At 43.4% G+C, this 117766-nt stretch overlaps 1 protein-coding gene and 1 non-coding gene across 2 annotated transcripts; one reads left to right on the top strand and one right to left on the bottom strand.

Moving 5' to 3' along the window:
* Positions 1-21408: 21408 nt before the first annotated feature.
* On the bottom strand, positions 21409-21480 carry TRNAV-GAC (transfer RNA valine (anticodon GAC)). The gene has a single exon. It is a non-coding gene; the product is annotated as a tRNA-Val (tRNA).
* A 3478-nt stretch (positions 21481-24958) lies between these two features.
* Positions 24959-98486, top strand: HTR7 (5-hydroxytryptamine receptor 7). The gene is made up of 3 exons (XM_060242655.1): positions 24959-25563; positions 83159-83908; positions 98032-98486. The coding sequence occupies exons 1-3, from the start codon at positions 24959-24961 to the stop codon at positions 98072-98074; spliced, it is 1398 nt and encodes a 465-aa protein (XP_060098638.1). The 3' UTR covers positions 98075-98486.
* The last annotated feature ends 19280 nt before the right edge of the window (positions 98487-117766 follow it).

Here is a 117766-nt window from a genome sequence, read left to right as displayed (position 1 = left end):
TTTTGGAACTGACCCATTTGGACTGGCTTAATGGAAAATGAGTCCATTTGATGAGATAGAACAGTTCGCCATATATATAATTTTTTTGGCCACTGTGTGACACAGAGTGTTGGACTGGATGGGCCATTGGCCTGATCTAACATGGCTTCTCTTATGTTCTTATAGCTTGCATTTCCTCCCGGAGTTGGGTGCTTTGAGTGGCCAAAGCTTCTTGCATCCACTTCGCGGATGTGTCCTTCAGCCTGCCAGACTGGGGGTCCTCCCTTCGACTTTTGTCGCCCTGGAACCCCCATGGGTGGTAGGAGTATTGCAGTCCCGAAAGTTGGTGATGCTGCTGGGGGTCCTCTCTCGAATCTCCAATAATACTCTCCCAGAAATCCATGGAGCTCCAATCTTTCCTCCGCACCATCATGGTGACCAGAGTGATCCGCGGCCTTTTGGGCTTGGGTTCTTCCTCACCGTTCGTTTTAGTAATCCCCATAGCCTGGTCCTGTTCACCAGCCATTGTGAGTCTGGGGTTAGGCTAGGCCAGGGTGATAAAGGAGTTCCAACAAAATGTCAGACCCAAAGTCAAGGAAAAGACAGTTGAAGTTCAAGATCTTTATTCCAGCTTCATGGGCATACACACACGCTGTCGGAACTGACCTCTCTGTCAGTTCCCCCAACTTAGAAACCTTTGCCCTGACCGTTATAATTCAAGTCAAAGCGTGCCAAGCAAAAGCGGGGGTTTTGCACGGGGTTTTTTCTAAGCTCTCATCACCACAGGTGCTCACTATCAGTTCATGGTTCTCATCTCCTCCAGCTCTTTGCGCTTGGTTACCTAGCAACTAGCCAATTCCCAGACATGCCATCCTCCTTCCAGATAAGCAACAAGTTACAGTTATATCAAAGGCATAGCAAGCGCAGCATAGCATTGAAACACAGCATAGCATTATACAATTGAATACACATGACAAGAGGAACAAGATGGAGCGACTCTTGACATAGGCACCTTCTCAAATACCCTTTTGACAATGCTGTGAGGGAGAGGCAGAGAGAGGCAAACTTGGTAACAATGCCAGCAACAGCCACACCAGGCAAGTTGGGCAAAGAGCAGCTGAGCCGTTGGCTGCTCGTGCAGGCTGAGAGAGCTGCAAGCAGGGGGGAATACGGGGGGAGGGAGCCAGCCTGGGGGCCCTAAAGGCATGGGGGCACATAGGCCCTGCCTACTTGGCCTTATTGTTAATCTAGCTCTGGATCTTACCCCTGACTGGGGACCCAGCCTCAGTAGTGCCCTGCCCAGCTGTCCATGTGTTGGACAGCCCTTAACTGGACAGAAGGAGTGGCTGCTCTGCCTGCACCAACCTTGACACTGCTTGGTCCTTCCATGAGGGCCCAGGGCTCCAGGCTTTTGAAATGAGATAGTCCCACTGGACTGAACATCTTGAAATCTGCTGCCACCAGTGCAGGCATAAGATAGACTGGACTGCAGAGAGCATATGTGGGCAGCCTGATCCTATGAGCCATGGATCTGGACCAGCTTACACCCTCTTTTTGCCTGCACCTTGGCGGGACAGCTCCAACCACTCCACCCTTGGTACATCCCTGGTCTGGAAATCAGTTGTAATTCTTGGGGATCTGCAGCTCCCACCTGGAGGTTGGCAACCAAGAAGGGATTGCCTTGAATGCCTCCCCTCCCCTGATCAGTCAAGATTTCACTCTAGCAGAGTAGCAGGCAACTTTTTGGCTAAAGGATACAGTGTGCATTTGTGAAGATGATAGTGTGCTGGCACGCTGGGTGGAGGGCAAGGGTTGCACTTAGCCAGCCATGCCCAGAGCAAGCCAAGCCCCAGTGGCACTTCCAGCATCTCAGGTTTTGTCTTGGGCTTAAGCTGCCTGGGAGGAGTGAGCCATCTGTCGTCTTCTTCCTCTGCCCTGGTCCCAGACATGCTGCCAGGACCTCAGTGGCTAGTGTGGAGATCTGGCACTGGGTGCGAAGTAGAACAGTCTGGTGTGCTGGTGTTGGCACGCATGTATGCTGGGGTTTGCCTGTCCATGGAATATAGTCTGTGACAAGGATCCTCTGTCAAGCACTCCCCTTCCCCAGTCTGGCACCTCAGGCCCTTGCCCTACTAAACCAGCCCTGCTATTACTAATCTTCCCTTCTGAGTAGGGTGTGTTTGGATGCTCATTTTGCATACAGACCTGGTCAGCACACAGAAAATTCCCACCTGTTTTGCTTGTGATCCTAGGGTTGCCAATCCCCAGCTGGGGGCAGCAGATCTCCTGGTTTGGAGTCCCTTCCCCCCTGCTTTAGGGTCTTCAGAAAGTGGGTGGGGGTTTAAATATCTGCTGAGCACTCCATCATACACTATGAAAACTGGCCCCCATAGGGTATAGTGGAGAATGGATCTGAGGGTATCTGGGGCTCAGGGAGGTGTTTTTTGATGTAGAGGCACCAAATTTTCAGTATAACATCTGGTGTCTCTCCTCAAAAAACCACCTAAGTTTCAAAAAGATTGGACCAAATCTATGAACTCCAAAAGAAGGTGCCCCCATCCTCCATTATTTTCAATGGAGGGAAGGCATTTAGAAGGAGCGTAGTCCCTTTAAATGCAATGGCCAGAACTCGTTTTTGGAGTCCAGTAGTGCTTGTCACAACCTTGCTCCACCCCAAAAGTCTCCTGGCTCCATCCTCAAAGTCGCCAGATATTTCCTGAGTCACACCTGGCAAGCCCTATGTAATCCACTGATTGATTTAACACTAGGCTTGTTCTGGGTGGAGAGCCCTTTTGTTCCTGGCACTTCTCTCCATTTTTGCACACGCTGCTGTGGAGCTGTGAGTTGGTGCACCACTTTTCCGCAGCAAGCAAGATCCTCTTACAAGCGGTTTCTGCTTGCCGCGGGAAAGTGGTGCACCAACTTGATAATCAGTGTCATGCCCATTCCACTTTATTATCTCTTTGTATGCCTTAGTGATGACTGCCAACTGTGGCTTGGAAAAGTCCTGGAAATTTGGGGACGGATTTCACCTAGAATCTATGGTATAGGATAGACTCTGCCCTCCTAAGCTGCCATTTTCTCCAGGAAGATAGTTTCTTAGGATAGCTGTGCTGGTCTGCATTAGAAAAGCAAGATTTAAGTCCAGTAGCAGCTTAGAGACCAACAATATTTTCTGGGTGTAAGGCAAATCTTCCTTTGTCAGACTCTTCAAAGCTTATAACCTGAAAATCTTGGTTCTACTGGACTTGAATCTAGCTCATTTCCTCCAGGGGAACTGATATCTGTAGTCTGACTCTGGAGCTCAGTTGTATTTCCAAGAGATCTCCAGGCCCCACCTGGAGGTTGGCAGCCCTAGACTCTTAGCCCTCTACCTTGCAACTCAGCCACTTAAAATTGGACTGGGACCAATATAAAGTTGCAAAGCATATAAATGCAACGTGTAAATTTGTGTGTAAATGATTTCTCTACTGGGTCATAAGGCAGGATATGCAAATCACCTTTCTGCTGGATGCTAGATCCCACTGTAATGAGAAACCTTGTGGAAACACAGAGCAATTTTGTCCTGTGAGATATTTAAATCACTGGCTTATAAAAGCAACAAGTTTTATGGAAAATCAACCCACCGACATCTGGCAATAAAAATGTCACCTGTCAGCCTCTTGGCACCAACCAAATAACTTTCTATTTGCATCCGTTTCACTGAAAAGATTGGCCCTTATTTCCAATTTTGACCTGAGCTCTATGGTAGCTTGTTGAATTCTCTCTTCTCATCTGGCCACGTTCTCTGCATCTCTGAGAGGAAAAGACATAAAAGACATTCCCTGGCCTCTGTGTTCTACAGCAACACCCCCCACCCCCCATAAAAAGAGTCCCAGATGGTGTCTTTGCCTTTGGGAAGAGCAGACAACAACTGTTTTAGCAGAATACATTCTTGAGCATTATCAAGAGTGATTTTCAGCTCAGGAAACCTTGAATGTGTCTCTGTTTTTCTGCCTATATCTGTAAAACAGGAATTACAGCAACCTAATCTCCGAAAGTATATCAGTAAAAATTCTTCAAGGGATGGGTAGATCTTAGCTTGAAATCTATTTTCAACATCAGGACTCAACTTACTAAATAATAAAGAGGGTGTGTTTAAGCAAGTGTAAGGGCCAGTGCGGGGAGGACTAGTGAAAAAAATGTGGAGGTCCTTTGTCCACTGTAGGGTCCTGTGGAGTTTGTTTCGATATGATGTTTGGTTTGAATAGGGTTGCCGGGTCTAACTCAGGAAATACCTGGAGTTTTTGGAGGTAGAGCCACGAGACTTTGGGGGCAAAGCCACAAGACTTTGGGGGTAGATCCAGGAGCAAGGTTGTGACAAAGTATGATTGAACTCCAAAGGGAGTTTTGGCCATCACATTTAAAGGGTCTTTTAAATGACTTCCCTTCATTGGAAATAATGGAGGATGGAGGCATGTTATTTGGGGCTCTTAGAATTGGACCCCCTTGTCCAATATTTTTGAAATGGGGGGAGGGGCTGCGAAAGGCACTGGATGCTGCACTGAAAATGTGGTGCCTCTACATAAAAAAAAAGCCCCCCCCTACCCAGAGCTACAGATACCCATGGATTGATTCTCTATTATACCCTATGGGAACCAGTATAATGGAGTACCCAGCGGACATTCAAACCCCCCCATTTTCTGATAACTCTGAAATGGGGGGAGGGCCTCCAAACCAGGGGATCCCCTGCCCCCAGGTGAGGATTGGCAACCCTAGGTGAGGGGCAGAGGGAATCATTTTCTAGGGACATGTTGATTCTCAGCAGGTACAGAGGGCTTTTTCTTTCTGAATTGACTGCAAACTTTTGCTACTGGTTGCTGTGAGGATTGGGAACTGGGTGTCATCAACAGATTAATAGCTTTCAATTATGATCTCCCCTTCATATTTCTGTAAGGCAGTTGAATCTCTGAATGAGTGTCCGGAATTATCTGGGCTGATAAACATTGCATGAGAGCAGATGGGATTGCAAAGCTCCATTTGGGGCCTGAGGATCTCCTGGTATTACAGTTGATCTCCGGACTACAGAGATCAGTTCCCCTGGAGAAAATGTCTGCTTTGGATGGTGGACTCCATAGCGCTGTAGCCTGCTGATGTCCCTTGCCTCCTCAGACCCCATCCTCTGAAGGCTCCTCCACCCCCAAAATCTCCTGGTATTTCCCAATCCAGAGCTGATAAATAGAAACTCAATCCAGATAAGGCAGAATTGTTGATGGTGAGCTACAGTAGGTAGGTGATTGATTGGGTTTTTGGCCTGCCTTGGATGAGGACAGACATCTGAACTTTGAGCCAAGACATTTCAAAAGTTTTCAGTTCTTGCATCTTCTGAAAATAGAGCTGATAATTCCAATATTTGCTGCTACTAAGACAACGATAATGTATTTTTAATGTAAAACAGCAGTGTGTAAAGGCTATTGTAGTTAGATATCTCTTTGTAATACTATCGCGCAGGCCATCTAGTTAGGCCTGCCGGCAGGGAATGTGAGATGTGCTTACTGGGAACAGGAAGGAATGATTGACATTTCAGCAATGTGCCTATGTGACCTGGAAGTGACATAAGCACATTGGGGACATGGGGGGGGGGGATGCTCTGGTTTTCAGTCAAAACTCTATGGTAGAATTATGTTGCAAGCGAAGGTGTTGTCCCCTGCATCAGCCTCCAGATCTCAAGGCAACGGAGTAGAAAGGTAGATAGTCAGGACTGGCCCTAGACTGTCTGGCACCCTAGACAAGGCTAATTTCTAATGCCCCCCAAAACTGATAATGTCACCGAGTCACATGGGGGTTGCCCAGTTTGGTGCCCCCAGAAGGCAGGCATCCTAGGCCTGGTTTGCCTAGTGGCTGGCCCGGCCCTGTAGATAGTCACACTAACCTTTCCTTCCTGCGTTTACTCTTCTGCCACTGTCCCTTTGAAGTGAAGATTGTGCTCTCAGGAAACAAACTTCTTTCGTTCTCTCTCATGCATGATCCTTCTCCCTGCACACACCAAGAGGGGTGACATGTTGTCCTCTCTTGGCACCACGAGGCAGATTGCCCTCTTGTCATCTGCTTCCATCCTTAGCTAGTAAGTTAGTACTCTGCCCTAACTTTACTCTTTCCTATCTAAAAGTGTACTTCTCAAATAAAAAGAGTATTTCTCCTTTAAACTTGCAAATTCAATGTGGCTGTGTACTTCTGTAAACTGAGTAACCTGGTAAAGTGACCCTCCTGCATTTGTAGCTTTATTTAAGCCCTCTGCTAACTAGTGGGAACTGGCCTAACTATGCCAGTTAATCCCAACAGAATTAATCTACCATAGAGTTATTGCCCCAAAACTAGAACATTGCCCTCAATATTTCCAATGTGCCTATATCACTTCTGGGTCATGTAGGCAAGCTGCTGAAATGTTGGGCATTTCTCCCTTTTTTGGGTGGGGGGGGCAATCCCACATAAACTGGCTGGCAGCAGAGAGGTGGGGCCTAGAAGCAGGATACCCCCATCAGGGGGTCTGGCATCCCTACATCTAGTGTATTTTTAAGTTTCCTTTACTATCCCCTTGCCCCTTGATGATGAAGAAAATATATTAGGTCCTGGCCAATGTTTTGATATCATCTAGCTGAGTAGCCATTTTACCATTCTAATACTACATTAGTCATGTAGCTAGCCGGCACTGAAAATTTGCCTTCAAACAACTGTGCTTTAATTTCTTGGCAAAGAGATGCATCTGGGGGAAAAAACAGAATCTGAAAATAGTAGGAATCACACTCATTTTGATTTCCTTGGGGATCATATTCCAGAGACTAGTGAGGTATAAAAAAGATTAGTTCACTGTGCTTTTCTTCCTCTCCCCTGTTTTTTTAGCTTATACCGTGACTTTTAGGTGCTAGAAGAATGCCTGTTTGATATTTTTCCATCATGACTCATACATTCAGTATACATTTTCTTTGCAGTTTAGTGACTGAATAGAACACACTATGACTGGGTGGTCAAGGCACCACCTGCCTTGAAAAAGAATTCAGGATCACGCTTCCCATTTTGAGCTTCTGCCTCTGTTTGCCCTGAGTGAACCGAATTCTTCCTGTCCTCCCTCTTCTTCCTCCTGTTTCCTCACATAGGGCTTGTTCCAGAATTTGAGTGGGGGGGGGGGGGAAGGGGAGATAGCACCTAAAGACAAGGAATGCTGATCTTCAGTTGGGACCTGCAGATCTCCCAGAATCACAACATCTCCAGACTACAGAAATTAGTTTCCATGAACAAAATGGCAGCTTTGGAGAGTGGACTGTATGGGATCACATTCTGGCTGAGTTTCCTTTCCAAACTCTGCCCCTCTCAGGCTCCACCCACAAATCTCCAGGAATTTCCTAACTCAGAATTGGCAACCCTGTCACTGAGTGAGTGAGGCTTTGAAACTGGATCTTCCAGACCCTGGTCAAGTGCTTTAACCACCACATCACACTGGTATTTTACCAGAACATTGTTTAGACTTAAAGGTAAAAGTAGTCCCCTGCTTAAGTACCGAGTAGTTACCGACCCATGGGGTGATGTCACATCCTGATGTTCTCTTGGCAGACTTTTTACGGGATGGTCTGCCAATGGCTTCCCCAGTCACCTACACTGTATCCCCAGAAAGCTGGGTACTCATTTGACTGACCTCGGAAGGATGGGAGGCTGAGTCAACCTTGAGCTGGCTACCTGAACCCAGCTTCTGCCAGGATCGAACTCAGCTCATGAGCAGAGCTTGGACTGCAGTACTGCAGCTTACCACTCTGTGCCATGGGCTCCTTGTTTAGATGTAGGAGATGTTAATATGAGATGAAATCAAAATACCCAAAGCAATATCTTATTGGGTCAGCCTCTGTTGAATGGTTTTTGCAGCTGAGAGTTCAAATTTAATTTCATATATCACAGGAAGAACAGATAAAAGGAAGTGAATTATTCTCTGGACTTCTACTTGCGTGGCAAGTGCTTGCTTCTTGTTTATGCCGTTTTCCTCTTTCAAGAGGAAAGCATTTTTGGTTGTAGAAATTATTTTCTTCCACTTTCCTCAGGTTTATTGTATGCTTTTATGTATCAGGGAAGACGCTTCATTTTGATTATGTTATTTTTCAGTTCCCCATCCTTGGCTGGGACATCGGATAAACTATTCACGGTAATAGGTAGTGAGATTCTAGGAGAATTGGGGTTACCAACTGTCAGGTGGGATCAGGAGTTCTTTGGGTATAACCCCTCCAGACTGCAGAGATCAGTTCCCCTGGAGGAAATGACAGATTTGGAGGGAAACCTCTATTACACCCCATCACTGCTGTGCTGAGCTTCCTCTCTGCCCAAAATTGCACCCTCTCCAAGCACCAATCTCAAACAGCCACAAATTTTGCAACCTAGAGTTCACAACCCTAAGAAGAACCAAGTTTCTCATATTTGGAACTGAAAAAAAAAAGATTTATCTTGATTTGCTTCAGGAGAGAAATACAAGTCTCTTGAGTTGTTCTTATTACTGATGTGGCTGCAAATAGGATATTTTCTGCTTTCTTCCTTAGCATTATGGGATGACTGTTCCTTCTTTCCTTGCCCAAAAAATCACCTTAACTGATGCTTCATCCCCTCCTACCCAAGTGTTAATCATTTGAGCCATGAGTAACTCAAGGCAGGGTCTTGACTTTGTATCTGTAGCAGGGTTGCTGAAGATTTTGTCTGGAGATGTCTATCTCACCACTAATGTTGCTACTTGGCTGGAGAACAATGTCCTCAAATAGAGCTGTAATGTTTGGAAATGGGCAACTGAAGCTTTCCATGGCATGGAGGTATAAGAGCATCACCTGGTAAATACTATAACATCCCTTTAAGCCCCAGTTAAAGAGACAGGCACTTTTATCAGTCGTGTCCAGGCTTGACTCTTAGTGGAAGGATCCATATGACCAATGGCTTCTGCAAAAGCAGGACAGGATCCTCCTTGTTTTTCCAGCCCTTGCCAATCCGGAGGCTTCATATGCTCTGCCAGTTGCAGGAGCCAATGCTTCATAACAGAGTGTGTCTGAAGGGGGGCTCAGAGGCCCATATGCACAGTCTCAGTTTATCAGGCTTCAGCACTGAGACACCTCATTTAGATTCCATAATCCCTGACATCTTCTCCTAATCCCTTCTTCCAATTCACGACTCTTATTTTATACGAAGGTCAGGATGCAGGACGTCTGGCTGTGTACCAGTTGCTGAGGGTAGCAGTGAATGGTCCCAGAAGGGTGGCCTCTAGCACCATTGCTAGGGAGGCTGCAGTTTCAGGAAGGGTTGCCAACCTCCAGGTAGCACCTGGAGATCTCCCACTACTCCAGTTGATCTCCATACAATCAAAATCAGTTCCCCAGAGAAAATGGCTGCTTTGGAGGGTGGGCTCTGTGATATTATACCCTGATGAGGTCCCTCCCCTCCCCAAACCTTTCCCTTTTTAGGCTCCAGGATCAAGTGATGACTTGCACATGTGCATGAGCTATCCCAGATAGAGTTACGAAAAGCAGGACTTTCAGCTCACCTGAAGTGCCTCCTCCACCATCACCATACACTCTCCCAGATTTGTCCCTGACTCCTGTCAAGCAGATACACACTGGGGGAGTCCTCAGCTGAAGCGGAAGATCTCAGGAGCATGGGAGCCAATTCAGATTTCCATGGTGTGTGAAAAGAGGGTCTTCAAGTCTTCTCTCTGTCCCATTTCTCAACTTGAAACAGCCCCAGGGAACAAGACAAATAGTGATTTTCTGGGGCCATTTTAGGTTGGGAATGGTGTGGGGGGAGGAGCTTATCTCCCTGAAAGCCATGGTCGTGATCCAGATCAGTCCCCACAGGCCTGCAAAATTAAGGGGTGTTTCCCGATTGGCGTGGTGGTTACTGATTCACTGCAGTGGTCACGGAGTATCCACATGGCAGGTTTCTTTGAGCTTTCCCTGAAACAGTCCCCAGTGGCAGCCATTTCTCCTCCTGCGCCACAGGGGAGGGGGTTGAGGGTTTTTAAAAATCAGTTATATCAATACTACATTACATCAAGATGACAGTTATGTACGTCAGTATCATCAAGTCACAGCTGATTTATGGTAACCCCAGCATGGGGTTTCCCATGCCACTGAGAAGCAGAAGCAGGTTACCATTACCTTCCTCTGCACAGTCTCCCATCCAAATACAGACACTGCTTGGTTTCTGAAACTTGACAAGATTAGGCTGTACCATGCCATCTTCTGTCCCCAAAATGACAGTTACCAGTAAATACACACATGTCTTGGAAAGACCTCCTGTGGGGGTTGTGATCTGTGGCTGAGGAAATTGTGATTTCTTGTTTTGTGTGGTTTCATGAGTGTTCTTTCCTGTAGGCTTTAGTTAATTCTACCTGTTCTCTCTACTGTGGAAGGACAATGCTTGGGCAGAATTCTTGCGCAAACAGCCAGTTTTTGGGACTCTGACTTTCCTAGTCTTCTGTCAGAAAATGGGCTGTTTTCATGTAGGGTTGGATGCCTCCTAACATAACATTTTCTGTTCAGTGCTTGAGTTAATCACATTTTGCCTTTTCATTATGCATAGATGGTCAGAACCCTTTTGGTGCTGAAAAGTACACACCCACGCACACTCCAAAACAAAACAAAAACATTGAAATTAATATTTCTTATGAATGACTTTGAAAACCACTCAGAGAGAAATCACAGTTGTCCCATTTGTGTTGTTAAAATGTCAAGCCTTTACTCCTTTGGAATACTCGAGATGGAAGCAGTGATGTTCACCTCCAGTAAAATGCCATTTTGCAAAACAGGTGTGCTCTCCACAATTTGTGGGCAGAATCTGCAATAATCCCTCTGCCTTGAACCCTTCATTGTGTGGGATATGGTCATCCTAACAACTTGTGGGTATGAACTCTACTTGTTCCCGCTGCATCTTGTCTAGATCTAACAGACGATAAATAACATAGATTATGCAAAACAGTTATTTCCTTGGGTGCTGATCCATCCACGCAGTAGCGACTTATATGAGGGAACAACTTTTCCATCTGTGGAGGGAAAAGGATATTTTTTGTGTGGATTCTTTCCCTCCTGTTGCAGATGCTCTATTTGATCCCCACATGTTGGGTCTGCTAACCCTCAGCAGCACAATTGGGGGGGGGGGGGACAGAAAGCTGCAATGAATGGGGAGGTGAAGAAGTTGTGAGAGCTTACTCACTTAGCTTGGAATTCAAGTCATGGCTTTGGAAGGGACCTTGGAAGTCACTCCAATCGCCTGCTCAGTGCCAGTTTCCTACCCAAGCTCTGACAGACCCATCTGCTTAGCTCTGGTTCGGTTTCTGTATCAGGTACCCTTAAACTATACATGGATGTGCATATTAATGCCTATTATATGCACCAATTTCACATAACAATCTTAAGGTCCCCCCCTCCAGGTTTGCTTTCCTGGTCTGTCTTGTTTTCCACTCCCCCCCCCTTCAAAAACAATTTTCCAGTCCTACATTCCTAAATACTGAGTCAGAATTTGTTTATATCAGTAAAACCTTCATGCCTCATTTAAATTGTCAAGATGCAAGAACTTATTTTGACAGACCCGGATAAATTAGTTTTATCACCCTCTTCTTCTGCTACAAAATGACGATGATTTATTTGCACGAATCCGGGTGATGGCAGTGGAGAAGACGGCAGCTGCAACATCTTTGCTACAAGTCAAACAAGAATCACATTTGATAAACAGCACATGCCGAGAATCAATATCATGCAAAAATATGAGATGGCTTCAGCATTTACTGAAGACTTTTCATAAAAGATGCTAAATATTTAGACAAGCTCCCTCTCACGACAAGCAGAAACAGTTACCTGCTTTATTATTACTTAGCGGGCTAGTACCCGGAGTGGCAAGATATTTTTAAAGGAACTACAAAAATGAATTTGTTTATTGTCAGAAAAGGAAAGGGGTGGGGGAATATGGGAACACTGCTGAAAAATGGAAACACACACACACACACACATACACAAAAGACAGAAAGGGTCACACTGAATGCATTGGGGGGGGGACTGCAGAAAGACAATCAAACATGAAGAAAACTCCTAGCTGAGTTGGGGGGGGGATTTGTGCACCTAAAATATTACGCTAGTGGTTAAAAATGAATACGGAGCAGCAAGGACTTGGACACCCACCCACTTCAGAGGCTTTGCTTGCAAAGCAAATGAGGAATAGTGTATCAAAACCAACACGTACATAATGCAAGGCTGGGGAGGGGATGTGGCTCAGTGGAAGAGCCTCTGCTTTGCAGAGGGTTCCAGGTTCAATCCCTGGCATTTCCAGCTACAAAACTCAGGTGGAAGTAATAAGCAGTACTGATTCAGATGGATCAAGGGTTTGAATCAGTATAAGGCAGCTTCATGTGTCTTCTGCATGGAATCTTCTAGAAGGATTGCAAGTGCTTTTGACTGTCTTCCAAATCCAAAGACACAAATGTGGAGGTTGGTAACGTCCTGGCCTCCTAGTGTTTCTTCACACTTCACTGTCCACAGAGCGGGATTTGCCTGCCTGTTATTAGAAATGTTCTCACAGGCTGCACTAGCAGCTTTTTTCATTTCAAAATAGGAACAATCTTGTACTTTCTTGCTTGAGAGACTCTGTTTAATGTAGGGGTGTGTGGAGTCAGGTAAGAAAATCATCCCAAAATAGATTAATTGGAAAAGGCAAGGACAGGAAAGAGGTGAGCAAGAAGAACAATCACAATTCTGTCAGGATTTTGCCATTTCTCCTGTGTGTGTCACTCTTGGGAAGCTCACTCATGACCATTTTCGCACACAGCTAACCTCGCAGTCACAATCCTGTTCCCTCCGCAGCGTCCGGTCGGATTTCGCACCATCTGCGCCGGAGTTACAGGAAGTGCCGCGGCTTGCATAGCAAACGTAAACCGCTAAAACCCAGTTTACTACCGTTTTCGCACACAGCTTACCTTGCAGTCACAATCCTGTTCCCTCTGCAGCGTCCGGTCGGATTTCCCACCATCTGTGCCAGAGTTACAGGAAGTGCCGTGGCTTTTGCTTAGCAAACGTAAACTGGGTTTTAGCGGTTTATGTTTGCTATGCAAAAGCAGCGGCACTTCCTGTAACTCCGGCGCAGATGGTGTGAAATCTGACTGGATGCTGTGGAAGGAACAGGATTGTGTGACTGCGAGGTTAGCTGTGTGCGAAAACGGTCTACGTTTGTTATGCAGAAGCTGCGGCACTTCCTGCAACTCCAGCACAGATGGTGGGAAATCCGACCGGACGCCGCGGAGGGAACAGGATTGTAACTGCGAGGTAAACTGTGTGCGAAAACGGTAATGGTGTTATTATTCCACAAATGCTCCACTATCTCTTCTCTTATTATAAAACATGCATTTCTTTGCAGACTGCAAAGGCTGATTTCATCTGCAGTCTTTAGCTATGAATGATTGTCTGCTCTTGTCTTTCTAGGTGTAATTCAGATATGTGTTTGTGGATACTTCTTTGCTTTTTGTCTGGTGAATGATTCCATTGAAAATTGCACTGGGGGGTGGGGAGGGGACACTCTTAAAAAACAAGGCCCTGAAAGACATTACTACGGATGCTGATAGTGATCTTTTGTTGGCATTCCCAATACATTTTAACCCCAAAATAAAGAGCCATTATATTCCCAGCTAGGTCCCAGTTTCAGTGGTGAGGAAGTTTATAACTAGCAAAGAAGGGGAAAGGGATAACAGAATAACAGAATCACAGAAAGATCTTTCTCCCCACCTGCGCAGCACTTTGATTGGATCTTGGACTTGTTGGCCTCTATCCAACCATATGAAATCTTCAGGGGGTGGGTAATTCGATCTTATGGTCCCATAGAATATAATGGACCCCATGCCCAATTTGGTGCCCCCTCTGTTGGTGCCCAGGGCAAGCACCCCCCTCTGCCCCCCCTAGATCCGACCCTGCAGACCCTAGCCTCCTTCAAAAGTTATAGTGAATGCATGTACAATCTGTGCTGAGTATGATTGACAGCCAGTTTGGTGTAGTGGTTAAGTGTGCAGACTCTTATCTGGGAGAACTGGGTTTAATTTCCCACTCCTCCACATGCACCTGTTGATATAACCTTGAGTCAGTAACAAGTTCTGCAGAGCTGTTCCTTTCAAGAGCAGTTTCTGTAAAAGCTCTTTCAGCTTCACTTACCTCACAGGCAGTGTTCCCTCTAAGCTGAGTTATTGTGAGCTAGCTCACAGATTTTTGTTTTAGCTCAGGAAGGATGATCCCAGAGCATAATAATTCATGCAGTAGCTCACAACTTTAATGCCATTAACTCACAAAGTAGAATTTCTGCTCACAAGACTGCAGCTTGGAGGGAACATTGCTCATAGGGTGTCTGTTGTGGGGAGTGGAAGGGAAAGGAGATTGTAAACTGCTCTGAAACTCCTTTTGGTAGTGAAGGGTGGGATATAAATTTAATCTCCTCTTCCTCCTCCTCTTCTTCTTCTTATTAGTTGAGCAATTCTCACACTACATTCAATACCTGTGCTGCTGAACATGTGATACAAATCCCGCATTTGTCCAGAAATTTATCCTCAGTTTCAGTTGCAATGTGAATGTAAATGTACATGTGTTCACTGTAGCATGTGAACAGGGGTCCTTGCTATGTTGTTCCTGAGGGCTTGCTGACCCCCATGTAGAAAAATGTCTAGAGGTCAGCTACAGGACAGGGCCAGTTGGTAGAAATGACTGCCTTCTTCTAAGAGAATGTAAGCGCAGTTAAAATTTTCCTAACCATACGGTTGAATACAGGCTGCTGATTCTTGTTGCTTTGTTAAAGAACATCCTTAAGTTAGAATCAAGGTTCAAAATACTCCAAAGGCTCCCTCTGAACTGTGTATAGTGATTACAGCAGACAAAGCTAAAGTTTATGTTAGGAAGCAGTAGCAATGCTAACACTCTTTCTACTGGGAGGTATCAGAGGACAGCTTTCTGGAATAACCAGGCATTTTCCCATATTGTCAAGAGTCTTTGTTCCCTTCTCTAACATGGTAACATGCACTGTGGGTCGTGAGAATCATTTTGTAAATCTGCTGGAATATTAACAACATTTTCTGGATCAAAAATGTGAAATAAAACAGCTGCTATGATCAGCTTATATTGGGAGACAGTTGATGGTTTAGAAATAACACCAGGGCTTTTTTTTGAGCAGGAACACACAGGAACGCAGTTCCAACTGGTTTGGCAGCAGGGGGTGTGGTTTAATATGCAAATAGTTTCTGCTGGGCTTTTTCTACACAAAAGCCCTGTGTGGAACAATGGTGACACCAGGGGTGTGGCCTAATATGCAAATGAGTTCCTGTTGGACTTTTTCTACAAAAAAGTCCTGAATAACATAATGTATTGTCTGAGTCCAGTGGCACCTTTAAGACCAACAAAATTTTATTCAAAATATAATAAGCTTTTGTGTGCAAATACGATATCTGAAGAAGTGTGCCTGCACACAAAAGCTTAGTCCTTGAATAAAACTTCGTTGGTCTTAAAGGTGCCCCCAGACTCAAACTTTGTTCTGCTGCTTCGGACCAACACAGCTGCCCGCCTGAAACAACGCATTCTTTCAAATTTTCTTCATAGGCAAAATACAGCTGTATAGGAACGCAGTCTCCCAAGGGCTACTGGTACACCTTCCAATCATTTCAATGGGCCTTGTATAAGAAAATATCATGGAGAAGGAGGAGTTATGATGAATACACTTTGTGCAGTGATCGGATTTATAATTTAGAGCAGGGTTTCCCAAACTTTTCTTTCCCGTGGCCTGGTTATTTTTACACTTCTCCTTCGTGGCCCACTAAAATTCGGGGTTGGAGCCAGGAGACAGGAATTATGTCATTTCCTGTGGTATCAAGGACCAAGTGATGTCACTTCCGGGGCACACTGAACCCAAACTCCACCTTTTCCTGTGATGTCACTTCCAGGGCACTCCCCCAAACCTGCCTCTTCTTCGGAAGTAAATTCATTTTCAGAAAAAATCTCTCTGAAACTCATGCTTAGCCAAAATGGGGGTGGGAAGTGGGCAGTCCTTTCTTTTCATCCCCACACCTGCATGCACCTATCTGTTTGTGTATTCTTCTCCAGCTTGCAAACACTTCTAATGCCCATGTTCAATTGCCTGCATCACCTACACATCCCTTTGGCTTTTCTTGTGACCCAATAGTGAGGCTTCCATGGCCCGGCACCGGGTCACGACTCTGCAAATGGGAAACACTGATTTAGAGGCATTGGCTTACATTTTATAGTGTTAAGGAATTGGTATTTTATGGGCTTCCCAAGGATCACATGGCCCTAGTCATAGAGCAAGGCCTATCAAGGGCTCTACAAGATGTTGTGGTTCAATTTGTGATATAAGGTAAGCTGCAGCAGCCATTCTGTGCCTCTGCAATCAGCTGGCTGGCGGGGGAGTTACCAGTAGAAAGATGAAGGCCCAGGCTGTGTTGCTAGCATTACAAAGGAACTGACGCTATCATGCCAGTATCCTCCAGGTGACACTCTGGTATTTGAACAAAACCTCTATAGTACAAGCCACATTTACCAGAGTTTTTGCCAAATATCAGAGTTTTGCCTGGAAGTTGCTAATGTGATGTCACTTCCTGTGCAATGCTGGCAATGTAGCTTGAGCCTTTCTCTTTCTCCAAGTCCCCTCATCCCCTGCTGGGATATGCAGCAGCCATTATGGGGTAGCCATTTTGTTGCTGTGCTCACCATGCTGTGTCAGAATTCCAAAGGTACTTGCAGGCTTAAAAATGTTGAGGACCCTTGTTTTAGTAGTTCTCCATGTTAAAGTTGTTTTAAACCATTATCCATTCTGGTAGTCTTTATCAGAGACCCTAGAAATATTATGCCTTGTAAGAGTTTGAAGTTTCAGCAGATGTCTTCTAAAAGACATTTGGGACTCTATGTTAATAATGTGCATCTGGTCCGGGAGAGGAGTCCAGTTCCTTGGGCAGGAGGATGGCAACATTAAGGCTGGGACAAGCCAGAATGCTGAATCCTATATTTTAAAAAATTGCGTCTGGAAGTACAGCCCAGCACAAAAGCTGAAAATTTATCCTATGGTATGTAAATGTTTTTAAATGATCTAAAACCAAAACCCCAAACAATAGATTGAGGCTGTTTCATTTCTGGTCAGTTGGCAACCAGAGTTGTGTTGCAGCACTATTTTATGTGGAATTACTCCAGTTGAAGTTAGCAGTGCCAGGCTTCTGTTGGCAACCCCCAAGAGCCTCTGTGGTTGAGGCGCGACCACTATTGTTCCACACAATGCATCAACATCTCTTCTGGGAGAAGACCTGGAACTGACATCACCATGCCATTCTAGGAATTCATAAATCTCTATAGTTGCCTGATGCAATGACGTCACTTCCAGGTCTTCCCCCATCACTCAATCACGCACTGGTAATTGGGAGAGGATCCCCTGCAGCAGCAGGTGAGTCACAGCCCTACTTTAAGTCCACTCATTTTAATGAACTTAGTCTGGAGTAACTTTGCATGGGATTGCACTGTTCATCTGTGATGAGGCTTCCAGCTGCGCTTTATGTTAACTCTCCCTACATGAACCCACACATCATCTTCAGACTGTTCATCAGGCCCTGCTGTCTGTGTTTGCTGTCTGTCAGGTGCTGAAGTCCACAGCCTGAAGAAGATAGAAGATATTGGATTTATATCCCGCTCTCCACTCTGAAGAGTCTCAGAGCGGCTCACAATCTCCTTTACCTTCCTCCCCCACAACAGACACCCTGTGAGGTAGGTGGGGCTGAGAGGACTCTCACAGTAGCTGCCCTTCCAAGGACAACCTCTGCCTGAGCTATGGCTGACCCAAGGCCATTCCAGCAGCTGCAAGTGGAGGAGTGGGGAATCAAACCCGGTTCTCCCAGTTAAGAGTCTGCACACTTAACCACTACACCAAACTGGCTCTCCAACACCAAACTGGCTCTCCACACTGAGCACAGAGCTCCCCAGTTTTGGGAAACAGATTACCAGAGGAAATAAGCACGCCTCTCCCTTCTTAGTGTTATTCTGTAGGGCCTATTCTATTTTGCAGAACTTTCTATTTTGCAGAAATTTGCTGTGTTGCTATTTCTGGGAACCAGTGTTTTCAGATTGGTAATTGGTTTTGTTTTTAGATACAGATTGGTGGAAAAACACCTTGAACTTTGGACAAGGTAGGGAATACATAAAATATAATGAAATTTAAATAAAACAAATAACAAGGTTGCCAGCCTCCAGGTGGAACCTGGAGATCTCCTGATATCCAGCTGGCAGAGATCAGTTCCCCTGGAGAAAATTGTTGCTTTGAAGGGTGGACTCTGTGGCATTGTACCATGCCAAGGCCCCTCCCCTCCCCAAACCCTGCCTTCTCCTGGAAAAAACAAAAGGAAAGTGAGATCTCTGGAGATATTTTGGGATGGATCATGGCAGCATACTTCCTTCTCTCATTACACCCCCAGATTTCTCTCAGCCTGTTGAAGACACGTGAGACTAGGTTAGCAAACAGGCCAACTTAGCTTTTTGGAAATTAAGTAAGTATTCTATTGCCGCACAGCACCTTCAGTCAAGCAAGATTGCCACAATCTTTATATTGAATTTATATTTCCCCCTAAGGGGGTGGGGGAGGAGTTTCTATAATATAATTCTAATCTCCCTCTCTATAGTCCCTTCCCAGTGCCTTGCTTCTTTTTGATATTATTTGGACACTGGAGTTTCTGGAGTTACACAAACACATATATATTCTTTATGTGACATGAGGCATGTTTTTTTGCTGCTTAATCACTGATAAAGCACTCTGCTGTTTGCTTCAAATTTCTGAACACTTCTGTGTCCTGTGAGGGTGCAAGTGGGTGCATAGGGTGCTCATTGTGGTGGGATATTCTCCACCTCCTATTTACCACAGACTCCGATCCCTGGTCACCAAACCCATCCTGCCTAGGCCACTGGAGTCCAGCCCCAGTGGGGCATCACCAGGAATCTCAGAGCCTTCTTCTTCTGGTATGTTCCTGGGGCTCTCAACAGAGCCAAAAGTCTTGTTAGCACTACCCAAAGACACCAACAGTTGCTAACACTCTTTGGAGAAGAGGACTCTGACGGCAGCCTGTTGCTGCTCCTGCCTTGAGTACACCCCTCCATGGCCTCTCCCAGTCCAGTGCCAGAAAGCAGCTGTGCTTCCCGGTGGGGCACAAATTCCCAACATCTTCCTCCATCTTCTGCAGGTACCTGCAAGGGATGCACCCAACCATGTTGCTGCTGAAAGAAAGACTGGCAGCCAGTGGGAGGAAGAAGAGGCCTCTCCTTCTCACCAGGAAGAAGCAGAGAAGGAGTACGAGGCCTCTTTGAGAAAGGCTCCATGCACTTTGGCTGCTGTGGATGGAACATCAAGGCAGGTCACCCTCCAAGAGGTCAAAAGGGCTATGTGGAGGGCCCAAGAAGCAGTCACTCATCTCATCAGCCAGATGATTGCTGGGCGAGAGGCAGGGGAGGGGGATGAGGAACTCCACCTATGCCATGATTGCCCATTTGGTGGAGCAAAAGAGTGCCACACAGGATGTCATCTCCTCCATGACTATCCTGCATGGGGAAGAGAAGCTCAGCATCAGCTCCAATGATTGGGTGACCCTCTCCCAAATGGTATATACTGTATCCTCAAGCCCTTCCAAGACACCACCAATGGCCAGCCTGGGGGCAGGCCATCTCCTTGATTTGAGGGTTGGACCAGGCACTGGAGCTGGCTGTTCTCTCACATGTGAGGGCCTTGGCAGAGAGGTTGCAGGTGAGCATCACCACCAGGCTGTATTCCTTCTGCAATAAAGGGGAGTACAAGCTGGCTGGTACAGACTGTGTCCCCCAGATGAAAGGTAGCATTGCTCTCCTTGATGCAGAGCTCTTACAATGAAAGTGTGAGCTCTGCTAAGAAGTGCAGTGGTTGCAAGTCAATAGATGTGGCCAGAGGGAACAGCAAGTGGAAGAGGTTGTGGGGGGGGGGAGGAGAAGCAGAGGCCCACCACCTCTGTCTGAAAGAGCCCAACCAGGGAGAAGCCCCAAATGCCAGTTGTCCACAGTGAACTGAGAGGTCAGCAGTGGCAGGGATGCTAGGTGTGCAATAGTGGAGGATTTGGCAGTAGCAGTGGTGAGGGAGTAGCTCACCAAGTCCCCTGAGATCCCCAATGCTGATTGCTTTAGCTGTCATCTGGCCCAACATGTCTTGTGTGACCATGAGCTCTGCGTCCACCTAACACTCAAACCCTAGCAGGAGAGAGGAATTCACAATCAGGAAGGAATAAATGAATGTGCTGTGCTAACAAGTTCTCTGACTCTGTATAATTGCCAATAGTCAACAGAGGAGCGGCTGCAGAGCTGAGCTGATATAGAGCTCTCTGATCCCATAGAACAGAAGGGGAACTCTGTTGCTGGCAACCAGCAGTGCCCATTCAGCTTGGGTGGGCTCCTATTGGTGTTTCCAAGGGTGATGTAAACACACACAAACACATGTTGCTTTGGTATTTTGTAAACAGTTTAATTGAGTTTAGACAATCTGTTTGGAATTGTATTTATTCACGAATCTTCACAAACAGCAACAAAGTTCGTGGGATTATTATGCTGGTTGCCTTTTCATGAACCGCCCAAAATTTGTGATGAACTTCGCTTTGTGAGCTGGTTTGTGCCCAGATGCTCCCAGAAAGGAGTAGCCCACCTGCCAGAATGCATCCAAGAGCACATTAATGAAAGACCTTTTGTCTTTAGTATCAAGTGTGCTGGTAAATAACCTCAGGCTGTAGAATTCTTCATTCAGCTAGCCTGCCCCATAAGTCAATCCCAAGCTTAGGCAACTGTTGTTGGACCAGCCAGAGCTCCCCCACCAGAGCTCAGTAACTTAATCACTCCACCTGAAATCACTTTGCTGCCCCCCTTTTGCCTTCTGTACCTCCTCCTGAGTTCAGGACCCAGCACTCTTGATCTACTTCTGCTGCAGATCCTAAACCCTGTTGCTCCACATCCTAACAAAGGGGTATTTCAAGCCACTCCAGCTTTTCAGTGGGGCTCGTACCCAAGCTTTCTTCCCCAACTTTGTGGTTGGCTTGCTTCCTGGACCTTTGCCTTTTGGCTAAGTCACTGATTCTGACACCTACTTCTTAGTTAGTTTCTGTTTGGACTTGGCCTTTGCCTGTCTCTAGCCTTCCTTCTGCCCTGGATCTCGGCTCAACAGACTCTTTTGTTCAACACGTTTTCCCTTTCACCCTTTATTTTCTTTTAGATTTCCTGTTCACCTCCAGTCAGACAATAACCAAGGCAATAACCTCTTAATTGGTCCATTGAGGTCAGTATTGTATAATCAGATTGGCAGCAGCTGTTGAGTGTCTCAGGTAGTGGTCTTTCTTATCACCTACTGCCCAGTCTTTTTAACTGGAGGTTCCAGGGATCGAACCTGGGACCTTTTGCTTGTCAAGCAGATGCTCTGCCACTAAGCCACAGCCCCTCCTGAGGGGACAACATGGTCTAACCCTAAATGTGTAGGGAATGCTTTGCATTCATACAATTTGCTAGAAATGCTACTGAAATATATAATTCAGTGCAAGTTAGCAAACTTAGAGGAAGGTTCCCAAGGCTGTGAAATCCCATACTGCATTCCGAATGGCATATGTTATTATGTTACAATGGCAAATAAATATGTTTCATTTAGGTGTTTTCCTTCTGCGAAATTGTGTAGGAGGCACAGTCTGCCTCTCTCGATATCCATGCACTTTCGGCTTTTAAGAGAATTCCCTTCCGCACACACTTTTTCTTTCTCCTCCCCTTCTCTCAAAACACACAAAGATGCCAAATCAAATTTTCAGAAAGAAACACTCCAGAAATTTGGCATCTCTGATCCCTGCAGTTTCCATGCCCTAAAAAGGGGTTATTTGCATGAAGACAGAGATCACATTTTGAGAGCATTTAAACTGACTTGGAAGCTCCATCAGTATTCTTTGATGTAAGCGCAGCTTCTCAGTACAAAGGATTTCCAGCAGTTAGGGTTGTCAACCTCCAGGTGAGGCCTGGTGGGCTCCTGGAATTGCAACTAATCGCCAGACAAGAGAGATGTTTCCTAGTGAAAATGTCGCTCTGGAGGGCATTTCTGGGGCATCATATCTGGCTGAGGTTCCTCCCCTCCCCTCCCTGGGCTTCACCCCAAAATCTCCAGGAATTTTCCAGCCTGGAGATGACAAGCATACCAGTAATCCTTTCTGACGATACTGCAGGGAACAAAACCATGTTCCTCAGCTGGGCTTCATTTCTAGTCATTTACATTTCATTTCCAGTTCTGTCTCTTTTCATGCCACCTCCATTTTATCCTCTTGAGACAGCTCTGTGGTGTAGGTTAGTCTGAGAGAAGGTCCCTAGCCTGAGCATCCTGGGGGAGAGGGGATTTAATTCTGGGTCTCTGGAATCCTGACCCAATCCCCTAACCCCGTACTAATCTGGCAACTGCCTGTTGCTCTCTCCTACCACCAGGGCCAGCCCTACCAGTAGGCAAACTAGGCAATTGCCTATGGCACTGGCCTTCGAGAGCACCAAATTGGGCGCCCCCCCCCATGTGACTCAGTGACATTATCAGTGCAGGAGGGGTGCCAGACAGTCTAGGGCCAGCCTTGCCTACCACATCCAGCAATGGGCAAGGCCCAGGCAGAACTCTTCTGGGCCAGATCCATACCGAACTGGAAACAGTTTCTTTCCTCCTTTTCATATGAACATATGAAGCTGCCTTACACTGAATCAGACCCTTGGTCCATCAAAGTCAGTATTGTCTACTCAGACTGGCAGCGGATCTCTAGGATCTCAAGCTGAGTTTTTTCAGGCCTACTTGTCTGGACCCTTTTTAGTTGGAGATGCCGGGGATTGAACCTGGGACCTTCTGCTTACCAAGCGGATGCTCTTCCATTGAGCCACCGCCCCTCCCCTTCCTTTCCTTCCTGTGCCTGGAGCCTTGGCATAGGGTGGTTTTCCCCTCTCCACCACTGTCAGTGTTCTGTGGTCTCTCTCTCTCTCTTTTGCCATTGTGTGACACAGGGTGCTGGACTAGATGAGCCATTGGCCTAATCCAATATGGGTTCTCCTACGTTCTTATGTCTTCACATGGCTAAAAAGCATGGGGTGTTGGAAATGTAGCTGCAGTCTTAGAAAGGAGACATCAGGATGTGACAAAAATGCTAAAATTTAATTGTCAACACTACTTAATTAATGTCTGCTTTATGAACAGATGTGGTATTGTGCTGTTAACAGATGCACAAGTGGGCTATTAAGGCAATGGCACTTCAGAGGAAAGGCTGGGGACTGAGTCTGTTTGGACCAAGAATCAAATAACTCAACATGCCACACAAAGTACATTTTTTTGTGTGCAGTCTGTGTATGTGGAGCCGGTCGAATCCAAATAGCACCTCACATACCAGCAGGAGTTTTGAGGTGTGAGCTTCTGATAATTCCATTTGACTCTTGAAAGCTCATGCTCCCAAAATCTCCTTGACCTCTAAGGTGCTGCTCAACTTGAATCTAGCTCTTCTACTGCAGACTGGCATGGAGACGTCAATCGTACTTCCCCCCCATCTTCATTTTCAAAAACTAGATTTTCCTACAACCCTTGGGTTTCCCCCAAGAAAGCAGAATCCTATAGTGTAGCATTGAGCGACCCTGTGTCTCTGTGTGTGTTTTTCCCCTTGATTCAGAGATTCAGCATTTCCTATGATATAGATTGATGCACATCAGTGGTGTGCAGTGTACCAGATCATTTTGCCCACTGTGGCTCCTTCCTAGCTCCTTCTCCCAAACTGGGGAGGCAGTTGAGGCAGGCTGGGCTGGGGCACCTCTCCCACAGCACTGCTGTCATCAACCTGTGTCACACACCCACCTAATTTCTGCTTGCCCAGGAGCAGTAAAGGACCAGAGTCCTGCCAGGAAAAAAAAACGTCATCTCCATCTTTTTCGGGCTAGAAATGTGCATTTGTTCTACTGGGGAAACCCACTTGCAAGCTCTTGCGGGTCAGGAAAACATGCCGGGGGGGGGGGGGGCGGAGGCGGGGAGAAAAGGCTGAAGCTGCTTCTCCTTGTGGGCCAAAGTGGCCACACGAACCAGGCGCCGCATGCACGAGGATCAAGGGAAAGCTGCAAGCTACACGCGACTGTCTATCCCCTGGACCCAACCCCACTGCTCCGGGAGGCGTGAAAAAGCCAGCCAAGCCGCACAGCGCTAAGCGCCTCAGTGGGAGCAGCTGTCCAGCGACCCCACCGGAGTCAGGACGGGACCCCCTTTAGAGCGACTGGCCGCTGGCGCCGAGGAGCAGGATCCTGGAAGGGCCGGCGAGCAGAGCCAGTGCAGGGAAGGCACCTTTCCATTCGGACCCCCCTCCCCGGCTGTGTGTGGCCTCCGGGCCGAGATTAGCGGACTAGCAGGAGGGCTTCGCGGGCAGCAGGGCGCCGGGCAAGCGGGCCCGCCTCCAGCCGAGCAGCGCCACCCTCGGCGAGGCGAGGCGAGGCGCGGGCAGCAGCGGCAGGAAGGGAAGAGCGGGGCGGGCGGGCGAGGGAGGCGACGGCGTGGCGCGCAGCCGGCTCAAACTTCGCGCGGGAGGTGCTGCCGCGGCACCGCCGGCGGGGCAGGGGCAGGGGCAAAAGCGAGGGCCGGCGGGCGGGCATGGCCCCCGGGCAGCCGGCGGACGCAGGGGCTGGGCTGGCTCTGCCCCCTGCGGAGGCGGATCTCCTCCTCGCCGCAGCCGCGCCTGGCGCCACCAGCCCGAGGACGCCGAGCGGACTATGCTGCTCGTCCAGCCGGGCTGGGTCCTGCTAGGCGGCTGGCGGGGGAGTGGGGGGGCCGGGGCTGCGCCGAGGGCTCCGTGTCCGGAGCGCTGGGCCCTCGGGGCGCCCGGCGGGGCGGGCCTGCGGGGGGCTGGCTGCTGGCGTCCTGGGCGGCTGCCGCCCTCCTCAACATGGTCCTGGAGCTCCGCGGCGGCGGCACCAGCAGCAGCAGCCCCCTCCCGGCCGGCCCCCGCCCGCTGCGCCCCTGGGCGCCCCACCACCCCCGGCAGCTGGGCAGCGGCGAGAGCGGCGGGATGATCGCGGGCTCCTTGCAGCCCACCCGCTTGGGGAAGCTGCTGCAGGGGGTCACGGCCGGTCCCGGGGCCAGCGGGAGCGGCGACGGCAGCAGCAGCCCCAGCGCGCTCAGCCCCAGCGGCTTAGACGGGGGCCCCAACGAGACGCACTGCGTGCTGATCCTCAGCTACGGCAGCGGGGAGAAGGTGGTGATCGGGGCCGCCCTGTCGCTCATCACCCTGCTGACCATCGCCGGCAACTGCCTGGTGGTCATCTCCGTCTGCTTCGTCAAGAAGCTCCGGCAGCCCTCCAACTATCTCATCGTCTCGCTCGCCCTGGCCGACCTCTCGGTGGCCGTGGCCGTCATGCCCTTCGTGAGCGTCACCGACCTCATCGGCGGCGAGTGGATGTTCGGCACGGCCTTCTGCAACGTCTTCATCGCCATGGACGTGATGTGCTGCACCGCCTCCATCATGACCCTCTGCGTGATCAGCATCGACAGGTAAGCAGCAGCCCGACACTTCGGAACCCCCGACGCCACTTTTCCCGTGGAGGCAGCCGGGCGCCCCAGCGTGTTAAGCACGTGTGAATCGTCCTCAGTGAGGTTTGGATTCCCCGTGGTGGTGTTTGAGAAAGTTGGCCGGGAACAAATCGGTACTGGAGGAGCATTTCAGTCAAGTTCTGAGAAGTTCAGAGAACGTGTCTAATATTACTTGCAACCCACCCGTGATCTTGTTTCGTGACCCTGGCCCCTTCTCATGGACTGGCCCTTAGCGTGATTGAGGATGGTAAGAGGGTAAATGCCTTTTCCCTCGCTTGAAACAGCAAGGCATGTGTTCATTCTAGTCTCTTTTAATGGCTGAATTATTCTTGAGGAGTTAACAGTGGGTTATGTGCTGGTGTCTCTGTTGCGACAAAAACCACATCCTGCATCATTTGACAGGAATTAGCCCTTAAGACACCTGCAGTGCAGTCCAAAACAGAATTTAACCCTTCTCGGTTCATTGAAGTCCATGGACTGGGAAGGATGTACGGTAACTACTTTGGACTGCACTTGGTCACCCTTTTTGTACACCTGGTCAATCGGTGCAAACTGTCAGGGTATGTTTATTTGAGTCAAAAGGTAGCCCTGTGATCCCCCCCTTCTTTTTTTAAGAGAGTGGAAGTAGGGGAATAATGATTTGGAGGAATCTGGAATAAAAGAACCTGTGGGCTTGTTTATGTGACTCGGCTTTGAAGGAGACGATGGAGGTTTTCCAGTTCCTTCTCTCCCACAGGAAACTTTAGATCTAGAGTGAGTCTGTCTCCTTTAAGGACATCATTGCAAGCCCTCTTGATTTCATGGACTGAGATTTCACACGCAAATGAAGTCAGATTTATTTCTCAGGGTTCCGTTTTTACTGAAGGCATAAGAACTAATTGCAAGGTACTCAAATACTCAGAGAGGATGTTGTTCTCCGACTCTTTGCGACCCCATGGACCAAGTCAGGCCAGGCCCTTTTGTCTTCCACCATACTCCCAGGTCTGTTCAAATTCATGCTAGCTACATCAGTAGCGCTGTCCAGCCATCTCATCTTTTGCCATCCCCTTTTTTTGCCTTCTGTCTTTCCCAGAGAGGATAGGAAACTACTAATTTAGGAGAATGAAACTAAGCTGATGTGTAGAAACTGGATTTAAAGTTTGGATGGAACAGTTTGACTGGAGCTGAGGAGTTTCCCTAGCCATGCCAGCAGGGGTCTCCTTTGCTTTGTTTTTTTTCTAGTAAGACTGGCTATGGTGTGAAAGTCAAGCAAGCTTCTTTTTTTTTAAGAAGCAGCAGGCGGAGGGGGTGGCTGATGGGGAGAAAAGAGAAAGCACCAGCGACTTAACATGCAACATATTCCTGTCTGCTTAATGCTATGCAAAGTAAACAGGGGGCCCTCTATAATCGTATGCTAAATAGGATACATATGTGTATTGTGATGGACAACCTGATTTGGGAAACAAACACTATTTAACAGGACCGACCAAAATGGCACAAAGCAATGTGCAATCTTTCAAGTTCTCCAGAACACCTTGTCTGGCTGGACGGTAAAAACTAAAAAGCAAACAGAAAGGGGGAAGGGAGAGAAAAAACATACCCCACTTCCTTTTGAGGCTTCTTGTTTTTCAAATCAGCTTTGCACCTATACCGTCACCTCTAATCTTTTTCTACTATGATTCTGAATAGGCATCCTAAGCCCATTGAAATCAGTGGATTTAAGGACACAGGACTGTGCTTTAGGCTCCTGACTATGTTTCTCCTTAGAAACTGTCACTTCCGCAAAGGCAAGATGCTGCACACACTGGGCAATACCTCTAGTATTAAGCTAGCAAGTCAGCGTAAAAAAAAAAAAAATCTTTTGATGGCTTTAGCACTGCAGCTGATTTCTTGCATCTGACATAGTGGGCTGCACTCACAGGAGCTGATGTCACAATACGTTTGTTGATCTTTAAGCTTCCACAAGAATCTTTCTTTCTTGAACTCTGCATCTGCTTCTAAACAGGTAACCTTGGCAATGCAGGCTATTCATAGATCATATGGGACTATACATCCATTGCGTGAATTATCTGAAAGTAAATATTTGTAAGTAGATCCAGGTGGGTAGCCTTGTTGATCTGAAGCAGTAGAACAAAGTTTGAGTCCAGTGGAACCTTTACGACCAACCAAGTTCTATTCAATGTATGAGTTTTTGTGTGCACACACACTTGCATCTGAGGAAGTGTGTGTGCACAAGAAAGCTCATACCTTGAATAGAACTTTGTTGGTCTTAAAGGTGTTACTGGACTCAAACTTTGTTCTAAATATTTTAAATCTTTTAACCAGCTACCTATTTCATTATTCACGACGATGTAGCTGTAACCTTTTGGCAGAATGCCTTAACAGAATGTAGAATTGGATGGCTTTTAGTCATAATAACAGTACAAAGTCTTTTTTCCCCCGGTGATAATGATCCCTCAGATTATTTCCTTCTGTATTACACTAAACAATTTATACAGCAGTGCTTCCTATCAAACTGTTTCCTGTAAAGCTGTTTCACTTAACATTCTTTGTCTCGGATGCACTTTTTAAAATGAAATATGGGAGAGTCTGGATGGTGGCTCTACAGTGTGGCTTGTCCATCAGTAAATACGAACTGTCTAGAAATGACATAACACCTTACAGTTTATAAGACCTGAACGGGTGAGGAATGGGGCATCGGTATGAGCTGTAGGGTTGACATGGAAGGCAGCTACAGCTCTTGTGAGAGGAAGCCTGTTTATGGAAGCAGCCCAAAGAGTTCTGGGTATGCTCTGGTTCAGAAGCTTGACAGAAGCAGTCAGCTGGTGGGTACCCCCTTCTCTGGATGCTACCTGAAATGTTACTTATCTGTAGGAAATGGTGATATTGTGAATACGCCTCCGCTTGAATCTGAGTTATCAAGGTAACATAACTACAGTATTCAAGGAGGTATTACTGGGCATACATGGAGCATGAGAGATCAAACATATGTATAATTAATTGGGAGAGGCCCATACTGTATGAAGAACTGAGGCCCAGATGGAATATGTGCCTTAGATTGGCCACCAAATCTGAAATGACATATGATAAGTTTATTGAAAATTCCAAGTTATACAGAACTTTGTTGTATGATGTAGTATCAAGTAGCTTAATTCCACACATAACAAAATTCTACTGAGCATAAAGTACTATAGTATATATAACGTAGCACATATTATTTAGCATTTAAGATAAAGTCCAATTTGCCAATAAATAAATAAATATAAAAATAAATATCCTATTATGGATAAGTTAATTGATAATTGGGTCAGAAAGGACATCTTGATTCCAGCCAAGAAAGCCACAAAAGGTGAAAGGGATTCTTTTAAAAAGTGGAGCATTTCACCAATCAAGGTGACCGGAAAGAGAATTTGAGGAGCAGATGGCCAAAAACATCGACATAGAATAAGCATTTCTTCAAATATCTCAGATTTAGGATACTATCTAGAGAAACAGATGGGCCTTTGGTTGAAAAAGGGATAAAAGGATTGCATAAGGAAGATGTCAGAGAAACTGAATGAATTCTTTGCATCAGTTTTCACTGGCAAATGTGCAGCAAAACCAGAGCAGCTGTTTTTGGGAAGAGTGTCTGAAGAACTGAGTCAAATTGAGGTGACAAAAAATGAAGTTTTAGGATTACCAGGCAAATGAAAAACTAGTAAGCCTGCAGGTCCAGATGGTGTTCACCTGAGGGTTTTTAAAGAACTCATATGTAAAATTGCTGATTTAATCACAAGTATATGTAACTTGTCTCTAAAATCGGCATGCACGCCAGATGATTAGAAAATAGCAAGTGCTCCCCAGTTATTAAAAAAGGGGGCTCCAGAGGGGACTGGACAGACCACTGGTCTGACCCATCAAGCTCTACTTATGTTCTTATGTTAACTGTGCAGGTCCCTTCCCCCCAGGGAGTTTTCATTTTAAATTTTGATGTAGGGAGAGATGTAGAAAAGGAGAGACAATGATGGAAATGCTGGCTGCATATAAATATATCGTGAAATTGCTGCATGTTGCTCTTTCTCACCCCACATCTTGAATATTCTAAACCCATTTCATAAATGTATTAATCAGTGAACAAAATGTGGATTCAGCAGTCTGTTTTGTACCTTCCCTGTACTTTAGGTGGCTTTTAAAATATAATTTGTAAAATTCAGAATGATTGTTGACTTGAACAGTCACTCAGCACCATATAGTGTAAAACAACAAAAACCAGAACTAGCTTTTTACAAGTAAACCAACCAACCAACAGAGTGCTCTGAGAATGGGGTGTCCTAGTGAATCACAGGGATCAGCTAATGGTTGCTATCCGTAGCTGGCTTATGCTTTAGACAGGAAGAACAGGGCTTTCTTGGTTTAAGTTTAAGCCTGAAGAAGTGGTTCAAAATATAGTGGGCATAGTTTCTCAAGTTATATCTGATTTGCATAAAGGTTTTCAAGAACTACAGTATGTGAATTAAATAACATCCTCATCCTTTCAAATGAGAGAATTTTCAGCATTATTGGCTTTTCAGCACTTTTGGCTTTTAAGTTGCTTTCTCGCATAATGTTGTTCCTATGCAGAAATAATATCCGTGCTGGAAAAGATGTTTATCTAGATATTTATACCCTGACTTTTCCCCCAATGAAGACCCAGAACAGCTTACATCATTCTTCCCTCCATTTTGTTCTCAGTGCAAGAACCCTGTGAAATAGGTTGGGAGGTCCATAGAAGCTTTAAAATCAAAATGGGATTCCTGGGTTGTGAAAATCTGTTCTAGAACACCCATTTTCAAATCCACAATGTGCCATAAAGCAAACTGTGTGACCTTCTGTCGGATATACACTTTCAGCATTACTGGGGTAGATTGGCTATTATGGTCAAGTGGGTTGATGTCTTGTCACTCAACTTGAGTCTGCCCAGCCCGATGGTGAGAAGGGTGGTCCCTGTGCTCTGTGTGGGCATGGCAGCACCCAGCTAAGCTAAGAGGGGCTAAGATAAGTCATGGTGGAGTAGGCCTGGCTGGGCAGGTGTGGAGACTCTTTCTTTCTTCTTCCTTTGAAGAGCAAGATGGGGTGGAATCCCTTTCCCCAGTCCACCCCTGCCTTAATAGAGTTGCTTAGAGTATAAAATGGAGCAGGAAGAAAGATGTTTGCCACTCTAAGCTCCTTGGACAGAAGAGCAGAATAAAAATAAACTGGATAATTACTGTTGCTTTCCTCCACTTTTTTCAAATCTGGTATTCATCCTTGGAGAACTCAATGCTCAGCCTTACAGATTACACCCCTATTACTTCCCCTGGCTCCTGGTCTTCTTCAGTCTAAACAGGGAAGGGCAAGCCTTTTATTTCACCCCCTCTGCATATACACAGTTTCCTTGTTTGTTAAGTTTTGCTCACTTTTTTGAATGGCCCCAGGAGTCATATTTCAACTGCCCTGGAATTACAAACAGTTCCGGAGCCTCAGACTGGCTACTTCTGTCACAACAAAGTCCAGTGTCATAGCGACTGGTGTCTTCTCAGCCTTCTTGTTATTTTTATCTTTACTATAAATTAGTAGTGTTTGGGTTTTTGCATTTTTGGTTTGGATTTTTGCATGAATAATGTTGGAAAAGCATGCTATAATTATGATGTTGTGTTTAACTGTAGTATGTTGAAGAAGGTCAGGTTTCCATACTTTGCTGTTGTCTGCATAGAAAAAATGATGCAGATGGACATGAATCCTACAAGGTATACAGTGCTGTTCTCCCTGTGAGCAGAGGTTGCCTTGTCCCCCTGAACTCAGCTGCCATGACCTTATGGTTTCAGAATGTAAGGTGTCTACTCTGGGAAGCCTCATCTATCTACCTCATGTCCTTCCCTCCTTATTTCACCCTCCCCCTCCCATTTTAGCTTTTGAACATACCTCATCCTGTTTACATTAAGGAAGGTATCAACATTTTCAGTGCAATCCACACACAAGATGCTAGGCTGAAGGTTCATACAGGTAAAGATGCCTCTTTAGAGTAAGCTCGGGTTCTTTCCACCTTTTCAGATGACACTTATACCTGCCTCTGCAAGCAAATACTGGTTTCCTCTTGGTTTGGTTCCTAAGCATGTCTTTGTTTTCATGGTCTATTGCATGGGGTCTCTAATGTTTTTGAGGCACCTTTAGAATTGACAAAGCACAGTAGACAAAGCCACAAAATAGCTGCCAAAAATGGCTGCTGTGGGAGGCAAAGCCAGCTACAGAATGGCTGCTGCAGCTTACATTCAGTCACATGGTGAAGAATCTTGTAGTGTACTGGTAGCTGCTGCCAATGCAACAGCATAGCCAATTAGAATCTGTGCTGGGTAAAAGCCCCACCTGGCCTGCCCACTTTCTAAAAATCATACGGCAGGCACCCGAAAATGTGTTAGTGGGTGCTATGGAGCCCATGGGTACCATTTTGAGGACCTGGTCTATGGCACAACCTATATAGTTGTACAAAAAAGTGTGAAACTTTATTTAAAACATTTTTTAAAATTAGCAGATCCTAATAATTGTTTTTAAGCTGGACACTACTCCGAGGATGGCATGGGAAGGATTCTTTGTGATGCTACAGTTATCCAGCCAGTTGGTGCTTCTTCTTGCTCTTCTAACTGGCAGAAATAGTTATCCCTGGAGAGAAGATGATATATGTGACTATAGTGTGATCAGTGATTCTTCCATGGTGGAGTGACTCTTAGTTCTTCTTTATTTCTCAGTCTCCTTGTGTGTGGCTAAGCAAAAGTAAAATACTGTTTTGGGTGGTAGCACTCATTCTTTGAGCAGTAGTCCAGAGCCTCTTTCTCTTTGGAAGACCGAACACTGGGAAATCACAGTATTTTTGTAGTAGAATCGGAGTTGGAAGGGACTTCCAGGTCATCTAGTCCAACCCCCTGCACAATGCAGAAAATTCACAAGTACCTCCCCCAACACCTCTACCACCACCACTACTACAACTAGTACTACTACTACTGAAGTTGGTTTGATACCCTACCCTTCACTACCTGAAAGAGCGGCTTACAATCACCTTCCCCTCCTCTCCCCACAGAAGAGAGTTCTGAGAGAACAGAAGAGAGTTCTGAGAGAACAAGGTCACCCAGGAGGCTTCATGTGGAGGAGTGGGGAATCAAACCCAGTTCTCCAGATTAGAGTCCTCCACTCTTAACGACACCAACCACTACATGATTTGCTTTATTTACAAATGTGCAAGTGGAGGCAAAGAGCCTCTCATAGAGAGCAGTGAATTCAGTACCCTCATGTAAGATTCCAGAGAGAGAATGCACCACAATGTGCTTCAGCCAGTTCTCAGGAGTGCCTGTTTCTCTCATAGTAGAAGTTTGGATTCTAAAGAAGACTGTTTCTTCACACACAGACTTTCTGCTGGAAGCGGGTGGGGAGTCCTCTTCCAAGCCCAGATGGATACTTCTGTCAAGCCATTTCCAAACACTTAAGGCCCATTGAGGAGATGCTGACAGTCATTAAGAGACATTTCCATTCTGTTGTCACAGACTCTCGCTTCCCCCACTGGAGGCATGCCACTTAGGGCCAAGCCCATAGAATAAAACCATTTGTTGTAAATTCATGGCAATAAGAGACACCTAACAGAAGACAAAATTAAGACAGGAAAGGAAGAAAATGAAGAAAGGAAAGGAAGAGGGAAATGTTAGATGTTAACTCTTGGATTACTTATATAGTTATTCCGTAATGACCAGGGGGATATCTGCTGCAGGAGACATTTCTGACCAAATGTCAGACCTATGCAGGCTGGGGTGGGGGGTGGGGGTGGTTGTGTATGGAAGCTGCATGGGTGGGGCTGTATGTTTTTGTTGCATGGAGAAGTTGCCATTAGGCAGCTGCACTGTCATATAGGGAAGGTGATAGTACCTAAAGCCTTTGATTTTTTCCAAACTGTGTTCTGGAGAATCTGGGATTTCTCACTAGCTCATTAGAAATTTTTCTCACGAGAGGGGGGAAAAACAGCAAAAGTGGACAAACTTCCTTGAAAGATAGTCTTTGCCCTTTTAACAATCTTCCCCTGTTGGTTCAGCAACCAGAAGGTGTTTGTGGACTACGCTGTCAGTTCATTTGGGACTAGGGTTGCCAAGTCCAATTCAAGAAATATCTGGGGACTTTGGCGGTGGAGCCAGGAGACATTGGGGCAGAGCCAGGAACAAGGGTGTGACAAGCATAATTGAACTCCAAGGGAGTTCTGGCCATCACATTTAAAATGTCTTCCTTCCATAGGAAATAATGAAGGATAGGGGCACCTTCTTTTGGAGCTCATAGAATGGGACCCCCTGGTCCAATCGTTTTGAAACTTGGGAGATACTTTGGGGAGAGTCACTAGATACTATACTGAAAATTTGGTGCCTCTACCTAAAAAAACAGCTCCCCCAGAACCCCCGAAACCTCCAGATCAATTCCCCATTATACCCTATGAGAATCAATCTCCACATAGAGAATAATGCTCAGCAGACGTGAGAGGATGCAAGGACTACAAGTCCCAGCATGCACCTCGCAAAGGGAGGCTGGACTAGAGCGAATAGCAGGCCAGCGGTGGGCAGGTCTTTGTGAGCCGGAGGAAGGGAGACGCCGTTCCACCCCACCCCCACCCCCGCTATCAGATTTTTAGATAGTGGGGGATTAGGCTGCTAATCCAGGGGTCCCCTGACAGGGCGGGGGGGGGGTGTTGGGAAGCCTATGTGGGACTGGATCTGCCTCTGAATGTCTGAGTGTGATCCCTGTAATATGTTCCATGTTGGAGTTCCACAGAAGTCTGAAGGTTTCCTGAAAGTTTGAAAACTGAGGAGTGTAGGACCAAAGCCGGGATGAGGATGTTGGGGACATAGGATCACAACCTTGTTTTGCAGGTCTAAGGAGGCATTCTAGAGATAAGATGAGCCCCCCTTCCCATCCATGCAAATGCACTGCTGTGTTGAATAGTATGTGTATATTTGGAGCCCCCAACCTGGTTTCTGTGAGCTGCCTAAAGTTAAGGAAAGAAGTGTTTGACCCTTCCCAAGCATAACAAAGACATACTGGTTCCTTTGTATGTATTCCCATGCTGGAAAAATAGCTGCTACAGGGAGGAGGGGAGAAAAGAGCATTAATGAAAGGGGTTACATTCCCACTCCTCATGACTGTGGCCTGGTCAGATTCCAAACACTCCTTTTGCAGCTGCTTTGAACTTAACAAAATACTGGAGATCCTGGTTGTGATTCTCTCATGTCATGTCTAATTTGGCTTAAAGGACATCTGTGTCATTGCAGGAGGAGGAAATGGCTTCTCTGACACAGGGCTGATGCCTCAAAAGGGAACAAGTAAGAAATACATAATAATGTAAGAAGAGGCAGGAAAGGTCAGTCAGAAGAGGTGGGGCCAGATCTGCAAATAAAGACAACGTATTGGTAGTTTCCCCTGTGTCTGTCATCGTTTGTGGTGTGTGAAGCCGAAGTCCATCTCATTTCATACAGCTGGGACATGGTTGTTTGTAAAGAGGGAAATTGTGTAGTGTGTGGCTTCTGTGGTTTGTTCCCCAACAGATGAGAAGCATAGTCTCTCAGTTCAAAAGCTGAATGTGTTCCACCACTGACAAATTCTGCATTACAGTCTCCTAGAAAAGCCTCATCTAAATTTTAAAAAGCACATGAATAAGGTCCACTGCCTATTAGTTCACACCATTGACACAAGGAATTGTTAAAACACACAGCATAGGATTATATGGTGTGATGCACCTATGGCAAACTTGTGTTTCCTCTCAGTTCTGTCATTGCTTCCCCATTGGGGAGCACACTGAACTTTGCTTGCAGCTAGGGATTGGCACAAATTAAAGTTCATAATGAATTTTGGCCAGTTTGTGGTTTGTGAACTCAAGTTCATGGCAGGTGAACCAGCATGAATTTCTCACAAACTTTCAAGCAGTTCGTAGTGGTACGTGAAGAGGTACATTTTCAGAAAAACGGTCTCCACCCAATCTAAATGTTTACCAGACTTCAAAGCAACAGGGGTGGGGTGGAACTTGGAGGGCATGTAGAAGAGTATCAGGGGGAGGTCTCCTGCAACTTTGATGTCTCTAGCTTGCACCGAATCTGTTCTATACACTTCTAAACCTCCTGAACCTGCACTTGTCAAAATGACCACCTGTCATTTCCCCCAAAAGCACTTTCCTGTAGGCCCCTTCTTTGGAGGTCCATAAATTGGACCCTGTAAGTTCAATCCTCACCAAACTTGGAGAGCAGGTAGAATAGAGTTAGCCGGAGATCCTTTTCAAGGGGAGGCTTTCTACTGATTCATGAACCTCACAAACTGAACTCGTTCATTTGGAGCTTGAAACTTTGTGAAGGTTCGTGGTTTGTGAACTGGGCATTCCATGAACTGAATCAAACGACATTTTCCCATTTCATGCCCATCCCTACCTGTGGCTGAATGCCTCTCTCCCATGGAAAGCAGACTATGAGCAGGCAAATGGTCGGATGGCTTAAACCTTTCTCCCATTCCTGTTCTACTTCTGAGTAGGAAAAAGCAACACACACAACTATGCGTAATATACAATTTCAGAAAGAAACAGAAATAGGATGAAAGAGAATTTCTTTAAATAGTAAGCTTTATGATTCTTCTGTTAAAAGAGAAATCATTAAATGAAACAGGATATTTGCATGGTGGATTAACAGTGTTCTGAATAAGTAAATACTAAAGAAGAGAGTGTAGGTTGAAATCTTAATCAGCACACTGCATTTTTTGAGCTACATGCTAGTGGTTAATTACTCATAAAAGAAAATTAGACGTTAATTGGAATTGGACTTGAATGTTTCGCCCCATTTATTAGAACTTAAAAACAGAAGGATTCTGATAGTCTGGCAATCACATTTTCTATATTTATTAATAACCATTGTAGAAGTCATAAATGTGAGCTTATTTTAAGTTCATTCTATTAAAAAAAGGATAAAGGTGGTAAAAATCCAAGGAGGGGTTTTTTGGGGGGGGGAGGGGGGAGGCGGTGGATAAAGGAAGGGTGGTTGACTTCTTAGGATGTTTTTCAGTTTCCCCAGAGTTTGTACATTTCTGTCATAAGGTTTTGGAGGTATAAAAGGACTATTAGAAATACTTGATAAATGTCTGCACATCTTTGCTAATACCTTGGAGAGACCTCCTCCACTTTCCAGGTATCTAAAACTGATAGTATTGCAGGTTCCACTAGCTTGAAGAGTGGGGAGATGTGTCCTGGTTGTGACTTTTTTGTTCTTCAACTTTGCTGATAAATATGCATATTTTTTTCCATGAGTGTGGAGCCTGGATGAAAGACCTTAGGGATTCATAAGACCACATATCCCAGCCCTCAGCATTTCTCTCCAGTGATAATCCAAAGCAGTTTCTAGAACGTTTGAATAGGTGAAGCTGTGTTTCTTGGTGATTGGAGGATGAATGTCTCTTTCCAGACCCTTGAAACTCCTCTCCTAGCACTTCTGGAGTCCAGGACTGAGAGCTTTAAGAATCACAGATGATCTGTCACCTTCAGAGATTCTCCTGCTGCACTTTTCCAAGGTCCTAAGATAGGATTTTCCAGGTTCAGCAAGCCCGCTCTTGCATATTTCTGTCTGTAGACATTGTTTGATGATACAATTTCCTTTGGCGCAGGTGAGTGCCATGTTTGCCCCTCTGTGGGTGATATTGCTGTTAGGATCTCCTTGAAAATGTTAATAGTACATCTGCCACAAGTCATGTGAATGATTCCCGTTGATAGGCTTTTCTCTTGTTAAAATTCTCACAAAACATTTTTATTATCAGGCTTCTTGAAAGTATTATTTTGCTACAGATTTGTTTACATTCCTCCTTTTAAAAAAGCTTCAACTGCCCCCCTGCTAGGGTTGCCAGCCCTTGGTTGGGAGATACCGTGGGATTTGGGCGTGGAGCCTGGAGATGGAGGGGTTTTGGGAGGGAGGGACCTCAGCAGGGTACAATGCCATAGAGACCACCCTTTGAAGCAGCCATTTGCTCCAGGGGAACTGATCTCTGTTGCCTGGGTACCACTTGAAAAGCAGGAGATCTCTAGGTCCCACCTGGAGGTTGGCAACCTTACCCCCCACACTCCTTGTAAGTGGTATAATAATGATACTTAGCATTTAGATAGTGCTTTCAACTTTTCATGGTGCTTCACATGCATGATCTTGGAGTAATTCCTGCAACAACCACACTGTAAGTTAAGTTAGCATAATTATCCACATGATCCATATGAGTCGGAGTGATAATGGCATGCCTACTGAGTTTATGGTAGAAGTGAAAATTAAATGGGGAGGGGCTTTCTGATTCATAATCTCTTATAGTGATGCGCTTACCAGCATTATGCCCATCTGACTCCATCCAAGGTATAACTCTAGAAATGTTAGGAATGAAAATGCAATCGTATGTAGACCAGACCAAAGCAAAAGTATGTAAGTAATTTGTATATAACAAAGTAGCATCTTTTGAGCTACATGCTCAACAACTTTATAGATAGAAAAATGTTATTAGTTACAATTTATTAGACAATATTGATTATTATAAATGATGGCTTCTCTATGATGCTTATGCTTTTGTCCAGGGCTTTTTTTGAGCAGGAACGCACAGAATTGTAGTTCCGGCTGGCTTGGTGTCAGGGGGTGTGGCCTGATATGCAAATGAGTTCCTGTTGGGGTTTTTCAACAAAAAGGCTCTGCTTTTATCAACTAAAATATGACCATTTATGTATGGATGAAACACTGTGGTATTTCTATCTTATCTTACCTTTCTCAATGTTTGTGTTGTTTATATAAAATAGAAAACATATCACCCCAAGAAAGAATAACTCTGTTTATGATGGCTGTTTGCCCCTACATTATATCTGCTCTGAGTAATAGGTTTCCACATTGGGTGGACAGTAATTATCAGTATAGAAATTAAGTGGAATCCCTCAGCATTAATTATGCTATTTTAAAATTTGAACGAATCAGTCATTTTAATTAATTGCTGCAGTTAAACTCATTTTATAGATCCCAAACTGTATCTGATAAATAAATATAAATCTGATAAATAAATAAATATCAAGGGGACCTCAGAGTCTCATTGTGAACTGGCTATGGATCCCTCATGGACTTTCTACCCAGAACAAATGGCTATGCATGCCAGCAGCATGATGAGCCATCCTGGAAGGTCTGTGCATTTCTCCCATATCTTTATCTACTCTTTCATCTTTGTGAGAGCCAGTTTGGTGTAGTGGTTAAGTGTGTGGACTCTTATCTGGGAGAACCAGGTTTGATTCCCCACTCCTCCACTTGCACCTGCTGAGATGGCCTTGGGTCAGCCATAGCTCTGGCAGAGGTTGTCCTTGAAAGGGCAGCTGCTGTGAGAGCCCTCTCAGCCTTACCCACCTCACAGGGTGTCTATTGTGGGGGGAGAAGACATAGGAGATTGTAAGCTGCTCTGAGTCTCTGATTCAGGGAGAAGGGCGGAGTATAAATCTGCAATTCTTCCTCTTCTTCTTCTTCTTGTGTGATGCAACTTATTCATGCTATAGAGCACTAGTAATTTGCATCATGTCTGGGACTGAGATAAGAGAGTTGGTTGTGGTTCTTCCATTTTCCACTATGGCTCATTGTGCTGCCTGTGTGTGTGTGCTGACTATGGAAAGTTAACAGTCTCCATGTGGTAGCTGAAAAGCTCCATTACAACTAATTTCCAAGTGCAAGATCAGTTCCCCTGGAGAAATGGCTACTTTGGAAGATGGATTCTATGGCATTATATCCCATTAAAGTCCATCCTCTCACCTAACTATGTCCTCCTCAGGTCCACCCCCAAAATCTCCCAATATTTCCCAACCCAGAGCTGGCAACCCTACGAGTAGGGGAACATGGCTCTATTAAGACCCATGCAAATACTTAATAGAGTGTGTGTATATAAAGTATATGAAGTCACAGCTGACTCATGGTAACCCCATAGCATTTTCAAGGCAAAAGACAAACAGAAGTGGTTTACCATTGCCTTATGCTGCATTTTGACCCTAGAATTCCTTGGTGGTCTCCCATCCAAGTCCTAACCAGGGCCAAATCTGCTTAGCTTCTGAGTTCTGAGGAGATCTTTGCCCTATAAGGTAATGCATTGCATGATTTGCATGAGCAGCATAAATCCTCAAGAGAACTATGGAACATTTCCAGTCATATCTCCATAAGGATCAAATTGTTTGGAAACAAAAAAAAAATCCCCGATAATTGTACATTATTTTTAAATTTAAGTTGGGATCTTCATGTTAGAATGATGTACTCAGGCCTCAGATTCAGCAGGAGCTGACAGGAGCACAGCTCCCGAACCTTTCTGACAGTTCCCCTTCTTTCTCCTCACTTACCTACCTTGTCCATTAAATAGTAGGTGCAGCTGTATAACAATCCCTGGATTAGGAGAGCAGACAGCCAGCCAGCCACCAGGGGCTTTTCCACCCCCAGCAGCCCTCATTAACCCCTGGAGAAGCCCACACCACCCTTTCTCCATTTCTTATGTGATTTTGGGCAGCGGGTGGCTTGCTTGGGCTGGATGGATCTCTAGCCAGCCCAAACAGGCCTGGCTCGCCTGTGGCTCTCCTTTCTTGCATCGCGTTGCTTTTGGCTGGGGGACATGTGCTAATGAGTTATGCTAGTGAGTTCCACCACCTATTTTTCTACAAAACGACCCCTGGATGTACTGATGACATAAGTTACATGTATGATGCTTATGTTGTTTCTTACAGGTTAAGCTATAGGAGAAACAGTTATTTTATGGTGTCCAGATTCTAGTTTTGTTTGGTTTCGGCATGAGTTTGGATCAGTGCCTTCTTGCGGTTAACACAGATGCAGGGCAGGGGGAGAATTTTTTTTTTTAAATGTAGAATAGTTTAATAGAATGATACTCTTACACTGAAAAACAGATGCCTGTTTAAATTTGACAGAGGCTATAGAAGTGCTACCGTTCACAATATTACTCATACATAATTATTCTATTTTTTAAATTCCATTTATTACTGTGGTTGGCTACAGCAAGCTACTTTGCATTTCTGCCAGACTCTTCCCCCTACCAACATGAGAGAGAGTGCATGATTATTTGGAAGAATTAATTCTATGATTAACTGTGCCTGTGTCACTGCAAAAAAAGAAGCGTTAAAATTGGAATTCTTGGCCGGAGAGATGGAATAAAGGAAGATACAAGACTAGTTCCTTCTCTGGGTATATGCTGAGGTTCAAGTAGCACATTGTAATTTGCCTAGTATAGCAAAGCTTCATAACAACTATGTGCCTGTGAAGTTGCATCTGATTCATGTTGACCCCATGACCACAGGGTTTTCAAGGCAAGGGAGGAGCAGAGGAGTTTTGTCAAAGGTGAGCCAGTATAGTATAGTGGTTAAGAGCAGTGGTCTCTAATCTGGAGAACCAGGTTTGATTCCCCACTCCTCCACATGAAGTCAACTGGGTAACCTTGGGTCAGTCACAGTTCTCTCAGGTGATACCATTTGCTGATACACAAATTGTAAGGGACTTTGCTCACTAGAAGGGCACAGGACATATTTGCATAATATGTACTTGTACGGTAGTTTATTGAAGAAGAGATTCAGAGCACAGCAAGTGAAAGACCTCTGAAAGGAGGGGGGAAATGAAAGAAAAGGTGAAGAAAAAGGCGCAATATGATCATATATTTTATTAAAGCAATGATAGATAATTTGGCTGCCTTACTGCCTTGCATGGCATATATGAAATGCAAGACAGCCAACAATTTGTTGTCTTTTTCCACCCCCAGGGTCTAGTTTTCACAGTACGGATCCCTGAATATATACACAGTTGGCTACTAGCATCCATGGGTAAACATTTCTCCGTGCTATCGCTCTGGGGAAGGAGTTAAGACCTGCATAATAAAACTATATTCTGCTGGACCTACCAGGATTCTGAAATGAAGATGATACTTTCCATGCAACTAAACCATTCCAGTATGTAGTGAATGGTTTTAAAAGGCTTCTAGAGAGAATGCCTTTTAGATAGCAGATGTGAATGCATTAATCCTACTAAGGCTGCTCAGACTACTTATTTATAGGCTAGCATAAGGTTCCTTATGTGGTAGTACCTCAGAGATGCAGACCTTGTGGATGATTCATATAGTTCAAGTGTAGGGTTGCCAGGTCCAACTCAGGAACTATATGGGGACTTTGGGGGTGGAGCCTGGAGTCTTTAGGGGTGGAGCCAGGAGCCTTTCCCATTCCAAATACATACATACATACAACAGTGAAGTTCCCCTGAATACAGTCTTCATTCTCTCATCCTCTTTTTTTGCCTTTTTTGTTCCACAGAAACTGCATTTCCACTAAATGAAAGTGAACACATACACAGAAAGCAGCCAAAATAAACAGTGTGCATGCCCACATTTTGTGGTCTCCCTGGGAAAATGGTATAGATAACTTTACTCACCAGCAGTATTCCCTCTAAGCTGAGTTAGCATAAGCTAGCTCACAGATTTTTAACCTCCAGCTCACACATTTTTGTCTTAGCTCAGGAAGGATGGCCCCATAGTACACTGATTTATGCATCAGCTCACAACTTTAATGCCATTGGTTCATAACTTTAATGCCAGTAGCTCACAAAGTAGAATTTTTGCTCACAAGACTCTGCAGCTTAGAGGGAACATTGCTCACTGGAGTTGCTGAATGTAACAATCTGCTGTATTTCAATCAGCTTAAGGAGAGAGAGGTCTAGGGAGTGGAGTTTTCCTCTGTCCCATAATCAGGTTCTAGTTAACTCTTTACTACCCCTTTTACTATGTAAATGGCTTCTGAAAGGAATGCAAAACAAATAAAGGGACTGTGCTCTCTCTCTTTCTCTCTCATACACATGGCTGTGCCTGCTTTCACCGCCCCCATGAGCTTCAGTCACACTGAGATTTAAAGGCAAACACACACCCCTTCGAAAACACAAGCCATTTGCTAGCTTCTAAATCTGCCTGAAATCTAAACGCAAATCATGGCAGTTGGAGTAGGGTTTCCCCTTGCCAGACAGTGGACTCAGTGCCAGATTAAACCCTATGGTGGCCCCTAGGCAGTCAAAAATTTAGAAGCCCCCTCCCAAATTATTTCAGAGTTGGGGCATCCACCCCGTCACCCACAGTTCCTGCTGCAGCCTGCAGGCACCTTCTTAAAAGCCCCTTTGACAAAGCTGCAAGGGAGAGGCAGAGAGAGGCAAACTTGGCAACAATGCCAGCAGCAGCTACACCAGGCAAGTTGGGCAAAAGGCAGCTCAGTTGCTGGCTGCGTGTGCAGGCTGGGAGGCTGCAAGGAGGGGGGAAACCAGGGGGGAAAACCGGCCCAGGGCCTCTAAAGGCATGAGGGCCCATAGGCCAGTGCCTACTTGGCCTAATTGTTAATCCAGCCCTGAGTGGGCTGGCGGCAGGAAGGAGCCTACAAAACTGGGGGATCCCCCGCCAGGACTTGGGTAGTGGCAAACTTATCTAAGTGTGTAGGTATGTTCTCTAGGCAGTGTGGTGTGGGAAAGAGTAGGCCCTTGAACTCTCTGCTTTTTTATCATAAAGGTGGGGTCTGACGAGGAATTTGTATTCCAGTCCAGAGGTTTAAGAAAAGTAATTGAGGTGAAAATGGAATTGCAAAGCCTGTAATTAGATGAATATGAGTAAGGACTTCTTGCCAAAAAGTTTTAATGATGGGACACTGCCACCAGCAGTGGGTGAAACTACCTACTTCTCCACATTTCCTCCAGCATAATGGTGAATGATTAGATGACATTGCAGATATCTCCTAGTAGCATCCAGAACTGCAACTGCCTCATTATGGAAATTTCCTCAAGCTCCTTCTCTCTCAAGCTGGTTTGACAAAATCTGGGACATCCTTATCATGGAAAAAAATCACTGCTCACATACAGCACTCTGAAGTTTGCCCTAAAAACTCACATTTCATGGAGAAATGGTTTTCATTTGTAGATTATGTAGCAATTAATGATCTCCAACCATACAATTCAGAATATCTCAATTTACTCTATCTCTATCTTTTTCCCCCTTTGAAATATCTTCTTTCCTCCTCTGTGCTAGTTGTGATCTACATCTTGCACAAGGTGCATACCACTGTTGCAGAAGGTACACTTTATAGTAATAGTAATAGTTTATAATGTAGTATAGTATAGTAATAGCATACGTTACTCTTTGCACTGATATTCTTTAAATTAGGTTTAGGTTTTAAATTCCATAATTGATTGATTATGGCATCTTACATATCTTGATGTTAATCTACTTGCTAGGTTTCCTATCTTTTAATTTCTTTTTTATTCATAATGTGGCCTTGTCCAATGTTCTTGTCCAATACAGTTTACAGCTTGTTTATACATACTTCTTACTTAGCTATAGTCAATATTATTTACTGCACTGCAATGTTATTTACATCCTTGTTCCTTTGCAGTCTTGTTTGTTTTTTGTATTGGAAAACTCCAATAAAACATTAATTACCAAGAAAAAAAATAAAGGTGGGGTCTGCATAGAAATGTATATATATGGAACCGGTAATAGGCAGTTCCAGAAATAATCTGGTACCTGGAGAAGTCTGCGGGCAAATCTGTGAGGTAGAGACAAGAGGAATAAAAGCCAATTCAATTAAAGCTTTTAAAACAACAACAACAACAAAAGAGCCAGTAGGGTACAGCAGTTAGACTAGGATCTAGAGACCCAGGTTTGAAATACTGACTTTGCCGTGAAATCTTGCTGGCCAGCCTTGGACCTGTTAGGAATTCTCAATGTAACTGGTTTCATGGGGTTGTGAAGAGAAAAATGGAGTAGGACAGAGTGCTTCAAGCCACTTTTTCCCTTAAATGAAGCAAATAAATCAATAAAGGCTGCTGGAGGCAAAATGTACCTTTCTCTCCCTTGTGCAAGTAGCCAAAAGGGCAGAAATCCTGACAAAGCTAGTTATTGATTGATTTTTTAAATCACTGGTTTAGTCAGGGTTGGCTACCATTTGCTGATTTATCATTATATCATTACTGCTGCAGAGGTGGGAGGACATTTATATTTACCTCTGGCTACAAAGCATCTTGGTCTTCCCTCAGGCTTGCTCTTTCTCTCTCTGCCTCATGTTAGAGAGAGTAGAGGTTGGGGCAGAGTGTGACCATTGGGGGAGCACCACTGAAATATGAGGGGGACAGAACAACTAAAGGTTATGAATCAGCAGTGTAAATTTGGAGTTGGTGTGTGACTCATTTGCTTCTTAAGTGAACTTTAAAAAAAAGATGTGGCTTTTCTCCTTCTCTCTCTGCAAGTGTGCCTTCTCCTATCATAGATTTGTAACAACCACAATCACCAAAGTGCTGTATCTGAGTAATATTTCCCTTTTTTTAAAAAGTCCTTTCTGTTTTGGAATATATTGCTCTAATACTCTAGATTTTTCCTGCTGGGAAAAGCAGGTGGAACATTGAGCTGACAAGTCAATAAGCTGAGAACTCAGTTCTAACAATTGTGGGCCACTTCATGAGAACTCTTCAGAATGGTACAAGGTACACAATTATGAAAATTAAATTATCTTCCTAAAGGGCAGCATGAATACTATGTGCTATAATAAACTACATTTTCACAGGGCAATAACAGAAATGAAATTACAGTCTACTTATTTTTAATGTCTTATTCCTGAGGGCAGAGTTTTCTTCAGCTGAAATAATCCTGCAGACTCCCAAATCAGAGGGTTTAAGTCTGCAGTCCTAAAACACTTTCCTGTGAACAAGCTTCATTGAATAAAATGGGTCTTATTTCTCAGAAGCCTGCTTAGGCCTTCTCCCTAAGATTACTACTGACAAAGATCAAATGTTAATGCAAGATGAACAGTCATTAAAAGGAATAATTACTTAATGTATAGAAAAGAATATGAGTTCATTGGCACCTTTAAGACCAAGAAAGTTTAATTCTGGGTATAAGCTTTTGTGTGCATGCACACCTGAATCTAGAAAAATATACCCACCTGAATCTAGAAAAAATGTTAATATTGGATTGGATATTAAAATTCCATCATGGATAAGGTTGCCAACAGGCTTCGAGGAAACTATCCAATCCCTTTAATATGGAGGCTTTATAAATCTTAAGTGTGTTCAAGTCTGTAATTTGTATGCTTCCGTCTGTGTTTTAGTTAGTTTGGACTGTTATCATTTGTATCCTCACAACCTGGTGCCTGCATTGGTAGGTGCCTTAAGTTAGAGGAGATAAGACAGGATAGAAGATTTCTAAATAAATAATGAGATCCTGTTAACCAGGTGATTTGATTTATTAGATCTGTATCCTGTTCTCCTGGTGTATAGGCTCTGAGTGCAATCAGATGAGCAGTGTGGTCTCCCATAACCACCCCTCTCCTCCAAATTAAATAGGTGTGATCACATGTGTGCATCTGACTCTCATGCCTTGCTCACTCTTATTTGTGCTAAAATGACTCCCAAGTGAATTAAATAGCCGCTGACAAATTTGGGTAGCTTCCCTGGTGAAGTGCTTCCATGGTGGGTTTCCAGCTATCTGATTGTCCCAGCACACAATAGAAACGCATGAGAAGTGTGATTGTTCCAGCCCGTTTCCAATGTGTCCTTTCTCTCCCCCCCCCCCACTTTGATGTGCATTTCAGTGCCCCCATAGAGCTGGCGAGGAGTGCATGTGCACTTGTCTGATTCTGTGCATTGCACAGCAGGATTTAGGGGAAAAAACACCCAATCTAGCCATAGGTCCATGATTAGGACACATTAGTGATGTGGATGACTAACCATGGGCCTGCTGCGCTATCATGTCAGCTTAGGGGGCACTCTCTGATTGACATAAACCATCCCAAATTTACATGGCTTACTTAAAGCTAAGATACTGCTGCGGCAACATGCCCATCTGATCACACTCTCTTTACTTTACTTTACTTTATTCAATTTACTCTCTGAGCGGGTCATATAATAATAATAATAATGCATTCTAGCATAATAGAACAATTTGACAAATACAGTAAATACAATGAAGTAGTATAATGTTCTATTATAAAATACATTATATTACAGACTAACAATATACTTAAAAGTGTTATAAAACTCAGAGGGCAGTGGCGCATAATCTGCCTAGTTTAAAAGGGAAGGGAGAAAGGGGAGGCCGATCAAAGATGGAACCCATCGCTATCCTCAACCATAGACTTGGTGGAACAAGTCTGTTTTATAGACCCTGTGGAACTGCATTAGGTGCTGTGGGGCCCAGATCTCAGCTGCAAGTGTTCCACCAGGCCACAGCCAGGACCAAAAAGACCCTGGCTCTGATTGACGACACAGATGAAAAGGAAGGGGAATACAGTAGTGAAAAGCCTAATGAACAACTACAGAGAAACTGTGTTCAATATCACTACAAGATCATGCAAATAATATTTATACAATATCGATATAACATAACAAATAAATGACAAGTATCAAAAGTCCAAAAGGCTCAGTTATAAACAATGTCCTTGAAATGTGGCAGAAAATCTTCTTCCAGGTATTTTGCTGGCAATATTCCCAAATTAGATGTAATCTGATGCATTGAAGCTTCCTGAAATATACTACGCAGTTTCCGGATGTCTTAGCATGTTTCAAAGTGTAGCCCTTTGACAGGCAATCTTATTCTACTTAAGGATAATTCTATTGGTCTAATTATTCACACTCATGCAAGAACATTTTTCTTTTCGGGATTCTGATTAACACTTTCTCACAACCATGCAGCTTCACAAAATTGAAGCTCAGGAAGCTTAGACCAATAGAATTATCCTTAAGTGGAATAAGACTGGGGGGCCTGATTCATGCTGCACTTTTGACACCCCTGTTCTAAAGAGACCTCCAGGTTTGTTGACAACTCTAATTCTGGAAGGGGCCTACTTAGAGCTAACATCATAACTGTTTGAGATGACAGCTAAGACACTGTATTTGGCAGAGTTATATTTTTGCATTTCCGAGATTGTTTCATTAGTTAGATCTTATGTGTGTGTGTATATATTCATGTCAATCTCCTTTGTACTTCAGTTTCACATTTTGCATTATTTTACCTCCATAACAGTAATCACTTGGCAAAGAAAAAGCAGGGTACCATTTCATAAATAAGCATTGGTATAGATTTATCCCTTCCAAAAAAGCTGCCAGTTTCCTACTGCTGGCTTAGGATGAGTAGCTAGGAAAAGGCACACCTCCAGAGACTACATCTGTGCTTAAAGATCTGCTTTTCAAGCATGGTGAAAGGCTGGGGTGGGGGGTGGGGAGAGAAGGAGCAGAAGCTGATCTGCAGGGAGTCAACACTCTTTTGAAGTTGAATCCTGACTGCTTGCTGCTTTTTTGAGATAAGCAACAGGAATGGGATTCCTAACTACTGTGGGGAATATTGCTGTGTCAAGATACCCAAATGGGTAAGCAGCCATCCTGGCTTGAAGCTACAGATGTTTCAGGCACATAGCTTGACAGTCAGCCCACTGGATTATATATTGGTCATTGACTGTAGCATCCTCTTGAATTCTGGATGTAAAGAAAAAGTTAAGAAAATGTTTTGGGCCTTGGGAGGCCTTAGTATTCGTCTGTTTTAATAGTAGATTTTTTTTTTAGTTTGGGGTAAACAAATTAAGGAAGGCTATATACTAAGCAGCATTTTGAATTATATTGATATATAGAAATATTTATACAGGGTTAGATTTCAAAGTAGATATGTGCACTTATTATCTGTGTGTAGGGTTGCCAAGTCCAATTCAAGAAATATCTGGGGACTTTGGGGGTGGAGCCAGGAGACATTAGGGGTGGAGCCAAGATCAAGGCTGTGACAAGCATAATTGAACTCCAAGGGAGTTCTGGCCATCACATTTGCCTGGACCCTTTTTTGAAGATGCCAGGGATTGAACCTGGGACCTTCTGCTTACCAAGCAGATGCTCTACCACTGAGCCACCATCCCTCCCCAAATGATACACAAGAAGCACATTAAATGTTCTTAAGTATTCCAATGATTCTTATTTTTAGTAAAAAAAAAATAAACATAAATTTAAAAATCTGTTACTGCATTTAGCCTTGTCTGGCTTTTGCATTGCAGATGTGATTTTGGTCTCTAGAAGAATATACAAGTCTTTCCCCCTCAGATAACACACTAAATACACATCAAAAACATTACAACAACTTTTATTAATAATAATAATACTATTATTGCATTCTAACCGTTCTGCCCTTTATAAACCAGACACAGCTTTGCCCTTTAGCAGAATATACATATCTGCCTTTTACGATTAGGTAACATACAGGAGGAGCATGTTCGATGCTCAGAAATCTAATAGTTGTTGTTGTTATTATTATTCAAAAGGTCAAAGAGTGGGAAAGCGGGCAGAGAGGCAAGGCAGAGAACAGCAAACAAAGGAGGAGTTAACGAGAGAGAGAAGCGAAGAGGAAAGGTTTGGGATAGCAGAAAGGAGGACAGAAGCCAAGGCAGAGGCGAAGGAGGCGCTTCCCTTGACAGAAGGGGCGGCGAGCGCTCCAAAGCGGCCCCAGCCAGCTCACCCGGGCCTGTCGCTCCAGCTGCGAATGGAGCCCCGAGGCCTTCAGCCTGTGCACGACATGGGCAATGGTCAGCGAGAGGCCTCCCTCCTGGCCCAGCATGGCTCCCCAACCTCCTTCGCCCGCAAAGACACTGCAGCTCCTTCGCCAGGCAGTCCCGGCAGGCGGCTCTACACGGCGGGCGGAAACATTTCAGCGACGCTCCTGCCTAACCCCGGCTCAGGCTCGAAGAGTCCGCCAGCTGTTGCTAGGAGACGGGGTGCTTCGCCGGGGATTCCGTAGGAAACGTCGCCTCTGTAAGTATGGTTCCGCCCTGCTGCAATCCCTGCCAATCCCGCCACGGCCCCGGCCCGCCCGCACCCCCCCCCACGCTAGAGGCAAAGCGGGCGACGCTGCCGCGCCGCCGCCGACCCACCCCAGCCGCTCCTTCGAGATGGGCCCAGCCTGAGCCCATCTCGAGGAGCAGCCACGGTGAGCGGCAGCTGCGCGCCCGAGATGGGGCGGCCGGCGCCGCCTCCCCCCCTTCCCCCGCTTCCATTTTTTTGAGGAGCGGGAGAAGAGGGTGGAAATCCTTGGGGCCCCCGCTAGGGCGGGAGGGTTGGGAAGCCTATCTGTGTGCAGGGAGAAAGGGAGCCTATGTGTAGGCAGAAAGGTGATATAGTCAAGCCTGATCTCAGATCTCAGAAACTAAGCAGGGTTGACACTTGGAAGGGAGACCGCCAAGGAAGGTGTGCTCACTTCAGCAGCACATATACTAAATAGTCACCAAAGAAGGCTCTGCAGAAGAAGACAATGGCAAACCACCCTTTCTTCTCACTTGCCTTGAAAACCCCTTGCTGTGTTTGGCCTTGGGAGGCCTTAGCATTGGCCTGTTTTAATAGCAGAATTTTTTTTAGTTTGGAGTAAACAAATTAAGGAAGGCTATATACTAAGTCATTTGTGACTGGATGGCCCTTTACCCACATGAAAACCTATGTGGTTTTATAACATATGCAGGAGAAGTAGTGCAGCTTTGTTTATAATGCATGTAGATGACTTGTATCTATTACATCCTGTTATCCTGAGTGTAGAGCAGTGCAATTTTGTGTTGGACAACTTTTTCTTAGCTGCTGGCTTCTACTTTAAAACAGAGATTAGTGGGGCCATTCTAAGTACATCCTTGAAGTCAATTGACATCAAAGGGCATCGCCTTGCTTGGGATGTGTGCTGTACGTCACATTAGAGAAATGCCTCCTCCACAAATAAGCACAAGACTAAATTCTTTAGAGCCCTGGCCTCAATAGCCCAGACTAGCCTGATTTCACCAGGTCTTAGAAGCTAAGTAGGGTCTGTCCTGGTCAGTATTTTGATGGGAAACCACCAAGGAATTGTGGCATGATGGCAGGCAATGGCAAACCACCTCTGAACATCTCTTGTCTTGAAAGCCCTACAGGGTATCTATAAGTTAGCTGTGACTTGATGGCAAACAAACAAATCAGAAGCCAGCTTTGTGTGTGATCCCTCTGTATTAGGGTTTAATCAACATCCAAAGACTGTCAAGTAGGTTTAACTCCTGATAGGGTTGCCAGGTCCCGTTGCCCATCCAGTGGGGGGATCTGGGAGGTGTTCTGGGGGTGGATGGGGACATTGCTTGACATCCCTGATGCAGTGATGTCACGGGCTCTTTTTCTAGCAGGAGCTCCTTTGCATGTTAGGCCACGCCCCCCTGATGTAGCCAATCCTCCAAGAGCTTAGAGGGCTCTTAGTACAGGGCCTACTGTAAGCTCCACGAGGATTGGCTACATCAGGGGGGCGTGGCCTAATATGCAGAGGAGCTCCTGCTAGAAAAAGAGCCCTGGATGTCACCCAGAAGTGACATCATCATGTCAGGGACATCACATGGGGGACATATTTTGGGGCAATCTCAATGGTTAAATTGGACTTAAATCATAGAGTTTACCCCCAAAACGAAGTGTTTGGATGATGTTATCATGTCAGGGATGTCATGTGTTGACCTCTCTGTTTAGGAAAGGATTGCCCCCCATCAGCCAGCTGGTGCACAGCGGAGAGGAGCCCCCAGAACTGGGGGGTTCCCCCGCTGGGATCTGGGGGCTAGCAACCCTAATTCCTAGTTCCATGTAATTCCCAAAGGAAAGAAGGGTCTAGCAGTAGGATCTGACTCCTGACCAAGCAAAGCATGGATCTCAGCAAGGGCAAGTAAAAAGTTGCAGCAGTTGTGGAGACCTAAGATGGACCAACCCTAGAAGACAAATGCAGAAGTTGTAATTCAAGATGACTAAGAAGTCAGGAATGCCAAGAGTTCCACCCATCTAATTACAAGGAGAAGAATAAGAAGCTGGGAAGGAAGCAGTGCAGGACTATAATGAACCCCCCAGGATAGCAGATGGGAGAATTCACCTTCCATTTTCACACACACAATCACTGGCATAGAACTGACATTCAGACGGATTTCACACTCACCTTACGCCGCTGTCACGTTCATCTTCTCAGCGTGGCATCCTTCAGATTTTCCACTATTTGTGCTGGGGCTGCAGCAAACATCGCAGTTTTCGTGCGGCAAACGGAAACCGCTAAAAACCAGTTTCCGTTTGCTGCGCAAAAACTGCAATGTTTGCTGCAGCCCCAGCGCAGATAGTGGGAGATCCGAAGGATGCCATGCTGAGAAGACAAACATGACAGGGGCGTAAGATGAGTGCAAAATCAGTATCAGAGTGAGGGACAGGACTGGGCATTGGCAGCTTCTTCTGCAGCCTCCAAAGAATAAGCACCGTTTTTCTTGGGATTTGATGTCAGGAGAGGTACAGACAGGCACTAGGTAACTGCATTGTTTGCATAGACAGCAAAATCATCTTCCTATGCTCACACTGTGGGGGTGGTAAATAATAATTTCTTAAAATGATGGAATAATTCAAGTTTAATTTTCTAATTTGAATCAGCGTCTGAAAGATCAATAGCTTCAAAATCTGAATGTTCATGATGATGGACTTCAAATTGTCATGAATTGAAACTAGCTTCTCAAGTCTTGTCACATGTTACTTCATTTGTCAATGTTGTGCTTTTATTTTCAAACATTTATTGTGTTTGGTTTGATACAGAACACAAAGGAGTGTGAGGAAAGTGAGAACTGGTGTCTGGGTTTTATGTAGGCATTGCTGTCATGTTTGGTCCTAAAAGCTATAATCTTGGCCCTACTTTTTCTAGAAATCTAATCAATTACATCACAAATATTACTATTTTTGAATCTAAGGGAGTTTCTAAATTTCATTGTATCATCCAAGGGATTTGCTTTTGTTTCAACGGTTTCTGCTTCCTCGCTTGAACTTACTCAGACTTGCTTGCTTGGACTTAATCATAGTGAACTATGATTAGTCAGTTCAGCAGGCAGGTGGCTCAATGCCTAGTTATGACCGGCCATCCAATGAAGGAACCTGCTATCAAATCCAGTCCCTGCATGGCAGCTGGGAACAGGGAGAGAGTTGTAGGAGAAGTCAGATTTGCATAGCAGTCTGCTAGTATGAGAAGCCATATAGACCCAGAAACCTCAGAGATTGCAGATTCAGAGAGCAGAGTTCTTACTTTAGATTGATGATGTTACCACAATAGCTGCAGGGACAAAGGAGGAGACACCGGGTTTCAAAGTAAACAAGAGGAGCCGTCTTTTCAGTTGACCTGGGCAGAGTTGGGCATCTGTCTACTGGATAAAAGGAACTAAGAATCAAGAATCCAATCAAGTCATGCCATTCTTTCCTGAACCAAAGTAATTGGTGTTCGTACTCACTCTTCTGACCTTTGGAAGTCTGGAGATCAGTCATTTTGCCTCCAGACGCAATAGGAATATGAAGCAATTCTTTAGCAGACATAGAAATGTGCTTGCTATGGTGATGGATATGCATCTGCACATGTGGCACAGGTTCTGCTATTGCATTTTCATATCTCTCATTCTTGGTAGCAGGACCAGTTCCAGGTTTTGGAGGCCTCTGGGTAGAGAGTGGCCAGGGGCCCTTCTCTGCATGCTATGTGGCCCCACTCGCACCTCCCTTTCTGCACATGCTTCCACATTCCCTCCAACTGCCTGTGTCTACTTCCCTTGCCAGCATGTCCTTCCTCTGCCTGCTTGTGAGCCCTTCCATCAACTGGTACATGACCCAAGTGCCCCTTCCTCCACAAAAGTGGGTCATGTGTGCAACTAGCAGTGCTTCCACCATGGCTGCCAGGAACACTGCTACTATGCACTTCCTGTTGATCCTTCCTCAGAGCTGCTGGGCAGCACATATTCGTGGTGGTGAAGTAGTCAAGCAAGTGGGTGGAGGGAAGGGTGCATCGGGGTGTGTGTGTTTGTGAGGGTCAGCAACCATGTGCCTTATCAGAAGTTGTGGGCCTTGGCCTGTGAAGGTGGTTTTTGAAGATTGCAACAGAGAAGGCACAAGTATTCTATGCATTGTGTTGAGCTAATGCAGGCTGTGGTTCTCTAGGATTTTTGGAAATGGGGTAAGTCAGGGGTTTGTCCTTGATCTCTGTTAAAACAAAGTCCAGCTCGTCATAAATGTTGTCACTAAATGGAAAGCATACTGGGTCCTAGGCTGTTCTCATCAGGTGGTTTCTACACTTTCAGCAGTGCATAAAAAGTCCACCAAAAGGAGTTAGTAGGCATACATTTTTTGAAGATTTGGGGCGGGGGGAGACTACTTGATCAAATCAAAGATTAAAACATTCTGGAATTTCCATAAGAAGGACTGATAAAGAGCCTTAAGCCTTAAGCACTGAAAAGAAACTGTGTCTTTGTTCTTGATGGTATTGAAGTAGAAAGGATTTCTGTGCATTGGTGCATTTGCTATTCCAGCCAAGCTGGTATCCTTCTGTCTCTTCTTGTGGTTCATGGAGTCTCCGCCTGGAATTCAATCTACTTGAAACAGGTGTAGAAATGACCTCAGTACAAGGTTGCATCGGCTAATCACCATGACAAACTTCTATGTGTTTACCTCGGTGGTTTTTTGGTGCGGGGGAAGCCTGTCTATACATTAGCTGATAAACAACCAGGAATAGATGATCAAAAAGCTAAGTTATTTTTAAAATTTCCTATTCAGTGTACATGTATAAGTCACACAAATGCAGAATGTTGTTCAGACATGCCTCTGGGAGCAAAGTATTGACACACAGAGCCATGAATACACAAAAAAGCTTTGAAACTATTGAGAATGGTAAACAGTTCTTGAGTACTTCATCTTCGTCTGATGAAGTGTGCTTAAGAGCACATGAAAGCTTATGTTCTAAATAAAAATTGGTTGGTCTTAAAGGTGCAAACTTGACTCCTGCTTTGTTAAAGTTCTTGAGAGAGTCAAGGTTTCTCTTTCATTTGTATATGCTTTCTTTCAGTTGAGTCTTTCTTCTACCAGAATCAGTACTTAGGGTGGCAGGAAATACACTATCCTGTAGTTGTCTTCTGTGTCAGTTATTTTATAAATGCTTTTAGTAATGCTCATGATGGGGATTAAAGAAAATGACTCTTTTGAATGGCTTTCCCAACTTGCATCCATTAGAGGAACATAAGCTTATATTTCCTTTCTCTGATAATGCCGCTGTCAGCTGCGGTGTTCCTTTTTGGCAGCTTTTATAGTATCCAGGCAATAGTGCACTATGAATAACACAATAGTGTAATGGTTTATGGTATATTTCCATTCTTCAAATTATTTCCTGAAATTCCTGTGGCCGCAGTTCTCACAGTGACAGATAATCCATTCCAAGCAGATGTAGGCCCTTTAGAGAAGAGGGTAGCCCAGGGTGGCCAAACTTTGGCTCGGGAGCTTCATGTGGCTCTTTCACACATATCGTGTGGCTCTTGAAGTCCCCCACCACCCAGTCAGCCTGCTTGGAGAAGGCATTTATCTCTTTAAACATTTAAGTTGCTTTCTTTCTACCCCTCCTTCCATTTCCCCATCTATTTGCCTTCCTTCCTTTCATGCAGCTCTCAAACATCTGATGTTCATGTTTTATGGTGCTCAAACATTTGACGTTTATTCTGTGTGGCTCTTATGTTAAGCAAGTTTGGCCACCCCTGGGCTAGCCCTTTTTCCTTTGTTAACTTTAGGGAGCGGGAAGTCGACCTTACCCTTTGTGTTTAAAAACCAGGGTTGCATCCACATGGCAACCATTTTCTACAACCACAGTTGTTGTTGTGAATGTGGAGGCATTTGTAGAGCAAGTGAGTGTCCACATGGTAATTTGCCCCAAACTTCCCTTTCACTAGCCCCCATGGCTGCTATTTCCCCACTATAACTAGAGGACTTTAAAAGTAATTGGTATTGATCAATCACCAGGATTTTTTATGCAGCAGGAACTCCTTTGCATATTAGGCTACACACACCTGATGTAGCCAATCCTCGAAGAGCTTTCAGGGCTCTTAGTACAGGGACTACTTTAAGCTGCAGGATGATTGGCTACATCAGAGGTGTGTGGCCTAATATGCAGAGGAGTTCTTGCTATTAAAAAGGCCCTGCCAATCACTATAGTGTTAACCTACAGTGGTATGGCAATTACATTCCATTATGGGCAGATAACTCTGTCTTTACAGTTGGTAATTGACATGTCACTATATTTTTGCTTATAGGGTTTAACACTAGGAACAGGCACAGACCAGGAAAATGGTGGTTTGGTTCGTTTGATTACGTGAACTACGAACTCACACAAACTTTTTTTTGTTTTCTGAGCTGGTTGTGGTTTGTTTGGTTCAGGGGTGGTAGAACACCCACCTTCCCTCAGTGGGCTAGAGACACCAAACTCACAGCAAGTCTTCAGCTGATTCCTGTACCCTATAGCAATATGTCAGTTGCTGGGTGGTTTGGGGTTTTTTTTTAAATCCTGGAAAATATTGGTGGACTTATTCTGAATGGATCCTATCCAGCGAAGAAATTAAAAAAGGCATTTGAATGTGCTGCAGTCAGCTTAACTGGAACCTTTTATTGTAAGGGGTGAGAATAAGGGCAGCTCCTTACAGAAAAAGTAAACACAACAGCAATAGGTTTTTCTGTTTCAAGCTGCACCAAACATGGCTCTCTTATACCAACCCAACTGCAGCTTTATATAAATTGTATTTCTTTATTCTGCTGTCTCTAATTTGGGGCACAATGCACCTATTCTTCACTCATGGTCTCAGCAGGTAGAGTTCTAGATAAACACATTCAGGTCAAGATAACCTTGTAAAATGTTTACGTTATATCTTTATGGATAGCAGAAACTCCAGAAAGAGACATTATGTAGAACTGGGTGCCTTAGGGACAACAACACAAATATAATTTGTCACCATTCAGCATAAAGTAATTCTGCAAGCTATTATTTTATCTTGGAGCCTTGAGAATTAGGGACTAGAATGGTTGATTCTGATATGTGCAGAATCTCTCCCCCCCCCCCCCCCCATTTTGGTATTAAATTATAAATGTCAAAACACTCCAAAATGCACTTTAGGAAGAGCTGAGACTGCAGCTCCAGCTCCTTCTCTAGGTGGCAGACCCAGGTGGCCAGGTCCCTGTCAATCTCCCACCAGCTTTTCCTGGACTTCTTTGATTTTTGCACAGCTCTCAGGGCTCAGTGCACCACCTGAGCCTCCATGGTTGCCATTACTATGAACATATGAAGCTGCCTTATACTGAATCAGACCCTTGGTCCATCAAAGTCAGTATTGTCTACTCAGACTGGCAGCAGCTCTCCAGGGTCTCAAGCTGAGGTTTTTCACACCTATTTGCCTGGACCCTTTTTAGTTGGAGATGCCAGGGATTGAACCTGGGAACTTCTGCTTACCAAGCAGATGCTCTACCACTGAGCCACCGTCCCTCCCCTATTCCCAAGGCTGGTCAGCTCTTTGGCCAGCTGATCCTACACGTTTCAGGCCTGCTGCATGGTGGCACAGCATTCCTTTTCCAGGAAATCCTGGAACTCTTTTAGCTTGGTGTCTTTCAACTCCAGAATCTACTGAATCTCAGCTTCTTGCTGCCTCTTGGTTGCTTCTCTCAGCTGTGAAATTCATGGGCCAGTTGCTGTTCCCATCTGGATTGGATCCTGTCAGTCAACAGCTGTTGGTCTCACTGGACCACCTATCACAGCTCCTGAACCCCACAGCATTGGGCATCTTCTAATTCAGCCATCAGGACCTCTTCTTCTTGTCCTCCTGGGGCTGTGGAGGAGTGTGCAGCAAACTTGGTCCCCAGGCCCTTCCTTAGAGACTGCCCTTTTGCATGGTGTTGACTGAAATAATGCGCAGAAATAATGAATTTCTCCTGATTAGCGTCTTTCTGGTTCGGGACCCCAAATCTTAGCTTCTTGCTCCCTCTTGGTTGCTTCTCTCAGCTGGTGAAGTTCTTGGGCCAGGCACTGTTCCCATCAGAATTGGAGCCTGTCAGCCAACAGCTGTTGGGCTCGCTGGGCCACCTTGCACAGCTCATGAGGGATTTTTGACCTCACGCCCCTTATATCTCTTCATACTGAGGTGACACAGAAACCACTTTTTGCTCTTGTTTAGGGCAGTCCACTATCTCTCAGTGTCACCACCCCAGGCACACACATTACAGTCAGGGCCGGCCCTAGGGCTCGTAACACCCTAAGCAGCCCTGCTGCCCGTCCCCCCTGCTGCCCCCCACTCTCCTGTTGCAGCAGAAGTGGGGGGGGGGACAGCAGCAATTTGGGGCAGGTAGAGAGAGGAAGGAAGCAGTGAGAAGTGGCGGCAATGAAGGGAAGACAGCAGCGATTCAGGGAGGGAGGGGAAGGAGGTGGCAAGAAGTGGCAGAAATGGGAGAAGACAGCAGCGATTTTGGGGTGGGAAGGGAAAGGAACAAAAAAGTGTGGTGCCTAATTTGGCACCCCTCCAGGGCTGACACCCTAGGCAAATGTCTGGTTTGCCTAGTGGAATGGATGGCCCTGATTACAGTGTGGCGAGAATTACATCACCCTGAACCAAACCTGAACAGCCCCCAACCAGTTTAAAACAAAAATTTAGTTTGTCACCATTCAACATCAAATACTTTTTCAGGCTATTATTATATTTTGGAGGCTTGAGCAAAAGGGAATTAGAATGGCTGGTTCTGATTAAATGTGCAGAATCCCCCCCCCCCCATATTTTTAAAAGTTTTTTCTTTCAACACTACAATAACACATCAACATAACATCAATGACAGAGTTAAAATTACTACAGAATTAAAGTTACCATTATTATCTTATATATTATTACATTAATTAGATAAATTTATAACAATGATTACTAAAATAATATGGGAAATTTACATTATTTAAAAGTTTTTCCAAAACCAGGTACCAGTTACCACCACCACCACCCCAAATCCCCAAGTTTGGTATTGTGTTATAAATGTTCCTGCTTTCTCTTTCTCCTTTTGTTATAAATGAAGATAGGTGAGAGATACTTTAGTTTTGTCATATATTCCAAATGTTCCAGTGAGATTATGAACTTCTATGAAAAGATGTTCCAAAAATATTTTTAGAGAGGCACAATAAAAAGCCTTTTCTAGAAATAGCAAACATGGTACTGATTGTACTACAAAATGGGTTGTATTCTTTATTGTCAAATAGTCTGCAGAACATTGTGAAACTTGAAAGCTTGCAAATTTGTATCCAAAAAGCTGGCCTCTATGAATGGGTCCTTGTCTGCATTCCATCTCATCATTCTTTTAATCCACACAGCAAGAACACTTGCTATACCAAATTGTTACATTTCTCAAGGACTTAAAAATAGTTACAAAGACTTCAAAAATTGAAGACAAGGCATTATGCTCGGTGGGGAAAGCTGCAACCTGTAGTTTCACTTACCACTCTAAAAGGGCATGATATTTTCCAGCAATGATTGCTTTATAACAGGTCTCTGCCCTTTATATATGTATTGATATGATGACTCCCCAACTCATTTTAAAGCTCTGTGACAGAAAAGAAGGGGCTACTGAATGGACACTCTTGAATTTTTTCTCCTTCATAAGACTGAGGTCATCTTCTTCCATGGTACTCAAAGAAAGAGAAATGGAAAGACATCACATAGGCCTGCACAGCATAGAAAGGTCACATCTGATTGTCTGGTGTTGACGATGCTGACTACATGGGTTGAGCTACTTGTCAAGAATGTTCTAGAACTGAGGATTTGCAGAGAAGGCAGAAACCATAACAAAACTGGGAACGCTTAAACCCTGGAATCCGTGAATTTAAGCACATTTTACTTTAAGTTGGATTGTGGCTATAGTCTTCTTCAATGTAAAGCTGATAAAGGGCTTGACAGATTTAGTATACAATTAATGGTTTATTTGAAGAGGCTTATGAGGATTTAAACGTGTGAACTTTAACATTAACATTTGGCCTGTGTCCTTTATAAGAACTGTATAACCTGAATTAAGCATATTTGAACTGGCTGTAATTGATCCACATATTTCTACATGGCAAGGAATTCCTTTGCAGTACAGATTGGCTAGTGACCGTGAGGAACTGCAGGGGGTGTGGTGTGCAGGCTGTTCCACTAGAGCAGTGGACTCACTCTGTGACTCACAGAGAGCCATATTTATATTTCCCTTCAACCAGAAGAGTCACTGAGTACGCTGTGCACTATCCCACCAAACGCACATACCATAATATAACATAGATCAATTTTAAATATAGACCTATAACTTTAAAAGTTACCTCTCTGTTCCCCTGAGCATGTAGGGTTGCCCCTCACTACCACAGTTGAACCTCAGCCAGGTTCTGTATATCTGGAGTAAAGACAAAGGCTGGCAATCCACACATGATGCAAAACAGTGTGCCAACTTTCAGGTACTCCAGAACTCTTTAATAGTGAATATTAAAAATAATAAATGTTTTCTTATGTTAAAAAGCTCTCTTTAAGTTGAAGAGTGTTGCAGCAGCAGGGTTAATCCAATCTCTCTTCATGCTAATTTTTGTACTTGCAGGGAGTTTTGTATCATGGGGTTGCTTTAAGAGTGGTATGCCACACTCCCAGGGGCAGGCCATCCACCGGGCAACCCTAGGCAAGACAGAGAGACAGAGCAAGAAGGGAGCAAAAGGAGCAAAGGATACTCCAGTTCTCCCACTGCAGAGGCCTGCTCAGAGCCGGCCAGCTGCAGTGTGAAGCCTCCTTTTGCAGGAAGCTTGTGCAGCCTTTGCTTTCCCCTTGCAGTGGAGCCACCCGCCTCACTTGGGACCTTGAACACTTTCCTGAAACAAGGGGTAGGTGTTGCATTAGGAAGTGGTGCCATCAAAGAGCTACATGTGGCTCCTAATTATAGTATGGAGCTTGGCTCTCTGCTTTAGTCCTCTAGAAATATTTATAAGCTCTTTAGGATTGGTTCGCACATATTTGGTTTGGTACATAAATGACCCTGTAAGGAACCTGGAGACTGCTTATATTCTCCCTCCTCCCACAACTGCAAACTCATTCAGTGTGAGCATAATTTATCATTGAGACCAGGGGTCCCAAATTTTGTGGAGCCTATGGACACCTTTAGAAATATGAGAGAGGGTGGTGGTAGGCTGAGCCCACTGCCCACCTGACTGGGAGCACTCACCAGATTGGCAGTGGACTGAGATGGGAGGAGCTTTTCCCAGGCAGGACTTCCTAAGAAAAGTCACCTCCCACTTCCCTCAAACACACAGGTGGGTGCAAGAAAGAACTCTGGAGAGCAGATTAGTACCAATGGCATCATGTTAAGGATCAGTGATTTAGACCATGTTAGCAATTACCATCAACCAAAGAAGCCACAATAATATATGACATATCTATTAATATTAAATATAAAGCCATAACCTTTGAGTCACAGAGTGAGTCCACTGCTCTAGTGGAGCCATACCAGATTACTTCTGAGCATGTGGGGTTGTCTCTCCCCTCCATGGTTGAACCTTAGCCAGCCCTTGTGTATCTCAAGTATGAGAGACTTCCCTCTCTGCTTCCTCACTTTCTCTTCATGGTGAGCTCAGGTGAGAGGGAGGGCAAGCTGCTCAGGGAGATAGGAGAGTAAAACCATCACCACTCCACTGTGGCCAGTATGATTCAGGTGCTAGGATGAGAGTGTGGAGACTACAGAGAAGAGTGGGGTGAGGGTTATTGGAGAGGATGGCCCCTTTACCTCCAACCGTATCATGAGGTCTGCAGCTCTCAGCTTACCCATCCTGTATTCACTGTGGTAGCAGCTTTTTCAAAGTGGGAGCCACCTGCTAACCACAAGACTATAGCCTTCCTCATTTCCCCCTGAAGCATGTGGTAGGAGCAGCACTGGAGAACAATACTCAAAAGAGTCACAGATGGCATCCCATTTGGAAGTCCTAAATCACTGAGTCAGAAGCACTGATTTAGACTAAGGCACAAATGATAATGGTTAGCTTTGCTTTAAATCAAGTGGTCAAATTGTGCTTTGGAATCCTGGGAGAACAGGCTATAGTTTGTGGTTTTGGGGAAATGACAAACTGTGGTTTGTTTAATTTCCAAGAAGCATTTAATTTCCAAGCTGGTTGTGAAGCCAGGATTGTCTTTACTGGGTAGTCAACTGAACTATGACTATGTCTTAACTATGCCACAGTGTAGTATGGATTTTGTAGGTCAGGGGTGGCCAACGGTAGCTCTCCAGATGTTTTTTGCCTACAACTCCCATCAGCCCCAGCCAGCATGGCCAATGGCTGGGGCTGATGGGAGTTGTAGGCAAAAACATCTGGAGAGCTACCGTTGGCCACCCCTGGTATAGATTGTTCTTAGTGGAGCTTGTGTGGAGGAGAGTTCACCATAAAAGATATTAAAGTAAAAGAACTCCAGCAACTGCTACCATTTGCTTTGAGCAGAAAAGTGTACTTCCCCCAGACCTTGTTACTTAGCAGAAGAAAACAGTTGATTTTTAATGTGTACACAAATTTACATAAATATGTGCAGAACGCATTCAGATGGATTAATGACGGGATGTGAAAACAACTACCATCTGCTTCCAACACCTGCTATAACTAGTGTAACCTCACCTCATAGTTTCTTTTCAGCATTGCCTATTTCCATCCATAAGGCTTGACGTGTACTACAGAATGGTTCTCTGTATCCAGCTCCAGTTTTTAAATCTTACCATTAGGCTGTGTCCTGAGTTCCCTCAGAATGCTGGGTCATAAAGGAAAAAAGATCTGGCTCTGACTGCGATACTTTGGTCCAATCTGAAATTGTGTCCAGCTGTAAATTGTACTATAACTTTTCTGTTATGGTTCTTCTTTATCTTTGGTTAGGACATTAATGGGGGAGAGGAGAAGGATTCCAGAAATCATTCAATGATTAGATCTTTGTCTTAGATCACGGTCTAAGGTATGGAAATACAAGATTAGGGCACACCTCTTGAATATTGTGAAAAGCTGCCTGGTTGAAGGAATTTTCCCAAAGCACATTTTTGGTTCAAACTTCTGCAGAAAAAGCCCTTGGCAGATGCAAGCTGGCCAGTTATAGGCCTGTATCCAATCTGCTGTTCCTAAACAAAGTAATTTAATGGGTAGTGGCAGAATAACTATGGGGGGTTTCCAGATGACACATATGCCAGTAACACATTTCAATATTGCTCTAAGCCTGTCTGTAGCAAAGGGATGGCTTTAATCACTGTGATGAACAACTTTAGCTAGCAAATGGATGGGGGGAATGCATTCCTCTTGTTCCTACCTGGAATTTCTGCAGCCTTTTAGGTAGTAGGCCATCCCCCCCAATCCTTCTCCAAACAGGATTATTTTGTTACCTGCTCCTTTGCGGTGTTTTTTGAGTTGTCCAGTTTCACCTTGTAGTTTTCTCCATCTGGATAGTTCTGCTGTGATATTAATCAACTTCTGGATGTCTGAAGGTTGTCCCAGAGCAAAAGGAGCCTCAGACATCTGGTTTGTGGACGCCATTTTTTTTTACTACTTAGTGATATGTGCATAACTGCATAACCACATAATGTTTTCTGACCTATGCAGATGTGCATATGCGCATGATAGTGGGGGAAACAACAAAAAGAGAACTGCATGGTGCCGTCATGTGGATAGCAGAAGATGGTTTCACCGCGGAGTGATTCGAAGTGCAGTATGGTAGTCTGATCGATAATATCTGGAACAAAGATATTCAGAACAGAACTGGATCAGTTTAACATGAACTCAACAAGCTGTGTGAACAGGGCCAAAGTTAGAGTTAAATAGCACCTTTAAGGCCTGTTGGATTCTAACTTTGTAGCATGACTTCAGACCAACATGGCTACCCACCTGAAATAAATTAAAGCAGTGTTCCTCTATCCTGGCCTTTTTTTACCATCATGGATGGTCAAAGTGGCTTACATAGAGTTTCCAGAATGTCTTCTCTCCATACACTGACTAGTCTCATACCTGCTAAGGGTAGAATGTGTGTGTCCTTCAACCTGTCATGGAAGCTTCATAGCTGAGTATATCCATTTACTTTCATAATTGTTGTGAGGTTTTGGAATACTTGGGTCAATCAAAAGGGGACAACTACTACAGTCAATGGGTATTTTGAAGATCCGATCATACTCAAAATCTACTACTGCAAAAGGTTGAGCCTAAATTCTTGGTGTCCTGGAATAAGATACACCTCCTTCAGAATCCCCAGTCTCCCCTTTGCATATGTGGCCAACGTTATTTCCAGAACAAGGAATGGTGCCTGAACAGCTAGGTACATGGCAGCCTTTGTGGAAAGCTAGGTACATGGCAGCCTTTGCGGAAAGGTAATCAATGTTTTCTGGCAGAAAGTTCCACCAGGTGGGGGCCAAGGCTGAAATGGCCCTGGGCCCTAGTTGAGGACAGCCAGATTTCTCTCAAGCCAGGACCACCAGAAAGTTATTATTTCAGAGCATAACACACTTCTGGGGGCATACTGAGAAATGCATTCCCAAGTGTATGTGTTTCTCAGACTGCTAAGGGCCTTTAGGTCAGAACCAGAACCCTGAACTTGATCTGATGCTCCACTGGAAGCTAGTGCAGCTCAAGCAGCACAGGTTGAATATGTGCGGAGTTTCTGTGAGGACCTGCACAGCCACATTCCGGATCAGTCGGAGCTTTCAGGTCAGGCGTAAGGGTAGAGCAAATTACAGTAGTTTTTCCTGGAGGTGACCATTGCATGAATTACTGTGGCTAGGTCAGGGTGAGATAGGTAGGGAGAGAGCTGCCTAACCTGTCATACCAGTTTGGCAACCTTCATGACTTGGGCCCCTATTGACAAGGAGAGGCATGTCCAGATCCTTGACAGTTGGTGCCAGGTGATAAGGATACATAATCAAGGCTTGGGAGCAACCCAACCACAGCTACACCCCCCCACCGGATACAGAACCTCCATCTTACCCAGATTCAGATCCAGCTGACTCTGCTTTAACCATCCAGCCACAGCCTCCAAACTGGGAATGGCAGTCTGGCCAGCTGCCTATCAACTTAAATAGCCATTGCCACTGTAGGGCCATTTGTAGGCCCATTGTAGGGTTGCCAAGTCCAATTCAAGAAATATCTGGGGACTTTGGGGGTGGAGCCAGGAGACATTGGGGTGGAGCCAAGATCAAGGCTGTGACAAACATCATTGAACTCCAAAGGGAGTTCTGGCCATCACATTTAAAGGGACAGCACACCTTTTCAATGCCTTCCTTCCATAGGAAATAATGAAGGATAGGGGCACCTTTTTTTGGGGCTCATAGAATTGGACCCCCTGGTCCAATCGTTTGAAACTTGGGGAATATTTTGGGGAGAGGCACTAGATGCTATACTGAAAATTTGGTGCTTCTACCCCCCAAAACAGCCCCCCCCAGAGCCCCAGATACCCACAGATCAATTCTCCATGATTTTCTATGGGAATAAATCTCCATAGGGAATAACAGAATTCCCAGCAGACATTTCTCTCCCCTCCCCTCTCCCCGCTTTCTGATGACCCTGAAGTGGGGGGGAGGGTCTCCAAACCAGGGGATACCCTGCCCCCACCTGGGGATTGGCAACCCTAGCCCATTGTTGCTATTGTAGGATTCAAGCCTAGTAGTCTTTCAGGCATGGGCAGAGTTGCTGGGGCTTGGTTCTGTATGCCTCTGGCTGTTAGTGGCTTACCAGGAAATTCCCCTGTAAGTTCAGTGGCCAGTCCATCCCTGCCTCCCCCTCTCCCTAGGTGTGGCCTGCTGATTAAATATTTCTGCTTCCTTAGCAAACCATAGTTTTCAGTTGCATTCAAACTTTGGTTTATTTTCATCTGCAAAGGATTCCAGTGATGTCATCCTGGTGTGGAATGTGCTCTTCAGGCAAACCACAAACTATAATTGACAATTTGGAAGGTAATTGCAAGCTATGGATTGCCATAAACCCTCAAACAGCATAAGGAAAGGAAAGTATACATGAGCTTGGGGATTCCTGCCTATTTCTATATTGGCAAACCATGGTTTAATGTTATGCCTGACCCATGTCCATAATTGTGAAGGTGAACTCTGGCTAACCCCTGATCAGGTGACATAATAAAAAAAATGAATTTCCCTTTCAGTGTTTTACATTTTAGAAAATCCAGACTATCCTAAACAAATCTGCATTGTGTTAATTTGTTTGGGAATAAGTTGTAATACAAATAATTGATTTCAGTGGAGTCTCTGGTTCCAGACATCAGTAAATATTGTTAAATTAAACATGCCAGTGGCTTGTTTTAACAGTAATCAACTATTTTAAGTGAGGGGAAAGTTCCTGTAAGATTTATAATAGATTCTGGAGGACAAAAATTATTATGTTGTTCCATAGAAAATAGTTATGAACAAACAGAAGGAGTCAGAAGGTACAGTTTTCCCAGAAAAAGATATTAAATGTTATAAGAAAGAAGATTCCTCAGCTAAATAGGATTGCTAATTTATTTAATACATTTTCATCCTGTCCTTCATCCAAGGAGCTTGGGGGAGGCATACATGTGGTGCTCCTAATCCCAACCCTAAATCTACTTTTTGTATTAGTAATCTGGATGTAGTATATGCTCTCTTATCTAGAATTGCTGTCTTTTTTTTAGATAGGTTTTTTTTTTCTCAATTTACACATTTATATCCTGCTTTCCCCTGGCTCAAGCTATTTTTTTATACATAATTCAAATATCAAATAACAATAATAATGTAATAAAATTATTGCAATGTATACTTCATTAAAAACTCTGGTGAACAAAACATACCTACAGCACCCCCTGAAAGTTTCTGTGGATGGTGCCTTCCTTACCTCCTCAGGTAATGTGAGAGCAACTGTAGATAAAGCCCAGGGCCTTGTCAATGCCAGGTGGGCCACCTGTAGCAAGATAACACCCAGAAGGTGACAAGCTGAAGATTGTAACTGGCACATGGGGACATAGGACGTGATAGGGTCCTTTAGATATGTGTGTTCCAGTCTGTGAAGGGCTTTAGTAGCACACTAGGATTGCCAATCCTCAGGTGAGGGCAAGGGATCCCCCCCCCCATTTCAGGGTCATCAGAAAGCTGTGGGGAGGAGGGAAATGTATGCTGGGCACTCCATTATTCCCTATGGAGACCAATTCCCATAGGGTATAATGGAGAATTGATCTGTGGGTATCTGGGGTTTTTTGAGGTAGAGGCACCAAGTTTGCATCATAGCATCCAATGCCTCTCCACAAAAGTCCCTCCAAGTTTCAAAAATATTGGACCAGGGGTGCAATTCTATGAACCCCAAGAGCCTAGGTGCCTCTGTCTTTCATGCTTTCCAATGGAGGGAAGGCATTTAAAAGGTGTACGGTCCCTTTAAATGTGATGGCCAGAACTCCCTTTGAAGTTCAATTATGCTTGTTACACCCTTGCTCCTGGCCCCAACCCCGAAGTCTCCTGACTCCACCTAGATATTTCTTGAATTGGACTTTGCAACCCCGTAACACACTGAATTGAACTCAAACATACACTGGTGCCAATGAAACTGTTTAATATAAGCAAGTTGCGTTCCTTACAGCCAACCCCCTAACAGCAGTATGGCTGCTGCATTGTGAACCACCTGCAATTTCTGGGTTGCCTCAAGGGCAGCCCACTGTACAGCATTTTATGGTAGTCCAACTGTAAATCAACAAAAGCATGAATTAGCATGGCCTGGTCAGCTGGGAAAGGAGAGAGAGCGAGTGAACCAGGTGCACCTGACAGAAACACTCTTGGTCATTCCACCAATCTGCTCTTCAAATAGCAAGGCTCTAGCACCCCAAGCTCTTAATTTACTCTGCAGATACCAACTCCACTTCATCCACCACCAATGGATCTAAATCTTCCTAACCATAAGCTTTTTTGACCTGTCTCATCTGAATTTAGCTTCAGCTTGTTCTGTCTTAGCTGCTTAACTGTGGCCTCAAAACACTGTTTCAAAGCTGGTACAATGCACCCAAATCAACTTAGAGTTGGAGTTGGGTGTCATTGACACATTGATGACATTCAGCCTCAAAGCTATAAACTATCATATTCAGTGATATCATATAAATATTGAAGAGCATAGGTGACAGAATGGAATGCCTCCAAACCGAGGCATCCCTGTTGATCCTGTTGATTCTGCTCCCCCTGTGGAAATTCTCTGCATCCAATCACAAAAAAAGGCCAAATCCACAAAATGGCTACTTTTCTGACTTCATATTCCAGCCAGTGAACATGAGTGGAATAATCAAATGGTATAAAAGGCCACTGAAATATCTAACAGCATTGACAGGGATGACTTCTTTCTTTCTTTCTTTCTTTCTTTCTTTCTTTCTTTCTTTCTTTCTTTCTTTCTTTCTTTCTTTCTTTCTTTCTTTCTTTCTTTCTTTCTTTCTTTCTTTCTTTCTTTCTTTCTTTCTTTCTTTCTTATTGGCACAGCAAATCAGGAATACAAACATTCAGTTACATATTTCAAATTAGCTCTGGACAGTTAATAAGCAGATCTGTGTGTTTGTTCAGAGAGTGTTCAGGCAGCATGTTGGGGAAGAGAATATAACTAAATACAATACACTACAGTACAATACAATACAACTACATAAAAGTTACAGTGAGAAAAAATACATGCATAAACGATAGTTGCCAATTTGCTTAGCCTAACTTGATTGGCTTCTATTTTAAGTGCATAGGCATTCTCATTTTAAATTCAGTATGTCTGCATTAGTAAAGATTAACATTTTCAGTGGACATTTCTACTAGTGCAGCCAGTGCTGTATTGGTTGTTACTGGTTTCATAATAAATATACACTTCTTGCAAGGTCTGGGGTTATAATATATTGGATTCAACGCATGGAGAAGGGATGAGGCAGCTGTGATCAAAGCAAAGCTCTTTTATTAAGTACAGCATGGCAGTGGCTGAACTCAAGACTGAGGAACTGGGCCAACTATATACACTTCAAGGTTCTTGTGCTAGGATGCCATTGGATCATTCAAACCAGCAGGGTGCCTGTGAATGGAGCAGGGCAGCAGGGATTTGGATCTGCATTGATCCTGCATCCCCAAGCTCAGTCCTACAGGTGCCAATAAGCCAGGCAGGAACCTATTAATAGTGGGGCCTATTATTAATACAGTTCCGCGTGGCCTGTAAGACAGCCCTCTTCCGGCTGGCTTATAATTAACTGGCATTGGAAGCTGAGTGTAGTTCTGATAGACCGCCGTTATATGTTTTATATGTTTTATTATTCTACTGTTTTAACTGTGTAAGATGTTTTAAATTCAAATATGTTAGATTTTTATGTGTTGTGAGCCGCCCTGAGCCACTTTGGTGGGAAGGGCAGGATATAAATAAACTTGAACTTGAACTTAATACATACTATTGGTCTGCATACACAACAGGAGTGGTGGAGGGTTAATTTAAAAGATGAATGGAATGCAAACTGAGAATGCTGTCAACACTGTCTCTGACATTTTTGGGTGCTTCATGTTCCACGGAAGCTCCCACTCCTGCCTATTGTGGGATGCAGCTGAAGGCTTGATTAAAATAGAAAAAAGTGGACAAAAGGACCATTTGTGCAGTGGTGATAGGAGGTTCTGTTGCTACATACCTTCTTCCTGCATTCAGGATGGATTCATAGAGGATAAGTCCATCGATGGGTACTAGGTGTGGCAAATGAAAGGACATTCAGAAACATTCTGAAACCAAGTGCTAGGAGGCAACATCAGGAGATAGTCTTGGCTTCTATGCCCTGTTTGTTGGCCCTTCAGGGCAGCTTGGTTGCCATTGTGTGAAAATAGATACTGGACTAAATGGACCACTGGTCTGGTCCAACAGGATGCTTCTTATGGGTTTATTTAAGCTCTTAGGTGGCAAACTAGGTCTCTGTACTGAGAACTAGCAATCCCTGTTGGCTAAATTTTAGCTTGGGTATGTGAGACTGTGAGGGTCAACACAACAGTTTGATTTACAGGGGTGGTTCACCTATGGTGTACATATCTTGATTACTTGCCACTTTAATTCACAGCTGAATGTATAAACTGACTGTGCTGGAAAGCATTCTTTCTTTCTGTTTATGATATTTATTACCCACAATTCATGGTGTTCAGAGCAGCATGCATAGGTTATCTTGGATTATTTTCGCAACACGGGATTGTGGCTTGCCCATGGCTACCCAGGCAGCTTCATGCAGTCTCTTATTATTAAACTCTTCAAGTGATGAACAGCTGACCTCCTTCCCAACCCACTGATATAGAGGTCAGGATTTCAGTGTACTTTACGACCAATTTACTTTTACTCTTTCCATCCAAGTTCTATTTGACTTTATGGATACAAATGTGAGACAATTAGCTAGAGCTTTTTTCCATCAGGAATGCAGATCTGGCTGACTTGGTGCCTAATATGCAAATGAGTTCCTGCTGGGCTTTTCTTACAAAAAGCTCAATTCGCTATATTGGAATCCTTCTGAAATTGTTTTGTGCTACACCAGAATGAGGAGTGTGGGAGATACCAAGCACAAACTGTTTTGAATCGACTTGAAGGCCTTTCATGTTGTCTTTTCTAACTGATAGGAGCTTTTCACTCCTTGCTCCTGGCAGTGTCTCCCCAAAAGCTGCCCTAGAATGCCAGGAGGAGTCTCCTGAGCAGCATTAAACTGGCTACATTAAAAGAGCTGCTGCTGGATGGGAAAATTTGAGTCTCTCTATCTGCACATGGGTCTACTTTGTGCCTGTACTCAAGCCTGTTTGAATCCCCCATCCCCTGGGTTCTGCTGCTTTAAGTCTATTTTACCTCTGTCCCATTTCACTCAATTATTTTGCATTATATTTTATAATTACTTTGTTATTGGATATTAGGTCCAAGATACAAGGGTCTCCCACCCCCACTTCATGGTGACTGCATCTTGGAAAGAAACAATGGCTGCAATTTTGTGTCATTTACTTCTTATGCTTTTTAAACATTTTCTTGTAATGAGAACATGCAGCAATAATTGGCACTGAGAAAATATGCTTTTAAGCGGTGTACACATTGTAATGGGAAAACATTCCATCCCAAAGTATAATTATCTTTTTTTTACTAATGAATGTAAAAGCTTTTTGAAATTTCACGTAGTGACTATGGTTGTAAATCTAATTTGTACAGATGGAGCTTTGAGTTAATCCCCCCCTTTTTGCAGTTATGCCCAAAATGTACTTTCTGTTATATTTTACATAAAAAAAAATTTACAGTGGAATGCCAATAAAATATAGATATCGTGCTGTCGTAAGTAGAGTTACACCTTCCTAAGTCCATTGAAATCAATGGGCTTTAAAGGATACAGCTCTCCTTATGAAGGCACTGAGAAAGCCGTGATTTTCAGGTCTGTAGGAGATCAGGATCAGGCCCACCCCCAACTTCAAACTATCCAGCATGATTATGATACCCACCCCCACATTCAGATGTGTTTTCAGAGGGTCTGTTACCCAAATATATGGGACTTGCAGAACACTGATGTGGAAATGATCATTTTCCAGGCTTTATTTGGGAAGGAAGGGAAAAAAAAGATGAAAATGATGATATTGGATTTATATCCTGCCCTATACTCTGAATCTGAGTCTCAGAGTGGTCACAATCTCCTTTACCTCCCCCCCACCACACACAACAAACATCCTGTGAGGTAGGTGGGGCTGAGAAAGCTCTTACAGCAGCTGCCTTTTCAAGGACAACGCCTACAAGAGCTATGGGTGACCCAAGGCCATTCTAGCAGCTGCAAGTGGAGGAGTGGGGAATCAAACCTGGTTCTCCCAGACAAGAGTCCACACACTTAGCCACTACACCAAACTTCTCTCTCATTTATTGAGATGCTGAGTGCTTTTAGTGAATGCTGACTGCAATGCAGAGTAGAGTGGATTCAGAGATATTGCAGGATATACCTGTGATCTTGGTTTGAATCCAGTGAACCAAATGCAGAAAGTAGATGGATATCCTCCCCTCAGAAGTCCCTGTTGATCCCAGGACCATGGGACTCACATGGCCTATTAGTAGATCAGGGGACTGAATGAGAAAGGTGAATGTGAAATAGTCTTCCTGTCTACCTCCTGCATCAGTGGAGTTGGTGCTTGTGGAAGTGGGAAGAGGAGGCTTCCTTCTCACTCTTCAGTGTGTCCAAACTGTAGTTATGCGTTCCTGAAATGTACTCATTAAAAAAGCTGGGAAGATCTGATCCCAGCTCTCACCCGCTTTGACCTCCTAGTGGGACTTCTTGCTAGGTGCAAAGATGCACTAAGGTGCAGTTCATACTTTACTTGGAAGCTGATATGGTACGGCTGCTCCCTATGGTAATGTTTGAAAAGAAGCAATTATGTGGGCAGAGTGATTAATACGGTTGTTTCCTGCTTAGGCTTCCCGGGGTAATCCTCGGTGTTCTTGAAATGCAAAGATTTTTCTATTTATTGTGAGGCTGGCATGCAGAATAACCCAGATGGCTTTTTTGCAGGTATTTCTTGTGGCCTTCTGTTGTCCAGGTTTCTGTGAACCTGTGCTTCTATGGATGGTTCTCAGATTACATGCTTTTGTGACTGAATGGTTTAACCTGTTTGCTCATATTCTGCAGGAAGAACAAAGACAAGTAATGAGTGAAACAGCACATACTTTAAATGAGTCAGTTTCCAAAGGTAAATATTGTTATAGCTTTATCAACCAAGAAATTAGGCAAATTGAGGAGATTTTATTAAAGCATCTGATGCAAGGATTGTAGGGGCTATTCTGAGATTCTGTTATACTAAGGGAGGTTTTCTTATTGATCCCGCTTTAAAATTATTTAAAAGTAAAGTCATTCCCCATCTTTTGTATGGTGCTGAGGTCTGGGGATGGAAAGAGGACATTCTTACTGGTGTGGAAACTATCCAAAATCAGTTTTTAAGACGCATACTGGCTCTCCTTAGGGGAACACCAGCTGCCCTGATGAGAGCAGAATCTGGCCTTCCTTCCCTAAGGGCACGGGTACATCTTGCTGTTTTAAAAGCCTGGAAAAATAACAGATCGACCACATCTGACTCGTTCAGTCAATTGGCTTTTAATTTATTGTTATCTAAAGTTCCAGAGCACCTTAGTTTCTTTAACAATTTACTTGTAAAATATTCCATTCCTGATTACCTTCTTGCTGTCTCAGTAGACAATCGACATCTCAGAGACTGGATATTTAAGGGCGATGCCATGTTAGACAGACATTCAATTTTAAAATGTCAGTCAGCACTTTGGTTTAAACTATTTAAGAATTATCATTTTAGGTCTCCCTACTTGGTTATTATAGCTAACCACAACCTCAGAGTTGCCTTCACATCCTTGCACTTTGAAACAATGCCGACGGCAGTGCTTGCTGGCCGTTATAGTAAAATCCCTAAGGAACAGCGTCTTTGTATCTGTGGCATTCCCGTGAGTGAGGATTTACCTCATTACATTCTTACCTGTCCATTGTACTCTCAACCCAGGGTAAAAATTCTCTCCGGGATATTAATTAATCTACATGCCTATTCAGATCCTGAGATGATTGTATTTCTGTTAGCTGTTGTCGATGCTAATATATCTCACAGAATGGCATTGTTTGCTCTTGCAACGAAGAAATTACGGGCTAAAGCTGTTTGTACAGGTGTCAATTAATTACTGACTTTGTGGCGTATTTTGCCTGGTTTGTTTGTTTTTGGTTTTTAGTATTAGTTTATTTATTTATTTATTTATTTTTTTGATGAAATTTTATAATTTGTTTTATGGTTATATGATATTATATTGTATTTTACCTGTACATTTTATCCCTATGAACCTCTCTGATATTTTTGTTTGTAATAGCCTATGGCTTAACACAAATAAATAAACTTGAACTTGAGGAGATTTTATTGCACTCCTCATTTGCATCCTGAGGAGTAATATCTTTTAAAACTCTTGTACGACAACAACAACAACAAAAAAGAGGCTTGTATAATTACAAGAACCTTTATAGATGGAAGAAAAGAATATGGCTGGATATGAAACTTATCAGATCTTTTTGGATAGGGAAGTGCAGGTAGGTAGGATGTTTAATTTTGAAATACATCTTCTGGAAACCTTGTAGAATTTTCCTTTGCTGCCCTGACATGGATAGCCCAGGCAAGCCTGATCTCGTCAGATCACAGAAGTTAAGCTGGGATGATTCTGGCAAGGGATGGGAGACCCCCTTGAAATACCAGCAGTTGGGAGCTGGGGGCAGGCTTTATACAGCCACCTCTCAAAATATCCTCCATGCCCCCAGAAGGGATCAGTCACTAGAGACTGCCATGACTTTCAGGTGGGTGTGCACACACACCATTAAAAAACTACCCCAAAAGAGAGAAAAATATTTTTTCTCATTTCTATCCCGCCCTTCCCAACTGGGCTCATGGTGGGTCACATCAGAAATAAAAAACAATTACAGAAATAAAACTAAAAGCATAAAATCAAAGCAATTCACAAAATTCAATAATTACAATTTTAAATAAAATTTCCCTTTCCCTTTTTTTTTCTTTGTCAAAACTTATTGATTTATAAATGTACTGTATTTTTATCTTGGCTTTCCACCAAGCAGCTCAGAGCAGCATACGTTGTACTCCTTCCCTCCACTGTAACCTCACAATACCCTGTGAAGTAAATTATGCTGAGAAAGGTGACTGGCCAATGTGTTACCCAGTGTGCTTCATGACAGAGTGGTAATTAGAACCCAGATTTTCTGGATCCTAGTCCAGCACTAATCACAAAGACTATGAAATTTCTTGTAATTGTGACATTGAGGCTGTGGTCACACACCCTAAATAATGCACTTTCAATCTACTTTCAATGCACTTTTCAACTGGATTTTGCCAGTTCACATAGTAAAATCCAGTTGGAAAGTGCATTGAAAGTGCATTATTTAGGGTGTGTAAATTCTAATTTTAACTCTTCCTCCTAATCCTAACTCTTCTCTGCTGTGGCAGAATCCATGAAAACAGTAACACAGGAAACAGTTAAAAGAATATTTTTGTCTTGGAATTCAAAAGGAAGAGGTATAGGAGAGTTACTGGATTGTTTTCCCCCTTGCATATCTCATGAAGTTGTTTCAGAACTAGGAGCCATAACCTTTAAACTGAAGCCACTTCCTCCCAATCAGCCATGCCCTACCCAAAGAAGTCAAGAATCCGGCTCCACCCAACTGTAGCAGCCCTTGTAGTGGTTATGGCCAGAAGCCACCTTTGCTGCCTCAGAAGGAGGAAGAGGTATGGTGTGGCATCTGTGCTCCCACGGTATATGGCAAGGGTTAGAGCTAATGGATGTACAAAGGCAGCCCTGCCCTTGGGTTGTGCGGCTCAGGGCAGGGGAATGCTGACTGCTTGTGGTACTGCCCTGGATAGGTCCTCCTCACAAATTGTGCAGCTTGGGGGCTGAAGCTCCAGGGGTTAGCCTGCTATGCTGGCTGCGTTTGAGGCACATAAGGATGACTTGTGCCAGGGGCAAAGTAGGCTCACTCAATATGGCAAGGGATGGGTCAGGGCTGACCCTTGGCCTTAACCCATTCCACACTGTTAGGTTGGCCGTTGCCACTTCCATGGACAAATAATTAAAATAATTAATAAAGTTGTCCATATTCATCTTAACTTGGTGTCCATGTCTTTCTTCCGGGGGTGGGGGTGGGAATAGCCCAGCCTTATGTTGGTTCTCATTTGCTGTGTTCAGTATTGCTTCAGCTAAGTAGTCCCACTTGCTTTCTTAGCAGGTGATATGGCTATTGCTGAAGAAAGAACAGAAAATTAGAACAGCTTCCAATGATGATAGTTTCTTTTCCTAAAGAGGAGATGGTTACTGTTATGATCCTAGGCCTGGTGAGACCTACAGACTCCAGGAAAACCTGTGTTAGAGTAGCTACAGGACCTACATTTCCCAGGATCTCTTCTGTCCCCTGATTGGATAGGCAGATGTTTAGGTGGGAAAACTTGCCCAGTGAAGGGTAGAGGGTTGGGACCTGGGAGGAAAGCATAAAAATGCTAGCTGCAGACAGGGAAGTGTTCTTTCTAGAAAGGCTGGGCTGGAGAAAAGTTGTAGCTGGAAGAGATTCTGTTGGCAGTTAGAGGAAGGGAACATTTAGGTAGTCAGGTCAGGGCTGTTATTTTCTTTGCATCACCTTTACTGTTTCTACCTTTCACTATTGCACTAATAATTAAAATTCACTTGTTTATTTTTGAGCACTTACAAATAATAGTGTTATACTGCCTGGGTCCTCACATCTCTTCAGTCATGGATAGGTGTTTTGTTAAGAAGGAAGACTCGTGTGGGTGGATGCTCTAGGCCCTCCCAGACTGACCCTTACCTGAGTGGTGTCAGCCAGTAGAAGGCCCTTCTTGGTACCTTGCTTGTGATAGCTGCATATATCAATTTATAGCTCATGTGCTACTTATGGTGTGAGGAATGTTCACTAAACACAGAAAAAATTACCAGCTGCAGTGATACTAGCAATAACATGGTCTAGAATCAGCCATAATCATTCATTTCCAGGACACATACGTGTTGGTCTTGTAACCAATACAGCTGTAATCCAGAAAGGGGTAGGGGAGAAGTGTGTATATATATTTCATAATAAATCTTAATGCGTTGAAACAATCTGCTAAATAAAGGCAGCTGTTTAAACAGTCCAGAACTCTAGGCATGTGTAATTTGTAATGTGGGATGTGCCTCTTGGCAACCATCTCTGTATCTGACATGGGCTACAATCCATCCAGCCCTCCCACTGAATGTCACAAAGCAATTTTATTTTGTCTCTTTTTTTTAACCTCAGGGGAAACCATTCTGTATAATTTGTAGTGAAGGGTAAAGGAAAGATGACTGCAATGTATGTGGAGCTATAAGAATTTGTGCAATAAGGAGTGACAGAGACGAGCAGACAAGAGACTGAGAACTCTGAGGCAGAGATGAAGATGAGTGGGGACAGAACATCTGTGGTGGTTCGGGAGTTAAAATTAAAAAATGGTATCAAAACACCATGTGTGAGGAAATAAAGGGCAATAGGAAAACCTGCTGTGAACCTGCCTTCATGGCCAGCTGGAGATTATAAATTGCTTTGGAATCAAAACAGAAGATTCTCTGAAATAACAGTTCTAAAAGACGGATATACAGAGTGAAGTAGAAGAAGCAAGATTAATAGAAATCCACGAGCACTGAGAGAGTGAGACATTTTCCTGGAAGCAAGTATTGTTGAATAACATGGAACTTGCTTCTGAGTCGGCCTGTTAATGGTTGTTCCCTGAAATGAGGAAAATGGTGAGAAATAAAATGATGAAAAAATGTAGTGATGAAGTAAATGTATGAACACACCCAAGGCATTTATAAAGTATTTTAAGAGATGGGTGCATACGAATAATTTGGATTCATTGTTTATAGTTAAAAGTATTCCCTGTCAACCTGGCTAACACAGAGCTGTTGTGTGGCTAAAATGGTGGAAGTCAAAATGATGTATACCACCCTGAGCTCTTTGAATAATAAGGTAGATAAAACAAACTAACAAATAGGAACCCCCGCTACAGAAATAGTTACAACATTTCAAATTAGGTCCCTCCTGGAACAACTATGATAGAGATCCCCAATATGGTGTCCATGGGCACCATGACACTTGCCAACAGCTTTCCTTATGCCTCCCAAGTGTTTTTAGAAACTGGGTGGGGTCAGGTAGTGCTTTTGCCCAACCAAGTTTCTGATTGGCCTTTGGAGATGTGATTGGTTGTGCAGATTTTTTTCCTTTTAAAAAATATTGCTTTGGGAGCATCTGCTACCACGGAACAACGATCTTCACTGTGTGACTGAAAGTAAGTTGCAACAACCATTTTATGGCTGACTGCCTCCTACGGCAGCCATTTTATGACTGTACTCACTGGAATTTAAACTGAGCTTCAAACTACAGCGATCAATTCCTCTGGAGAAAATGGCTTATGTGGAGGGTAGACTCTGTGATTAAACCCACTGAAGTCCCTTCCATCCCCAGCTCCTCCCCTCTTCAGGTCTCACCCATAAATCTTCAGGAATTTCCCAAGCTGGAATTGAGAGCTCTAGTATCTTTTGCTGCTGTTCCTGCAGTGCTTCATAACCCAGTCCTAAATTCTGCAAAATGGTGGCTTTGTTAGTTATCCCTGTTGCTGCCTCTCTCTCTAGTCCCAGTGTGGAAGAATTCTTTTCTTTTCTTTCTTGCATAAGTTATCTCTCGATGGACTGCCGTCTAGCCCCAAGGGATTTTCTCGCCAGAATGAAAACCTTTCCTTCTACCAAAGTCTTGGCAAGTGGTTTTGACAGAGGCTTGTTTTGCATTGTAATAAGAGCAAATTCATACCAGTCATAATGTGATTTGGAAAATGGACATGGGAGTGTTGTTATCAAAGATTATGTGCTGCACTTGTTTGAGTCAGCATTCTAATCAAATCCATATAAATGTAGATCTTTCAGTTATCCAAAATTTTGTAAAAGTAACAAGTTTTAAGTTCTTGTGGAGAGCCTTGTTTTTTCTCATCACTGAGGTCACTGACTTCCTGAGAGAGATTTCAGTGCAAGTGGAATTGAATGTTGTCTTGGGAAGTGTAGGGTCACAGTTCCACAGCTGCTGAGGTAACAGGAATTGGGGGGGGGGGCTTTTGACTGAGAGAACAGCTGGACAGGGGAATTAAGAACAAAAAAACTTAAGACCCAAGTGTATAGACTCAGTAATTCTGTTAAGAAAATTAAAAACATTAAATATTAAGAGATATGCAAAAATATACATGTATTTATTACACAGTAACTTTTTAAAAAAAGATTCCAGTCCTGCCAATGACCTCAATAAAGAATCAAATTGTACAGTGACAACCAAAAATCCCCATTATTGACTCTTCGCATAGGTGTTCGGCCCATTGGCCTTCCTCAGTCATCCGATAACCGATATTACAGAGTGGCTCCCGAACTTCACAATGCAAGAATAATTTCTTATAAATTGACCAAGATGAAATTTTTCCGGGAGAGAAAAGGAAAAACAGAATGAACTATTAATTATTAGAAATGATAAAATGGAAAATATATACCAGAAATATACTTTAGTTTACTTACTGATCATTATTGTCTATGACCAAAGCAAAGATATTAATCAGTAGCTTCATTCATGATAGTGTGCTACCATGGTCAGGTACATTTTCTATAGTAATAGTTCCATTGTATGCCCATTTTTAAAAAGACATTTTTGTAACATTTTTAAAAGAAATTAGGACATATGGAAAAAATACAATAGAATAATATATCATATCAATTGAAATTAGCTTTCTCGCTTGGTCAGAAAAAGTTGATGCAACCAGGAGCTAATAGTGATATAATAGTACAGAATACAAAATACCCTATCCATTTTATGCTAGGCAATGCAATGATTCAATCAGGATGGAAAGAAAGACTCTGTGCATGTGAGCAATCTCGGAATACAGGAGCAAGGGGAAGATGAGGGGGAAGGGGGTGGAAATGTTGGAGAATACAAGTGTTACAGCACATTAAAAAAAAAAAAAAATGACTGCTTGCTGATTCTCCCCTGTAGGGGTACTCCTCTGTCCAGTCTTCACACTTCCTGCTTCCCTCATTAGAGTTGCCAGCCCCCAGTAGTTGGGTTCCCTTACTTTTGGGGAATGTTCCCACCCTCAAACAGCGACATCACCATGTGACATTCCTGACACGATGGCATCACTTTCAGGTGATGTCATCATGCTGGGGACATTGTGTGGTGATGCTCTGGTTTTGAGGGGAAATCTATGGTTTTGAAGTCAAAAAACCATAGAGGTTTGCCCCAAAACCAGAGCATTGTGTGTAATGTTACTCACATGACAACAGCACTTTCAGGTGAGATCATAATGTCAGGGACATTACCCCCAGAACACCCCCCAAATCCCCCTGCCGTGATGGTGAGGGGTTCTGGCATCCCTGTCCCTCATAAAATGTCCCTTCAGGTGCTAATAAGACTGAATGAAGACAAATGATATGCCTTGTCATAATTTTTGAGGGTCATTTTTGCTTCAGGTAATGTATGAGAGACCCCATTGTCCACTGTATGCGGCTGATAAATATATGTACTTCCTTGCAGAGCAGATTGTTTAATGCAAATCACTGTGTTAAATATCTTAATTTTCAAGGTTAAAAGTACATATATATTGAGGTGAATCATGTTGCGCTCACTTGATTGATGATTATGATACCACTTCTCTCCCTGTCGTTCTGATCTCTCCCACATATCATGCCCCATAGACAATATTTTGAGGGAGAAGCAGAGAACTGTAGCTATTTCAACCACTGTTCTTTTAAAAAAATATTGTGAGAAATAATTTATATAAGCCCCCTTACCAAATTTAAACAAACAGGCCTACAAATTTGGCAAAAAAAGAGGATCCAAGAAACCTTGGAACTGTGATTTTGTGATATCCTGTAGATCCTGAACAAATAAATGGTATTATTAATGTTATTCTTCTGTTGTCACAAAGGGTACCTATTGCATAAAGGCATTATGCAGTGTTTTGGGTCATGAAATTTTCCACTATATTAGTCTGCTCTTATTCCTTACAGGGAGAAAAGTCTAAAAACATTTCAGTGCATTGTATTTAATTTAGAGATGAGGATTAAAGAAAGCTTTCTTTCTTGCAGCGAAATAACCGCAACATATTTTAAAAACTGATTGTGAAGTAATGAAACCATGGAACATTTTTGCTGGCTCTAAATAGCTCTTGTGAAGCATGACTTCATAATAGCAGAAAAACACCTTTATTCATTTAAAAAGTATGAAAACATTTAATTCCCTTTCAGATAAATTTTGTTATATTAAACACAACTGAAACATTATAAATATCAAAGAGGAATATTTCCAGATGAGGTGCATTGCATAACAACTACTATGCTTTGAAGAATTTTCTTCTATGGAAATTTCAAAAGGGAAGTGTGATTGTTTTCAAAGAAAAGTACAAAGGTGTTGAGTAGGATGAAGAATGCAAACTGAACTTAAAAACTGGACCATTCTACCCTCCCTCCCCCTCCCAAGCCACAGCACAGCCTAAATCATTCTGTGGGAGTCTTTAGCTGCTTTCACACAAAGGTTTTATTCCAGTTTGGCATTTTTAAAAATTGGATTATCCACATGATTTTGTCCTGCAGTCATTCACATTCTGGGGTTTCCTTTCTGCCCCAAACCAAGTTGAATGTGATATTTTTGGAAAGACCATAATCAACACACCTTGCACATTATGCGGGCAGGAAGGTCTTGACCACGCTGGCACCAGTTGCTATATCAAGATCTTCTCGCTCCTGTGGTTTTCTTTTTAAAAATAGTATCTAGAAACAGAATGGGGGGTCTCTGCCTGCCCCAGTTCAAACTGAATATTTTTACAGAAGCATAAACTCATCAAGAGACGTGGTCAAGGCAGGTTCTCATGTCTAATCTGGTTTGTTACTTGGCCTCTTTCCTCCTCACTCTCAGTCTCTCTCCAATTTGGAGTGTATAACAATGATATCTGTGTTGCTGTTGAAGTTGTTAATATCCAAATATCATTAGCACCCAGCTGTAGATGAGAAAGTAATTAACAGTCTCCATATTTGTAGAAAGCTGTACTCATTATATTCAGGTGAGAATTAACCTTTACTAGATTAACTCTGGTGGAATTCAGTGGATGAAGCATTAGAAGATCTTGAATTAGATTACTGCTAAACTTTGATCGATTTCGCATTCAGCTTACCCCTCTGTCACGTTCCTCTTCTCCGCGCAGCGTCCTTTGGATTTCCCACTATCTGCTCGGGAGCTGCAGCAAACATTCAGGTTTTCGTGTGGCAAGCAAAAACTGGTTTTTAGCAGTTTCTGTTTGCTGTGTGAAAACCGTGATGTTTGCTGCAGCTCCGGAGCAGATAGTGGGAAATCTGAAGGACGCTGCACGGAGATGAGGAATGTGACAGCGGGGTAAGCTGAGTGCGAAATTGGTCTGAGAGTCTAATGGCATCTGAGAAGGTGACAGGAAAGGTGAAGCAAAGGCAGAAGGGCAAGGAAATTTCAAGGATTGGACAAGGAGGATGTTCTAATCTAGTCACACTTGAATCTGACCTGGAAGTTTGTGTGTGTGGGGAGGGATGTTACCTGAGGGTTGCAGCTTTCCAGGTTGTGGAGAAGAACCTCCTGGTGACACATCCTGTCCCCCACCCTTGCTTAATGAAGTATTGGGTGAAAATATGGGGGGAATGATGTTGGGACATCACATCCTGTTTCAGAACTCTAGGAGTTTTCAAGTCTCTATGGTAAAAAACCACAGAGTATGGAAACTTCTAGAACATCATAGCATCACAGCCTGTTTGAAAACAAAAAGTGACATTGGTATGTTCTAGAACAGGGGTGGCCAAACTTGCTTAATGTAAGAGCCACATAGAATAGATGTTTGAGAGCTGCAATCCAGGAATTTTTATAGGAATGATTGTATTTTATTGTAATCATGGTAAACACCATGTCCTGTGAGCTGCCCTGAGCCTGCCTTTGGCAGGGGAGGGCGGGATATAAGAATAAATTTATTATTATTATTATGAATGTCAGATGTTGGAGGGAGGGAGGGAGTGAAGGAAGGAAGGAAAATAGATAGGAAGGGAGAAGTAGAAAGATAGCAACTTTAACTTCAAAAGCTGCCAGCTGGCTTGGCTTGGAGAAGTGATTGAAAGAGACAGATGCCTTCTCCAAGTCAGCCAAACAGGGTGGTGGGAGCTTCAAGAGCCATACAATATGTGTGAAAGAGCCACATATGGCTCCTGAGACACAGTTTGGCCACCCCTGCTCTTGGAATTTCCAAATCACCATTTTGCCATAGGTATTTGACAATTTTTAGAGTGTCCTGATGTCATCTTCTGTTCTGAAGTTATGGGCAGTAGTTCTGCCCACCCCGCTGCTGTCAGAGATTGAAAACCTAATTCAGTTTGATCTTTTGGCCAGAGTGGAGTGGTGTGAACTAATGATAACAGGTGGCATTGATTCAACCTACATTTTAGTCTGTTGCAATGTGCTTCTGTGGGAAGGCACGTGAAATCAGTAGCATTTTATAGTGGGTGAGGACGAGCCAATGAATGTGTAATGTGATACTTGTAGCAGTGCCAACATAGAACTTAGGTTGGGACCAAAACCTAAGCACTGTAAAGAAACCTGGCTGGGGACAAAGCCAAGAATTCTAGTCATGCTAGATACAAAATATACACAAACGAATATTCTACTGATTGGAATCCATTTTCACCCCAGCTGCTCTTTTGTGCAACTTTGCATTGGTTATGTAGCTAGCTTGACACACATCCCATTTTAATTTTTTATTTGGGCGATGTTCAAGGCCTGTTGCAGGACATTTGGTTAGTATGGAAAGAAGTTACTGTAAAACACTTTGAACATTAAAAAGGATATTAATTGTTACCTATAAACAAAGTTTGAATCAGTACACACTAATAATGAGTTTATACATGGCCTTCTGCCCTATCAGGCTGTTGGCGTAGAAACAATGTGTTTCAGATATGCAACACTATTTGTTTTCATTTGTTTAAACAGATCAAATAATTTGTAGTTGTTTTTCAGTCTGTGTGATTTTCTCCATGCAGTTTAAAGCAGACATGGCTTTGTCCATGAACAAACTTGAATCATGTAATAACTCAGCCTTCTTCTTTCTTCTTTTCTTTTCAGGTATCTTGGTATCACCAGGCCTCTTACCTATCCTGTAAGACAAAACGGGAAGTGCATGGCTAAAATGATCCTTTGTGTTTGGCTGCTGTCTGCTTCAATCACTTTGCCTCCTCTCTTCGGCTGGGCTCAAAATATCAATGATGGCAAAGTGTGTTTAATAAGCCAAGACTTTGGGTATACAATTTATTCCACTGCTGTTGCTTTCTACATTCCCATGTCAGTTATGCTTTTCATGTACTACCAAATCTTCAAGGCGGCCAAGAAGAGCGCTGCCAAACACAAGTTTGCTGGCTTCCCAAGGCCTGAAGAAAATGAAGGGATTGTTTCCGCAAATGGCATTGTCAAACTGCACAAGGAGTCAGAAGAATGCACAAATTTTTCACGACTGCTTAAGCACGAACGGAAGAACATTTCCATCTTCAAAAGGGAGCAGAAAGCTGCAACCACCCTTGGGATTATTGTCGGGGCCTTTACTGTGTGCTGGCTGCCCTTTTTCATCCTTTCCACTGCTAGACCCTTTATCTGTGGAAGGTCTTGCAGTTGCATCCCGTTGTGGGTTGAGAGGACTTTTCTGTGGTTGGGTTATGCAAACTCCCTTATCAACCCCTTTATATATGCTTTCTTCAACCGGGACCTGAGGACCACCTATCGCAATCTGCTGCAGTGCAGATATAGGAATATCAACCGTAAGCTATCAGCTGCAGGAATGCATGAAGCCTTGAAGCTTGCTGAAAAGCCAGAGTTTGTTCTGTAAGGTCATTTGCCATTTATTACATTTATTCCATAGTTCAGATATATGGACAAGATAATCTTTCAATTAAGGGCAGATCCCAGAGAATTTCAGTTTTCTAAAGCTAGTTTGTCATGGCTTTCTATGAAGAAGCTTGGGGATTGTATTGGATTGAGAATGCTGAGAATTCTGTAGGAGAAATCTACACTCACCCCCATCACACACACTCAGCAGCAATTCCCCAGAGTTTGGTAGCAAGGCCCGGAGGGGGGTGCTATTGAACCAGTGTAAATGTTATTATAAGCCTGGCCTGGAGGCAGTAACTCCAAGCTTTGATCAGCCAAGGAAGCCCTGGAATATCCAGAGACCTTGCATTTAAACAGCTCTCTTACTAATGAATGCAAATCTTTAAGGTGTTTATAGAGCCATCATTGTGTGGCTAGAGATTACTGTCTTGTTACACACTTTGTTGGCCACTTGTAATGTTATCAGGTGAACACAAGCAACCGCATGCTGGAGCATCAAACTATGTGAACAGCTGATTTTTGTCACGTCCTTGTTACTCCACATTTCTGATTGTTATGAATCTTTGGTAAAGAAGACAACCACCTTTACTGTATAGCTGGACATTACACATGATTGGATCTGTGTGATTTCTTGCACTTTTCAGTAAGTGGCCATAACGTGGCAAATGGTTACATGTAAGTAGCTATTCTATATGGGTTTCGATACAAACAGCCTTTTAAAAAAATAAAAACAAAAACATCTGTGTTTCTGAATTGGAACTTGGCATGCATTCAGAAAAGATGAGCATTTTGGAGAAAATTATAAATAAAGAATGATTTGCAGATCAGTTTGTGAATGGAATCCTGATATTATTTATTTTGGAACAGTGTCTTAGATGTGGACTAGGCCAACATCCCCCAACCTGGTGCACTGTGGTGGCTGCTGGCACTTTCCCCAGGGCCCACTAAGCTTTTCAGAAAGTGAGTGGGGCCATTGTAAGGTGGGGCTTGCTGTTGATTGCTCATATTTAAAGAGTTTTCCACAGCTGCAACAGGAGCTGCAGCCACTAGAATATTAGAATGACTGGTAAACAGCTGGCCTTATGGTTCCACATATCCTTCAGATGCAGGGCCAGCCCTAGACTGTCTGGGCAAGGCTAACTTCTGGTGCCCCCCTTGCACTATAATGTCACCAAGCCACATGAGGCCCCCAGTTTGGCATCTCAGAAGGCTGGTGCCCTAGGCAATCACCTTGTTTGCCTAGTGGCAGAGCTTGCCCTGTTCAGATGTTCCTTTTGATTCCATTTCACTCTTTCTCCCTTCTCCCCTTCCCACCAGGCCTTCCTTTGTTTCTTTTTATTCCTCTTTCTTTGGGCTTCCCCCCATTTCTCTTCTACTCTTCTTTTGCGAAGTGAGGAGAGAGGTATTGCATTTGACTCCACTTGCTGTAGGCTTACAAACCTTCAGGTGGGGCCTGGAGATCCCCTGAGATTAGAACTGGTCTTCAAATGACAGAGATCACTTCCCCTGGAGAAAAGGACTCCTATGGAGGGTGGGCTCTGTGGCATTAAACCTCATTGAAGTCCATCCCCACCCCAGATCTCATTGCCAAGCTCCGCCCCCCAAATCTCCAGGAATTATACAACCTGGAGCTGGCGATCATAGCCAGCCATTTGGGGTGGCACTCACAGCCATTTCTTAAAGTTCCAAAGGTATCAATAGGTTCAAAAAAGGTTGAGTGGAATAGGTTAAAAGACCTAGCAACAAAGCTAACAAGAATCTGAGCAGAGTTAGAGATGGTGTAGTGTTGCCAGGTTCCCTCAATGCTCTGGCAAGAAGGATTTGGGGGGTGTTCCAGGGGTGGGCAGGGATGGTATGTGATGTCATGTGATGTGCTGACATCATCCAGAAATGGCGTCATCACTCTATGGTAAATTCACCTTCAAACCAAAGAGTTTTGCCCCCAAACCAGAGTGTCCCCAACACAATGATATTACTGTTTAGGGCTGGGCTTTCCCCTGCTAGCCAGCTGGTCTATGGTAGGAAAACCCCTGAAACCAGGGAATCCCCTGCTTGGACCTGGGGACTGCTCAGGATCTTACTAAGTGTATTTGTGGATTCAATGGTCTACAGAGAGGCTCATCTGTTGCAAAGGCTGCACATTTGAATTTCTGCAGATCTTACTACATGCACTGTCCTGTAGTGCTTTGGTCCTTCCATTTCACTCTGAAATTGCCCAGATTTTTTTGCCCATTCAGGGTTTTTTTTTAAAAAAAAATAGTTTAAAGTTTTGAACTCTGTTACTTTCTGCAAGTACAGTTAACTAATGATGCAAATTAACTTTGAGACCGGAATGAGTAGCTTTCTGTTGGCCAGGTCCTTAACTTTAAACGGGTATTTGGCCTCATGGCAGGCCTGCGTGTGACTTCCCAAACAAGAAGTAACTCAGCAGCCATGTATTGTGGCCTGCAAGGTGCTTGAAAATCTTGGTTTTTGCTGCCCCTGGCAGAGATCTGGCAGCAAGATCAGGAAAATGTATGGAGTCTCTAAGGCCACAGCACATGACTGAAGAACTGCATTCAGATTAGGGCTGTGAGGCTTTTCACTAGGGCAGGAGGCCTCTGGGCAGCAGCCCTAGTTGCCCACCACTGCTCCAGGTAACAATGGGACCCCCACCCCACCCCAGCAATATTGGCAGCATCACTACACCACTTCCAGGGAAAAGCTTGAAGTGACATAGGGTTGCTCCAGGAATTGGCAGAAACTCTATGGCTTTATCATAGAATTTCTGGCAATTCCTAGACTACCCTACATCACTTACTGGTTTTCCCTGGAAGTGACGGCGCTGACATTGTCCCACCACATCCCCATCCCCAACCCCTCCTGCTGCTGGAAATCCTAATTCAGATTGGTGGGCCACAGGTGGTATGGGGCTTTGTCTTAGGTGTTAATTATGCCAAGGTTAATAGTAGTGGTGGTTAATTTCTATCCTACCCTTATTTTATCGCAATATATCCCAAAAGGGTTTTTAGAAAAAATATATTATTGGATATCTGCTGAGGTAAAAGATATATAACCACCCTGACCTGATAGCCCCGGGTAGCCCAGTCTCAGCAGATCTTGGATGCTAGACAATGTCATCCCTAATTAGTATTTGGATGGGAGACCCTCTCCCCCCAGAAGTCCAGGGTTGTTATGCAGAAACAGGCAATGGCATTTATTTGGTGGAATTTATTTCTGAGTGCATAGGATTGTGATGTAAGACTATTACAACTAGTATACACATGAGTATTTTTACCTGTGAAATGTTGGAGGATGGAATGTTATGAAGTGCCAGAGAACTATGTTTTGCAACTATTGAAGACAAAACTCCGCTTTGTTGTTGTTCAGTCCCACAGTCGAGTCCGATTCTTTGCGACCCCATGGACAGAGTCACGCCAGGCCCTCCTGTCTTCCACCATCCTTCGAAGTCTGCTCAAATTTGTGTTTGTTACATCAGTAATGCTGTCCAGCCATCTCATTTTTTGCTGTCCACTTCTTTTTTTGCCTTCTGTCTTTCCTAGCATCAGGATTTTCTTCAGGGAGTGCTCCCTTCTCATTTGGTGGCCAAAGTATTTGAGCTTCAGCTTCAGCATCTGACCTTCCAGGGAACAGTCTGGGTTGATTTCCCATAGGACTGACTGATTTGATCTTCTTGCAGTCCAAGGGACTCTCAAGATTCTTCTCCAGCACCACAGTTCAAAAGCATCTATTTTATTGCTCTCGGCCTTCCTTATGGTCCAGCTGTCACAGCCATACATTACTCCGCTTAGGATTGCCCTATTTGTATTCACTCACCTATCTTTACGTGCATTGGGGCTGAGAAGGTGCTAAACCCTAAAGCATAGCTAATGCTAGAGATTTTAATAATCCATCTCCAAAAAAAATGCAAAAATGGGGACAGTGACAAGAGAGTCAGCCAAGGACAGTTGCAGATATGTTATTTTTTGTTTGTTCATTATGTAGCTTGAGACAAAACTCTGGGGAAACTTGAAGACCCCCACTATGTTTTAAATGGCTTACTTAAGCAAGATTTTTATACAAGAAGAAGGAAGAGAGGTTCATCTGCTTGTAATTAAGCGGTTCCCTCCAGTCTGAAACACAAGCAGGGATCCAAGCACAAGCAATCTTGCACATCTTGGGGAGAGATGGTACTGCAGTGACACTGGCAAAGTCAAGCTTAGAGGGCTATCTGGCCTTATTTCCTTCCCTACATACACAAGGGCTTCTCCACCAGCAGTGGCACTGTCCTTCCTGGTTCCAGCTGGGACTGCAGATGCTCCCTTTCTCTATATTCTGTAACGTATGGCTGGGCTTTTTTTTTTTTTTTGGCTGCAGCACAGGAGAAGGCTCTCTGGAGATGGAGATGAGACAGGAGACTGGGGTTCCTCTATCACAGCCTCCTTGGACACTGGGACAATTTCTAATCCATGATATGCCCTGCCCAGCTGCCCATACATGGGCAAAACAGTGGTTCAACTGCTAGAGGTGTCATTAGGGTTTGAGTTTGGCCCAGTATGCTATCCTGTTGCTATGGCTTGGTTGCTAAGGGTCAGTGTTTAGTTACCATCTAAGTAGGTTTCTAGAAATGTCCAGCCCTGTACATGAGACAAGCTGAGGATTAGAAATAAACTGAAAAAGATTCTTAGGTATATGGAAGATAAGTGAAAGATAAAGAAAAGGTGCAAAGTAGTTGGACTTATTATGTATGGATGTTTTGCCTCACTTTTACCATGCATATCCATCAAGTTTTCTTTTTTGTTCTGCATTAATTTCCTCTTCCCTTTCAGTGCTCAGTTTGCCTTTCAGTCGTTGTTTCCTTGGGTTTTCTGAGAGTGATTTTGTGCCAATTTTCCCCTTGTGTCACTTCCAAACTGAAGGTAATTCAAAAGAATACAGATTCTCATGGATTCCCCCCCCACACACACGCCCTTTGCTGCCACTCAAAGGTAGCATCCAGGTTGTTCCACCCACTATGTACCCTATATCACTCATCAGTGTGTCCCTCATTGTTCTACATATTATATATATATTTTTTACAAGTAACATGAGTCTAGCAATAAGAGACCTTCGCTAGTCTCATGCTGCTTGGGGAAAAAATGACTCCCAGCTGGGCTGCATGGTTTTAACCAGACAGTGAGACAAGGTTGCACAGAGCATGCTTTAGTTTGTTCCCCTTCCATAGTACTTTATTGTTTATCCATCATTTTACTTCCCAATGGGGATCCAAGGTGGCTTACAATATCATTTTTCCCTCCTTCCATTTTTAACAGCACAATAAACTTGTGAGGAAAGTTAGGTTGAGAATGTGTGACTGGCTCAAGGTCACCCAATGAGCTTTCAGGGCACAATGCATGCACACACACATATTGCCAATAATCACAGCTTGCAATGCCAGTGGAGTCCACCATGCATTCTGTACACTCAGCACATTTCCCTATATTATGAGATCATGTGACTCTTTCCCATTTTTCACAGTGGTTGATAACAGAGCAGAGAATCCCCTAGTGCTCGGCAATATGGAAAAAGGGGCTTCGCAGCTGCTTGTCACACAGAAAAAGGCTGGTCAATTTCATTAGTCCCTGAAAATACATTAGTCCCTATACATTAGGGTCCCCTATTATATCTAATACTGAACCTGTCTCTGACTTGTGGATAAAAAAATCTGCACAATAGGGCCAGGTTCAGTCCAGTGTGTGTGTGTTTCTGCACACCTAGGGAAACTCCATGTTTGCAGAAAAATCTAAAAAAATTAGAAAACCATAGGGTTTTCTACTCCCCCCCCCAAAAAAAAACCCCTCCCCCAGAAGATGACATCCCTTTAGGCATTATGGGTTCAACTAAGGCATGACCTGGAGTTTTGGCCTAGACAATTTTGACATATTGGGAGGTTGGAGGAGGGGGAGAATGGAGGGACCAATGCGGTGGGAAGTAAAAGGGCATATGGTGGGGAGAAGAGAGAGAAAGTGGTGTTTGGGCTTTGGGAAGAAAAGGAAAAGGCAAACGGGGATCTGAGAAGAAAAGGGAGGGAAAGCAGGAGCTGAAATGGAGAAGGAAGAGAAAGTGGCAACTGGGAAGGAAAGGAAGAGGGGAGAAAGTAAGGTCCTTGTAGTTGAGAAGAGAAAGAATGCAGTTTCTGGGTTGTGAAGGGAGAAGAAGTGGTAATTGGGAATGGTGGGGGAGGGAGAGAAGGGAGAGAAATTACTGATTGGGGAGAACTAAGAAAATGACCAGTGTGATTGCAGAGGGAATTTCCCTCTCCTTTAACTGTTGAGGATCTCTCATTTGTCATCAACGGATATTAAACATACACTAGCAAAGTGGTAAAAGTGCTAGTTCATATTGGTAGGGAGAGAGCTTACCATGTGAAATGGTTACCAGGGTCTGTCGAAGTCCATTCATATAATATAATATGGAAGTATGATTGCCAGTACAGAGAAAAGATACCGTTGACAAAGTTTTTCTGCTCTTATTTTTCATAACTTTAAGGCTCAGTATAATCAATTTCCCTATATGTTACTCTGCTGTTTAGACAGCGACCGTTTTCGCACATAGCTTACCTCGCAGCCACAATCCTGTTCCCTCCGCAGCATCCGGTCGGATTTCCAACCATCTGCGCCGAAGTTATAGGAAGTGCCGCAGCTTTTGCGTAGCAAACGTAAACCGCTAAAACCCAGTTTACGTTTGCTACGCAAAAGCTGTAGCACTTCCTGTAACTCCAGCGCAGATGGTGGGAAATTCGACCGGACACTGTGGAGGGAACAGGATTGTGACTGCGAGGTAAACTGTGTGCAAAAACGGTCAGCATAAAAGCCTGGCATTTGATTTTCTCCTTCTCTACAGATGGTATTTTCTTGTTCCATATTTTACAGGGTGAGAGACAAGCCAAATAATTTGAAATAAGTGTACTGCTGGCAGTCATTGAATAGATAAGGCAATTGCTTATCAGTGGCACCTTTCAAATCCAGCTTTTTGGCAGGAAAGTAGAAATACATAGTGTAGAAAAAATTTACTGTAGTTGCATTTAACATTTATTGTGCATGGTTATTGTAGTGTTTGTCATATATTGGTACTTGTAGAGGTCATGGTTTTGCCCTTTATGTCTCTCTATGGACATAAATATTTAATTTAAAGGGAGCTGGATAAATTAGGGATACCAAATTACTTTCAGCAATAGCAACTATCATGACTGAACCAATATTGTGGTTCCTGCCTTCTTCCCATTTTAGTACTATTTTCCTGTGGAATTAATATTCATGTTTCTTCTGTTGCCTTGTAGTTCTCTGTATACATGTTGACATTTTCTCTTTTTTCTCATCCATTATTTATATGGTGTTAATTATATTATTTATTTTTAATTATATTGGCTGGTTTTTATCATGCACCCATCCATCACTGTGACATTTATGTCACACAATGTTATGAAGTTTATTTCATCTATATAATTACTCATATTTCTGTTGTTTGCCTTCTGTTTGAAGGCCTAAAGGTCCCTATTTGTTTCTTTTTTCCCCTACCAGGGGAATTCAAACCAGGGTCTCCTAGATCCTAGTCCAACTGTAATCACTACAGTGCATTGGTGTGTAAAGGAGCCTTGCTGTAGCATTTCTGAATAGCATAATCTTAAAAAGCCCACAGATCACGATTGGTGAACTCTGCTCACTGATTGGTCACAGAAGCCTATGGTATCTAGTTAGATCAGTCTTAAATCCAGAATATTCTGCTTGAGGTAAACTGTTGACTGTCTTTATGAGCCTACTATCCTTAGCTTTTCATCCTGCCCAATTTTTCACTCTCTGGAAATTGTGATCCCACCCTATGTATACTGGATAGAGCTCCCAGCCTTCCACTAGGGGCCTCCAGCTTGCTGGCACATGTGTATGCTGAAGGTCCCATTTTTAATCCCCAGCACCTCCAGTTATGAAGATTAAGTTGGAGGCCATGTGAAAGACCTAAGACTCTGGAGAGCCTCTGCCAGTTAGAGTAGACAGTGCTGACCTTGATAGACCTGTGGTCTGATTCAGTGTAGGGCACTTTCATATGTTCATATTAATGTGGAAGTAAGCTCCATCTTCTCTTTCTGTTTGCTGTCTTAGTCTTCACTTTGCCAGTAGAATCCTCTTTGATGGACCTCGGGCTATTCCTATTTCACTTCTAAATCCTTTCTTTTTTGTTGCCCCTATGCCTTTGGATTTGCTACTTCCCAGCATCTGCACTTCTCTTTCTTTGGTAGGCACTTAAATAGTTTGAAAATGGGTCATGTCCCCCGAGCCCTTGTCCTCTAATCCCTATGCTCTGTTTTCTTTGTGACTGTCCTTTATCCTAAAGGTCTTGTCTCCAATTAACCTGCAGGGTTTTTAATTTTTTTTTTAAATTCTGCACGGCACCTCTTTAAAGCAATTTATAAATAATGAATGTTATTACATAGATTATTTAAAGTATTTGTATCACTCATATAGTAAAACAGTTACTGAAGCAGCTTCCAGTTTTCTATAATTATAGCATTAAATTTAATCCTTTAGTAATATATTGAATCCCACAGGATCCACTAACAGCAGGCCTTCCAACTGGAAATGCCTTTGCACTAGCTGGAGAGACTTCATGTGCCACAGGAAGGCTTTTGTGTTAGAGAAAAACTCTGGCAATACTGTAGTGGATCTGTGGGATTCCACCCATTTTTTATAAGACATCAAAACCTTTATCTGTTTGGTGTCAGGTGCACAGCTGGGGAGATGGAGCTCCAAAGATGAGGTACCATTACCAAGTAGGCCCTGTCTCTGGTGATCTCCATCCATAGATCAGATGGGAGATTTGGGGAGTGTTCTGGGGGTAGGTGAAGTCCCCAATGTGATGACATCACTCTGAAGTGACATCATTGCATCAGGGACACTCTTGTATTTAGGTGAAACTCTATGGCTTTTTTGCCCTCAAAAACATAAGAATTTGCTCAAATACCAGAGACCCTGGCATGATGACATCACTCAGAAGTGACATCATCACATCAAGGATGTCACACAGTGATGTCCCTTTTTGGGGGTGAGATTGCCCCACTGGCCACCTGGCTGGAGGCAGGTCAAAGCCCCCAAAAGCGGAGGAACCCTTCTGGGACCTGGGGGCTGGCAACTCTAAAATGAAGGCAATCCGACCAGAATCTCCATCAATAATCTGAACTGAAAGGCATGCTCATATGAAAGCAGGTGGTCTTTTGTAAACAGCATTTTCATTTTTTTCCATATGAGTACATCAGCTGCCAGTTTAGTTCTTAAAACTGACAAGATGCTTCCTATATCTTAAACCAGCCAGCAATCTTGCTTGCTGTGCTTTCTACTAATTAAAGTTTCTAAACCATCTTCAAAACTCAGTACAGCAATCTAACAGGATGTGATTAGAATACACATAGCAATTGATTATCACCAGATATGTGGCACTGAACATGTTCCAAGGACAGTTTATTTCCAAAAATGGTCATTATTTTATTATTTTGTGAAATAAGGTGAAATGTAAACCGTGAAAAAAAGTAGTTGGTACCAATAAGATAGCAGGTAAACAGGACAGTTTCAAAACTGCAATTAACCTTTTTCAAATGATTATTCCTAGAGTTGCCAACTTCAACCTGGGAAATTCCTGAAGCTTTAGGAACAGTGTCTGTGGAGGGGGTAACTGGTGGGGATTTAAACTAAAATCTATTATATACCATAGAGGGGTGGAGCCAAGATCAAGGCTGTGACAAGCATAATTGAATTCCATAGGGAGTTCTGGCCATCACATTTAAAGGGACGGCACACCTTTTCATTTCCTTCCTTCCATAGGAAATCATGAAGGATAAGGGCACCTTCTTTTGGGGCTCATAGAATTGGACCCCCTAGTCCAATCTTTTTGAAACTTGGGGGGTATCTTGGGGAGAGGCACTAGATGCTATACTGAAAATTTGGTGCCTCTACCCCGAAAAACAGCTTCCCCAGAGCCCAAGATACCCGCAGATCAATTCTCCATGATTTTCTATGGGAATAAATCTCTATAGGGAATAACAGAGTTCCTAGCAGACATTTCCCTCCCCTCTCTCTCCCCCCCCCCGCTTTTTGACGACCCTGAAGCAGGGGGAGGGCCTCCAAACCAGGGGATCCCCTGCCCCCACCTGGGGATTGGCAACCCTACTGCATGATCCCATGATAAATGGAAATAGGGATTTCTAATTCATAACTTTTTGGAAAACCCTCATTTCAGACTGTCATGGACTATAACTCACTTCTAAGTAAATGTACAGGGAGGGAAGGTGACATGATACAGCCCGATCTCCTGAAATCTTGGTAGCTAAGGAGGGTTGGTATTTGGAAGGGAGATCACCAAAGAAGGCTCTGCAGGGGAAGGCAATGGCAAACCACCTCTGCTTCTCACTTGCCTTGAAAGCCCCTTGCTGGGATTGTCATAAGTTGGTTGTGACTTGACAGCACATATGTACATTCACAAGTGTGCAGAGGATTCAAGAGCATGAAAGGGCTTGGGTTGTATCAAGACAATTGCTAATTGCTGATGCACTTTTCCCTTTCATGGCAGCACTATGATGGGATAATCTGTACCTATGAGACCTCTCTCCCTTAAAAGCTTTACAATAATCAAGAATTCTGCCACCCTGCTTGTAGATTGCTTCCTTGGTGAAGGACTTCCAGTGCATTTGTTCATTCCCTGAAACTGTCAGCAACTAAATAGCTTTTTTGGATTTGTCTGACTCACATCTGTGTGGGTCTCCGTCTGCTATTCAGTATCTTGACAAGCATCAGGTTGCCACGCCTAATGTTCTGTGGTGGGGAGAAATATACTGAACATAAGCTGAAATGAAGCAATTTCTTCGTTTCTTATAAGCCCTGACTTTCTATTTGATCTTTCCTCTTTTTTTTTAAGACCACTCAGAAAAAAACATTTCTCATACAGAAAGCACAGGGACAATCAATCAATCAATCAACCAGTCCTTTCTGTAGCCTAAAACAGACTTGGGGTTCTTTTCATAACTTTCAAAAGAATATGTCTCTTAAGTAACTCATATCAAGGAACAGATTTGCAAAATAGTTGTGCCTTACAATGCGTAACCTCAGCAGACATAGCTATTCATTTAATACAAAAAAAGCTATTTAAATTTCCAATAAGTGCTTATGGTTTGCACTGATCACCTGTGGTAATTATTGTAATATAAATTTCTTTCTGCTCTATTTTGTTTTATTGTTTACTAACCTTGTTATTTATTACTATTATTATTCCCTTTTTTATGAAATTAGTTTTGACCTTGGATAAAACTACATGGTTAGTTAACTTCATTTCTAATGTTTTCTTTTAATTAAAAAGGAAGTTGTATGCATCATATCCTGGTGTCTACTGCAATTTTTCATCCTCGGTGTTTTGTTCTCTGGCATATTTTCCCTGTGGTTCTGTGTCTTCATAAGGCTGTATTTTCATATACCATAAAAGAAATGGGGATGAGGATTAAAATGATGGGGATCCTATCATGTACTTGCTTGCTTGTGCTTTGTTGAGTGGGGACTTGTAGCTGCTGCTGAAAACATCAGCCCTGTACCTAGTCTTCCCATTCCGTAACATCTGCTTCAGTTTGTCCTTGACACCTTTCCAGTGTGCATTTCCCCATTCCCAGTCATCTTAATTGACTGGCAGGGATGAGGAAAAGTATATCAAGATCCAGTTTATATGGAGCTAGATTTTCCAGAGGGAGGGGTAAAGAAATGAGCTTATGGCTGCCATTTTCAGCAGAGTCCTGTGTTTGTTGTAATGTGTACATTAGGGCCAAATCCTGGATTTCAATACTTCTGTGTAACTAGAGCTGAAGGTGTCTCCCTATGTCCAGTAGATATCTGTTTCCACTTCTGAGTCTTCAAAGGTTAACAATTTTGAATGACTGGCAAATGACAGATGATGAGATCTAATTGCATCACACCCCTGTGATTGAAAGAGGACTCCGATATGTTGAAGAAATTTGCAGTGCAGGAAATTGCAAGTTCATCTTATTGGCTCAGTTGAGATCTGGTTTTTCTGCGACTGGAGAAGGTGGCAGGATTTGGCCTTAATTTTCATCACTGTGATAATGTCAGAGTTGTTGCCTTACCTTATAAGCAAGCAGAACTAAGAACATCTTTAGAATTCACAAGTGTCTGCATCAGATTTTTAGGGATCTTTCTAATTTTTTCCAAGTCCCACAGGGAAATGCTTTTTCAACCATGTGTAATTATTACAGGGATAAGATTAATTTCACTGAATGTAAGATTTTACTGAAAATAGATTTTCATTGAACATGGCCCTTCAAAACCCAGAATGGAAAAATTGGTACTTACGGTAGTTTATGTGGAGGAAAAACTGCCTTCTCACATTTGAACTTTTAAAAAGAACCTTATAGATACAGTAGTTGGAGTTACTCTCCATACACTCTCCAATGGAGTTACTCTCCATACACTCTCCAATGGAGTTACTCTCCATACACTCTCCAATGGAGTTACTCTCCATACACAATGGAATTACTCATTGTGTAAGTGCATGCTCCCAAATCCATATTTGTTGAGGTAACACAAATGCTGAATTTAAGAGAAAATATATTTGTCAGCTCACTTCAGAAATATGACCCCCCCCCCCCCGGCTGTTTTTCTTCAAGGTTATTTCTTTTCTTGAAGCTCAACTGGGGGGCAAAGTGATTAGATAAAAGAAGTCTAAAAGGATGTTTCTGTGGGAGAATTGATAAGCATAAGAGCTAATCACCTTCTGGCCCATTAATGTTTTTTTCTTGAAAATTCATCCCTTCATTTGCAAGTTTAGGATTGGGAACTCCATGTTTTACATGTTTTTAATCTATTCAGTGCTTCTTCAAGCAACTTCAAAACTTTTCACATAGATTTGAGCTCTGAAGGAGGCAAGGATGCATCTAGCAATTCTGGATAGCAATATTTGACCACAGAGTGTGTGGTAGGAAGCAGGGTTTGCTTCCTTCCCCCATAAACTGTCCTAGCCTGCACTCTTATCTACTCTGCTAAGAGAAGTAACTGGGAATTATTTGCAACCAATTTCATCCATTCTACAAAGCAGGGATTCTGTTAGCCTTGGGCAGCTGCCTTGGCTGTCCTTGGCTGGAGAGGCCCCTGACCACCAATAACCCTGACCCCTCATAGAGGTGGAAAGTAGCTTGCCCGCTATGTGCTCATCCACCCCTTCCAGGGCTTGAGCAGCAGTTGTCTAGCTCAGCTGTCACCTGCCACCATCTGAGCTTAGGCAGTGGCTGGCCACCATGTGCACGCCCACTCCTCTGGGGTTGGGGCTGGCCGCCTCCTGTCTGGTTTGGGGCCTGAGCAGTGGTTGTACATGTGCACCTGCTACTCAGGGGCTCAGGCAGCAGCTTGTTCATACACCTGCCTTACTTGAGCCTGGGGTGGCTGAGGCAGGTGGAAGGGTGGCATTGATTCTGGGGTTCCATCTTAAACTTTTGCCTTGGGGCCCAGAATCACTGTCACCTCCTCCCAAATTCCCACCTTTTAATCCTCATAATCGTCTTCTGAGTTCTGTTTCTCAGTTATACTGGGGGAATTGGTTTTTGTATATGGCACCAGCTAATTCAATACCTGCAAAACTTCTTGGGCCCTTACTACCTTGTTCAAAACCCTACTGTTTTGAACTTCACCTAGAAAACTATAATTTCATTGTGCTTTTATGAGCCTCATCGTGTTTATCTTGGCTGTTTTTGCTATGCCTTTTGCTGATAGGTTCCCCGTCCCCTTATCTTTACATAGCCAATTTTTTAGTTTGGTTATTCCTGTTCATAGTGGAGGATTTTCCTCCTTGATCCTGCCTGGGCCTGTTCCCAACTAGCCTCCTTTCCAAACAAAGCTCTGTTTGCACCCTGCTTGAATTCTGTCCTGCAAACACTGCTGTAGGGCTAATTTCTAAAACTCTCCATAAGCCAATATGTGGTGTGCCTAGCCCTGACATATCACAGCCCTGCCTGAAGTCAGGTTGGTGGTAGTGGGGCCTTCTGGTATATTCTGTGATAGCAAGAGCTACTCCATGTCTGTTTTCAAATTGAATGTTTTGTACATTCTATCTTGTTTGAACAGGAGGAGCTCTGATTACTCAAGAAGAAAGAGCCATGATTTATGACTGAATCAAGACCCCAGCAGTCATATGCAGACAAGGAACTGCTGGGCAAAGGACTGATCCAACCAACAAGGAGAAACTGATGGGTTAATGAAAGGCACTTGGTCCACTATGGAAGAGAATGTTGTGAAGAAGGTCAAGGAGTTTGGTATATTGTATTGGATGTACTTCTGCTGAACACAGTGATGTCTCTTTCTCTCCTCTTCTCTTCTCTCCCCTCTCCTTTTTTTTCTTTTGAGGCAGAACGAATGCTCATTATATACAAGTGCACCTTTCTTTGTCTGAAAATGGCACTAGCAATAAGCTAGATAGGAAAGCCCTTTTCAGACGTTATAATTGCCTGCCAACTGTGCCTATCAGGAGCATGGAATATCTAGTTACCTAAAGTCCTTCTGATATTTACGGTTGTTATGTTGTCTGATACCCTAGTTTCACACATGCATAAAGTCTCTGTACACACTATATGAAATGTTGATTGTTCAACGTTCTTGGCAATATGTACCAAAGCTGAAAATCCAAGTATTGCTCCTATCAGACAACATGGCGATTGTCATGTATTAGGAGGGGTGTAGATGTCAGCCTCCTGGTATGTGTGATTGTAACGTCTGGAAAGGGCCAAATGGGGAGAGATCTCTCTTAAGTGTGCCTTACTTTGAGGGGCATCCTGTCTCACCAACCTTTGCAAATGCCCCCCACTAACTGTTCTCAGCCCTTCCGAACAGACAAAGTAGTGCCACATTTGTTAAGATTGCCCTTGAACTGAGAAAAGTTGAAAAGTGTGCCAGGAAAGGGTGAAGTGTAAACTTTAGGAAAGGACTAGATATGGAGCAGTTTTTCACATTTAAAAATCAGTACAAATTTACAGACTCCTTTAGCTTGCTTCTGAGATAAGGAAGACAAAACAGGCACAACTTCGGTTTGTGTTCTACACTGATTCTCACAGCCCACTTTCTTTCTCTTTGCTCCCTCCCTCTCTCCTTTCCAATTGCCCCTTCTTATGCCGAGCATCCTGGGAAGTGCATTACTTTGCAGTTTTCTATTACATCAAATTTCAAGGGGCAGACATGCAAACACAAATGGGGAAGATATCAACTATCCAGATTTTCTGTTCTTTTGAGACAAGATGTTGCTATGGATTAATTTCAGGAAGTTTTTGTAACGCAGAATATATTTTGCTGGACTGCTAAATAGTCCCCCTGCCCCAACCAAACACCAGAAGTGATAAAGATGCTTTCCAGTATATTGGCCATAATCCTGAGAAAGTTTACCATGCATATTCATTATTGAAATTAATGGAATTAAGGTATTTTTTTTAACAAAGTTGTTACATTAATTTCAATGGTGCTTTAGTGCACCTAAGATTCTATGGAGTGGGGCCAAATGTCTGATAGAAGCAGAAAGGGCACAGGAAAGATAAAATGGGCCAGGTGTTTGTCAAAAATGGTGATTGCATGGTCCTAAATGATAAAATTCTGTGTAATTATTTGTCTTCTTCACCGAAAAGGGGGTTTGGGGATCATTGCTTGTTATTGAACTTCAAAGAAAAATATGGGGCTGCAGATAATTTGTTGATGATGATACCATAAGCAAAACCAAGATATATTTATTCATCCATTAATTTGTGAGTCTGTTAGCCTATTTTAATGTCACTTTGGATGTACTAAAATGTATAGAGTATATCTCTGTTAATTTAAAAATTATATGAACAGTGGTTGGATTTCAGCACTTTTCACATACTGTATGTTTCCTGTTTTAATGTGTGAAAGACCCCTTCAAATGATTTATTATTGCATTGAACTTCACAAAGTCAAAGGCAACATTTGCTCTTCTTGTGATTACAATAAATAATCCCAGGTAAACCTGCTGATGCTATTAGACAATTTAACCAGGAACCCATGCTGTACTTCATTGTCAGAATGAATTACTGTGATTCCTGAATATTTAAATGAATGGCTTTTGTTAATTGAGACAGATTAGAACAAACATGTCTGAACAGAATTCAACATACAAGAGTGACAAAAGGAGTATCCTTCAGCCTTAATTAAAAAAAATAAAATAAGAAAGAGGAGATATTCTGATCCGATTCAAAATGGGGCTAGTTTTATTACACTGTTCTTTCCATATTCAAGGTGAAAAGTGAAAGTGTCTCTGTTGTATTACAAAAGAGGAGACTGGAATGAAAAATTATTAGGTTGAGTGTTGTTGCTTACTCTGTGTTCAAAGTAAGTGAAAATGTATATAACCATTCATACAAAAGTTAGAACCAGTTGCAGTGATACCTGCAGATGCCTTTCTACTTGGCAAGGATATTGGGACATACCAAATCAAGAGCTCCTTCTGTGCTAGATGTCTAACCCAGACCTATACAACATCAGTTACTATGACCTTCTAGGGGATCGACACACTTCTTTGTTTTGTTGCCAGCTTGGTATTGGGATTTTTTTTTTGAGGGGGAGGGATGGAGTCAAACACATGGTGGACTTGAGTTGCTGCATTGTGTTTGGCCTTGTAGGCATGTTGTGCAGATTATCAGAACATTTAGGATTTGGGACAGAAGCTTTTCCTTACTCTGATCTCTAATTTACACTGTGCACATCTACACTGCAGTTTTAAAAAGGTTTGGCATTGTTACATTGATCCTATGAAACTATGGTTCTGTGGTTGGATTAGGAATCTCTGATAAAAATCTCAATATTGTCACCAAGCTGCAATCTCCAGGATTCTTTGGAGGAAGCGATGTCATTGAAACTGGGATAACTGAACGACAACTATTAAAACCGAATAGCTAAAGACTGGTCCCTGCATTTCAGTCTGGGTTGGTCATGTCCTTTCTGTGTGTGTTGATGTTACAATTTTAAATAAAGTTCAGTGTTCCAGCATTAAAACCATTCAGTTTCTGAATGTTCTAAGAGAGGATTTCTTCTCCTGAAAGAAAAAAAACCCTTAACAAAAGTTGTTGAAACGATCCAGAATTCATTTGCAAATGCCAGCTAGATTTAGACTTGAACTTTGTAGGGTATTTTTTTTAAAAAAATCAATTACTTTTGTTTAATGATTACTTACAAGACAATCTGAAATAACTCCCAGATACTTCACTTTGATGCAAAACAATGAGTAAATGTGTAATTCTTTAATGCACAATTCCCTGTTTCAGTTATAATACTTGGGCAAATGGCAGTTTAGTTTTCCTACCCTATTGTACGTTCTGAATTGAAAGGAACATTGTAGTATTGCTTCTCAAAATGCTTCCATGTACAAAATTTAAATTGCCAGAGCAATTTAATGGCAGAGACGGATTAACAATTGCAAACTAGGTGCTTGCCTATGGGCCCCAGGTCTTTGGGGGCCCCTGGCTAGCTCCCCCCTCCCCCCAGTTTTCATAGCTGGGGTGTTCCTGGTGCCTCTTCCTCCAGCCGAGCAGAGCTCCTTGCAGCCCCTGCAACAGCCCCCGGTTGCCTCCTTCCATCCCTGTATGCGTTCCTTTGTGTGTGTGTGTGTGTGAGAGAGAGAGAGAGAGAGAGAGAAGGGGGAGGGGAGGCAGACTGGGCGCTTGTTTGGAAAAGTGTGGAGAGACGGAAAGTTGTCGGAGGAGCACTAGGACCCAGTGACCAGCAGCATGTGTTGTGGGGAGGAAAAGCCAGCTGCTTTCTCAGTCCTGGACCCCTCCCTCCGCTTCCTTCTCTTCAGCAGCTGCGGGCTCCCTTGCAGCATAAAAAAGGGAAACTTAGGGGAGCCCTTTCTCCCCAGTGGGGATTCATACTGGCTCACAACGTTGTTCTCCCCTCTTTTTATCTTCACAACTTGTGAAGGTAGGTTAAACTGTCAGTGACTCTGGGTCTTAAGCAGGTTACTCAGAATCCTACTCTGGTCTATTCAATGGGACTTACTCCCAGGAAGTCTGGCACCATCAATGCATATATTCTCCATGGCAGCTGAAAGCACTGCCTTTGTGCATTCTTCCTTCATTTATTTTTATTTACTGCAAGTGTGTAGTGGTGGTTAAGAATGTCAGGCTAGGTTCTGGGAGGCCTGGGTTCAAATCTCCGCTCTGCCATGGAAGCTTGCTGGGCGACCTTGACTTAGCCCAGTTACACACACATTCTCAGCCTAACCTACTTCATAGGATTGTTGTAAGGATAAAATGAAGAAAAGAATGATGTAAGCTGCTTTGTGTCTTTACTGGGGAGAAAGATGGGATAGAACTTAAGTAAACAGATGATACAAAAATGTGTGAGCTTTTGAGGTTCACTGATGAAGAATCTGGAGAAAACTTTTCGTAACATTGGGAGTCATTTGGGTTGAACCTAATAAAAAGTATAACGTGGCTTTTGTTTTTGCATTCTAGATGAGGACTGTCACCTAGTTCAAAGGTTCTCACCATCCATAGTGGATTTCCTTCCTTCCTTCCTTCCTTCCTTCCTTCCTTCCTTCCTTCCTTCCTTCCTTCCTTCCTTCCTTCCTTCCTTCCTTCCTTCCTTCCTTCCTTCCTTCCTTCCTTCCTTCCCTCCCCTTCCCTCCCCTTCCCTTCCCTTCCCTTCCGGCTTGCAGTTCTCAAACATTCATGTCAGTTTGGTGTAGTGGTTAAGTGTGCGGACTCTTATCTGGGAGAACCCGGTTTGATTCCCCACTCTTCCACTTACAGCTGCTGGAATGGCCTTGGGTTAACCATAGCTATCATAAAAGGGCAACTTCTGGGAGAGCCCTCTCAGCCCCACCCACCTCACAGGGTGTCTGTTGAGGGGGGAGAAGATATAGGCGATTTGTAAGCCACTCTGAGCCTCTCAGAGAGACGGGCAGGGTATAAATCTGAAGTCTTTTTCGTCTTCCTCTCAAACATCTGACATTTATCTTTTGTGGCTCTTATGTTAAGCAAGTTTGGCCACCTCTGCTTTATAGTCCATGTTAAAAGTCTGAAAGGCATCAGTCTCTGTGAATTTACATGCCATCAGTGTGCTTCTAAGATCAATATTGGTTAGTGCTGCCTTCCCTGAGAGTGACAGAGCTGGCAACCAGATGCTCATGAACTTTTTCTGTACTGGCTCCACTTCTGTGGAATAGGCTCCCTGTGGAGCTAATAAAGATCACATTGCTGTTGGCCTTCAGGACAAAATTGTTTTGTTTCTGTGGACATTTTAAATGAAGTTGTGTTTTCGTGTTTTGTGTGTTTTGACACCTGACAGGTTTTATGTAAGATGTCTTTAGAAATATGTTACTGATTGCCTTAGGAGGAAAGGTAGGATATAAATGTTTTAAAATGCAAATAGAAAGTACCCTGTAGTACATAGTATACTCTCACCTGAATATGAGGCATCTTTTAGAAGAAGAAGATATTGGATTTATATCCCGCCCTCCACTCCGAAGAGTCTCAGAGCGGCTCACAATCTCCTTTACCTTCCTCTCCCACAACAAACACCCTGTGAGGTGGGTGGGGCTGGAGAGGGCTCTCACAGCAGCTGCCCTTTCAAGGACAACCTCTGTGATAACTATGGCTGACCCAAGGCCATTCCAGCAGGTGCAAGTGGAGGAGTGGGGAATCAAACCCGGTTCTCCCAGATAAGAGTCCGCACACTTAACCACTACACCAAACTGGCTCTCTCTCTTTACAAGAAATGGGGCACATGTGACCCACACCAATATGAGAACCAATGCTCAGTGCAGTTTTAGAGCACCTCCTTCCTATAGAATATGTATGTATGCTTACCTTTAAATAGGATGCATATCTGTTGAAGGTTATTTCTACTTGCAGTTGCAATCAGGGTAGTTAATGAGTCACAAAATGGTTGATGCTCCTTCATCCACACTTACTTTCCAGTGCATGCCAGATGTTGTGAATTCTGTTCTGTGTTAGTCAATATGTGCCAACTATTCATCTTCAACATGAAATTTAAGGATATTCTCATATATGTAGCATATGGTAAATTTTAAAATAACTTTCCCAGTCCTTACCAGCCATAGAGTCATAAAGTTGGAAGGGACCTCCAAGGTCATCTAGTCCAACCCCCTGCACAATGCAGGAAATTCACAAATACCTCCCCCTAAATTCACAGGATTGCTCTCAATGGCCATCCAGCTTCTGTTTAAAAACCTCCAAGGAAGGAGAGCCCACCACCTCCCGAGGAAGCCTGTTCTACTGAGGAACTGTTCTGTCAGGAAGTTCTCCCTGATGTTGAGCCAGAAACTCTTTTGATTTAATTTCAACCCATTGGTTCTGGTCCTAACGTCTGGGGCCACAGAAAACAATTCCACACCATCCTCTATACGACAGCCCTTCAAGTACTTGAAGATGGTGATTCTATCACCCCTTAGCTGCCTCTTCTCCAGGCTAAACATGCCCAGCTCCTTCAACCTTTCTTCATAGGACTCACCATCTTTGTTGCCCTCCTCTGGACCCGTTCCAGCTTGTCTATATCCTTCTTAAAATGCGGTGCCCAAAACTGAATACAATACTCCAGGTGAGGTCTTACCAGAGCAGAGGAAAGCAATACAATCACTTCACATGATCTGGACGCTATACTTCTGTTGATATAGCCCAATATTGCATTTGCCTTTTTTAGCCACCGGTGCTTGAAGGCTGCAGCGGGGGCCATGGGCAGTGGGGTGCAAGGGGGCCCCCAAGATTTCAACTGCCTAGGGGCCTCCACAGGGTTTAATCCGGAACTGTGTAATGGAGACAATATAAAAACGTAGTAATATGATGCTCTTCACACTCTCTGTGTGGTCCTATATATGGGTTCTGCATATTGAAAATGCTCTAGACTAGGGTTCTAGCCAGGGAAATAACTAATTTGGCTGTTTCCTCCCACGAAGAAAATATTTTGAGTATCAACACAAGCCTGGTGAGGCAAGATGCTGCCCTGATGCTATGTCAATTGTTTTTTTTTCCCAGGGTGAGTTTTAGCAATCTACTTTCTTTGTTACTTGGTTAGATGGAGAGCTGTATCTTTGTTCACACACTGGTTTGGCTTTTCCCATATTTTTAGCTTTGTGGTAAAATGTGACCATGTCCCTATGCAGTTACCTTTTAAAAACTGGTGTGTTTGTAGAGGGAAATTTGCTATGTCTGTTAATTGACCTGACTGAGAGGGGAATGTAAGGTAAATATCTGCCCACATTGCCTGACGTTTGAACAGACACACACATAAAATGCTGGTTACAACTACTCCTCTAGACTTAGAATACCTTCATGGAAGAAAGTTCTGGAAGAAAGCTCTGGTAGCTATCACCTCACCTCAGACCAGCCAACGAAGTTCCAATCTGTGAGTGAAGAGAAACCTGTTTGCTCAGTATATCTCAAGTTCCTTTTTTAATTTCTTTAAAGGGGGGGGGGGGTCTTTAAATCCAGCAACTTAGCATGATTTTTTTTTTTTAAAAAAGAAAAAAAACTCTATAAAGACAAAACAAAATTATAGCAACGGTGGTGGCGGATCTGTGCATAAGCTTCTATAAACAATTTCCAAATATCTAAAAAAAAGTCCATTCACAATTGCTATCCATATGCCATGTGTTCAAATGCTGACTGTACTAGGGTACTCGATTCATTGATTTACTGGAGGTGGGCCTGTATCTTTCCAATGTTGTAATAAGAGTCTTTTTTAGCTGTAGTAAGGGCACAGAGGGTTCATTCTGCTGACCATCAGCTAGCCTCCAAGAGATGAGTGGATAGTTTAAAAGTATATAAGAATCCTGAAAAATCAATAAATATTCTAATACAAAAGTAATAACTTCTTTCCAGAAAAAACAAATGACAGGACATGCCAAAAGCACATATTTAAGGAACGCATCCTGTAAGTTATAAAGCCAACAATTAGGCACTTTACTCAGTTCTTTGCTAAAGCGTCTCTGTGGTTTCTGGTATATCCTAAACATATTTTTATGCTGAATAAGTCTCAACTCAAGATCCATAGACAGTGTAGGTACAGACTTTAATGCTATATCCCACCGCTTTAGCAAAATAGAGCTATCGAATTCCTTGTTCCATAATTTCTAACACCATCACATCATCTTTGTTAATTGACACCAAAGATTTGTAAACAAATTTTGTAGGTTTCATTTTCTGCTTTGATTTAATTAGAGTTTCCAGAAGCAAAGGGGATTTTGAAACAATGCTACAGGGACATATTTAGATACCAACAAATGTTGAACTCTAAATATTGCCATCCAACTGCAAGGAGTAATCCCAGTAATTAGTAAGAGTTAACAAGTATATTTGATTATATAAATTAAGATGGATAGATGGCTGAATGCCACCCCAGAAATTTTGGCTGAAGGGTGGGAAGCTGTGGTTGGATGGCTGAAACAGAGCTGGCTGAGACTGAATCCATCAAAAACAGAGGTTCTGTGGCTGGCTGGCTGGGACTCGTGGCACCATCTATACAATGGTTACCTCCAGGTTAGACTACTATATCTCACTCTGTGCAGGGCTGCCCTTGAAACTGACCTGTAAACTACAACTGGTGCAGAATGTAGTAGTCTGGGTTCTTAAGTTCTTACTGGAACCCCACTGAGAGCACACAATCAACTGGTGCTTCGTCAGCTGTACTGGCTCCTGGTTGAATATTGGATCAGGTTCAAGATTCTGGTATTAACCTTTCAAGCCCTAAACAGTCTAGGACCTAGACTGACTGCCCCCCTCCTGCACTGATAATGTCACCAAGTCACATGGGGGCACCCAATTCGGTGCCCCTAGAAGGCCAGTGCCCTAGGCAACCACCTATTTTGCCTAGTGGCAGGCCAGTCCTGAACATATCTACAAAACCGCCTCTCCTGGTGTACCCTCAGAAAAGCATTACACTCTGAGGAGAAGAGCCTTCTGATGATCCTTGACCTGAAAGATATTCCACTGTCCTCAACCAGTGCCAGGGCCTGGTGGAACTCTCTGCCAAATGACATCCGTGCCCTGCATGACCTAGTGTAGTTCTACAAGGCCTACAAGACAGAGATGTTCCACCAGGCATATGTTTGTGGATGGCAATGGTTTCCACTGAGCCTGGCCTCTTCTTCCTCTCCTCTTTCCCCATGGGGTAAGGACATAAACTGATCCTTTAAGCACCATCTGTAATAGCTATAGAATTTTTTTTTTGTTTAAACTGTTTTAATTCTGACTTGTAAATGTGTTTATTGAAATGTTGTTCACCACCCTGAGCTCTGCATGTAGGAGAGGGTGGTCAACAAATCAAATAAATAAAATATGCCATTAGTTAGCACCCTAGACCTGGGAGATGAGTAAAGAATTCTAATCCACATCGAGTATGCTGTTTGACAGGTTAAGGAATCATGGTGATATATAGACATCATATAGTGACAGTGGCAATGAGCCAGACTAAAAAATCTTGTTATGCAATTGATAGAGTGTTTGGGATTAAGAAATCTGTGAAGGTTTTATACCATTTGATAGGTAACCTGTCTGGTCCTGGAGATTTGCCATTATTCATATTCATTATCACTTTTATTTCATCCATGCATAAAGGCTCAGCAAGAATGTGTTGATGAATAATATCTATATATGGAAGATCAAGATGCCTTTACTATACAGTTCAGAATAATACTTACAAAGCTGTAAATGTATTTCACCAGAGGCAATGTGTATTATATTCTTCTCATTTTTGATCAAAGGAATATAGTTCTTATTCTTTTGCTGCTGTAAATGATATGCTAAAAGTTTACTTGGTTTGTTAGCACTTTCCCAATATAATAAGTGGTGCAAGCAAGTTAAAGCATATTCTGCTTTCACTGATAGCATATTATTTTGTTCATATTTAACCTTTTGCAGTTTCTGATACAGATCTGGTGTGGGAGATATAGCAAACTAGCTTAAAAGATATTTCATTCTGTCCTCCAAAGTTATTTCTTTCATTTCTTGAAGATTCTTATGAGAAGCATATGCAGTGATTTCCCCTCTAATAAAAGCTTTACAAGTATCCTATTCAGTAGCGTGAGTACTAGCTGTTTCTTGGTTCATATTAAAATATTCTGATAACTTAGCTGCCATCTGATTTTTAAAAGTCTCATTAAGAAGAGAGAAACTAAAATGCCATAAACCAGGTGGTCTAGCAGAGTCTGGAAACCAAATGATATGGAAGTATGATTAGAAATCACAATAACATCTATACCACAGGCAATAATCTAGGGCATCAGAGAAACTGAGACAAGAAAGCAGTCTTATTGGAAACAATTATGATACACAGAAGAAGTAAAAGTATAATCTCTGTCTGTTGGGTGCAATATATGCCAGAGATCAATAAATAGGCTTTAAGTGTAGTTCTCACCAAATAATATTCTTTGCATGGAGGTGTGCTTCGATCCAAAGCTGTATCTAGTATGTCATTAAAATCTGCCCCCATCAACAAGTAATCGTAAGTAAAATTTACCGTGTGGCTGAAACACTGATAAAACATGTCTGGAGAATCTACATTTGGACCATACATATTAATCATAACAATAATGGAACCAGAGCTACCAAAGTAATTAATTGCCATTGCACTGATACTTCTTTGGTGTAATCTGGCTCTGTACTCACTTGCTGAACCTGAAAAGAAAGACACCTGTGTACCAATATAGCAACACCTTTAGATTGGTAACAAATACCTCACCAACCCAATCCTTACACAAATAATTCTTGTCCTTTGTCATTGTTTGAGTTGTAAAAAAAGCAGCATCAATTTTAAGAACTTTCAATTTAGAAATAACCTTTTATGTTTATTAGAATCTCTCAGGCCCTTAACATTCCCTGATATCACATTGAACAGAATACTTAAAAATTATATCTCTGATCCATAATGGCCAGTTCTTTGGCCATAGGAAAGTTGCAACCTATCATGTAGAGAACCTTGCTATCTATACAGCGTTTGCTATAAAATATATATGAAGTAAAAGCTACTAAGATCAGCAAAAAGAGAGGGAAAAGTATATAAATTAATCACCATCTGCAAAAAACAAAAGAAAAGAAAAACAAGGGGGGGGCAAAATAAGCAAAATAAACAACCAAATGTTGTTTTGTTTCCTGGTAAGATGACAGAGTTCTCAGTAGCCATTCCCATCCATTTAATAATATAGTATATGGACCAATTCTAACAATAATAGGTTAAAACAAATTAGTGGGGGTGGGTGGGGGGAATGATGGAAATGCCTGGTTAAAACCTAAAAACTAAACAAAAGAAAAAATAGGGATGGCTAGGTGCCTTAAACATTATAAGTTGGAGGTAGGTTGGAACTAGGGATGCCAGCCTCCAGTTATGGCATTGGGATCCTCTGGAATTACATTTTATCCCCAGACTACAGAGATAAGTTTGACTGGAGAAAATGAATGCTTGGGAGTGCTATGGCATTGTACCCCACTGAGTCCCTGTCCTCTCCAGGTTCCACCCCAAGTCTCCAGGAGTTTCCCAACTACGATCTGGCAACCCTACCCACCATTCCCCACCAGTGGCCAGGGGGGACCTGGCAATCTTAGTCCAAACAGTCAAAGCATAATACTGAAAGAAATATCAGTTTTATTCAAAATACTGCAATACACTATTCATTTCTCCACAATCATTGTAAGGGTTTAAAACAGCAGGGCATAGCTGTGGACCAGGAAGAAACAGTTCTGCAGCTGTTAGAATCTGAAACTTTTTGATCTGGCTTTGATAATGCATGCAGAAAATGGCAGGATATTTAATGTAATACTGCAGATTCATGTCTCTTGGAAGACTTAGTGTTTTTGTAAATTGATGCCATTGCATTGATGCTTCTTTGGTGTAATCTGGATAGGGCAGATCTTATTTTTGTTAGGACCCCAACAAAGATCCCTCTTCTGTCTTGCAAAGCAGAGAAGGTCATCTCTTATATTCACACTCCAGAATGGCACAATAACTGGACCTGGTTTATTTGTGTTGCTAGGTACACAAGAAATCCGATAACCACGTTCAGTTTGCAGCTGGAAATTGGATGGATGCTGCAAAAGCTCATGGAAAAAAACCCCACTTTTTGATAAATTTCATCAGCTTTTGCTGGTCTGCCTTATGTGGCTCCTCTGAAAGACCAAGGACACAATGGTTAAATCAATGAATAAAGCTTTCAAGCTGAGATATCTGGCTGGACAAGCCATTATAAGAAGCTGAAACCATAGTTTCATGAGCTACGGTTCAATCTTTCAGAATAGTTTTTTTAGACTCTATCTGTTGAATTCATGCACCAATAGACTCTATTGAACCCTGAAGCTGTTGAATTGAATAGTTGATCAGCATATCATTGGAAAAATGTTGTTTTAGTTCTTCAGATTGATGTTTTAATTCTTCAAATTGCTGTTTTAGTTCTTCAGACAGCTCTTTTAACTGTTTGTATTATTTTTCCAGCAGAGTAGCCATTGTTTTCAGCCAGATAATTCCCTCTTCTTAGCCATCAGTGGCAGATGATTCAGCAGCTGTCTCTTTTCCTTTAGGCTTATAGTTTTGAAAATATAAGCCCACTTATGGGAAGAAATAATAACAAACTAAGTAATAAAATACTAAAGTGAGAGTGAATAGCTGCAAAATCAAACAAAACAGGTCCAAATCAAAGCATGATATCAAAAAGAGAAAGGAGCGTCATAGAGTTGCTTTGGATTATTCACCATTTTATGCAGAATTTTGTATATCTCCAGGTTCCTACAAAAACTTGGGTTGGGTACCATTTGCTCCTGCTTCAACTTCTGACTTAGGTGCAAGATGTGCTTCCAAAGCTCAACTCCTAAATTCTCTTCCAAGCTGTTTCTGACTACCTTAAAGATCAGGACAATAAATGCCCCTCAGTTTCATCCACTACTATTGATGGTGAACTCAAACCAAAGGGGGAGGGAATCACTTTTTTGTTAGAAGTTGTTGTGCTGGACCTGGTGTCTTTGGTACAAGGCTCATCTGTATCAATTTCAATTTATTTATGCATTGGTCTGACTTCTCAGTATCTTTTCTCTCCACACCTAACTTCAGCAATGATTATATCTGCTTGAAGATCAGCTATATTGCCCTCATGTTCTAAAGTGACAGAGCATAGGCCACAAAGGAAGTTTATCATTATCAGCACCATGGTGCTTACCTGTGTGTTCTTTGAGGTAATCTGTCAGTGACGCAACACACCATCATGCAAGCATCATTCAAATTTTCTAAACATGCCATTTGAAGTAGATGTTCTGAGATTTTAATGCCTTCTGAGAATGTTTTTATCTATGGATTATTTAAATTGTTTTATTATTTATATATGTTTGTATTATGTTGTGTGTATTCAAGGGTAGGTCGGTCTATACGTTGAAACAATAGATAGATGATAGATAGACAGACAGATAGAGATAAAGGTGGTCCCCTATGTAAGCATTGAGTTGTTATCGACCCATGGGATGATGTCGTATCACAATGTTTTCTTGGCAGACTTTTTGTTATTGAGTGGTTTGCCCAGTCATCCATACTTTACTCCCAGCAAGCTAGGTACTCATTTTACTGACCTTGGAAGGATGGAAGGCTGAGTCAACCTACCTGAACCCAGCTTCTGCTGGGATTGAACTCAGGTCATGAGCAGAGCTTGGACTGCAGTACTGCTGCTTACTACTCTGTGCCATGGGGCTCTTAGGTAGGTAGATGATAGATAGATAGATAGATAGATAGATAGATAGATAGATAGATAGATAGATAGAGAGAGAGAGAGAGAGAGAGAGAGAGGGGGGGGGCGGGGGATGGATGGATGCAAATGATCTGAGCAGGAAGGCTCTCATCCTGTCCCTCGAGGTTGGTGTGTAGAATATCTGTTGAGGAGACAGGATTTTAATGCCAGCACCATGATTGAAGCTCTGGAATATTCCCACAGTTGACTCTCCATAGGTGTAAAGTCCATATGTGTTGCTACAGGGACAATCACTTGAGGAACAACACTTGCAACTAAGCAACATATTTGTAATGGCTCACGGGCATTCAGAGAATCGTCACAGTGAAATACTGCAATTAGAAGACCATGCTCCATCAGCTGAAGAACCATAAAATGCCTCAGAATAATACGTCAGAGATGATCAGAATAGAAATACATATCTGCTGTGATTTCTCCTTCATTAAGGCGCTGGTGAAAATGTTCAGCCTGTTTTTAAAACTATAGCCCAGGGGTGTCAAATGTCCAGCCCGTGGGCCAGAACTGGCCTGCCCAGGGCTTTAATCAGGTCTGCAGAGCTCTTTTCTCCCCCCTCCTCTCCCTCCTGTCGTCCCCCTTTGAAACTCCGAGGCTGCAGAAGTTCTCTGCATTTTCTGCCTTGTCTTTGCCGTCTGCAGCAGGAAGCAAAACTGAAAGGAAAATGTGGAATGGATTTTCCATTAAGGTCTCTGTGCCTAGATAGATAGGGCCCAGAGACCTTAATGAAAAACCAGTTCCATGTTTTCCTTGCAACTTTGTCTGCACTGCAATCTGTTTCAGTGGAGTGGAGAACAGTTTCACTTTTCAGCATTCCTATAGCCAGCTGAAGCTCATGCTTCCTAGAGTTGTGTCCTTGCAAATAAAGTGTTGATGCTTTGAGCCAGCTTGTCTCTGCTGAATGGACCTGATCTAGTGTGTACTCTAACCTGGGAACCCACAGCCAAAGGGGGATATTACACTGGAGAGCCATTGCCAACCTGAGTAGACCTGGGGGGTGGGGGGAAGAGAAGCTTGCAGTGCCATTTCATTGTTTTCACAGGCTCAGAGTATTTTATAATTTTAGTTTCTGCTGTGATCCTTGTGCTTTTTCTTGATGTTTTATTTTAAAAATTGCTTTGCCTGTTCCCCTGCCTTTCCATTCTAAACAAAATATTGTAAGAGTTTTAAGCATGTTTGTATTTTAAGTTAAAACGATATCTTTAATTGTGTTTGTCTGTATCCTTTATAAAGTTTATATATTTGCTACCTCACATTACATTTCATGACACACATGGTCTGGCCCCACAAAGTCAAATTTGAGTCAAATCTAACCATACTAACAAATTAGTTTGACACCTCTGCTATAGCAATTTCCTGCGTTACTTATGCTTGTTTATTGCATGCCAGGAGAATGGGTGGTGAAAAGTCATTTCAGTATGTGAAATTGCCCATTTGTCAGAAAAGGGCAATGCATGTATTTTGCAGCAACAGTATGAGTGAATGCATATCTCCTCAAATCCAGCTTTCAGGTAGCACATATTGAAGCTGCAAAATACACACATTGCCCTTTTCAAACAAAACGACAATTGCACACATTGAAACAATTGTGCATTCCCTGCTCTCCCGGTATGCAAGGTGCCAGGAATGTCATGCCTGGAAGGGTTTATACTTTCAAATGTGCTCTGACACAAAATTATATGTATCAACAACACTATCAGATTAACAGAGCTTCAGTTAGGTTATTCTGAAGAAAAGGCAGAACTATACATGGGACTGAATCTGTAATTATATCTGCCAACATAATTTTAAAAAGTAGTCACAGGGTGGCTGGTTTGGATCTGCACCAAGATACTGGGAATGAAAATGCAAACTGCCCGTGGTTATAGTATTTGACTTTCTCATCTGAAGTAGGTGGACAAGTCTGGACCTAGAGCAAAATGTCACAGAGGGGGGAAGAAGGACATGGCAGTGAGAAGGAATCCCCCCTTTATTCGCCCCATCTGCATTTCCATGTCCCAGGAGCTGACTAGTTGGACAGATGCTGTTTCAGCCACACTTCTAAACTGAGCAGCTCCTGCAAGGGGGGCTTTCCAGCCCCCTGTGATTCCAAAGAGGGCGATGTAAACTGCCTCCTTTCTTTTGCCTAATGGAGCTAGTCTTGGAGCTGTTTTATATGTTCAGCCTAATCTGTAGACCTGCTCATGTTCTTATTTATGCACTTGTACAAATGTTTGTGGCGCAGAGTGTTAAAGCTACAGTACTGCAGTCCTAAGCTCTGCTCACGACCTGAGTTCGATCCCCAGCAGAAGCTGGGTTTTCTGATAGCCAGCTCGAGGTTGACTCAGCCTTCCATCCTTCCGAGGTTGGGAAAATGAGTACCCAGCTTGCTGGGGGGAAAGTGTAGATGACTGGGAAAGGCAATGACAAACCACCCCATAAAAAGTCTGCCATGAAAACGTTGTGAAAGCAACGTCATCCCAGATTCGGAAATGACTGGTGCTTGCACAGGGGAAAAATGTTTGATCATGCATGCTTTTCCTCCAAGCAAGGCTTTTTTTGTAGCAGGCACTATTTTGCATATTAGGCCACATCACCTTGATGTAGCCAATCCTCCAGGAGTTGAAAGGGCTCTTAGTACAGGGCCTACTGTAAGCTTGAGGACTGGCTACATTCAGGGGTGTGTGGCCTAATATGCAAAGGAGTTCCTGCTACAAAAAAAGCCCTGCCTCCAAGGAGTCCAGCAGCTAGATCATGTTCTTGTTTTCCTATCATATTTCCACAGCATCCCTGAATTAGGCTGGACTGAGAGAAAGTGACTGGCCCAAGATCCATTCAGGGAGCTTCAAAGCAGAGTATTTTTTGAGCCCAAGGTCTTCTCAATTCTAGTCCAGCATATGCTAACCACTACACCACACTAGTTCCTGCAAGACAGAATCTGTTGAACATGGGGAACAAATGGTATTTGTGCTGGAGTGGCTGAAGAAAACAGCTTAAGTTAATAGTTCACGTAAGAGATTTTCTTTTCAGCGCCATGATTCAAGCAGATCCACTGTCCATTGGATTTCCATGCAAACTTGGATTCAGCTGCTACTAATTCATACAGTGGCAGGGGGAATGTTGATAGGGTTGTGGGTTTTATTGGCAAGTGCCATTTCATGCTTACCCAGTCCTCATGTTCATGCTGCTCTCATGAGCATGCCGGAAGATCACTTGAGTGGGGGGTGGGGGCGGGATGTCTACTGGATCTGTTTTAAATGTGGGTTTCATTCTTTCCCACTTTCTGTTAGCACAAGTTTGGTTTAGTTTATGAAGAGTATAATCCTATGCAGAGTTACTTCACCTTAAACCCACTGCATCAATGGGTTTACTCTGGCATAACTCTGCATAGGATTATGTTGCAAGACACTGATTTAATTTGCAACAAAAATGACCATGAAAGTTGTATAGCCCCTAACACACTTTCAGTGAACTCTAATATCATTGCATATTTAGGCCGTTTTCCCACTCACGTTTTACTGGCGCCACGACCATCCTGACGCCGGCGAATCTGCCTGGATTTCGCATCAGAAGCTCCGGCGCTCCCAGAAGCGCCGGCTACTTCCGTCGCTAAGCCAGCGCAAACGGAAATCGCAAAGATGCAGGAAAACGTTTGCGCTGGCTTAGCGACGGAAAGCGCCGGCGCTTCTGGGAGCGCCGGCGCTTCTGTTGCGAAATCCAGGCAGATTCGCCGGCGTCAGGATGGTCGTGGCGCCAGTAAAACGTGAGTGGGAAAACGGCCTTAGAGATTCCCAGATAACATTTACCTATATATTTAATAAAGGAAAACTGGAACTTATATTCATTTTTATTGCACATCACTTTGTATTTCACACACATCTGCAGTCTCCCTAAACATCAGGACAAATTTTCTTATGTTCAAAGCTGAAGAAAAATAAAGCAGTATTTTAAAGAGATTTTTTTTTTGTCATCATCATATGTTAAATTCCACTGCATTGAAAAGACAGATGCAATTAAGCCATAATTTGACAAGAATAGGACTCTGGGCAGTCATCAAAGTAATGGGATTCATGATCCATCATCTCTAGGAACTAGATCAGTAGGCAGAGCCAATGAGGAATTGAATTGCGATTTTGCATATGTTTGAAATTCATATTTATTTTGCTCAGCTGAAATAAAAGGAAGCATTAGTTCTAGGCATAATTAGTGAAATGTTTATCATAACAATGAAAAGAAATTGCATTGATCACTAAGCATCGCGTACTTTCATGTGATGAAAGCATGTAAAATGCCCATGGCCATAAGAAGAAGAAGAAGATATTGGATTTATATCCCGCCCTCCACTCCGAAGAGTCTCAGAGCGGCTCACAATCTCCTTTACCTTCCTCCCCCACAACAGACACCCTGTGAGGTGGATGGGGCTGAGAGGGCTCTCACAGCAGCTGCCCTTTCAAGGACAACCTCTGCCAGAGCTATGGCTGACCCAAGGCCATTCCAGCAGGTGCAAGCGGAGGAGTGGGGAATCAAACCCGGTTCTCCTAGATAAGAGTCCGCACACTTAGCTACTACACCAAACTGGCTCTCCACACCAAACTGGCTATATTTGTCTATTCATCAAAGCAGGGTTGACACGTCTGTGCTCAGAACAACATCAGAGAGTAAGAAGGAGAGCAGGACAGAGTGAAGAAAATCCCACCTCTCATTTTAAACTCCATCTCCAATTCTAGTTTCAAGAAATTAGCAAACTGGACAACTATTGCACAGGGACCTCTCCACACCTTTCAAAGCCTTCAGGTTATGTCTGGGTCCACCACAAGGTCAGGCATAGCGTATGAGTTCCCTACTGGAAACTCAATTCCCCCATGAGTGAGGACCCAGTTCAGACTGGGATCATGAGATAGGAGAAGGAGGTACTGCCTGTCCAAGTCACTTTCCTGACTTGAAACAGCCCTGGGTGCTATATGCCCAGCTCAGGAAAGTTGTGTGTACTCCATTATTTCTTTGTTGAAAACTCAGCTTTCAGGTGTGTGGGGGCCCAATCTGCTCATTTTTATGTGATATGTTTGTGTTCATGTCCTTTTTCTGAATATTGTTGAAATAGCCACAGATTTCTGTTTTCCTTGCAGGGACAAGATGTGTGGGAAGGATTACACTTATGATAATTATGTTAACGTAAGACAAAATACTACCTTCGGTTCAGGGCTCTTTGAAGTGATACAAATCCCCTTAAGTTAGAAAGAAAGGAAAATGGAAAGCATGGCAATCCAGGAAACAGTTAAAACCTGAGAGAATAAGTGAAACAAGATATGGGAACAAACTGTGATGGATAGGGGAAGATAGAACACAACCCACTGGAAAGAACAGTAAGCAAGAACATCTAAACCTGTTGTCTCCAAAAGGGCACCTGTGGGCCCCAAGGCACCCACTCTCCTAGTGTCCACCAAGTGGTTTTAGAAAGTGGGTAAGGCTGGAGGAAGGATTTGCCCAACAGGGTTTCTGATTGGCCATTGGAGATCTGATTGGCTGTATAGATTTTTTCAAAAATACTGCTTTGGAGCAGCTGCCACCACAGCACAAGAATCTTTTTGCCTGAAGGTAATTTTTCTATATCCAATTTAAAAAACATGTTCACTTTAAAAGGCACCCTGTTAAACAGAGGTTCTTCCTGAAATGCTGAAGAGCTACTGTTAGCGTTAGGCAAAACCTCTCCCTGCCATTTTGTAATTGGCTCTTCCTCCCACAGCAGCCATATTCTGGTTGGCTTCAATTCAAGTCCAATTCAAGAAATATCTGGGGACTTTGGGGGTGGAGCCAGGAGACATTGGGGGTTGAGCCAGGGGCAAAGTTGTGACAAGCATAATTGAACTCTAAGGGGAGTTCTAGCCATCACATTTCAAGGGGCTGTACACCTTTTAAATGCCTTCTTTCCACTGGAAATTATGAAGGCTAGGGGCACCTTCTTTTGGGGCTCATAGAATTGGACCTCCTGGTCCATAAGAACATAAGAGAAGCCATGTTGGATCAGGCCAACGGCCCATCCAGTCCAGCACTCTGTGTCACACAGTGGCAAAAAATTTTATATATACACACACA

The sequence above is a fragment of the Heteronotia binoei genome, chromosome 6 (assembly GCF_032191835.1).
Source record: "Heteronotia binoei isolate CCM8104 ecotype False Entrance Well chromosome 6, APGP_CSIRO_Hbin_v1, whole genome shotgun sequence".
Taxonomy (NCBI): domain Eukaryota; kingdom Metazoa; phylum Chordata; class Lepidosauria; order Squamata; family Gekkonidae; genus Heteronotia; species Heteronotia binoei.
This window is presented reverse-complemented; position numbering and strand designations above follow the sequence as displayed.

Coding starts and splice junctions, on each gene's coding strand:
- HTR7 (XM_060242655.1), top strand. CDS start 24,959: ATGGTCCTGGAGCTCCGCGGCGGCGGCACCAGCAGCAGCAGCCCCCTC. Junction 25,564..83,158: donor TGCGTGATCAGCATCGACAG/GTAAGCAGCAGC, acceptor TTTTCTTTTCAG/GTATCTTGGTATCACCAGGC. Junction 83,909..98,031: donor GAAAAGCCAGAGTTTGTTCT/GTAAGGTCATTT, acceptor TTGTTTGAACAG/GAGGAGCTCTGATTACTCAA.